At 48.9% G+C, this 141,566-nt stretch overlaps 4 protein-coding genes and 1 long non-coding RNA gene across 12 annotated transcripts in view; 1 reads left to right on the top strand and 4 right to left on the bottom strand.

The window, feature by feature from the left end:
- Positions 1-4,293, bottom strand: part of PNMA8A (PNMA family member 8A) — a 4,679-nt gene extending 386 nt beyond the window's left edge. The window contains exons 1-3 of the mRNA XM_016192174.2: positions 4,143-4,293; positions 2,683-3,993; positions 1-1,151 (exon numbers count right to left, since the gene is read on the bottom strand). The exon at positions 1-1,151 is cut by the window's left edge and continues 386 nt beyond it. Coding sequence (XP_016047660.2) covers positions 1,135-1,151; positions 2,683-3,925 — 1,260 coding nt within the window. The 5' untranslated portion in view covers positions 3,926-3,993; positions 4,143-4,293 and the 3' untranslated portion in view covers positions 1-1,134. The remainder of the gene's footprint in view (positions 1,152-2,682; positions 3,994-4,142) is intronic.
- A 16,657-nt stretch (positions 4,294-20,950) lies between these two features.
- PPP5C (protein phosphatase 5 catalytic subunit) lies at positions 20,951-41,399 on the bottom strand. Its single transcript, XM_007532176.3, has 13 exons — positions 41,212-41,399; positions 33,936-34,177; positions 28,799-28,946; positions 27,876-27,997; positions 24,828-24,893; positions 24,406-24,504; positions 23,643-23,748; positions 23,177-23,319; positions 23,012-23,099; positions 22,525-22,565; positions 22,270-22,448; positions 21,462-21,543; positions 20,951-21,340 (listed from the first exon to the last, which is right to left on the bottom strand). Exons 1-13 carry the CDS (start codon positions 41,330-41,332, stop codon positions 21,278-21,280), a joined length of 1,500 nt encoding a protein of 499 aa, XP_007532238.1. The 5' UTR covers positions 41,333-41,399; the 3' UTR covers positions 20,951-21,277.
- Positions 41,400-42,605: 1,206 nt separating this feature from the next.
- HIF3A (hypoxia inducible factor 3 subunit alpha) lies at positions 42,606-83,635 on the bottom strand. 7 transcript variants are annotated; one of them, XM_060186094.1, is made up of 16 exons: positions 83,505-83,571; positions 82,778-82,840; positions 74,311-74,501; positions 72,139-72,275; positions 69,835-69,919; positions 69,295-69,407; positions 68,606-68,814; positions 65,996-66,102; positions 64,957-65,104; positions 56,775-56,893; positions 55,441-55,631; positions 51,108-51,212; positions 48,644-48,915; positions 46,792-46,912; positions 45,811-45,876; positions 42,606-45,257 (listed from the first exon to the last, which is right to left on the bottom strand). In XM_060186094.1, exons 1-15 carry the CDS (start codon positions 83,528-83,530, stop codon positions 45,823-45,825), a joined length of 1,941 nt encoding a protein of 646 aa, XP_060042077.1. In that variant the 5' UTR covers positions 83,531-83,571; the 3' UTR covers positions 42,606-45,257; positions 45,811-45,822. The 7 variants fall into 7 exon arrangements, with proteins under 7 accessions (XP_060042077.1, XP_060042076.1, XP_007532274.1 ...); XM_060186093.1 differs by having other exon boundaries at positions 45,811-45,892; positions 83,505-83,569; XM_007532212.3 differs by lacking the exon at positions 82,778-82,840 and having other exon boundaries at positions 45,811-45,892; positions 83,505-83,635.
- A 24,308-nt stretch (positions 83,636-107,943) lies between these two features.
- Positions 107,944-138,767, top strand: LOC132533007 (uncharacterized). Its single transcript, XM_060172333.1, has 9 exons — positions 107,944-108,792; positions 130,769-130,927; positions 133,139-133,276; positions 133,851-133,892; positions 134,512-134,575; positions 136,233-136,275; positions 136,776-136,922; positions 138,331-138,652; positions 138,746-138,767. The coding sequence occupies exons 2-9, from the start codon at positions 130,815-130,817 to the stop codon at positions 138,765-138,767; spliced, it is 891 nt and encodes a 296-aa protein (XP_060028316.1). The 5' UTR covers positions 107,944-108,792; positions 130,769-130,814.
- On the bottom strand, positions 112,625-119,169 carry LOC132537051 (uncharacterized). Of its 2 annotated transcripts, none has more exons than XR_009548559.1 (3): positions 119,116-119,169; positions 115,540-115,731; positions 112,625-113,343 (listed from the first exon to the last, which is right to left on the bottom strand). It is a non-coding gene; the product is annotated as an uncharacterized LOC132537051 (long non-coding RNA). The 2 variants fall into 2 exon arrangements; XR_009548560.1 differs by having other exon boundaries at positions 115,560-115,731.
- Positions 138,768-141,566: the final 2,799 nt, after the last annotated feature.

Below are 141,566 nucleotides of genomic sequence, written 5' to 3'. Positions count from 1 at the left end.
GGATTAGTTGCTGCGCAGCACGTAAACACACTCACTTGCTGTCACATGACTCACCAGCTGGCACGACAAGAGCATGTGGGTTACAAAGGGTCTGGCATGCAAGGTACGGGGCATGCATCAGATAGGAGTCTCCCACTTTCTCATCAGTCCTGTTTCTAAGAAACTCAGCTATGAGCAAACAGATGGTCTAGACAACTCACTGGAGACCTGAACAGAAACAGATTAACTTATAAATATAAGCTAATATTTTTACCGCCTCCTTTGATGGGTTTGGTTGACATTTTCAAGTATTTTTAAAAAGTTTTTAGGTGTTTTTTTTGTTAAATACATGAAAAAATAAACTTGGATTACATCTTTGGTACTCCTTGGGCTCCTCACAACAAACAGGAAACCGTTCTGATTCACAAAGCAGGCAGAAATAAACAGGCAGTTTTTAAAGGACTGCTCCTCTCTCTCTAGTGGTCCTCGTTATCAAAGATGTTATCATAGAATGTGGGGCAAACAGATGGAGTCAAGAGGCAGGAAGTCAGGGATGCCTGGATACTTCCCTGCCAAGGCTTTATGCCCAAATGAGAACCCAAGCACCATTTTCAGTAATACAACCCAAAACTCCGATGCTTCAAGACTGAAGCAGATCATCTTTTCCTGTAAACTCACTCCTGGGGCCTCACCACCTTCTGGATAGAAAATTGGGGTGTGGAAGTTAAAGACTAGGGGGGAAGAGGAAAGCAGGCCTCTCTCTCTCCAGGCCCCACCATAGTTGGCTGAACATCAGGAGAAGCAGGGAAGCAGCGAGGGAAGGACACTGACATGGATGAACATTAACAGGAACCCTACTCACGAAGGAAGGTGAATATCTAGAATTTCCCCAGTCTGCTTAGTGACTCTCCACCTGTGAAGGCTGTCTCAAAGGGACAGAGCAGGGCTGGCAGAGAAGAAAAGCAGCTGATTTGCCTGCCTCCCCTAATTCCTCCCTCCTAAGACCTTACATGTCACTTGTCTCTGAGCCAGGTCTCAACAAACTGGGTCTCTAAAGGTCTGGTTCATGCAACAACAACAGAAAAACTTTGTTCCCAACGTGGAACTTCTTCCTTGGTCTTCTTTCTGATCCTCAGGAATGGACGGTCCCCCAAATCAACGCTTCTGGGGTGCTGTGGATAAATTAAAACAGTTCAGGTGCAGAAACAGAGAAGTGTCACCTGGAGTTTTTTTTAATATCCCCCAGTCCTTGTCATTATTATTATTCAGTGTGGTACTGGGAAATGAAATCAGGGCTCTGTGCATGTGTGTGTACACATACACACACCACCATCACCACTGAGCAGCCTCCCTGGCCCAATTATACATATATATATATATATATATATATATATATATATATACACACACACACACACATATATATATACATATACAGATATATATACACACACTTTTTTTTTTTTTTTTACCAGACCACTGCTCAATTCTGGCTAGTAGTAGTGTGGAGGATTGAACCTGGGGCTTTGATGCCTCAGACATGAGACTCTTTGCATAACTATTATGCTATCTGCACCCAGCCCCAACTATGTTTTTACTGTTATACTTAGGGTAAGGAGACATCAAAACACATTCCACCATCCATGGAGTTTCCCCTGGTGATCCCAACTGCTGCTAGGGCTCAAACCCAGGGCATCACAGATTAAGATGGGTGCTCTACTGGCTGGACTGTATCTCCTGGCTCTGAGTCCTTGTTCCTATCCTGATACCACCCTCCAACAAATCCCACCTTTAATACACCCTAGCAAGTATAACCCTAAATGATTTTTTCCCCCTTCCCATCTCTTCCCCCTCCCTTTTCTTTCTTTTCCCCACCAGAACACTGCTCAGCTCTGGCTTATGATGGTGCTGGGTGACTGAATCTAGGACCTTGTTGCCTCAGGCATCAAGGTCTTCCCCGTAAACCCCTGGCCCCAGGCTCAGTTCTTATGGAGTTGACTGGAGTGGCAGGATGGTTGAGAACTGCTTTGGGGGAGACCCAGTGGTGATGCCATTTGGTTGAGCACACATGTTATCGTGCAGAAAGGACCCAGGCTCATTTTAAAAATATTTACTTATTTCCCCTTTTGTTGCCCTATTTCTTATTGTTGTTGTAGTTATTATTATTGATGCCATCATTGTTAGGACAAAGAGAAATGGAGAGAGGAGGGGAAGACAGGCAGAGAGAAAGACAGACACCTGCAGACCTGCTTCATTCACCGCTTGTGAAGCGACTCCTCTGCAAGCAGGGAGACAGGGGCTCAAACCGGGATCCTTAGGCCGGTCCTTGCGCTTTGCACCACGGGCGCCTAACCTGCTGCGCTACCGCCAACTCCCAAGACCTAGGTTCAAATCCCAGGTCCCCATCTGCAGAGGGGAAGCCTCTCGGGTGGTGAAGCCGTGCTGCGGTGTCTCTCCCTCCTCCCCTTCTCAATCTCTCCCTCTCTCTTTTTTTAATCCAGAGTAAGGAAGTAAACAGAAAGGAGAGAATCGCGTTGGGTTTCCCATGTTGGCCTTTATACAGGCTCCTCGGAGGGTCAGGGTTCTTGACCTCGGAAACAACTGGTCCGTCACCCACCTCCTCACCCCCCATCCGGTCAGCCGTCCCCTGGGCTCCTCCCCGCTCCCCTTCCTGTTCGCCTCTCCGACTTCCCTTGCTCTCACCATTGGTGCCGGGAGGAGAGCCTTCTGGCTTGTCCTTGGGACCCTGCTCCACAGAGGCCGACGACTCCGGGGGCTGAGGGCTCGTCGGGGTCTTCTGAACGGCCGCGACCCTCCTGGAGCCCAGCCCTTTCTTTGGCATGGCCGGCTTCTGGGGGTCTTCTGGGCCCTGGAGGGTGTAGGAGACGGGGCCCAGGCTCATCTTCTTTTTCTTCTTTGAGGAGCCGGGGCTCTTGGTGGAGGCCCAGCCCATGGCCTTCTTCTTGGGGGGACCCTCGTGGCCGCCGTCCCGGTCTGGCTCAGAGGCCGCCCTGGGGCTCTCAGCTCTGGCCCCGGCGGCAGGTTTCTTGGCAGCGGCCGCTTCCGGCTTCACGTGCGGCTTCCGGTTGCTCTCCACAGATTCCGAGGGTTGCACGTTTTCAGCATCGTCGAGGGGGGCTGCTTCCTCCAGGGAGGCCGAGCCGCTGGGCTGGTCTCCGGTGGGCTTGTTCCAGGCCTCTGGCTCTCCCTTGGGCTGCTGCTTCTTCTTCGGCTTCTTTCTCCTGGAGCGGGACTTGGCGCCAGCTCGGCGAACCACAGGTCTGGGGAAGTCGGGCTCAGCCCCGCCATTCTCCTTCTTCACGGCGGCGGCGCCCCCCTCCGCGGCGGGCCTGGGCTCCTTCTTGATCTTCCTCTTGGTCGCCATGGCGGCCGCGGCCCGGGGCTGGGGCTGGGGCTGGGGCTGGGCGGCCTCGCGGGCCCGGGCCTCCTCGCGGACGCGGGCCTCCGAGTCCATGTAGAAGACGATCTGCACCACGGCTCCCAGCAGGCCCCCCAGAACTTCGGCCCAATTGCCGGGGGGCTGGTTCTGGAGGCGCGGCGGCTGGTTGAGCTGCAGCAGGTGGACCACGTCCTCCCAGGTGCGACCCTCGGCGTCGAGAAAATCGTTGAGGTTCTTCAGGAACTCCGCGTCCTGGCTGGGGTCGCGGACCGTCACCTTCCAGACACCGCCCCGGGCCGGGAACTCGCGGGGCACGGCCCTGAGGCTCACGCCCTCGCCCAGCTCCACCAGCGCCGCCTTGGCGTTGTCCTCCCTCAGGAAGATCTTGTTGAGCACGTGGTACGGCCCGAGCGGGAGCAGCACGGCGTCCAGCGTCTCCTCCAGCTCCGCCTGGCCGCAGTCCTCGGGGATGCCCGACACCAGCAGCGCCCGGTGGACATCCAGCTCCATCCCGCGGCACCAGTCCTCCAGCAGGTGTATCGCCATGGCGGCTGCGACGCCGCGGCTGCCGCGACCCGGGGCAGCGGGGTGACCGCGCTCCCTGACCGCGAACCCTGAAAAATGGAACGAGAAAGCTGGGGGTGGGGGGAGGGAGACTCAGATTCCCAGAAAAGCCGCCGCTGAACCCCGGTGCCCCTCCCCCCCCCCGCCCGGGCTGCTCGCTCACACGTGTGTGGGAACCGCCCGCCCGTCGTCCCCTCACCCTCTGCTCAAGAGGCCGCCTCCGAAATGCAGTCGCTCGCTGAGTCTCCCGCGCGCTGCTGCTGCTGCTGCTGCTGCGAGGGCCGCGGCTGTGGAGGAAGAGACAGCGGGGGCGGCGGCCGCCTCGATCTCGATTGTGGCGCGGAGTCGAGGCTGGCGTCGCAGCGTGCGCCTGCGCACTTGCGTCCCGCGCATTGCGCGCCCAGTGGTCGCCATGGCAACCGCGCGTGGCTCGCAGGCACGTGGGCTGCGGGGTGGGGCGGCGGGAGCGCTCCCGCTCGCGCGGGGGCTTCTGGGAGGGGGAAGGAGGGAAGCGGAGGGGAGGGGCGACGGCGATGGCGTCGCACATTTGGTCCCTCCATGCTCCTCTAGCCAGCGCGGCCCGGGGATGCTGGCCTTCATGGCTGCCACAGGTCGTCCACCTGTGGGCGCCAGAGATCAAAGGACGGGAAAGAGGAAGAGCGACTTTGACACCCCCCACCCCCATAAAAAATAAAAAATACCCCCACTCTTTTTAAATGTTTTTTATTTTATTTTATTATTAGTATTATTTTTTACCAGAGCACTGGTCAGTTCTGGCTTATGGTAGTGCTGCGGGGGATTGAACCTGGGACTTTGGAGCCTCAGGCACGAGAATCTGTTTGCATAACCATTATGTTATCTACCCCCCCTTCCCGAGCAAGCGGCCATTCTCTGGTTCCCTGAAATTTCCTGAAACTTCCAGCAGCTTCTGGCTCTTCCCGTAGGGCTAGTGGTGCACCCGGCAAAGTGCACACATTACCAAGCACAAGGACCGGGGTTCGAGCCCTGGATTCCCACCTGCAAGGGGGTGGGAGGAGGGAAGCTTTAGGAGCAGTGAAGCAGAACGGTGGATTCCTAGTGCTGGCAGCGAGTCCTGGTAATAACCCTGGTGGCAATATATATATAATTTAAAATTTTATTTGATAGGTAGCGCAGCGGATTAAGCATAGGTGGCGCAAAGCGCAAGGACCGGCTTAAGGATCCCGGTTCCAGCCCCCGGCTCCCCACCTGCAGGGGAGTCGCTTCACAGGCGGTGAAGCAGGTCTGCAGGCGTCTGTCTTTCTCTCCCCCTCTCTGTCATCCCCTCCTCTCTCCCTTTCTCTCTGTCCTAGCTAACAAGGACGACAACAATAACAAGGACAATAAAAATGGGGAAAATAGCCTCCAGGAGCAGTGGACTCATAATGCAGGCACCTAGTACCAGCGATAATCCTGGAGACAAAAAAAAAAAAAAAAGATAGGACAGATAGACATTGGAAGAGAGGAGAGACCGACCTGAAGCCCTTGTTGCAATACTAGTGAAGCTTGGTGGGGAGCAGGGGGATTTGACCCAGATCCTTGTGCATAATAACATGTGTGCTTAAATGGGTTTGTCACCACCCCTCAGGACAGGTGTTTATTTATTTATTTATGATTAGAGTTCTTGGGGGCTTTTTGTGTGTGCAAGAGAAATGGAGAGCGGAGAGATTAAGTCTGCTGCCCAAGACAGTCCTCCAGACTGCTTTTTCAACCTGCCCACAAAGTTTGACTTTGTAGAATTGTTTGAATGAAAGGGCTTTGGTTTGGGGGAGGCAGCATAATGGATATGCAAAATTATTTTCATGCCTGAGGCTCTGAAGTCCCAGGTTCAATCCCCAGCACCACCATAAGCCCGAGCTGAGCAGTGCTGTGGAAAGCACCACCATCACTGGCCAGATCTTTTAGCTCCTGAGCTTGAGAACTTTCAGTGTGGATGCAGGGTCTCGAGCAATACCACTGTCCCATGCCAACTTTCTCATTCTCTTGTTTTTCAGGAGGGAGGGGGAGAGAGAGCAGACAGATCTACCTGAGTTGTTACTTTTAGTGAGGAAGGAAAGCCGGACAGTTACAATGACGTAGCATGTCACTCTCAGCAGAATGGGTCAAAAATGCCACATTCTGGGACTGGGTTGGTGGCACACCCAGTTAAGCACCCATATCACCAATCGCAAGAAACCTGCTTTCAGCCACTGCTCCACACCTGCAGGGGGGACTATTCACAAGCAGTGAAGTGGGTCTGCAGGTGTGTGTCTCTGTGTCTTTCTCCCTTTCTATCTCCAATCCCTCTCAATTTCTCTGTCCTATCCAATAAAACAGACGGGAAAAAAAAGTGGGGGGAGTTGCCACCAGGAGCGGTGGATTTGTAGTGATTGAATTGAACCCCAGAAACAACCCTGGTGGTAGGAAAAAAAAAAAAAAGGACCCATTCTTTCCCCAATTGTTTCTTATTACACATGGGTTGGAAGCTTGCCAAAAGTACCAGCTGGTGGCTGACACTGCTATGAAAATATACTGACCTGTAAATGAAAAAATAAAATCTAAAAAAAAAAAATGCTAGAAAGATAATGGAAATGGCAGAGTGCGAAAGTCTCATGCCTGAGATCCCCAGTTCCAGCCCCAGCACTGTATCTGCCAGAGTGATACTCTAGTTTCTATCTCTCTCTGAAATGTTCTCTGTTTAATATGAAGTAAAGAAATATGATCTTTAAGAGTAAATAAATAGGGGGTCGGGCGGTAGCGCAGCAGGTTAAATGCAAAGTGCAAGGACCGGCGTAAGGATCCCGGTTTGAGGCCCTGGCTCCCCACCTGCAGGGGAGTCGTGGTGAAGCAGGTCTGTAGGTGTCTTTCTTTCTTTCTTTCTTTCTTTCTTTCTTTCTTTCTTTCTTTCTTTCTTTCTATTACTTATTTTTCCTTTTGTTGCCCTTGTTGTTTTATTGTTATAGTTATTCTTGTTGTTCTTGATGCCATCATTGTTGCATAGGACAGAGAGATAAGGAGAGAGGAGGGGAAGACAGAGAGGGGGGAGAGAAAGATAGACACCTACAGACCTGCTTCACCACCTGTGAAGTGACTCACCTGCATGTGGGGAGCCGGGGGTGGGTGGGTGGGGGGCTAGAACCAGGATCCTTCCGCCGGTCCCTGCGCTTTGTGCCACATGTGCTTAACCTGCTGCGCAGTAGCAGCCCAGTTCCTGGTCTCTCTCCTCTTTTTGTCTCCCTCCCTCTCTCTTTATCTGAAGTTAAAAGAATTGGGGGATCAGCCTGGGGAAAATGGAATTGCTCAGGTGAGGGCACTAGTGCCACAAAAGTGAACTAAACACATTAGTAAGATAAAATTGTCAGTGAGTGGAGAACTGGTTCAGCTGGTAGAGCTCTGGGCAAACATGGCTGAGGATCCCAGGCTGATGCTCAGCACTGCATGGACAGAGTGTCATATGACTTCTCTCTCTTCTCTCTGTCTCACATGAAACTCTCATTCCTATGTGATCTTTCTTGCTCATAAAAATAAATAAAATTTTCAAAATACTTAAGAAATAAGTTAACATTTTACCAAATTATTTATGGCATATATGGTAGAATGTTTCACATGAAGAGAGAGAGAGAAATAATCCAGAGCTTCCCTCCGGTATATGTGCTGGGGATCAAACCAGAAGCCTCAGGTCTACAAATCCAGTGCTCTACCAGATGAGTCATTTACCCAGCTGCTAAATAAAGTAAAACCATTGAAAGAAATCTATTCTGTTAGGTTGGGGGATACAGCACAGTGGTGTTGCAAAAGACTTTCATGCCTGAGTCTCTGAGATCCCAGGTTCAAGCCCAACCACCACCATATATCAGATCTGAGCAGTGTCCTGGTGTCTCTCTGTCTCTCATTAAAACAAAATCAATAAAAATATCAATATTTACAAAAATCAATTAAAAAATCTATAAACACTGATGAACAGTCATGTGTATGCATAAAGGCATATACATGTATGTGTGCGTGCATGCACTTTTTGTGTCTTGTGCTAAGTTGGGTCACTCGCCTGTCCCCTCTCACACCAGAGAGTCTCCCTGTTACCAGAGGACCTGAAAATAATTTTGACTGGAGTCATGCTGTGATTTCCATGGCAACGACTGGTGGGGGGGATACTGTAGTTTCCATGATGATGTGTGGGCACCAGTTACCATGGCAACACATCCCTTTAATCCAACCCTTCCAGCCATCTCTACACAGCCAGCCCCCTCCTCCCTGTGACACCCATGCAGTGCTCACTGCGGAGAGTGCTCTGTGCTGCAGGAGTTTAATGGATTCTGTCTTCCTGTCTGTCCCTGTCTGTCTTGACTGACGATCCTGGAGTTGGCATGGAACAAGTCATTTGGACACATGGCTATAACTCTAACTGAAGCCAGAATGGGAGGCAGTTTTGAAAAGGAAGTGAAGAGAAGCCAGGGAAATAGCTCATTTGGACAGTGTGCTGCTTTGCCATGTGTGCGACCTAGATTCTAGCCCAGCCCACTCTACATTGAAGAAAGCTTCGGTGCTGTGGTCTCTTTCACTTTCTTTACTTCTATCAAATAAATAAATAAATAATAAATGGAAACAAAGAGCCAAGCCGGGGAGACGGCATAGTGATTATGTAAAGACTCTCATGTCAGAGCAAAGCAGTGTGCTGGTATGAAATAAAACAGTAATTAAAAAACAAAGAACAAAGAAAAGGCCAGAAAGATAGTTCACAAGTCAAAGCTTCCGGCAGCATATGGGAGCTGCCATGGTGTCTTTCCTCTGTCTGTCTGTCTGTCTCTCTCTGTGTCTATCAGAATGGCGGAGCAGCCCAGAGCAGTGAAATTGTGTGCGTGCGAGGCATGGGGGAACAAACAGCAAGAAAAAAGGAGGAGAGAGAAGATTGCTTCTGGAGACAGCACTGGGAAGGAAGCCAGAACAAAGGTTCTTACTCATCACGTGCATGGCCAACAGTGACTAATGGTGAGCTCTAGAAGGAGACACAGAGAGAGAGAGAGAGATACGGACAGACAGACAGACACAGGGACACACATACACACAGGGACACATACACAGAGACAGGGACACACACACACACACACACACACACACACACATGGTGGTTGCTTCACGTGGCTGTGAAGCCTGTAGGTGGTCCTTTCAACGACCGTTCCCATCTGCACTGCCCCTGCCACCCCAGGCCTTAAGTGTCCTTGGCCCTTCACATTTCCCACTCCCAATCTCTTACACACACACCCATACACCTTTTTAAAAAAGAGGTTTTTTATTATTGAGAAAGAGGAAGGAGATGGAGATGGAGAAGGAAGAGGAGGAGGAACCAGAGCACCACTCTGACACATACGATGCCAGGAATCACACATAGAACCTCAAACATGAGTGTCCAACACCTTATCCACTGCGCTTTTTGTTCATTGCAGATGGCTTAGAGCAGCTAAGATGTGGAAGCAGCATGAATATCTACTCGTGGGTGAGTGGGTCAACAAGGGCATAAAGCCTCCTGGTCTCTCAAGCATGAGGTCCTGTGTTCCATCCCCGGCAGCACATGTACCACAGTGATGTCTGGTTCTTTCTCCTTCTCCTCCTATTTTTCTCATTAATAAATAAAATCTTTAAAGCAGGGATAGGTGGTGGCGCACCTGGTTGAGTGCACACATTACAGTGCACAGGGACCCAGGTTCAAGCCCCTGGTCCCCACCTGCAGGGGAAAAACTTCACAAGTGATGAAGCAGGGTAGCAGGTGTCACTCTCTCTCCCTCTCTACCTTCTCCTCCCCTCTCAGTTTCTGTCTCTATCCAATAATATATAAACAAAAATATAATTTAAAGATGAAATCTTAAAGAAACTGAGGAGAAAAGAGATAGAAAAAGAGACACCTAGGGGGTCGGGCTGTAGCGCAGCGGGTTAAGCACACCTGGCGTGAAACTCGAGGACCGGCATATGGATCCTGGTTCGAGCCCCCGGCTCCCCACCTGCAGGGGAGTCGCTTCACAGGCAGTGAAGCAGGTCTGCAGGTGTCTATCTTTCTCTCCTCCTCTTTGTCTTCCCCTACTTTCTCCATTTCTCTCTGTCCTAGCCAACAACAACATCAATAACAATAACCACAACAGTGATAAAAACAAGGGCAACAAAAAAGGAAAATATATAAATATAAATATATATATATATATATGTATATATATATGTATATATATATATATATATATATATAGAGAGAGAGAGAGAGAGAAAGAGAGAGGGAGAGAGAGACCTAGAGCACTACTTCACTGCTCTTGAAGCTTCCTCCTGGCAGGCGGGGACCAGGGGCTGGAACCTGGGTCCTTGCACATGATAACATGTGTGCTTAACTGGGTACATCCCTGGCTGTCGCCTAAATGATGATGCTGTTAAAGATGTGGTGTCCAGACTCAGGGAGATGTTGAGTGTTAGAACACAAGTTGCATTTCTGGTTCAAACAACCTCCTGTAGGAACTGAATGGTGCCTAGTGTCTATCTATCTGTAAAAGTAACTAAATTGGGTCAGGGAGCTAGTACAGTGGTGGCACATAGGGCTTGTAATATGAAGGAGTCCAAATTTGATCTCTAGCACCACCAGAGCTGAGTGAAAATAATGATAATTTATTAAATGGATACTTTTTTTTAACTCCCAGGGTTTTTGTGCCTGCATGATCCCAACCACCCTTGAAAGACCCTTTCTCTTTTTAGACAGAAGGTAGAAGGCAGAGAGAGAGAGAGACAGAGACAGATACCAAGAGACCACAGGGGCTGGGGAGATAACATAATGCTTAAGTAAAAGACTTTCATGCCTGAGGCTCATGTTGGTCCTAGGTTCAATCCCCAGAACCACCATAAGCCAGAGCAGAGCAGGGTTCTGGAAAAACAAAAACAAACAAACCCCATACTGCATTGCTCCACTGCTCATGAAACTTCCTCTTTGCATTGTTACCATGTGGGAACAGGGACGAGAACCTATGTCCTCTCGAGTGGGACAGTGTGTGTTCTATCAGGTGTGCTATCTCCCAACCCCAAAAGAAGCTTTTAAAAGAAAAAGAAGGGGGGTCGGGCGGTAGCGCAGCAGGTTAAGTGCACGTGGCGCAAAGCGCAAGGACCGGGTTTAAGGATCCTGGTTCAAGCCCCAGGCTGTCCACCTGCTGGGGAGTCGCTTCACAGGAAATGAAGCAGGTCTGCAGGTGTCTAACTTTCTCTCCCCCTCTTTGTCTTCCCCTCCTCTCTCCATTTCTCTCTGTCCTATTCAACAATGAGAGACAGCAACAATAACAATAATAATAACCACAACAAGGCTACAACAAGGGCAACAAAAGGGGGGAAAATGGCCTCCAGTAGCAGTGGATTCATGGTGCAGGCACTGATCCCCAGCAATAACCCTGGAGGAAAAAAAAAAAATCTGGTGCCTACTTTGTACATGTTCACTGCACACAACAGGAATGTGAAATCTAGCCTCAAGCTTCCGCGCCACAGGCCTGGCAACTGTATTTCCTCCATGGCTGCTCTGAACTTCTCTCCCTCCTCCCCTGGAAATAACTAACAAACCCCCAGGACTCTGGGGAAGAGGGGTGGTGCTCTCATTGCCGCACAGCTCAGATTACCCCACCAGCTGCCGCCAGCCCTGTGATTCCTCATGATGAGAAATCCAGCAGCTGCTAGTGTGCTTAGAGTGAGGGAGCAAGGAGGAGAAGTGGCCAGGAAACCCAGAGGCCCCTGTCGGGGACTCGCTCTCGCTCTCTTTTCTTTTAATTAATTATTTTTGCCTCCAGGGTTATTGCTGGGGCTCGGTGCCTGCACTACGAATCCACTGCTCCTGGACGCTATTTTTCCCATTTTGTTGCCCTTGTTGTAGTTATTATTGTTGTTATAGCTATTGTTGTTGTTGGATAGGACAGAGAAAAATGGAGAGAGGAGGGGAAGACAGAGAGGGGGAGGGAAAGATAAACACCTGCAGACCTGTTTCACCGCCTGTGAAGCGACTCCCCTGCAGGTGGGGAGCTGAGGGCTCTCTCTTTCTCTGTAAAATCATCCATTATGCTAAGATTGCATTAATACAAGTAAAAAAAAAAAGCCTAATTTACAATGTTGAAAGACACAGAGTTGGGCTGGGGAGACAGCATAATGGTTATGCAAAAGTCTTTCATGTTGAAGGCTCTGAGGTTTCAGGTTCAATCCCCAGTACCACCATAAACCAGAGCTGAGCAGTGCTCTGGTCTCTCTGTGTCTCTTGCTCTCATTAAAATAAAATAAATGAAACAAAATAAAAAAAAAAAAAAGAAAGACACAGAGTTTGGCTTTTGCACTGCAATAGAAAGGCAACAATCCAGGAAGATAGCACAGTGGTTAAGCAAAAGATGTTCATGCCTGAGGCTCAGAGATCCCAGGTTCGATCCCTGGGATCAATCAGAGGGAGAATCAGAGCATCACTCCTGCATATGGGGTGCTAGGGATTGAATTTGAGACCCCGTGCTTATTAGTCTGTTATGCAAGCTGCTACCTAACTCCCAGCCTGCTTGCTTATTTATTTATTCATTATTTATTGCCACCAGAATTTTTTTTGGGGGGTGGTGGTGGTGGTTAGGACAGAGAAATTCTCCTGATGAGGCACAGTGTACATGACCCAGTGGAAGAGAGAGAATTCCCACTGAGGTAAGGTCTGCCTGTGCAGAAAGAAGGTGGTTCTCTGGGGCCACCCACCAGGAAGGTTTCTGTCTGGAGGTGAACGTTTGAGGAGAGGAATCATTTGTATGGCGTGGGTTGTGGTACAGTGGGTAAGGCATTGGATCCACAAGCAGGAGGTCCCAGGTTCAGTCTCTGACACTGCATGAGCAAAGTGATGCTCTGGTTCTCTTTCCCTTTCTCATAAAGAAAGACTTTTTAAAATAGAGTTTTAAAAATATTTAAATTTTTTAATTTATTTAATTTGATGGGGCAGAGAGAAATTGAGAGGGGAGAGGGAGACAGAGAGGGAGAGACAGAAAGACACTTACAGCCCTGCGTCATCACCCAGGAAGCTTCCCCCCACCCCTGAAGGTGGGGACAGCGTATGGTAGGTAACAACTAGGTGCCTCACTGTTCAGCTCCTTAAATAGAGCTTTTTTATAAAAAAACAAACTTTTAAAAAATATTTATTTTCCCTTTTTTAATTGTTGTTGTAGTTACTGTTGTTATTGATGTTATCGTTGTTAGAGAGAAATGGAGAGAGGAGGGGAAGACAGAGGGGGAGAGAAAGACAGACACCTGCAGACCTGCTTCACCACCTGCAAGTGGGGAGCAGGTTCGAACCCGTCCTTGCACTTTGCGCCACGTGCGCTTAACCAGCTGCGTGCGCTACCGCCCGACTCCCTTTTTTACTTTTTTATTGGGGAATTAATGCTTTACATTGGACAGTAAATACAATAGTTTGTACGTGAATAAGGTTTCCTAGTTTTCCATACAATACAACCCCAAATAGAGCTTTCAATAAAGAAAAATATCGTGCCTTTTTCTTCCTGGCTAGAACCAGTGTTCCCATTCCAAGGCTGCCGGTCCCTCCCCGCCCACTAAATTCTCTCTGTTTTTTGCATCTTTTCTAGATTTTCTTCACCTGAGTGGGAAAGCCAGCGTGGCGGCGGCCGCACAGCCGCGGTCTTGGAGCGCTCTCTTGGTGGTCACTACGGGAACCGCAGTCGGTGTTTGCTTTATTTTTTTCAGTCTCTGTTGGAGAGGTCCAGATGGGGGGTCGGGGGAGGCTTGGTGAAGGGTGGGGGTAGACAGCACAGTGGTTATGCAAAGAGACTCTCATGTCTGAGGCTCCAAAGTCCCAGGTTTAATCCCGAAACAACATAAACTAGAGCTGATCAGGAGGCTGGGCTTCAGAACATTGTACCTCCTCCCACGCCCTATACCGGTTCTGCACCTGTGAGCGAGCTCTGGAGTACAGGCTTAATCCCAGCTCCCTGCCCCGCCTCTCTGAGTGTGTGTCATCACCCACACAATGTGGATGGTAAGTGACTACACCTGTGTTACATCCCTACATGTTTCACCACTTGTGATAAACGAAGCGTTAGAAAGTTGGGCTGGGGAAACAGCCTCATAGTTAGTTATGCAGAAGACTCATGCATGAGACTACAAGGTGCCAGGTTCAATCCCTGGCACCGTCATAAGGCAGAGCTGAGTAGTTATCCAGTAAGATAAAATGGAGAAGAAAAAAAAAAAGATGTGTGAGGACTTTAGTATCTTGCTTATTGCTGTCATTCATGTAGGGCCCCTACTCTCCACTTCAGAGCTCAGATTGTGTTGTTTGGCTCCATGCACATGGTTGAGGGGTGCAGATGGGAAGCTGGCCAGGTCCTGGGAGGGAGGGAGTGAAGCAAGGTGAGCCCTGGACTTGTCCCCTACTTTCAGATCCCACCTTCTACAAGGCCTGAGCCCCAACTCCCCTAATTTCTCCTCTCCCATCTGTTTGCCATCCCCTCCCCCCACCACACACAGTGTAAACACGAATCTGATCCTGCCTCTCTCCCTGCTCAGAACCTTCCATGGCCCCCTAGTGCCCCAGACAGAGGCCAGGTCCTCACCACCACCCAAGAGGTCCAGGAGGGACTGGACTGACCTCCTCTCCGTCTATTCCAGCCTCGTGGCTTGGATCCTGTCGCTGCTCTGGGCTGTCAACATCTGTCACCCACACTGAGCCCTAAGCCTCCTGGAGGGAGGGTTCAGAGCTGTCCCAGTCTCCCATGGGACTCCAGCATGGAGCTACAGGGAAGTTTGCTCAACTGAGGAATGAGTGTATGAATCGTTGATTTAAGCTTTACCCCTCTGCCCCCTTCATCTGTGATTGTGCACCAAGAAAAAAGGCAAAAAAAAAAAAAAAAAAAGGCAACACAGAATTCCTTTGGTGGTGGTAGGGGTGTCCTTATATTCTCAAACCGGGAAGCACAGACTCAGGTAGGGGTCCACACTGTCTCTTGCTGGAGCCTTCACGCTGGTGGGAGGTGTTTTAAAGAAAGACGAAGGGACAAGACTAAATATTGTGTTTACCAGAGCCTTGTTCAGCTCTGGCTCTTGATGGTTTTAGGGAATCAAACCTGAGACTTCTCCCATGCAAATCCCGGGTCCTACAACTGTGCTGTCTCCCCAACCCAGACTGCATTTTTCTTTTACCAGGTATTAGTATTTCCGTGGCAGAACCCAGTTTTTCCAGTGCACTTTTTTGGTCTATTTGGCAGCTAGAATGCAAGAGGGAAGAAAGTGAAAGAGAGCGATGGAGGGAGGGAGAAGTTTGTGCGGTTCACTAAGGCCGTGCTCAGCAGAGAACCACTTTCTTTCTGCCAGTCCGACAGCTGGTTTCCATCAGCTAAGGTTCAGTAAGATGGAGCCTGGGGTCCAAGATGGAGTCAGTTGAGCTGTCTGTCACTGACGGGCCTCTGCACGGCGTGTGTCCGCCAGAGGGCGCTCTCACCCAACAGTAAGTCGGCTCCACGGGAATGAGTGACAGCGCCTCGGCTAAGCCTCCGCCTCCCGGGTCTCTCCATCACCAGCCAGGGGAGACCAGCGTGAAGGGAGGCGCGGCTCGGCGAGGGCGCCCCCTCTGCCCGTGTCACACAGCACCGAAGCTGCGGCCCGTCAGGTTTCCAGCAGCCTCCGTGACTTCAGGACTTTTTGGGGTTGTCACAAGCCCCCCCCCCGCCCCCAAAGGGCCCCGGTGACCCTCAGCCTCCTCGATGGGGCCGTGCTCAGAGGCCTGCCTGCTGGGTGCAGCGCCATTCCCGCAGCGCTGGTGTCGCCCCCAACACCCACCCTCCTTGCCCTTCTGGGTTGACCTTCGCGTCCCCACCCGCCGGGGAATCAGCTTCCGGCAGCTGTGACGTCATAGGCGCCCGGCCGCCGCTACCTGAGCTGTAGTTCCCGCTGCCTCCGACAGATGCCGCTGCTCTCACAAGTCATCAACTAGTTTGGCAGTGCTCGTGCTTTGATTAATAAAAACTATGTAAGAGGACCCTGGTTCTGGCCAGGAGGGCTCATGAGAGCAGACGGTTCCCAAGAGGCTGAGCTAGTAGATGCAAAAAACAAACGCTCGGTGCCTGATTCACACTGCACACAAAGGGTGAGAATGCTTTGCCAAAAAATAATGAACGTCAGAAGATTAGGAGGGAACTAGCTTGCTGGGTTTGGCTAGAAGGAAAAAGCACATTTTAATTTTTTCCCCAAGAATTACTGAGAAGACACAGAGAGGTACGCTACAGCACTACTGTGGCACATGTAGTACCAGGATTCAACTCAGGATCAGGATTAAACTTGCAGGTGCGGGGGTGGGGGGGGAGGAGGAGATAAAGCCAGCTGGTGGCACACCTGATTGAGTGCATGTTACAATGCCCAAGGACCCCAGTTCAAGTCCCCAGTGCCCATCTTCAGGGGAAAGCTTCATGGGTTGTGAAGCAGTGCTGCTATTTCACCTCCCCTTTGTTTCTCTTTGTTCTGTCAAATTAAAAAGAAAAAAAAAGGAAAAAGGAAAAAAAAATGGCCTCCGGGAGCAATGCATTCATAGCACCAGCACCGAGCCACAGCAACAATCCTGGTGTCAATAATAATAATAATCAAATATACACAAGCTGTAAGGCAAAACCTGTGTGAAACTGATTATACTCAGTTTTTTTTAACAGTGCCAGAACCTAAGTCACAAGAGAACAGAGATGCTTCCAGATTCCAAAGTGTCAGGAATATGTGAGGAGACATGAACACAGTGTTCAGGCAAATCAAGGAGAAAAAGGAGACAAATACAACAAAAAACAAAGATCAGTAAAGGGGAGTCGGGCAGTAGCTCAGTAGGTTAAGCGCACATGGCGCAAAGCACAAGAACTGGCGTAAGGATCCTGGTTCAAGCCCCCGGCTCCCCACCTGCAGAGGAGTCACTTCACAGGCGGTGAAGCAGGTCTGCAGGTGTCTGTCTTTCTCTCTTCCTCTCTGTCTTCCCCTCCTCTCTCCATTTCTCTCTGTCCTATCCAACAGTGGCAGCAATAGCAACAACAAAAAACCAACAAGGGCAACAAAAGGGAAAATAAATAAATATTTAAAAAAAATAGACCAGTAAAAACCCCAACAATGTAGAAGGGGATTGCGGAAGGCTGAGCCTCACAGAAAGCTCAAATCTGCTAAGATGAGACATGCACATAGTGAAGTAACACTTCGTTGTATGATTTTGCGTAGGTGTCACTAGAGACAGGAGAAAACTAGATAAACTTATTTTGCAGATGAAAAAGTAGAGGCTTGGTGACTGGGAGGTGAAGACAGGTTCTCAGATCTCAAGCCCCAAATTCTTCTACCAACCAGTCAGTTATAGCTGGTACTACCAGCTGTCATGCATTCACAGCTTCCTTCACTCATCCTTCCATCAACCATCCACTACAGAAGGGCACAGCTGTCATCAAGATAAACCTTCTATTAGGGCTGGGGAGACAGCATAATGGTTCTGCAAAAGACTTTCATGCCTGAGATTCTGAGATGCCAGGTTCAATCCCCAGCACCAGGATAAGCCTGAGCTGAGCTGTGCTCTGGTTGGTTTCTCTCCCTCTGTATTTGTATCTTTCTATATCTTTCACTGAAAAATATTTTTAAAAAAAATATAAAAAGAGGGGGTCAGGCAGTAGTGCAGCGGCTTAAGCGCACGTGTCACCAAGCGCAAGGACTGGCACAAGGATCCCAGTTTGAGCCCCCAGCTCCCCACCTGCAGGGGAGTCGCTTCACAGGAGGTGAAGCAGGTCTGCAGGTGTCTCTCTCCCCCACTCTATCTTCCCCTCCTTTCTTCATTTCTCTCTGTCCTATAAAACAATGACATCAGTAACAACGACAATAACTACAACAACAATAAACACAAGGGCAACAAAAAGGAAATAAATAGTATATATATAAAGAGGGAGTTGGGCGGTAGTGCAGCGGGTTAAATGCAGGTGGCACTAAGCACAAGGCCCAGCGTAAGGATCCGGGTTCGAACCCCTAGTTCCCCACCTGCAGGGGAGTCGATTCACAAACGGTGAAGCAGGTCTGCAGGTGTCTCTTTCTCTCCCCCTCTCTTACCCTCCTCTCTCCATTTCTCTCTGTCCTATCCAACAACGACATCAATAACAACAATAATAATTACAACAATAAAACAAGGACAACAAAAGGGAATATTTTTAAAATATATAAAAAGAACAAGAGAATATTAAAAAGATAAACCTTAATCTAGCTGATCATGTTACTCAGTTGCTTGAGTAATGGAGAAAGAGGTGAGAGGGTGGGGATAGCTCAGCTGGCAGAGTGCAGGACTTGCATGCCTAAGGTTCCCAGTTCTAGCACATTGCATATATCAGAGTGGGGCTCTGGCTTCTCTTTCTCATGTGAAACTCATCTCTCTGATGATTAACAAAATAAAACCTGTTAGCACTCCAAGAAGTCTGACCAAGTCAGAGCAGATGGTTTGTCCCATGAATATCCAGACTTGGTTTTGAATTTTTACAGCTTTCCCCAATCTTTCAGATGGTATCTAGCTACATTATTTTGATTCATCCCTCTACCTAGCATGCACAATTGTTTTTTCTTTTTTTATTATCTTTATTTATTGGATAGAGACAGCCAGCAATCAAGTGATCAAGTGGGTGGTAAGAGAGGGAGAGAGACAGACAGACACCCGCAGCACTACTTCACCACTCGCAAAGCTTTCTTCCTGCAGGTAGGGACCGAGGGCTCGAACCTGGATCCTTGGGCATTGTAATACGTGCACTCAACCAGGTGTGCCACCACCTGGCCCCCACAATTGTTACTCAAAAGATCTATGAGCGCAAGAGTCAGAGCATCACTGGCACACTCAATGCCAGTGAATGACTGAATTTAGAACCTCATTTGCAAGTACAACACCTCACCCACTGCCCCACCTCCTGGGCTGTGATGCCCCCCCCCCCTTATACTTTTTCTTTGACCAGAGCACTAGTCAATACTGCTAACCTCAGTCAAAACCAAGGGTGTCCAGGATCCAGTGAATATCCCTATCAGGGGAGAAACAGGGCAAAAAGGCCATTTTGTTTTGGTTTTCAATGGTTTTCGCCATTTTGTTTTGGTTTTAAGAGAATGGAAGTTTTGAGGGAACACCAGGGAAGTAGTGGGAAGATTTTAAGAGTTCACCAGGAAGCACCATTCACTATGGGAGGGGCTGGGAATTATTCAAGCAGAACTTGGGAAGAGGCTGAAATTGAGTCTTGTACACAGGTTCTTCTGCACCTTAGAATCTGTTTCCATGTTACAATGCCCAAGGACCCAGGTTCAAGCCCCCGGTCCCCACCTGCAGGGGGAAAGCCTCACAGTGAAGCAGTGCTGTAGATCTCTCCCCCCCTTCTACCTCAGCTTGTTTCTACTCAAAATATAAAAACCCGTTATCTGCTTCACTTTTTTTTTTTTATCCGCTTCACTTCTTTGAGGTAGTTTGCACGTCTGATCCAGTCTTTCATGATTCTTTTTTTTTTAAATGATTTTTAAAAAATATTTATTCCCGGGACAGAGTGGTGGCACACCTGGTTGAGTGCACATGTTATAGCGCACAAGGACCCGGGTTGAAGCCCCTGGTCCCCACCTGCAGAAGGAAAGCTTTCCAAGTGGTGAAGCAGCTGCAGGTGTCTCTCTTTCTCTCTCCCAATCTATCTCCCCTACCCTCTCAATTTCTGATTGCCTCTATCCAATAAATAAAGATAATAATATATATATATATATATTTATTCTCAGGCAGGGGTAGACAGCGTAATGGTTATACAAACAGACTCCCATGCCTGAGGCTCCAAAGTCCCAGGTTCAATCCCCTGCACCACCATAAACCAGAGCTGAGCAGTGCTCTGGTAAAAAAATACACACACACACACACTCCCTTTTAATGCCCTTACTGTTTTACTGTTGTAGCTGTTATTGCTGTTGTTACTGATGTTGTTGTTGGATAGGACAGACAGAAATGGAGAGAGGAGGGGAAGACAGAGAGGGGGAGAGAAAGACAGACACCTGCAGACCTGCTTCACCATTTGTGAAGTGACTCCCCTGCAGGTGGGGAGCTGGGGGCTCGAACTGGGATCCTTAAACGGGCCCTTGTGCTTTGCACCATGTGTACTTAACCTGCTATGCTATCGGCCGACGCACTACCGCCCGACTCCCTCCCTTTCGTGATTCTTTCAAAACAGTATCTGTGGCTGAACCAATAATCCCTCAGAGGGACTGGCCCTTGGCCCCCCTCAGACCCAGGACCAGCCTTCCTGCTCCACCTGCACCCTCATCTCTCCTCCTCAGTGCTTCGTTCTCTCCCTCCCACCTCCTTTTTGGTCCCCACTGGGACTTGGTGGCTGCATGATGAACCCACCGCTCCTGGAGGCCATTTCTTCCTCCCACCTTCCTAAACTGACAGAACAGAGAAACTGAGAGGGGTGGGGAGCTAGAGAGGGAGTAACACACCTACAGCCCTGCTTCACTGCTCATGAAGCTTCTCCCCTGCAGGTGGGGAGTAGGGGCTTGAACCCAGGTCCCTCGGCACAGTAATGTGTGCACTCACCAAGATATGCCACCACCTGCCCCCTAGGTTGACTTCTTTCCAGAGAGAGGGAAAGAGAGAAAGCACAGCACCAGAGTTTCCTCTGGTGTGGTGGGGACAGGGCCTGAGCCTCGGTCACGCACGGACTAAGCAGCATACCATCAGGTGAGCCGTCGTGCCCTTCTTGTTTTTGACTCTTTGCCATAATATCTGCAACCGTGAGTAGTGACTTCCTTTGAGTTCTGCAAGTCCTTCCAGCTCTGGTGTCACTCCCCAGCACCTCCATAACGCATCCCCCTGGCTAGGCCTGAGGACACTTTCCTCTCTCATGCCCTGAAAAAGATCTGCTTGCTGGGCTGGCCAGCTCCAGGCTCCCCAAGAAACAGAGACAAGAGTGTGGACCCCCCCCCCCCTTTTCACCCCAACCCCCAGCAGCTCCAGAGGCTCCACCATCCAAGACAGGCTGACTTATAATAATGACTTTATTTTAACATATTTAATTATAGACATAAAATAGCTGGGGGAGAGGGTGAGCCCCACCCCGGGGCTGCCAGGAGGGGATGCAGGTGAGGCCTCCCTGATGACCCTCCATTTGGGGGGGGCCCTATTGCTTTAGCGGGGGAGGGGCCGTGCAGACGAGGGGAGAGGCCTGTGGGCCCCGCCCTGCCCGCCTGGCCTCCCTGCAGACCCTTCCGGCTGCCCCCAGCCCCTCTGCAAACCTAAAGGGGAATAAATACAAACTTTACAAAATAAAAAGGGAGGGGTCCAACGTGGGGTGCGGCCCTCAGGGCTCACATCATCCCCAGCTGCAGCAGCGTGGAGGCGTAGGCCATGGGCTTGACGTCGGGGTGAGGCTGTGGGGAAGGGAGCAGGAGCTGGCTTCAGGGGCCACCCAAGCTCTGGCCCAGAAAGCATCCACTGTTCTCCACCCCCAGCCTGAGCTGCCCCGGGCACCCCCTAGCCCCCGAGACTCACCACTGCTGTGAACTGGTGGAACTGGGGCCGTAGGTCAGAGCCCCGGAGGTGGATGTAGGAAGCTTTGTTCCCCATCTGGTCACTGTGGGAAAGGGGTGTGTGTGTGTGGTTAGTGGGGGGGCAAAGGGGAAGGCAAGGCCTAGCAAGGGGAAGGAGGCAGAGGTGGTGACAGTGGAAGCCCAGGACAGCGCAGGGGTGAGGGGAGAGGGAGGCAAAAGTGAAAGGCTGGGGAATTACAGTACCAGAGGGGAGGGGAGCCAGGCCCCAGAGGATAGAACCCGCCTGGCAGGCAAACAGGACAGGTGAGCCAGTGTCTTCACGGAGGGAAAGCAGGAGCTAAGCAGGCAGATGGGGCGCTCAGATGACACCGAGTGAAGGGGGGAGGAGGCTCTTCTTATGTCCCTGAGGGTGGGATAGTGGCACCCTGGCTCTGGAAATGTCACCCGGGCCTGGCTTTACCCACAGCCCATGAGGAGGTGGGTCTCGAGGACCCAGACAGGCCTGAGCTGGAACTCGAACCTGGGTGACGGGGAGCTGGGTGCCTCCTTGTGCTGCTTCATCTCCCCCTCTGTATCCTTGGTACTCGCTGCCAGGTGAGCAGGGGTCGGCTCAGTGGGCAGAGCCCAAGCCCCAGGCTCCCCATGACCCATACCAAGGCACCGGGGGTACGGGGGAGGCTCTGGTGCCGTGGAGTCTCCCTACTTGCTCTGAATGAAAAAGCTGGTGGGGAAGTTGCACAAGGGCAGGGCCCTGGCTCAGAAAACGACAGCAGTGGTGTGGGAAGGGGGCCCGGGTGGGAGGGACATACCAGTAGTTGGGGGCAGAGAAGACAGTGACGCAGCGGCCGTTGTGGGCTACCTCGTAGCCCTCGGCCTTGACCTCGTGACTGCGGATGATGTAGTCCAGGTGGTTCTCCTCCAGGAAGGCCTTGGTGACGTCAGGCCCGAACTGGCAGCTGACGCCCCGCTTGCTGACCGAGCGCCCATTCTGGGGAGACCGGGAGGAGCTCAGGGACTCCTGCACCCCACGTCCCACCCCCACTCCCCACAGCCCCTGCGCTCACCTGCGGCTGCGGGTCCGACCAAAGCAGGTCGCACATGGGACCTGGTAGGGGAGCACAGGGCACGTCGGGACGGCCACCTCCCAGGGTGCAGGGTGAGTGGGGGCACCCGGTGTGCTGGGTGGGGGAGGGGACACCCTGCCAGTGGCCTCCCTAACCCATCTCCTTCCCAGACCCCTCACAATCCATGATGGCTTCTACACTTCCTGTCCCCGCTGTCCCGAGAGCTAAGAGCCAGCTCCCCCCACCCAGCACTGGGCCCGTCTGCCTTCTGTCCGAGAGCAACTCATTTAAAAACACCTGCCCACCCACCCTCAGACCACTGGATTCCAGCCCGGGACACCCCTTGTGCTGGCCTAGGTCACCCTGTGCTGGAGTAACGCCCCAACCCGCACCCTGTCCCCGCCAGAGGCCCCAGACCCATTCACCACCACATCCACACCCTCCAGCTAGCCGGCCCTTGATGGGAGCACCGCCTGGGGATCCTCACCTGAATCTGGGGGCTGCCGATTCCGCTCAATCTTGCGGATGTCGTCCAGTGTGACACCGTCCTCACTGAACAAGCCCCCGTGCATGATCTGGGGTGGAGGCAGGGCAGCCGTGTGAGGGCAAGTGCCTGGTGTCCACCCCCAACTCCCCATGGAGGGCCCCTCACCAGCACTTTGCCGTTGATGCACTGGGCCAGCGGGAGCCACTCGAACACCTCGCTGAAGAGCTCGTACATCTGCGCCGTGTACTTGGCCTTCACCTCACCCTCGAAGCCATAGATCTGGTTCATGTTGTCCGTCTCATGGTTGCCTGTGGGAGACAGGCTTCAGCAACTCCCGCCCCTCAAGAGGGTGTAGACACTGCCCTTTGCCCATCTGCTGGAGGAGCATGGTCACCAGGTCCCCACGCTCATCACTGGGGCAAGTGTCTCAAGTCCGGGTGACCCTGGTCATGTCCCTGTGGGTGGGGGCTCCCTCTCAGAGGACCTCGGGGCTCCATGGATGAAAGAACAAGGGAGTTCACTGTGGGGATCCCTAGAGAACACCTGTCACCCCTCAGCATCCAGACAGCTGCCTCTCCAGGCCCAGGGCTGGGCTCCGAGAGGGGACAGTGAGTGCCTTGCCCCGGCTCACCTCGAAGCAGGTGAAAGTGATCTGGGTACAGGAGCTTAAAGCCGAAGAGGGTAAGGATGACTTCCACGGAGAAGGAACCTCGGTCCACGAAGTCGCCATTAAATATCTGCCTGGCTAAGGAAGACAAGGTGGGGGGGCTCTGCTTCCCGCTCCTCCACACCCCCCAGCTGGGAGCTGGGGTGCCGCAGGGCTCTGGAGGCTGGGCTCCTGCCCTTCTGTACTGTGTGGCTCAGGTTCAGCAGCTGGGCCTTTCTGGGCTCCGAGACACTGACAGAGGTGGGGGAATCACCACAGCGGAGGTACATGGGCCTTGGCCCACCTAGTGGCCCCTGCAGTGGCCGTCACCCAGCAGCTGCAGTAAGGCCAGAGAGCCTGGGCCTTTCCACACTGTGCCTAGGGCACTCGGAGCCGGCCCTGTCACTGTCTCCCTTGGGCAGGTGGGGAATTTGTTCCACTAAGAGTGATAGGGTCCCCTGTGCCGGCCACAAAGCAGGTAGGTAACAACGCCAAATTTATCCCAGAGCCAGAGCAGTGGCTGCTGTTCTGCTGTTCTCTGTACAGGACTGGGTGCAGCCCCAATTCAAGATGGAAAAGCCAGCAGGGCCCTGGTGCGTCTGACTGTGAGGCCAGGCCATCACCCAGCTGTCTCGTCTCCTTCACGCACCCACGTCTTCGCTCAGGCTGGGGTTCCCCTTCCTCCCACACCCCAAATCCAGGTGGAGGGGCAGGAGGGGCGTGCTGCATTGTCTCTGGGGAAGGATACATAGGGGTTGGTCTCGGAGGGTAAACCGTTGAGATCGAATATGTTGAGGAGGTCATAGAACTGGCCGTGCGTGTCCCCACAAACTGTAATCTTCTCTGTCTGGAAGAAAAGAGGCCGCCGGAGAGGGAGGGGCCCAGAGAGAGATGTGGGGAGGGGGCAGAGAGGAGGGACGACAGGTCACGGCAGACCGAGAAGAACCATGCGAAAAAGATGGGGGGTGGGGACACAGAAACGAAAAGGGGGGGAAGACCAAGAGGACAGGGACCGGGTAGAGGAGAGACACGGGGTGGGGAGAGAGGGGAAGCATCAGAGAGAGAAAGACGGGAGAGGCAGACCGAGCCAGGTGGGCCTGTGAGTTTCTGAGCTCCTGGGCCCCCCAGCCAAGGGAGCCCCCAACCCCACATGCTGGCCCCCGCTCGCACCTCTTTCAGCGTGGTCTCCACAAGTGTGCTCAGCTGCGACAGTACCTCTTTGACCTGCACCAGAATCTGTAAGGCAGGGCAGGCTGTGAGGGCTGGCGGGCCTGGGAGGGGGAGCAAGAGGGGCTGCCACCCAGCCCAAGCCCACATGACCCCAGGACACTGCCGGGCTAAGGGTGAGAGAGCAGTGGGGTGAGGAGAGCAGTGGGCAGGGGGCCTGGATAAGTGATTTTTCAAATGCTTCTGTAAGAAAATAAAGCAAAACGTGTGTGTGCTCAGACGCACGTATGTATACTGGTTTGTTGGGAAAGTCACGACACATTTTTGTGCAGAAAAAGATAGAAAAAATATCTCATGACTTACCCGACACCCCAACAGAAAGACAAGACTGAATCAATGTGCCAGGGAACAGGAGATAGTTCAACTGGTAGAGCACATGTCTTACCGTGTGTGAGACCTTGGGTTTGAGCCCCAGCACCACAAAGGAGTACCAAGGACAGCACTAAAGGAATTTCATGGATGGCAGGGCAGACATGTGATATCTCCTCTTTCTCCCAATCTTCCCACTGGGCCCCTCTCAAAATAAAGAATGAAAAGAAAAGCGCAGTGGAAGGCCAGTCAGCAGTACTCCATGTGTCAAGGGCCTGGGCACACCTTCCCTGGCCCATGTTAAAATAAAAGTAAAGGGGAAACTGGGTGGTGGTGCACTCTGTGGAGCACACACATTACCATGTGCAAGGACACAGGTTCAAGGCCCTGGTCCTCACCTGCAGGCGGGAAGCTTCATGAGTAGTGAAGCAGTACTGCAGGGTCTCTCTCCTTTCCTCTCAATTTCTCTCTGTCCTATTAAAATTTTACTCTTGTCCTAGCAAATTAACTAAATATCTTTTAAAAATAATTAAGAGAAATGGAACCAGGGAAAAGCATATGCCTGAGGCTCTGAGGGTCCCAAGCCCTCCAGAGGGTATTCCCAGAAGCCAGAGCTGAGCAATGCCCTGGTAAAAATTTATTTTAAAAGGGAGCCAGGTGGTGATGCACATTACAAAGTACAAGGACCCGAGTTCAAGCCCCTGGCCCCCACCTGTAGGGGGAAAGCTTCATGAGTGATGAAGTAGGGCTGCAACTGTCTTTTAATCTTTATTTTATTTATTATTGAATAAAGACAGAGAAATTGAGAGAGGAGGAGGAGGAGATAGGGAGATAAACCAAAGTGACACCTGCAGCCCTGCTTCACCACTAATGAAGCTTTGCCCCTGCAGGTGGGGACCAGGGGCTTGAACTCCAGTTCTCGTGCACTGTAATGTGTGCACTCAATCAGGTGCGCCACCATCTGGACCCACGCAGGTGTCTTTATATCTATTCTTCCCTTCTCAATTTGTCTCTTTCCAAAAATAAATACAATTTTTTAAATTAAGGGCCAGGCGGTGGCGCACCTGGTCGAGCGCACATGATACAATGTGCAAGGACCTGGGTTCCAGCCTCTGGTCCCCACCTGCAGGCGGGAAGCTTTGCAAATGGTGAAGTAGGGCTGCAGGTGTCTCTCTTTCTCTCTCCCTCTCTAGATCCACCTTCCTACTCAATCTGGCTGTCTCTATCCAATAAATACAGATAATTAAAACATTAAAAAATATTTTTTAATTAAAAAAAGAAAGAGGGGGCTGGGAGCTGGGTGGCGGTGCTCCTGGTTGAGCGTGCAGGTTACAATACAGGAGCTGAATTCAAGCCCCTGGTCCCCCGTGGGGGGAAGCTTCATGAGTGGTAAAGCAGGGCTGCAGGTGTCTGTCTTTCTCCCTCTGTGCCCTGTCCCCCTTGATTTCTGGCTGCCTCTACCCGATAAAGATGATAAAATTTAATAATTTTTAAAAAAAGTTTAAAAAAAAATAAAGAGAAACGAAGGTACCAAATGTTAGCAATTAGTGGACTGAGGTGGGAGGTATATAGTCAGTAACTGTCCTGTGTTGAGTTTTCTAGAGTTTTGCAATGTTCAAAATTAAACACTGGGAAAAGAAATCAAGTATTAAAAAAAATGCTGTCAGAAATGTTTGAATATAAAAGACTATTGTTGTCACCCTGACGTGAGGAAGACTCAAATAACCAAGAAAATCAGGTTCTAAAAAGAAATCATCTGGGAGCCAGGATGCAGATGACTCAACTGTGGACATAGACAGGCCCTTCCTGGGGAGAATGGGAAGGACACACAGGAGTGGCAGACCCACACATGTCCCTGATGGTGGCATCACCACAAACCTTCACATCAACAGACACATGGTCGGAAGATCCAGAGGAATTGACAGGCAACAGGCAGGTGGAACCAAGACAAAACTATACACAGGGGAAAACACATCTACTAGGAGTAAACAAGTACAACACTCCAAACAAAGAATGCATTTGCACGGGGTGGGGGGGGTGTTTGGTGGTGGTGGCAGTGCACTGGGTTAACAGCATATAGTACAAGCACAAGGACCCTCATAAGGATCCTGGGTTTGAGCTCCTGGCTCTCCACCTGCAGGGGGATCGCTTCATAAGTGATAAAGCAGGTCTGCAGGTGTCTGTCTTTTTGTTCTCCTTTCTATCTCCCTCTCCTCTCAATTTTTCTGTCCTATCCAATAAAAAAAATGGGGGGGAAAAGCCTCAGGAGCAGCGGATTCATAGTGCAGGCACCAAGCCGCAACAATAACCCTGGAGGCAAAAAAGAAAAAAAAGAATGCATTCACTGGGCTCAAAGGCAGTTTCAAGAGTGAGTGAGGGGCTGGGAGACAGTTCACCAGGCAGACACACATTTTAGTGTGCACAAAGACCTAGGTTTGAGCCCTGCCACCACATGGGTAACCTCTCACATAAATGCTTTACATTTATGGGGAGTTGGAAAATGAGCAGAGGCCTGGCTCAAAACCCTCGACCAACAGCTCTGCTGCTTCCTTACCTGACACGGGGCAAGCCCCCTCCACCCCCAAGCACTGCTGGCATGAGCTAAGACCAGCCGCCCTGGCCCACCATCTAAGCGGCACCTGCCCAGTGGTGTTCAGCCACCCGGGTCCTTGTGGCTGGTACCTGGTAGGCGCACTTCCGGTGCAGCTTCTTCTGGTCCTTGTACCACTGCATGAGTTCCTTCATGAAGGTGACTGTCACTCTGCCATCTTCCAGCTTGGGCCCGCTGTACTCATCCTCAATGGCTGGTGTGTGTGGGGAGAGTGAGACAGGGGCATGGTCATTGTGGGGTGGGCAGGGTCCCTGGTATGAGGCAGACAAGACTCTGGACACCCAAGTGGAAAGGGGGATGGTGGAGGTGAGACCTCACTCCCTGACCTGGTTCCCTCCGTCCTCAGGCCTCTCTCCCTGCCCTGCCCCTGTTCACTCTTAGGCTAACTAGTTCTTTTTCCAGCAGAGCTTCCACTCCTGAGAGCAGACAGACCTGCATGACCAGTACTTAGACAAGCACCTGGAGTAGGCAGATCACTGAGTGAGTGAATGAATGAATAAATGAGTAATGATTGACTGCAGCGCCCAGAGGTAGGTCAGGCACAAGAGGATCAAGAGGAGCTGGTGTGGGAGTAGGGCAGTAGCGAGGCGGGTTAAGTGCATGTGGCGCGAAGTGCAAGGACTGGTGGAAGGATCCTGATTCAAGCCCCCGGCTCCCCACCTGCAGGGGGGGGTCGCTTCAGGCAGTGAAGCAGGTCTGCAGGTGTCTTTCTCCCCCGCCTCTATCTGCCCCTCTCTCCATCTTTCTCTGTCCTACCCAACAACATCAATAACAACCACAGCAATAATAACAATAAAAAAACAAGAGGGAAAATAAATAAATATAAAAAAATAAAAATAAAACTATATGAAAAGGGGGGTGGTGGTGCTACTCAGCCACCCTGCCCCAACTGGGGAACCAGAGCACCAGGCATGCAGGCTGAGGAACACATGGCAGGCAGCCTGGGCCTGGGGTGAGCCCCCCACCCTGTGTGCTGGACCAGATGCAGGCTCACTCATGCTCTCGATGTCCAGTGAGTCCACCACGGAGCGTTTATGCTCGTCGCCCGCGATGGCCCGCTCGAAGGCCTTCTGCTTCACGATCTTGTTGCACTCCTGGTACTTCACTTTGGCGTCCTTGTCGTGGGGCTTCACCTTCACCACCTGGGTGGGCGGAAGGAAGGGCAGGAGTGGCTCTTGTCAATGCTCATGTTGCCGTGAGGACAGAGCCTCAAGGAGGAGGAGAGTCTGGGATGCCCGTCTGGGAGGCCCACTGCACCAGAGGAAACTTGGGCACTGTGATATCTGTCTCTGTCTCTCTATCCCTTTGTCTCTGTCTTTTTAGCTAGGAAAAAAAAAGTTGGCCTGGAGCGGTGAAGTCCTAGTGGCAACAAATAAGTAAACACAGATCGGAGGGCGGGCAAAGTGGCAGGGCCTGGCTGGCACTGCCAGCACTGAGCAGTGTCACGTGCCTGCACCCCCCTCACCCCGCCTTTCAGGAGACCCAGGACAAAGGAACTCCCTCAGGCTCCTCCTCTGTCGGCCACAGAATAAGGCTGCCTGGGTTCAAGTCCTAGCTCTGCCCATCAACATGAGAGTAGCTATGTGCAAGTGATTCAGTTTCCTCTGCAGCAGCCGCAGGCTGAGGGCTGAGCGGGCCTGGGATGGATGGGCAGCAACTCAGGGCCTGTCCCAGGCTGCCCTGCTGACAAAACACAACCATGCATCCAAGTGCCAGCACACGGCGTCGGGACAGTGAGGTCCCAGCCTCCTACCTCCTGCCTCACCTGCAGACTGACCCTCCAAGGTCAAAGGCAGATTCCCACCCCGGCTTTGCCTGGTATCTGCTGTGTGGCCCTGCTGGCCTTGGTGCCAGGCAGGAGGGGGAGAAGGGGGGATCAGGGCTGGCACGCCCAGGGCAGGAAGGCCTTTGATGGGAAGCCTGGCAGTGTGAAGGTGTCCACTACCGCTCGAGGGTCACCCATCCTGGGAACGAGCATGTGTGGGGGCTGGGCGTGGTAGCTGGAAGCTGGGTCGAGGAAAGTGATGGCTTCTTGCCTGTCAGGGCAGGCTGAGGCTGGTGCCCTGCCAGGAGGCCCCACCTGGGGTGTGGAGTGTGGCGCGAGGCTGGGCAGGGAGGCAGCCCCAGACATTCCCGACGGGGAGAGGTTATGAGTCTACAGCCTGGGACTCTGTCCAAACCACAACTGGCCAGGCCCACAAGGACCCGCCCCTCAGCAGGCTCTGTTCCTGAACTCACGGGCGCCCCAGGGCACCAGCTCCCTCACCTCCAGGCCCAGGAGTCTGCCCGGGGCTCACATGGTCTCCTTAGCCCCCAGAACACCCCCTTCTGCCCCAAGCCTGGATGGGGCATCCCTAGCCCTGAGCACAGCTGGGGTGGTCTGCCTTCTCTCTGGAAGGTTCTGGCAGGGCTCAGGCCAGATCCCAGTGGCAAGTGAACACCCTGGGGATAGCTGAACCTCCAAGACTTTCCTCAGAGCCAGCCACCCCCACGCCCCTTGACAGAGGAGCAGGAGTGGGAACAGCAGCGAGCAGGAGCTATAGCACTTCAATTGGCTTAATGTTTCGAGAAGCAACTACTCAGCTCGTATCCTCAGAGTTGCTCTAGGTGTTAGTCACACCCTTTTTTGACAGATGAGGAAACCGAGGCTAAGAGAGCTGGTGCCACCTGCTGAAGAAGCCAGGGTTCCCCTCTCTTTCTGCCTCACTGCCTCCAGAGAGGCAGCGCGGGGGCAGCTGGGACTCTGGGTACTGGCGCCTCACCTCTAGAATCTCCTTTAGCTTCTAGAAATGGAGGGTTGGCATGAGAACTTCTCTCTCCCAAGACCCCAGAAGGGCCTCAAACCACCTGATCTAGCTTCCAGGTCCAATACCGTTGACAGGCCAGGGCCTGGGCGGCAACCTCTCCGCTCCAGACCTCAAGCTCCTACTGTCTTTATGGGATGTGCCTGAGGGAGCCCACAGTCAGGGGCGGGGCTGAGCTGGGTTCTCCACTGCAGCTGCAGGCAGACCTCTGGCTCCTTCGTCCCACCAAGGTCAAGTTGTGGCCTCACCTCTGTGGATGCCAGGTCACAAGACAGCCCCTGGAGGGCCACCCCTCCGCCTGCACCCAAGGAGCCTGCTAAGTGTGTCAGAGTGGACAAGGGGGGCTGACCTGTACATGGGGGCTGGGGAGCTCAGGGGAGCAAGGGGACTCTAGGCTCAGGGGGAGGGGCCTCGGTTTCCCCAGGGAAAAGAGCTGTGCTCATGTTTTTTAAACAAAGATTCTTCTTTTTTAAAGATTCGTTTAGGGCCAGGCAGTGGCACACCCGGTTGAGTACAGTTACCATGTACAAAGACCTGGGTTCAAGCCAGGGGTGACGACAAATTTGCAGGTGTCTGTCTCTGTCTCTCTCCTCTCAATTTTTCTCTGTCCTTGTAAATAAAATAGAAGTGAAAGAAAAAAGGGACAAAATGGCCATCAGGAATGGTGGAGTTGTAGTGCTGGCACGAGCCCCAGCAACAACCATGGTGGCAACGAGTAAATACATATTCATTTATTAGGGAAGAAGAGAGAGGTCTAGAGCATCAGTCTGGCACTGTGATGTCCAACTTGGAACTTTGTGCTTGAGAGGCCACGTTTCAGCCATTGAGTTACCATCCAGACTGTTAACTTGTACTGATTATTTAAATAAATAAATACACCTTTTTTTTTCATGAGAGGGAGAGACTGTAAGGCCAGGTCTGGCATCTGATGGCACCAGGGACTGAAACTAGGCCCTGAGGCAAGTGACTCTGATGCACTACCACTCTGCTCTCTCCCAGGGCCTGGGCCATGACCATTTTATTAATTTTGTTTTCACCACGGAGGCTTCACCATTCCAGGCCAACTTTCCCAGATGGAAAGACAGAGACAGAGACAAAGCCAGAAAGACATTATAGCATTGGAGCTGCCTTCAGTGCAGTAGGGGTTGGGTGTTCACAGCCCTATGACAATTTCAGCCAATTTCAATGGCGGGTGTGCTCTGTATTAGGTCAGTCCTAAAAGGAAAGTCTCCGTGCCCCCAACCTCCATGGCAGTCAGAAGGCCCGGGAAGGGACCCACCCACAAGCTGGCTGGAGAGGCTAGCTGGGTCTCATGCAGTGTGTGGGGTCAGGCCTGGCCAGTCTGAGCTGTGAGCAGCCCAAGCTGGAGACCCCACTCCCAAGTTCTCAGCGCTCCTGTCTGCTGCACTGCGCCCTCATGTCCACTGGGGTGTGCAGGACAGCCTAGCTCCATCTGCCCTGCCTATCTGTCTGGGTTACTCACTGCTAAGCCCTCCAGCCCTCTCTACTCAAGCTGATTCAGAGCCTCACAGCCACCACCTCCCCATGACACACCAAGGGACACGAGGAGAGCTTCGGAGGGCAGGCGGGGTAGGGGGTGGTGGCATAGCTAGGGAGCCCAAGTTCACAGGGAGCCTGCTCTGCTGCTGCTCCCTCCTCCCGCCCCCACTAGTTCTCTACATTCTCCCTCCTGTGTGTGCCTCTGCCCCCAGCCTGACACAGGGGACCCAGGGCCTGGGCCTGGCCGGCAGTCAGCCTGAATCCTCTGACCATCCCAGGTCCTTAGTCAGCAGGACAAGCTGAGGCTGACCTGCTCCCCAAGTGACTGACAGGCCCCCAGCCCCTCCATGCACAGCTGCCAGAGTGAGTATGAAAGCAACTGCAGGCGCCTATGAGGGTGCAGGGGCTCTGCGGCAGAGCACAGGACCACCCCCACATCACCCCACCCCCCGGGCACAATATCACTCTGGTTCTAACAAAGAAAGTCTTCAAGGGCCGGGAAGACACATTCTGGTTATGCAAAGAGACTCTTATGCCTAAGGTCCCAATGTCCCAGGTTCAATTCCCCACACCACAAGCCAGAACTGAGCAGTGCTCCTCCAGTGTCTTTCAGCCTGTATCTCTTTCATAAAAAATTTAAAAAGGTGGGGGAGATATAATGGTTATGCAGGGACTCCCGTGCTTGAGGCTCCAAAGTCCCAGGTTCAATCCCTAGCACCACCACAAGCCAGAGGGAGCTCTGCAGCTCTGGTTACAAAAAGGAGGGGGCGGGGAGGAGGGGAGGAAGGAAGGAAGGAAGGAAGGAAGGCAGGAAGGAAGGAAGGAAGGGCTTTAAATATGAATTCACTCTACAGATCCCGGTTGAAGCCCAGCCAGGTCCACCTCAGGGTTGGGGATAAAGGCCTCAATTTCGGGGGCACTGTCCCCACAGCAGTGAGGACAGACAGGCTCAGTAAGGCCAGGCCTCCTGGGTTCACATCCCAGCTCAGTCATGTGGCTCTGCAGTCTCTCTAGAGCAGGGTGAATCTTCTGGTTCCTTCCCAGGACACACCCTCCTCTAAGGATTCTGCTTCCCAGCCAGTGCCAGCAGTTCTGTTCACTACCAGCCTGTCCCGACCTTGGCCACCATCTCCCAGCTCATCTCCACCCAAAGCCTGCCTGGCTCGAGGTGCCTAGAAAGCAGACACTTATTCTCCCCTCTCCTGAAGATCATTTTGCTTTTGTCGAGAAATCAAGAGGGAAGGTGGTGAAAGAGAGGGAGAGAGACAGGCACCTTAACACCACTTCATCACTCAAAAAGCTTTGTGAGGACTGGGGGCTTGAACCCAGGTCCTTGCGCATTATAACGTGTGCTCAACCAGGTGTACCACCACCCGGTCCCCAGTTTATTCTTTTTTTTGTTTGTTTTTTGTATTTATTTATTTATTTGCCCTTGTTTTGTTGTTGTAGTTATTATTGATGTCATTGTTGTTGGATAGGAAAGAGAGAAATGGAGAGAGGAGAGAAAGACAGACACCTGCAGACCTGCTTCACCACCTGTGAAGTGACTCCCCTGCAGGTGGAGAGCCGGGGGCTCGAACTGGGATCCTTCCGCTGGTCCTTGTGCTTAGCGCCACCTGCGCTTAACCCGCTGCGCTACCGCCCGACTCCCCCCAGCTTATTCTTATGAGCAGAGGAGTGAAGGAGCGAGGGAGAGCCTGCTCCCATCTCACAGATGTGATGGAGGAGGCACTCAGGGCCAGGGACCTTGTCACAGACAGCAGGCTAGTGGTGCCTGCTGGGTAACTGGCCCACACCCTCTCCACCTGCTCCCTCAGCCCCACTCACCGTCTCGTAGTCACGCAGGGCAGCCCGGAACTTGCCCAGTGCCATGTTGCTGGCCGCCCGGCGGTAGTAGCCCTTGATGTACTTCTTGTCGAGCTCGATGGCGCGAGTGGCGTCGGCCAGCGCGTAGCCATAGCACTCGGTGCGCAGGTAGGCCAGGCTGCGGTTGCCATAGTAGATGGCATTGCTGGGGTTCAACTCGATGGCCTGGCTGTAGAACTTGATGGCGTTCTCATAGTCCTTGGCTGCGGGGATGGAATAGGGGAGGTGAGGCAGGGCTGCTGCCCACCAGAGTGAGTGCCCTAGGAGTGTGCTGGCTCCAGCTCTCCATCTACAAATGCAGAAACTGAGGTCCATGCCTGAACACAGGAAGGTCCCCACCATCCCTCTCCAGCACAGGTCTTGTCCTCTCCCCAAGGTCCAAACTCCTGCACCCAAATCCTTTCCACGGCAGGGCGGGAGATAGCTCACAGGTAGCGCACACGAGCCTGGGTTCGAGCCCTATCATCACATGGGAGCCCCATGGACAGCATCAGTGGGGAGAGTTCCATGGCCAGTGGAGCAGCACTGTGGTGTCTCTCCCTACTGAGATAAATATGAAAAATAAAATGGGTCCAGTACATTTGGTACCATGTACATGCGAAGTTCTGGCACACTATGATGATTATGCAAAAGACTTTTATGCCTAAAGCTCTGAGGTCCCAGGTTCAATCCCTAGCACCACCACAAGCCAGAGCTGAGCAGTGCTCTGGCCTGTCCCCCTCCCACTCCTTTCCCCCTGTATCTTTCTGTATCTCTATTAGAATAAATAAAATCTTTTAATATTTATTTATTTATTTCTGTTACCCTTGTTGTTTTACTGTTGTAACTATTGTTGTTACTGATGTTGTCGTTGTTGGGTAAGACAGAAATAAATGGAGAGAAGAGAGGAAAACAGAGATGGGGAGAGAAAGACAGACACCTGCAGACCTGCTTCACTGCCTGTGAAGCGACTGCTCTGCAGGTGGGGAGCGGGGACTCGAACCAGGATCCTTATGCCGGTCCTTGCGCTTTGTGCCACATGCTCTTAACCCGTTGCGCTATTGCCCCGACTCCCACCTATAAAATCTTTTTTAAAATATATATGCACTTTAAGTCTGCAGTGTGGATAAAGGCATATACACACGCAAAAGTACATGTTTTCCTCCCTTGCACTCAACAGCCCCCAGGCCCCAAGCTGGCCCCTGTCCTTCCTAGGACTCAGATGTTTTAGACTGCCCTCCTCCCAGCAGCCTGGAGAGGACACTTCCTCTCATCTAGAGCTGAGATGGGAACCAGCAGATGTGCATCTGCCTTGTGTGGCTTGGTGTTCCAGTGTCCCCACCCCAACTGGAAAACAAGCCAAAGAGGGATGAGAGCAGAGGTGGGGGGAGGAGAAGGAAGCTCGTGAGGCCTAGGGCAGCAGAGACCCAGAGGAAAGGAGGTGACAAGCCACACTGGAAGGTGAGCAACCCCCAGAGAAGGCACAACAGACCCCAGGACCTTGAGAAAGGAGGGCTCGGGAGCCAGCAGAGGAGAGAGCCCCAGGACAAAGGCACAGCAGGCCTGCCCACTAATGTTCTGAGAGTGCTGCTAGCAGGGTGTGACATCTGACCAAGGGGAAAAGGTCACTGGGTTTGAGATGAGCCCCGGCTGGGCCTAGACTTTCCATCCTGACCAGGAATCCTCAGGGCTCCATCCCACTTTATGGGTCAGGCCTAGAGGCCATCTCCAGGCTCAGAGTCCGTTCTGCATAAGGCTCATTCTGGCAGGAGGGAAGCCCAGACTTGGGGCTTGGCCCCACATGACACCAGGGGCCTGAACCTTCAATAACCTTGAGGACAGCTGCATTCACCTTGCTTTTCCTGATGAGGGGGTTGAGGCTCAGAGAGGGACAGCCTGTGCCTGAGGCCACACAGCATATGACAGAGATTCTGTTTGGGGATTCTGGGCAAGGCCAATACCAGGCACTCCCACTCTCACCTGAGTGCCAAGTGGTCTCAGGCAGAACCATGGCACATGGGCACATGGGCAGGTGGCCTGGGCCCAGCCTTGTTCCCACCTTGAGCCACCTTTGGTTTTATTTATTTGTTTACACGAGAGCTCTGCTTGCCTCTGGCTTATAGGGATTCCAGGGAGTGAACCTGGGACCTCCAAAGCCTCAAGCCCCACAGATGGTGCCACCTCTCGACTCTTCAGGAATACACCCTGGGCTGGAGTCCCAGAGAGTTCTAACAGTGTCTCACTCACCAGACCAAACTCACCGCCCAAACTTCCACTTCTCTCTTCTCCAGAACACATGCTGATAAAACTCTGACTGACTTTGACTTGCTGCCTTCTAACCTGTCTCCCCAGTCTGACCCTGTGTCTTGTGAGGTCAGAGCTCCTGCCCTTTTTTGAGGACCCTGGAGCTTCCCCTGCTGCCTCCTGGGACTCACAGTCCAGGGTGTGTGTGCAGGTGGTGCGGGCCAGACCCACCCTCTGCCAAACACCCAGAGTGTTGAGGGATGGGGTGGCCCCTGAACAGATTTGGGAAGGGGGAGTGAGCCAGGCAAAGGACTATATGAAGGGATTACAGGATCTGTGAATAGATCTTAAAGGAAGGATGAAGGGAAAGAAGGAATGCAGACAGACAGACACATGCACCTCCTGACAGGTTCTGGGGAGGTGGCCAGAAACAATTTAACAATTCTTTTTAGGGGCTGGGTGGTGGTGCACTGGGTTGAGCGTTGATATTAGAGGGTTCAAGCCCTCAGTTCCCACTCATGAGGTGTGTGTGTGGGGGCTTCACAAGCCATGAAGCAGCATTGCAGCTGTTTTTGTTTGTTTATTTGTTGTTTTTTAAACAGAACTCTGGCTTATGGTGGTGCAGGCAGGGGGTTGAACCTGGGACTATGGAGCCTCAGACATGAGAGTCTCTTTACAGAACCATTATGCTGTCTATAACCCCTCCCACCTGAGTCCTCTCTCTCCCTCTCTATCTCCCTTTTCTATGTTGATTTCTGTCTTCAAACAATAAGTAAAATATAAAATAATAATAAACAAAGAAAAAGAAAACTATCTTTTCTACAGGTTAACACCTGGCAATCTCTCATGTGACTGGGCTATCACCCACCTCCTCCCCCTTAGCCTCCCAGATACTGACAACTTCCACAAGAATCAGGCAGCCCAAGTGGGACCGACCTTCCCTGGAATGCCAGCACCTCTGAGGCGGCCACTGGCCTCCTGGCTGTGTCCCAGAACTGCGCCTGGCCTGCCCCTTGACAGGTGAGATGTGAGTGTGACTGAGTGTCTGCCTGGCTGGGAGCCTGCCATCTAGTTCTGGGGAGTCTCTCAGTTTGCCCATCTGAAATGTGGGCATCACAAAAGGTCCTGCCTCACTGGTCTAAAGAATTCAAGTCTGAAATGTGATCCAGCAAAGAAAGTGTTCAGCAGGTACTTGTTGGAAAAGGAAAAAAGGGAGGGTGGGTAGAAAAGGGAGGGAGGGAGCTGGACAGTGGCATAACCAGTAGAGCGCATGTGGCCATGCACGAGGGCCTAGGTTCAAGCCCCTGGTCCCTACCTGCAGGGGGAAATCATTATGCTTGGTGAAGCAGAGCTGCAGATCTTTCTTTCTCTCCCTCTCTGCAAAAGTGAAGGCAACTAGAGAAATAGCTCACTGGACAGAGCATTGCATAGCTTGTCTATCCCTTTCTGTCTCTCTGAATGAGAAAAAGCAGAGACTGGAGGGGGACTGGTATCACACACATCTGTACCACATCCTGTCCCTACTGATATGGGCTTTATAGATAAGAGTGCACTCATTTACTTACATGTTTTAAAAACTATTTTACTTGTTTTTAACAGAGCACTGTTCAGCTCTAGCTTATGGTGGTGCTGGCAATTGAATTTGGGACCTTTGGTGCCTCAGGCAGGAAAAGACTTTTTTTTGCACAACCATTTTGCTGTCTCCCCAGTCCTTATTTATGCATTTACTGGACAGAGGCAGAGAAGAGGAAAGAGAGAGAGAGAGAGATAAAGACACCCGCAACACTGCTCCACCACTGGTGAAGAAGCTTTCCCCCTTTCAGGTGTGGGGGGGGCAGTGGCTAGAACCCAGATCCCTGTACATGATAACATGCGTGTTCTAGCAGGTGCACCACTGCCTGGCCCCTAATGAGCAAATTTAATCCTGGCCTATTTGAGCCTTGGAGGGGGCACACAGCAGCAAAAAGGGAGAAACATGTGAAGCCAGGCAGCCTGAGCCATTGGCCATGCCTACAACCTCCCAAACCGGGAGGCTTACTGGGGGATAACTATAATACCCCCATTTCATAGGAGGTGGTGGTGCAGAGAGAGGGCAGGAGAGATGACCAGCACTGGGGACCAGACTCTGTCTCCAGGACCTCTGGAGTGGGGCTGAGCTCAGAGGAGAGGGAGCCATGCCAGGGGCGTGACAGACCTGGGTCCCCAGCAGGCAGCACTGGGTTGAGCCCGGAAGGGGGATATCCTGCTCCCTCACTCTCTCACGTTGGGCAAGCGGTTTCACTTCAAAGCCTCAGCTTCCTCTAGAAAAGACACAGGGCCCTCCCTACCTGTAGGCCTCCCACCTCCTGGAGTCCTGGGGAGGTGACAAAGTGGTGTACCTGGCCACCGCAGGGGCTCAATCAAGGCGAGCTGGAATTAACCCTTTTTTATTGTCATTCCCAGGGCCCTGGAGGCTGGGGCCCTGAGCCCGACCTCCCACCAGCTAGTGGCCAGGCCCTCCCCTCCACACAAGGTTCACTATTTCCCAGAACTGTCACCTGAGCATCAGCCCCAAGCGTGCATGTTCCTCCCAGCGGCACTTGCAGGGCCCGCCTTCCCCACGCCCGCAGCTGGAGATGGCCTGAGCACTGGCCGATGGCTAACCTCCAAGAGCCCGGCAGTCATGGGTTGGGTTCAAGCTGGTCTCCAATCTATTCATTTCATTTCCACTCCAGCAGCCCTGCCCTGCCTTGGCCTGACCTTCCTCTCCCATCCAGGGTCCTGCCCCCAGCTTCATCCAACCTCCTGCCCTCTGGTCCTACTCCTCCAGAGGTCTTTCTCCAGCAGGACCCATACTCAGATCTCTCCCTGCTCAGAACCAGCTATGGGCCTCTCCAGATACTCCAGGTACCCCCTGCATATTACTTCTCTGGGCCTTTGCCTCCTCTTCATTCTGTTCATCCTCCCACTCTCCAGGTGGTGCTCCCATGTCCTCTCAGACACATTTATTTCTCCAGTCACTTTCCCTGGATGCAGTCTGGTCCCAGGACCACTCCCCTCACCTGTCCCACTCTTGTCTCCATTTAGGCCTCCAGTCCCATCTCTGCAAACCAGTTGGCGGGTGGCGGTGGGAGGGTCTTCTGCAAACACTGGTCAGACTATGTGCTGTTCTTAAACCTTCCCTGGCTACGTCCAGGCCCTGGAGGCCCGACCTCCAGCTCATCTCTGGGCAGCTCTGCCTGTCTGCTCTGACCTAACCCAACTCCCTCTTTTGTGCTCCCCAAGAAGTTGACCACCCACCACCACTCCCTCATCTTCTCCAGGGATTTGCTGCTGAGTCTCCCGACTCCCGCAAAACTGATTAGTTCTCTCTATTGGACTATACTTTGCTCATTTCTTTTTTTAAATAACTTTTAATTTATTTATTATTGGATAGAGACAGAGAGAAGTTGAGAAGGGAGGGGAAGACAGAAGGAAAGAGACAGAGAGGGAAAGAGACAGAAAGACCACTTGTGAAGCTTTCCGGCTGCACATGGGAACGGGGGCTTGAATGTGGGTCCATGCACACTATACTAAGTGTACTTAACCAGGTGCACCACCACTTGGCCCCTATGTTCTTTTCCATGTAAACACACACACACACACACACACACACATAAAATCCCCTTGCCCATTTCTCTACTTCCCTTCAAACCAAAGGTTTCTCAGTGTTGGCAGCCTTCGTGTCCTCACTCCCCATTCAGTCTCCACTGCCGTCCTCCCTGTTCTTCAAAGGGAGAGAGCACCAACACTCAAGGAGCCAAACCCACTGGCCAGTGCTCAATGCTTGCCTTGGCAGCACCTTGTACAGGGCACAGACCCCTTCCCTTCTAGGTGCCCCCTCTTCTGTCATGGTCCCCGTTTTCCCTTCCACTCCACTGAATGCTGTTCTTCGACCTCCCCCTGTTCTAAACAGAGAACTCCGCAAGGTTCCACCTAGGTTCCTTCTCCTCAGTGTGGGTGATTTCACCCATGGGGGAGGGGGGCTATTGCATCCCCAAGCTGATAAGGCCCAAATTTTCCTCCACACACCCTCAGACCCCGACCAGTCACTGCAATGACATGTGTACGATTTAGCCTGGACACAGCGCTGAACTCTGCCTTGAGGAGCTGGTCTCCCCCTCTCGCTCCTCCATGAACTTCCAGCACCCCAGGGCCTTTGCACACGTGGCCCGCACTTGGAGGACTCTCCTCAGAGCTCCTCGGCTTCAATGCCCGCCCCCAGCTACCTCACCTCCAGCCGGGGCCACCCCAGGGTCCCCCTCCAGCACACCCAGTGGGGCGTCTTCCTCCAGGGAGCTCAGTGTGCCCGGGAAGAGCCTGATCCTTCCTTTTGTGTGGATTCACTCTGGGTCTGAGTGTCCTGGCAAGAGACAAGGCCGCCCGGCCCCAAGCACACGCCAGGCGCCCACTAGGCGCCTTGGGCGAATGAATGAACAGGGTGCCTCCAGGAAGATCCCAAGTCATCCTGCTCTTGGGGCTCCCCACCTCCTCCAAATCGACTCCCCGCACCCCCCCTTCCTTGCTTCCCCGTCTGATCACGATCTGTTCCCCATGCCCACCACCCCTTGCTCCGTCGGGGCAGCACCCACCCCACCCCAGTGCCCTCCAACCCCATGGGGTGCAGCACCCTTACTCCCTGTCTTCTCGTGTCACTAGGTCAGGTCCTACCCCTCGTGCCCCTCCCCCCCCAAAAGCCCCATCTTGGGGGGTGTCACCTCTGGCTGGGGGAGCCGGGGTCCCCCTTAAGGCCTCAGGCTCGGGAGCGCCTCCTCACGCTGCCCCCCAACTTGGCAGCACCTGCGAGGGCGCCCCTTGTAGATCCCGCAGCCCCCCATAAGCCCCCCCGCGGCCCCCCAGAGCCCCCCTGGGGCCCCCCCGCGGCCTCCTCGCGCCTGGGTCCTGGGGAGGCCGCCCCGCGCCCCGGCCGCCGCTCCGCGTTGCCATGGATCCCGCGGACCCCCGCGCCCCCTCAGCCCCGCCAGGGCAGGCGCACCTTTGAAGTAATCGTTGGCCTGCGTCTTGAGCTCCTCCGCCCGCTTCAGAGAGCCCTCAGCCGGGGGCTCGTCCCGAGGGGGCTCCGCACACTCAGTCCGCTCACCCTCCGCCATCGCCATGCCGCAAAGCGCCCCCCACCCTAGCAACGGCCTCCAGCGGCACCCGGCCGGAGCGTCGCGAAGGAGTGCCGAGTGGCAGGGGCCGCTGCTGCACAAGTGTCGTAAAGCGCGGGCCCCGAAGGCGTCCTCGGTGCGCCTGCGCAGGACCTTTCCGCCAGCGAGCGCGGCGCGGGAGGGCAAGGTGACCAGAGGGATTCCTCTGCGCGCGGCGCCTTTCGTATAAAGAGCCAATGGGAAAGGCGGAAAGGGGCGCGCGGAGAATAAAGCCCCGGCGGGGCCCGGGTTGCCAGAGCCACCGCGTTCCGGGTGTCCCCCTACCCCGCTCCAGGGTCAGACAGTGCGATTTCCGCGCCGGCTGCTGGGGTTGGTGGGTGTGCTTCTAGCTCGCTCGGTGGGTGTGGCCGCTCTGCACCGTTGCACCACGCCGGCCGCGGAGCCCAAATTGGGAGTCCAGCTACCTGTGACCGTGAACTCAACTTGCCTTACCCTCCAGAAAAAAAAAAAAAGGTGGTTTCTCCAACTAATACAAGAAACTCCCAACTTGGAGGGTCAATGTTTCTAAGTTACTAGCTGACAGCGCCCTCGACCTCAAAGAACAGAGCAAGGCTCAGAGTTGTTTTGTCTGTTTTGCTTTTGGTTTTTGGTTTGTTTTGCATCATCTCTTTTCTCCTTTCTCATTTCTGCTGCCTGCTTTTCATGACTCCCCATTGCCTATAGGAGGGGAAAAAAGAAGAAAAAACTTTCTGGAGACCCAGAATAGCTCAACTTTCAGGCTGTATCTTCAGATACCACCTGGGAAATAGAGCAGTGAATAAAGTGTTGGACCTTCAGTCCTGAGCTCTAGAGTTCAGTTCCCAGAAACTCATATGCCAGAGTGATGGCTTGGTTCTCTCTGACTCCTCTTTTTTTTTTCTTATACATAATTAAATAAACAAACAAACGTTCCAGGCTAGGAAAATACCTCATGTGGATTGTGCACCTACTGTGCCTTGCACATGACCCCACCTGCAGGGGGAAAGCTTTGCAAGTGGTGAAGCAGGGCTGTAGGTGTCTTCGTATGTCTGTCTGTCTGTCTCTCTCTGTATTTCTCCTACCCCTCCCAATTTCTGTCCCTTTCTAATAAATAAAGATAATAAAAAAAAAGTCACCAGGCACACATTACAAACATCCACTGAGTCACACACAGAAAGAACCACTAGGTATCATGGATACACAGTCATCCCGTGCACCCACACCCCCTGAAGCAACCCCACAGATGAGTCAACACACAGAGTTCTGGTGCCTAGCAAGGCAAGGTTTTTATGGTGGCACAGAGATTCATGAGTTTCAGGGCCAGTCCCTTTCCCTCCTCCAACCAGCTTGCTTTCCTCCACTGAGATCACCCCTTGAAGGAGAGAGGGGTCAGACCCTTCTCACCCCTATAGCACCAATCTGGGCAGGCTACCCTCTGGCAAAACGGAGAGAGAAATGCCTTCCAAAGGGGGTGAGTCTGGCTGATAAAGAGAGGCCTCTTCCTGTGGGAAGTCAAGAATAGCACCATTATGGAAAGGGGGTGCTGGAGGTTGAAGGTGACACAGAGGTGGTGGTGGAGAACTGAGGCTTCCTGGCCTCTCTCCCCCACCCTGAGATATGCAGAAAGGTGTGTGCGTGTGCCTGAGCGGCTGGGGAAGTCTTCTGGATTGTGAGGGGGCCCCAGATCCCCCCTCCAGATACCTGAAGTAAAGAAAGTGTTCATCTGGAAGACGGAGATGGGGACTGGAAAGGGTTCTAGTGATGGAGGGCTTTCAGGGATGTGACATTGCTAACGAGGAAGCTTGGGGATAAATTCCATAAACAGAAAACTCTTAAGAGAGGATCCTGGAATGGGGAGACTTAAGACAAAGCAGGAAATGGTGTAGGGAGAGTTAAGCAGGTGGGGTCTGGATGAGGAAGTCAGATGTGGTAAGATTCAGAACCAGAGGAATCTACAGGGTGAGGTCCAGATTCTAGAATTAGAAGCATTCGAGGCTACATTTGGGAGTTTGATGAACTTGGCTCTGAAACCAGAGGGAGTTGGAAGCTGTGAGACCTACAGCCAGAGGAATTTATAGAGCAAGGACTAGAATTAGAAGAAGCCTGGAGATCATGTTCTAGAACCAAAAGGATCTGGGTAGAATGAGAGGTAGGGTCAGGAATTGGGAGCTGTAAGATCTAGAAACAAGGAAACTTATAAAACAAGGTCTAGAACCAGATGTTTTGAAGGCTGAGTTCTGGGCCCAAGATGACTTGGAGTTATAAGATCTGGAATGGGACTCAATTGTAAATTTTGAGGTTTAGAATTTTGGGCATATACAGGATGAGATTTGGAGTCAGAAGACACTGGGGGCCAAGTTTTCACCAGAGAAAAAAGGGAGATATCAGATAAAGAATTAGAGAATTCTGGAAATTTCCCACTTCTATAGGTTATATACTCTAGAGCCAGCAAAGGTCATGAAGTCTAGAGTGAAGACAACTGGAACATGGTGTTTGGTTCTGGAATGGCCACTTATCAGATTAAGACATAAAATTCATCTTACTCCTTTTTGATGGGCACAGACAGTCTTGAGTGTAGAGAATGAAAATAAATTGAGTTCAGCATCATAAGATTTTGAACTAAAATGATTCCAAACCAGAACTTGAAACCACACATTACCAATGGAGAAGACTAGAAGCCATAGGAAGCATGAGATTGTGACATCTAGCATCAATGTAAATCGTCATCAGTCATAAGGCCTGGAGTCAGCAGGGATAGGAGCATGTTACATCTAAGCCAGGGGGATTATGGGGAGGCATCTAGAAGCAGAGGGTGTTGGAAAGTGAGTTCTAAGAAGAATCAGAGAATTCTGGTGGTTATAGGCTCCAAAGTCAGGGACAGTTAGAAGTTGTGAAGTCTAGAACCAGGCTGAAAACAGAGCTGGAGGTAGTTAGGTCCAGAACAAGGAAGAGCTAAAGACTGCGGGGTCTGGAACTCTCTGGAGGACTCCAGGCCCAAACCACCACATAGGAGGTTGTGCAGCCTCCAGCCCAGAGAGTGTTGGAGGCTGTGTGGTGTGGACTTGCAAAAGGTAAGGGAAGTTTCTCAGTCTAGAACCAGAGGAAGTCAAGGGTTGTGTGGTCTGGAAGCAGAGGGGAAGTGGAAGCTACACCGGACTGTTGATAGGAAGCCCACAAATCAAGTCAGTGTCCAGATGAGGCTGAGGGCAGTGGGAGGCCAGGGAAGAATAAGGAGGGAGAGTTGGGAGACTGAGAGCTCCATTAGAAGTTTCTGGGAGGGTGAGGTCTGGCCCAGAGGACCCCCTCCCCATTGACACCTGAGGGGCAGGGGTGAGATCAGAATCCCACATTCTTAGTAACCTGGGTCAATTAATAGTCATGAGCGGGGATCTTTCTTGATGAAAGGAAGACAAGGAAAGAAATGTGACTGTGATGATCAACCCTCCGCCAGAGCTCCAAGAAACACAGATCTGAACCCCAACCTCCCCCACCCCTCGTTACTCAAAATAAAGTCCAGGGAGCTCAGGAAAGAGAGGAGTGAACCAGTACTGAGAGCCCTAAAGAAATCCTGAGAAGAGGAGGAAAAGGGGGTCATGGACCCCCCTCCCCGAGGTCACTGAGCTGAGATCACCCCAAAGAGCCCCCAGATGGGGACAGCCAGAGGGGTAGGGGCTGAGGTAGGCCCAAGGTGGGCAGGGGGGCACTGAGAGGAGAGAGGGAGTCTTCTCCCAGAACCCCCATCCTGTGCATTGGCTGCTGGGTTGGAGTGTGGTTGAGGGCTTTCTTGGGGGGAGAAAGGAGATGGGAAGTGGGGGGCTGGCTCAGTTGGCCAAGCCTGCTGATGGCTGGAAGTGGCTTCGGGGGTGGGTGGTGTCCTCATCTGGGTAGAGAGAGAGCAACGAGGGGCCCAGACCTGTGGAGGAAGATGGAAGGTAAGTCGGGGGAGAGAAATGATCACTTGAAGAAGCCTTTCTTTGCTGAAAGCTAAGAGCAGAGCTTCTGAGATAGTCTGGTCTGGTTCCAAACAGCAGAGCCCCTCGAGCCATTTCTGTGTTGAGAATCTCAGGTGCCCAGGTTGGTGAAGGTAGTAATCGAGAGGCCTGGAGCCAGGCCAGAGAGGCAATGCAGCAGCAGAGGGTAGAATTGGAAGTGTGAGGGCCCAAGTTCCAGCCAGGGGTGGGGGGAGAGAGAAATTAGTTCCAAAGAAATACAGCTAGCAGTAGTAAAAGGTAAATCTGTTCAAATTCAGCGAGACCATGTGATGCTGCGCAGGCTTCCACTCCAAGAGGAAGCTTTGGCAAGTCCCTGTCTCCTCTGGAGCCTCTCACTCCCCCCCCCACCCCCCCGAGAAAGGAGGAGCTTCCCATTTCCACAAAGGTCTCTCAACTAGCAGGAGCACCTCGAGGGAGGTAGGGGAAGGTGGGGGTCCCCACCCAGGGTCTCTGGATTCCCTTATTGCTACTCACCCAAGGGTTCATTCATTTCCAGGAGAGGGGTGCTGGGGTTCTGCTGGTATCCTGGGGCCCTTCCACCTGTTAGGAGGAAACTCTGCCAGGGAGAGACAAACCCATCATCATCGATAGCAAAGAGGCAGGGTGCTGCAACAGTGCAGACCACAGTGGAGTTCAGAGGTTGACTAATAGCTGTGTGACCATGTCTTTTTAAAATATATATACACAGGGAGTCGGGCGATAGCTCAGCGAGTTAAGAGCACATAGTGCTAAGCGCAAAGACCCACGTAATGATCCCGGTTCGAGCCCCCGGCTCTCCACCTGTAGGGGAGTTGCTTCACAAATCGTGAAGCAGGTCTGTAGGTGTCTATCTTTCTCTTCCCCTCCTCTCTCCATTTCTCTCTGTCCTATCCAACAATGACGACATCAATAACAACAGCAATAATAACCAACAATAAAAAAACAAGGGCAACAAAAGGGAAATATATATCTACAGCACAGGTTTAAGCCCCCTCTCCCCACCTGCAGCAGTGGGGGGACTTCATGAGTGGTGGAGCAGTGCTGCAGACGTCTTTCCTTCTCTGTCTCTCTCTTCCTCTCTCTCTCTCTCTCTGCTTCTCACCCACTAACAAAAGTTAAAAGAAAAAAGGCTGCCAGGAATGGTAGAGTCATCATATAAGCAAGCACCAAGCCCCAGCAGAAACTCTGATGGAAATAAATAAATACATAAATAAATAAAGTGTTTTCATTGTGAAACAGGGAGACAGAAAGATCAACGCACTGCTCAGCTCTGACCTATGGTGGTGCCCGGGATTGAACCTGGGACCTCAGGTAGACGAGTTGGCACTCTACTACTCTGAGCTAGATCACAGACCTAGTTTCAAATGGACCACTGAAATTCCACTTGACCTTCAGCCAACCCCTGCCTCTCTCTGGCTTTCCCATATATAAAACAGAAGGTTGGAATCCACTAGGTGCCCAGGGTCTGACACATACCAGACTGAGAGGAGGCAGCAGGAAGTGCTCGGGTTCTGAGCTGGGGGCACGTTTGGGAGGCCTCACTCCCAGCAGCTCCGCCCCCTCAGCCTCGTCGTCTTCGGAGCTCTGGGCCAGGGATCTGCAGGACAGTAGGCACAGATGTTGGAGCACGGCCAACCCGGGCAGGTGTAGGCGCCAGTGTGAGCAGGAGCTGAGCGTTCACCTACAGTCCCTGAGCACACGGTGGCTCCTTCACTCGCACCCACCAAGCCATCCATCATCCACCATCCCACCTTCCCATTCATCTGTCTGCTGATCACATCCATACAAACGCCACTCACCCACACTTCCTGTCATCCACCAGTATGTCCATGCACCTGCTCACCATCCTTCCATTCAATTTATCCATCCATCCATCCAATCCATTCACCCATTCAATTCACCTATCCAATCCATCCAATCCTATCTATTCATCCATCCATCCAATCCACCCATCCACCTGTTCTTTCCCAAGAACATAATACATATGTGCACCTACCCGCCCATCCATCCACCCACCAACACCTATCCATCTACCAACCTACTCATCCACCCACCCATGCAATCCATTCATCCATCCTTACATACATATAAAGGTATAAATATACTTTCATCCATCCAACCACCCATTGACCACCCATCCACCTATTATATTCACTAATTTCCTCCCGCATTTAGTAAGATAGGCATCCCCTATACATAGCCAGCACCAAGCTGAGGGCCTTAGGACATGGGTTGTGTCTATAAAAGACATCAAGGTGGTCGGGTGGTAGCGCAGTGGATTAAGTGCACATGGCATGAAGTGCAAGGACTGGTGTAAGGATCGTGGTTCAAGCCCCAGCTCCCCACCTGCAGGGGTGGGGTGGGGTGGAGGGAGTGGAGGGAGTCGCTTCACAAGCAGTAAAGAGTGTCTGCAGGTGTCCTTCTCTCCCCCGCTCTGTCTCCCCACCTCTCTTGATTTCTCTCTGTCCTACCCAACAGCAGCAACAATGGCAACAATAACAAGGGCAACAACAAAGGCCACAAAAATGGGAAAAATGACCACCAGGAGCAGTGGAGTCATAGTGCAGGCACTGAGCCCCAGCAATAACATTGGAGGCAAAAAAAAAAAAAGACATTGAAAGGGGGCCAGGTGGTGGTGCACCTGGTTGAGCACACATGTTATAATGTGCAAGGACCTGGGTTCAAGCCCCCGTCCCCATCTGCAGGGCGAAAGCTTCAAGAGGGGTGAAGCAGTGCTGCAGGTGTCTCTGTCTCTCTTTCTTTCTTTCTATCTCCCCCTTTCCCTCTCAATATCTGGCTATCTCTATCAAATAAATAAAGATAATTTAAAATTTAAAAATAAATAACACAGAAAGAGAGTAAAGAGAATGTTCTGGAGGCTAAATATGCAGCTAAGGGAGCAAAAGCCTGCATATGCATGACTTAACCTCTTCGAAAGAGGAAAATGGACCCCCTGAAATCATACACAAAAGTGTCTCTCTACTTGTGTGTAAATGTGTGTGTGCTGTGGTGTGCAGTTCATACTTTCAGAAAACTCTCAAAGATGCCAGGACACAGAGTTCTAGATTTCTCCAACACTGTGGCAAAGGGGCATCTTAACAGGGACACAAACTGTTACTCAGCCAGATATAAATCTGACACAACGGAGAGGACCCTGGGTAAGCAGTAGGATTTAGCTACATCATGGGGACAACGGATAAAGACCCAGGTCAGTTTGGGTCAAGGACAGAGCCGTCGGAACAAATGTAGCACATGCTGGGGACAGTGGCTGTGGGCCAGGGACAGTCTCTGAACGTCCTTTACCCCCTGTCCCTTCCCTGTGGCTCACCTTTTCCGAGCCCCAGTCGTGGGGGAGGACGCCGAGGGGTCCGCTCTGGATGGACTGGAGCAGTTCAGCCGGGGGTCACTCCCCCATCGGGGCAGCAAGGAGGGCTCAGGGGTTGGGGGTGACAGGCCGTGGAAGCTTCGAGCTCGGGGCCGAGGAACGGTTCCTGGAGGCCTGCGATAGGCCCGGGGCAGCTGCTCGCTGGAGCTGAGCTGGAAGTCGTCATCCATGGAAATGTAGGGGGCCAGCATCTCCAAGTCTAAGGCATCAACGTCCTGCAGGGGGTAATGGGAGGTGACCAGCACAAGCCTTGGCATTGGGTGGGCCTGAACCAGAGCCTGGCTCCATTGCCTCTGAGTTTTGTGCCTGAGGTCAAGAGTTTGGGCCTCATAACTGGTAGGATGCCTGCCTGGCCATGTGCTTGGCCCAGGTTCATGCCCTGGCACCACATGGGAGGTGCTACGACACCAGGAGAAGCTCTCTTTCTCTTTCTCTCTCTGAATAAGACCAAGGTCTAGAGGTAAAATCACATCTGCATGAGGCCCTGGTTCTGAGCCAGAAGAGACTGAGCTTAGCTTCCTTGTCTGTAAAACGGGCATAAGAAAGGCCCCAAGGGGTTGAGCAGTAGCGGAGTGGGTTAAGCACACATGGCATCAAGCGCAAGAACCAGCATAAAGATCCTGGTTCGAGCCCCCAGCTCCCCATCTGCAGGGGGGTTGCTTCACAAGCAGGTCTACAGTTTCTTTCTCTTCATCTCTCTGTCTTCTCCTCTCTTGATTTCTCTCTGTCCTGTCCAACAATAATGACAACAATGACATCAATGACAACAACAACAATAACAAGGGCAAAAAAAAAAAAGCCTCCAGGAGCAGTGTATTGGCAGTGTAGCCCCAGCAATAACCCTGGAGGCAAAAAAAAAAAAAAAATTCTCAGATTTCTGTATAACACTCTACCTCCCCGCCCAGTGCCTACGTCTTCCTCCATTATCATATTCCAGGACCTGAACTCTCCCCCCAAAAGTTTTCCTTTCTTTTCTGTTTCTTTTTCTTTCTTTCTTTTTTTCTTTCTTTCTTTCTTTTTTTCTTGCTATAAGTCAGAGTTGATTAGTGCTTTGGCAATAATAATAATAATAATATAAATAAAAAAACATTTCCCTCTTTAAATGTTATTTATTTATTTATTTATTTATTTATTTATTTATTTTACCAGAGCACTGCTCAGCACTAGCTAATGGTGGTGCAGGAGATTGAACCTGGGACTTTGGAGCCTCAGGCACGAGAGTCTCTCTGCATAACCATTATGCTATCTACCCACTCCCTCCCAAAGTTTTTCTGAAGATTTAATTTCTTAGAGAGAAAGAGAGAGACAGAGAGAGACAGAGAGACAGAGAAACACCAGAGCACCAGTCTGCTGTACACGTCAGGGATGTGCTCCACTGCTGAGCTACAGCCCTGGTCCACAAAAAATCTACTGAACTTTATCATTTATTTTATTTTATTTTTGGTGGGGTCTTGTGCATGTCCAAATTCACTGCTATGGGACAACTTTCTCAGAGAGAGAGAGAACAGTGGCAGAACTTCCTTCCACGCCATAACACCTCCCATTGGTACTAGGATATGAGCCACAGGGAAGGCACACGCCCTGCCCACTGAGCTATCTCTCTGGCCCACAATGCTCTGTTTAAAGAAAATTATGTAGAGGCTGAGCAGTGGTGCACCTAGTAGAGCACGCATGTTACTCATCCAACTCCTCACCTGCAAGCTGGAAGTCTCAAAGTGGTAAGGCTTTAGGTATCTCTCCTTTTTTTATTTTTTTTTTGGTCTCTCACACTTCTATTAAAAAAAATTTTTTTTTTCTTATTGCCACCAGGGTAATTGCTGGAGCTCAGTGCCACCGCTCTGGGTGGCCATTTTTCTTTTTCTTTCTTTTTTTTTTTCCTTTCTTTTTTTAAATTTGATGGGACAGAATTTGAGAACGGAGGTGAAGATAGAGAGGGAGAGTGAAAGACATCTGTAAACCTGTTTCAGAGGTCATGAAACATCCCCTCTGCAAGTGGGGAGTGGGACCTCAAACCAGGGTCCTTGTGCATTGTAGCATGTGTGCTTGGAATAGGTGTGCCACAACCTGGCCCCTCAAAAAAAAAAAATAATAATAATAGCCAGTGAGATCATGAGTCACTGTGTAAGTACTGAGCTCCAGCAATAATTGTCATACTAAAAACAAACCAAAAAATTATCCACTACTTTTATATTTGTTTTACCAGAGCACTGCTCAGTTCTGGCTTATGGTGGTGCTGGGTTTGAACCTGAGACTTCTGAGCCTCTGGAATGAGAGTCTATTTGCATAACCATCATGCTATCTATCTGTCTGCCCCACCCCATCCCTACTCTATCCTTCTCTAAAGTGTAGGTATGTCAACTCAGGAGCACAGAGGTGAAGATCATCATCCCTTGTAGGTCGGCCTTACCCGAGTGATATCCAGATCTGTCTCCACCGCCTCCAGGTCTTTCCTGGAAGCCAAGAGTCTGTGTGCTGGCTCCATGCTCATGAGCAGGTCATCCGGGAGGTCTGCCTGTGGGAGGCGAGGCGGAGAATCAAGGAAAGCCCAGGAGATGTCACGAGGAAGGCAGTTTGCACGTTGGAGCTCAGGAGTGGAATAAGTGAGGGCCAAATGCCAGACAGCTGAACAGCTAAGGGATGAGTAGCAACTGCGAGTGACTTCTGAAGCCTGGGGACAGAGCCTCAGGACAATCATAGGATGTTCCAGAAGTCAGAGCCTGAGTCCAGAACTTTCAAGCCCTATATCAGTGAAAGGTGTTGGGGATCTGGCTTCTGAAAGAAGACAATAGAGCATCTAGCTGCCCCAGGGGTCAAGGGTGAGTGAGGTCAAAGGTCAGAGTCTATTTGTCAAGTGGAGACAGGGTATGGGGGGTGGCAGAGAAGGGGAGTAAGAAAGGTCAGCAGCAGACAATCTGGACCCGTGTGTCAAGGTCAGATTATCTGGACTCTGGGGGATAAACAACCACGGCTGGGGTCCACGGGGCTTCTACTGGGTGCTACTATCTTTTATTATTATTATTGTATTTATTGTATTTATTTTTATCAGAGCACTGCTCAGCTCTGGCTTATGGTGGTGCTGGAGATTGAACCAGGGACCTTGGGAGCCTCAGGCATGAAAGTGTTTTTGCCCCCACCTGCAGGGGAGTCACTTCACAGGCGGTGAAGCAGGTCTTCAGGTGTCTATCTTTCTCTCCCCCTCTCTGTCTTCCCCTACTCTCTCCATTTCTTTCTGTCCTATCCAACAATGACAACATCAATAACAACTACAACAATAAACAGCAAGGGCAACAAAAGGGAATAAATTTAAAAAAATTTATTTTTTAAAAAGTGTTTCTGCACAACCATTATGCTATGTCCCCAGCCCCACTGTCTTATTATTATTACTACTACTACTGTTACTGAAATTGACTTTTTTATGAGTGAGAGACAAAGAGAGAACTAGAATATCACTCTAGTCTATGCAAGGCTGGAGATAAACTCACAACTCTTCTCCAAAACAGAAGATTCTGGGTGCATCTGGGTGACAAGTCTAGCAGATGGAGACTTGTCTCAAGTGGCCTCCCCCAGGGCTCTGTTCTGGCTCCTATGCTATTTAATATTTACATCAATGACCTCCCAGAAACTTCTTCAAGGAAGTTCATCTATGCCGATGACATCTGCTGTGAAACTCAGGCATCCAAGTTTGACATCCTCGAGGAAACACTCACGAAAGACATGTCTCTGATATCTGATTACTGTAAAAAATGGCGACTAATCCCTAGCACTGCAAAAACGGTATCATCTGTTTTCCATCTACACCATGCCTCGGCCTCGCGTGAGCTTAATGTGCAGCTTGGCGATATGAGAATCCGGCATGAAGCCCAGCCAGTCTATCTTGGCGTTACTCTCGATCGCACTCTGTCATTTCACGAACATCTCATAAAAACTGCAGCAAAGGTGGGCGCGAGGAATCACATCATTGCAAGACTGGCCAGCTCCTCATGGGGCGCGAGCGCTTCCATACTACGATCATCATCTCTGGCATTATGCTATTCCACTGCAGAATACTGTGCCCCAGTATGGTTCCGTAGCCCCCATGTCCACTTGGTCGATTCCAAATTATATTCCTCCATGAGGCTCATTTCTGGAACCATCCGTTCCACCCCGGTTCCATGGCTGCCAGTTCTTAGCAACATCGCCCCGCCAGATATTCGTCGGGATGCGGCATCATCTAAGTTCATTTCCCACGTCTACGCTCGACCGGACCTGCCAATATACGCGGATATCTTCGCCCACCCTGTCCAACGCTTGAACCCTATGCCTACACTGAACTTCTCTGTTCCAGTCTCTTGGAAACAGAGTTGGCAGTCAGCTGAGGTAAAGAACAAACACCTCATCACAGACCCCTGCAAGCGTCAACCTGGCTTTGACCTAGTACGTTATGATTGGGCCCTCCTCAATCGCTATCGAACAGGCCATGGCCGGTGCACTGCTATGTTCCATCACTGGGGAGCCAGAGACGACCCGAACTGCCCCTGTGGCTCCAGACAGACTATGACCCACATAGTCAACGACTGCCACCTCTCCAGATTCAGAGGAGGTCTCGAAACTTTACATCAGGCTCAACCTGAAGCTGTTGACTGGCTACGGAAGAAGGGCAAACGCTAGAAGAAGAAGAACTCACAACCTCATGCCTGAGAGCCCAGTGCTCTACCAATTGCACCATCTCCAGGGCCACATCAAGCTCCTACGTCCTTCCTCCGGATTCCGGTTCCAGCCCCCGGCTCCCCACCTGTAGGGGAGTCGCTTCACAAACAGTGAAGCAGGTCTGCAGGTGTCTATCTTTCTCTCCTCCTCTCTGTCTTCCCCTCCTCTCTCCATTTCTCTCTGTCCTATCCAACAATGACGACATCAATGACAGCGATAATAATAACTACAACAACGATAAAACAACCAGGGCAACGAAAGGGAAAAAATGGCCTCCAGGAGCAGTGGATTCGTGGTGCAGGCACCGAGCCCCAGCAATAACCCCGGAGGCAAAAAAAAAAAGATTTATTTATTTACTTACATCCCTCCTCCTTTCTTAAAAGACTTATTTATTTACTTACTTAATTTTTAAATATTTTATTTAATTAAAAAATATTTATTTATTCCCTTTTGTTGCCCATGCTGTTTTATTGTTGTAGTTATTATTGTTGTTGTTGGATAGGACAGAGAGAAATAGAGAGAGGAGGGGAAGACAGAGAGGGGGAGAGAAAGATAGACACCTGCAGACCTGCTTCACTGCTTGTGAAATGACTCCCCTGCAGGTGGGGGGCCGGGGGCTCGAACCGGGGCCTCGAACCAGGATCCTTATGCTGGTCCTTGCACTTCGCGCCAAGTGCACATAACCCGCTGCAGTACTGCCCGACTCCCTATTTATTTAATTTTAATGAGTGAAAGATAGAGAGTGAGAAAGAGATATCAGAGCCCTTCTCAGCTCTGGCTTGAGGTGGTGTTGGGGATTGAATGTGGGACTCTGGAGCCTCAGGCATCAAAGCCTGTTGCATAAACCATTGTGCAATCTCCCCAGCCCAAGATGCTAGGTCCTAATGGAGAGAACTCACACGATAGAGAACCTTAGCAAGGTTGATGCCCTGAGGCACTATGGGGAAACCTGTCTGCCAGCCTTTCTTTCTTTCTCTTGAAAACAGAGTGCAAAAAAAATGGCAGGCAGTCGGGCAGTAGCGCAGCAGGTTAAGTGCAGGTGACGCAAAGCACAAGGACCCGCGTAAGGATCCCAGTTCAAGCCCCCGGCTCCCCACCTGCAGGGGAGTCGCTTCACCAGCGATGACACAGATCTGCAGGTGTCTATCTTTCTCTTCCCCTCTCTGTCTTCCCCTCCTCTCTCCATTTCTCTCTGTCCTATCCAACAACAATGACAGCAATAATAACTACAACAATGAAACAAGGGCAACAAAAGGGAATAAATAAATATATTTTTTAAAAGGCTTTGGGTGGCTGCTCAGCAGTGGGACTGCACATTCCCACAAACAAAGATTTTTAAAGGAGCCCACCTCATAGTGTGGAGGGTAGATAACATAAGGGTTATGCAAACAGACTCTCATGCCTGAGGCTCCAAAGTCCCAGGTTCAATCCTCTGCACCACCATAAGCCAGAGCTGAGCAGTGCTCTGGTTAAAAAAAAAAAGGAACCCACCTGAGAGTATGGGGATACAGACTTTACTTGTGGGTGTACTATGGAATTATACACTGTAATCTTCCAATCTTGTAACCTACTATTAATTTTTTTTAAATGTTTTTTTTTATTATCTTTATTTATTTATTGGATAGACAGCCAGAAATCGAAAGGGAGGATATGATAGAGAGGGAGACAGACAGAGAGACACCTGCAGCACTGCTTCACCACTCGTAAAGCTTTCCCCCTGCAGGTGGGGACCTGGGGCTCAAACCCTGGTTCTTGAGCGTTGTAACATGTGCGCTCAACCAAGTGCGCCCCCACCCGGCCCCACCTACTATTAATTTTTTTAAAAAAGGAACCCACCCGCAATGCTATCTCATTCCCACCTTGCCAGGCCCTCTCTCCTGACTTCCCTCTTTGTTTCTGGCTCATCATCTCAGTCTCCTTGGGGTGCTGTGGACGGCACTCAGGGCCCCCATACGTGCAAAGCACTGTGTCCTGTGTCCTACACATGGCAGGATGCGTGAGAATGGACGGAGAAACAGAGGCCCAAGCCCACGGCAGGAGGGGGAACCATTTACCGGAAGAGGACTTCGGGGGGGACGCCGGGCTGGGGGTGCGCTGAGGGCGGTGGCTGCGGGACCCCCGTCCAGAATGGGCGCCAGAAGGCGGCGGAGGTCTGGGCTGCAGTAACGGCGGGGGTCAGCGGCCAGGGCAGCCTCGCTCAGGGCAGGGGGGTGCAGGAAGGCCAGGATCCGGGGTCTGGAGGTGTCTGTTGGATACACGGGGGTGGGGTGGGGTTGGGATGGGGATACAACACAAGATACAGGCGGGGTGCACAACCCTCCCCTCCAACCACAGGGAAAAGAGCAGGCATCAGCATAGGACTAGGTGCAGGGGCCTGGGGAACCCCCATGCTGGGCCCAGAATTAGCCTACTTAGGGCTAGATTGTGGGGAGACTCCCGAAGGGGGAAGCTTAGTGAGCGCGGGGGGGGGGGGGGGGGAAGGGGGGGAGAGGCACAGTAACACTGACCACTAGGTGGGGAGGTGTTTTCACATTTGCAATGGACGCAGCTGGCCCAATTGGCAGGTAACTGGCCCAATTGGCCAGCAGGGCACAACCACATGTGGCCACTGGGCTTTGAGGCTTTTTTTTTTTTTGGGGGGGTGGCTGGTGTGACTCAAGGTCCTCAAGGAAGTTCTAAGGTCCCCAAAGGTGGAGATGTGGCTTCAAGCCCATCCTGAACTAGATGGATTGATTTGATGGTTTTGGGTTTTGTTCTGTGTCCCTGTGTTTTTGGGAGGGGGGTGGGATGCTGCAGTTCAAACCCAGGACCTCAGACATGCAAAGCATGTGCCCTACCATTAAGCCACCAATCACTCAGAGCTAGACAAGCAAGGACTAGATTGCCAGCGGAGAAAAAAAAAATGAGGCCTGAAGGACACAAGGTGGAGGGCTGGATCAGGATTGGAGGGGACGGGGGAGGAGAAGGAAGACTAGGGAGAATCAAGGCTGCTGGGAGCCTAAGGGCAGTGGAGGAAGGAGTGAGGAATAAACTGAGGGTAGAGGGCACTGGGGAGCTATGGTAGAATTCAAAGCAGAAATGTATGGAGATAGAACTTGACACCCTGGGTTCCATCCTCAGTATGCAAGAAACAAACAAAGCAGAGAGCAACAAGACTGAGCAAACATCCCAGGATCACAGGACAAAAGGGAGATCAGAAGAAGAGAACAACATTCTGGGCAGAGCAAATTGCATGTGCAAAGGCCCTGGGGCAGGAAAGGGTCTGGCGTGCCCTGGTAAAGCAAAGGAAGTGGCTCACGGAGTAGCTGGTGATGGGTGAGTTCTTTGGATTTTTTCCCCAAGCTTCTTAGGGATGAAACCCCACCCGACCCCCAGCCAGGCCCCATACCAAGGCTTTCCCCAGGATTAGGGGTGTCCTTCTGAGAGGGGGTGCCCCTCTGAATGGGTCTGCGAGAATGTCGCTCCGTTTGTTCCAGGGACAGCACCACTCCGGTCTCTTCCACACGGCTGGGGTACAGGGCAGAAAGGGGAGTGGGAATCAGGGAGGGCACTTGGCCCCAGCCCCTCAGACGACATCGGAGCCCCCTCAGTCTTGTCCAGGGGCTGGAGGGCATCGCGGCGGAGAGAACAATTGGCCACATTTACTTGTTTCTTTTTTTAAGGGCTTAAGTTTTGTGCTGAATGCTTTGTATTAAAATAGCACTTAAAAGAAAGTTTTAGTTTGTCTTCCAAGCTCCCTCTGAAAGACAGAAAAAAGAATCGGCATTTAGCAGAGCCTGGGTAGAAAAAGATTGAGGGGCTGGGGGAAAGGGGGTAGGGAGGGGGGCAAGGGGCAGAGGGGCAGAGGGAGGGGAGGTGGAGGGGAACGGAGAAGGGCGGAGGGAAAAGCTCAAGAACGAAAGATTTTCTTTGCAGCGATTCACTTAAAATCGCCTTCTTATACCTCCAGGGATGACACATGTCTACTTTGCATCTCCTTCTGCTACCAAATATGAAGACTTCATGGGGGTATATTTTTACAGAGATTTTATTTATGAAGCATCTATTCATAGATACTTTTCATATTCAAGGGAACAGACTTATAAATACAGTCTTATGTCCCACCCTCCACCACCACCTCCCTCCCTCCAGTCTCTAGCCCAAATGTTCCCTTCCCAAATGGCTTCTGGGAGAACTGGTGTGGGGTAGGGGGAGGGGAATGCCCTATTTGCACCATTTGCATAACACTAGCCTGGACTGAAAGGGGGTGGTCTTTTCACCAACTCCTAGAGAAGGTACAACCCTTGTCTACCCTTGCCCAAACACTTTCTGGGTTGGAACCACCCCAATTTTGACTTGGACCTCAACCACCTCATCTGTTTTGGAAAAAAAAACAATCAATCACACACATACTAGACAACTTGGACCCTGGTAAAATTGTGCAGAGCGCTGGGGAGAAAGCAAAAAAGACTTTCCTCAATGGGTGGGGGTAAATAGCATAATGGTTATGCTGATGTCCCAGGTGTAAGCCTTACTGCACCACCATAAACCAGAGCTGATCAGTGCTCTAGTTAAAAGTAAATAAATAAATGAAATAATTTAAAAAATAATTAAGAAAAAGACTTTCCTCAATAAAATGCCATTTTGTTGTTTTTTGTTTTGTTTGTTGTTTTTTAGGGTTATCACTGGGGCTGGGTGCCAGCATTACTACAGCATTCCCAGTGACCACTTTCTTAACAGAAAGTGAGAGGCAGAGAGAGAGGGAGAGACAGAGAGAAGAAGAGACATCTGAAGCACTGCTTTACCACCTGTGAAGCTTCCCTTCCTTGCCGCTGGGAACTGGAGGGCTTGGACCTAGATTCTCCTGCATGGTAACACATGCCATTTACAGGGTGAGACACCACCTGGACCTGGTTTCCATTTTGAAACAGAGCAATTAAGGAAGGTTGAACATATAAATAATTAGTTACAAACAGTCTTAAGAGTTCTGGGTTAAAAATACAATATATCGGTAGTCGGGCAGTAGTGCAGCGGGTTAAGCGCATGTGGCACAAAGTGCAAAGACTGGCATAAGGATCCCGGTTTAAGCCCCCGGCTCCCCACCTGCAGGGGAGTCACTTCACAAACAGTGAAGCAGGTCTGCAGGTGTCTTTCTCTTCTCCCTCTCTGTCTTCCCCTCATCTCTCCATATCTCTGTCCTATCTAACAACGAAGACATCAATAACAATAATAACTACAACAATAAAAAAATACAATATATCAGGGGAGGAAATGGGGAGACTTGATTTTTTTAATAAGGGCTTAGGAAAAGGGACCCTTCAGGAAGTGACATCTAGACTAAGACCCAGCCTGATTCTGGAGAAAGGGGAGGAGGAAAAGGAAGAGAGCATCCTGAGGAAGAAAGAGGAGTATGTGCAAAGGCCCTGATATTTGGAGTGAGAAGGGGAGGGAGGCAGGAGGTAGGTCACACAGGGCTTGGGGAGCCATGCTAAGGTCTTTGGCTAAATGATAGTGACAGGAACAAGAGCTCAACTGGTAGATGACCTTGCCAACATGTCCTGGAACCTCACCTCCCCAAAGCCCTACCCCACTAGGGAAGATAGAGACAGACTGGGGGTATGGATCCACCTGCCAACACCCATGTCCAGCGGAGAAGCAACTACAGAAGACAGACCTCCTTCTGCACCCCAAAAAGACTTCTGTTCCATACTCCCAGAGGGGGGGAAAGATAGGGGAAACTGGGATGGGGGTAGATAGCATAATGGTTATGCAAAGAGACTCTTAGGTCTGAGGTTCCAAAGTCTCAGGTTCAATTTCCCACACCATGATAAACCAGAGCTGAGCAGCGCTATGGTAAAAAAAAAAAAAAAAGAAGAAGGAAAAAAAAGGGAGTTGGGTGATAGCACAGCGGGTTAAGCGCACATGGCTCGAAGCACAAGGACTGGTGTAAGGATCCCAGTTCAAGCCCCCGGCTCCCCACTTGCAGGGGAGTCACTTCACAGGTCTGCAGGTGTCTATGTTTCTCTCTCCCTCTCTGTCTTCTCCTCCTCTCTCCATTTCTCTCTGTCCTATCTAATAACTACAACAATAATAAAAACAACAAGGGCAACAAAAGGGAAAATAAATAAATTTTAAAAATTAAAAAAAAAGGGGTGGGTGGGTAAGATAACCAGAGGGTCTGACCCCAGCTCTACTCGGCCCTGGAATATTTGTCACCAGGAATCTTTTTTTTTTTTTTAATTTATTTATTGGATAGTGACAGAGAGAAATTGAGAGGGGAGGGGGAGATAGAGAGGGAGAGACAGAGAGGCACTTGCAGTCCTGCTTCACCACTCATGAAGCTTTCCCCTGCAGGTAGGGACCAGGGGCTTGAACCTAGGTCCTTGTGCATTGTAATGTGTGTGCTCAGTCAGGTGCACCACCACCTGGCTCCGGAGTCTTTGTTTTTTATATCACTGAAAGGGAAGGAAATGTGGAAATCACCAGGGGAAGCCAGGCACTGTTTCACTAATCTGAGAAAGAAGAGGGAAAAGGAAGTATATATACTCAGGAGTAGTAATAGGTATAGGTGTGACTTAGAAGTGAAGTCAGGACCATAGACATAGACATAGAGAATTAATGCATATCTTTTTTATTCTTATTTTTGCCTCCAGGGTTATTGCTGAGGTTCGGTGTCTGCACCACAAATCCACTGCTCCTGGAGGCGATTTTTTTTTTCCTTTTTGTGGCCCTTGTTGTTTTTTATCGTTGCTGTGGTTATTATTATTGTTATTAATATCGTTATTGTTGGATAGTACAGAGAGAAATCAAGAGAAGAGGGGAGGACAGAGAGAGGGAGAGAAAGATAAGATACCTGCAGACCTGTTTCACCACCTGTGAAGTGACTTCCCTGCAGGTGGGGAGCCAGGGCTCGATCCCAGATCCTTACTCCAGTTCTTGCGCTTTGTACCATGTGCGCTTAACCTGCTGTGCTACTGACCAACCCCCGAATTAACCCATATCTGTGACCTTTAGAGAATTGCTACAGTTTCCAATGGAGGAGATGGGGACACAGAACTCTAGTGGTGGGAATGGTGTGGAATTATAGCCCCATTATCTTATAATCTTAAAAATCAATATTAAATCACTAAACAAAAAAACAAACAAAATAAACCACTCAATTGGCAGAGCACATCCATTAGAAGATACAGTGAGGCCAGATGGTGGTGTGTCCAGTTGAGCACATGTGTTACAATGCACAAGGACCTGGGTTCAAGCTCCCAGTCTGCACTTGCAGGGGTGAAGTTTCATGAGTGGTGAAGCTGTACTATAGGGGTATCTATCTATCTATCTATCTATTCCTCCCTGTTAGATTTCTGTTTGTCTCTATCTTATGAACTAATAAAGTAAAATATTAAAAATGAAAAAAAGATGTGACAAGACAAAAACAGACCATACAAAGTGCTAGCGAGGACAGGCGGCCCCTGGCCTCTATGTCCATGGCTTATGGGAACACAAAGCAGTCCAGCCACTTGGGTAAACAGTTTGGTGGTGGTTTCCTATGCAGTTAAATATACACTGACCACATGACCCAGCCCTTCCACTCCTAGGTGTTTACCCAAAATGAATGAAAACATAAGATCTTACAAAATCCTGTGTGAGAATGTTTACAGTAGCTTCTTTTTTTGGTTGTTGCCCAAAATAGCAAATAGCTTTAATACCCTCTCACTGGTTAAACTGGATCAGCAGTGTGGGTTCCATTCAGATTCAGAGCATTGGGTACCATTGAACATTAACAGCTGACACACAGCAAGACAGAGATACATCAGAATTATGCAGGTCAAAGAAATCTGACCAGAAATAGCACAGCTGGTAGACAGCACTGAGCCTGCAAACCTGAGGGTCCAGGTTTGATCTCTGGCACTGCATATACCAGAGTGGTGCTCTGGCTTCTCTCTTTCCTTCCCTCTGTCTCATGTGAAACTCTCATATGGAATAAAATAAATCAATAATTTTTTTTGTAAAAATAAAATATATCTGTGGTGCTGGAGGTGGCGCAGTGGATAAAGCATTGAACTGTCAAGCATGAGGTCCTCAGTTCAGTCCCTGGCAACATACATACCAGAGTAATATCTGGTTCTTTCTCTCTCTCCTCTCATCATTCTTCATGAATAAATAAATAAAATCTTTTTAAAAAGCAAGAAAGAAGAGAAAAGAAAAGGAAAAGAAGGGGGCAGGCTGTAGCGCACCAGGTTATGCACACATAGTGCAAAGCACAAGGACTGGCGCAAGGATTCTGGTTCAAGCCCCCTGCTCCCCACCTGCAAGGGGGTTTCTTCGAAAGCTGAGAAGGTCTTCAGGTATATATTTTTCTCTCCCCTTCTCTTTCTTCTCCTCCTCTCTCAATTTCTCTCTGTCCTATCCAACAACAACAATAACAACAACAATGGGGGAAAAAAAGGCCCCCAGGAGCAGTGGACTCGCAGTGCAGGGTCCAAGCACAAGATAACCATGGAAGCAAATAAATAAATGAATAAATAAAATAATAAAAAGAAAGAAAATAAATCTTAAAAAAAGTCAGGGGTGGGGGTAGATAGAAGAATGGTTATGCAAAGAGACCCTCACACCTCAGGCTCCAAATCCAGTCCATTCCCCTGTACCCCCATACACTAGAACTGAGCAGTGCTCTGGGGGAAAAAAAATCAGACCCATATTTGTGGGAGTCGCAGTGGGTAAAGCACAAGTGGCGCAAAGTTCAAAGACCGGCGTAAGGATCCTGGTGCAAGACCCCGGCTCCCCATATGCAGGGTCGCTTCACAAGCGGTGAAGCAGGTCTGCAGGTGTCTGTCTTTCTCTCCCCTTCTCTGTCTTCCCCTCCTTTTTCCAATTTTCTCTGTCCTATCCAACAATAACGACATCAATAATAACTACAGCAATAAAAAACAAGGTCAACAAAAGGGAATAAATAAATGATTTTTTTTTTTAAAAAAAGAATATATACTTGTAGGATCTTAAGACCTTCTTGAAGAAGAAGCACTAGAGTCAAGAGAACAGGCTGGTGATTTCCAGGGATTGGTGATGAGGTGGGCTACACTATGAAAAAATTGGGGAGGGGAGATTAATGGTTTACAGTAAATACAGTTGTTGATACAATAAACTTTTTTTTTCCAAATTTTATTTTCCATTTTGTTGCCCTTCTTGTTTTTGATTGTTGTTGTAGTTATCATTGTTGCCATCACTGATGTCACTGTAGGGCAGAGAGAAATGTAGAGAGGAGGGGAAGACAGAGAGGGGCAGAGAAAGATAAGACACCTGCAGACCTGCTTCGCCACCTGTGAAGCGACTCCCCTGCAGGTGGGGAGCTGGGGGCTTGAACCAGGATCCTTACGTGGGTCTCTGCGCTTTGCGCCACGTGCGCTTAACCCGCTGCGCTACCACTCAACTTCCAAACTTTTTTTTTAATTACTCACAATTTCTTTTTAATATATATATTTATTTATTTTCCCTTTTGTTGCCCTTGTTGTTTTATTGTTGTAGTTCTTGATGTCGTTGTTGGATAGGACAGAGAGAAATGGAGAGAGGAGGGGAAGACACAGAGGGGGAGAGAAAGATAGACACTTGCAGATCTGCTTCACCGCCTGTGAAGCAACGCCCCTGCAGGTGGGGAGCCGGGGACTTGAACCGAGATCCTTCCGCAGGTCCTTGCACTTTGCGCCATGTGCGCTTAACCTTCTGAGCTACCGCCGGACTCCCTTTTTTTTTAAATGCTACTAGGATTATTGCTGGAACTCAGTGAGAGACAGAGACAGAAGAGACACAGACAGTTGCACCACTGTTCCACCACTTATGAAGCTTCTCCCCTGCAGGTGGGGATTGGGGGCTTAAATGGGTCCTTGCCCATGACAACACTGGGTGTGCCTCCACTTGGCTCCAAAACTATTCTTCAGCATAACTGTGGCTGTGGTCACACAATTCTATTATTCTGTGTTAAAACTCACAGAACTTTACACCAAAAAGGGGTGGCATTTCTATATGGAAATGATACCTCTGTTTATAAAAAGGCACAAAAATTTCCAAAATTCTGCTGCAGCTTTTATTTTAATTTGCATGTGAAACTCATTTTATTTAAATGATTAATACACATGCATATTCCTGCATGTGTGTGCACACAGACATGTGCTTTTTATTTATTAGATTTATTTATTTTAATATTTACTTATTTATTCCCTTTTGTTGCCCTTGTTGTTTTATTGTTGTTATTGATTTCGTCGTTGTTGCATAGGACATGGAGAGAGGAGGGGAAGAGAAAGAGAGGACACCTGCAGACCTGCTGAAGTCAGCACTTGTGAAGCAATTCCCTTGCAGGTGGGGAGCCCAGGGCTGGAATCCGGATCCTTGCGCTTTGCACCACTGCACTTAACCCGCTGCGCTTTCCCCCAACCTCTCTTAGATTTATTTTTATTTTATTTTAAATATTTGTTTATTTTCCCTTTTGTTGCCCTTGTTGTTTTTTATTGTTGTTGTTATTGATGTCATCATTGTTGGATAGGACAGAGAGAAATGGAGAGAGGAGGGGAAGACAGAGAGGGGGAGAGAAAGATAGACACTTGCAGATCTGCTTCACCGATTGTGAAGCGACTCCCCTGCAAGTGGGGAGCCGTGGGCTCGAACCGGGATCTTTACGCCAGACCTTGCACTTCGTGCCACATGCACTTAACCCACTGCACTACCACTATACTCCCTTAGATTTATTTATTTATTTTTATATTTTATTTATTCCCTTTTGTTGACCTTGTTTTATTGTTGTAGTTGTTATTGATGTCATCATTGTTCGATAGGACAGAGAGAAATGAAGAGAGAAGGGGAGAGAGACAGGGAGAGAAAGACATAGATTTATTTTTAACCAGAGCACTTCTCAGCTGTAGTTTCTGTTGGTGCTGCGGCTTGAACCTGGGACCTCAATGCCTCAGACATGAAAATCTTTTTGCAGAACTAATATGCTATTTTTTGGCTCCATTTTTTTTTCCTTTTCATTGCAGGTGCTTCACTCCAGACCAACATTTTCAGATACTCACACACACACACACACACACACAGATACACACACAGATACACACACACAGATACACACACACACACAGACACACACACACACACACACATAGACACACTACAGTACCAAAGTTTCCCCCAGTGCAGTGAAAACTGGACTCCAGACATGGCAGACCAGGTATCTTCCCTGGCTCAAGTCTATTTCTAACAAAATAAATAAAATTAATTTTTAAAATTACATATATATATATATATATATATATATAGAGAGAGAGAGAGAGAGAGAGAGAGAGAGTGATAAAAGAGGGTAAGAGACCAGAACACTGCTCTCCTCTGATATGGTGGTGTTGGGTATTGAACCTATGACGTTTAGAGCCTCAAGCAGAATATTTCTGTGCTCTGACAGGTTGAGCCAGCTCCTCCACTGATGGGCACGCATTTGCACGTGTTCAAGTTCAAGTACACACACCTGTGCGCGCTCCTCTCACTCTAGTACACACACACACAGGCAGGCTGGATGCGAGTAGGCAAACACAGCCGCCCCAACCCCTCTCGCTGACCTGATCAGGAAGTGGACGCAGACGATGCTCTCAGACTGGGGGCCTCGACCCCCCGACACCACGGTGGCCTGGGTCTGGGTCCACAGGTAGCCGCCGCTGCGGGCCAGGAAGCGGTACTGCCCGGTGACTGCCTGACCTTTGCTCAACACTGGGGGGGGGTGCAGGGGAATGGGGGGGTGGGGAGCGTCAGGCCACAGAAGAGGCCATGGGGGACAGAAGATTCAGGCACAGGGGTTGGGTAAGAGGGGTCAGGGAAGAAGAGTTCCTTGGGGCTTGGGAAGCAGGAAAAATGTTGAGGGTTGGGTGGAAGAAGGCTCCCTAGGGTATAGGGAGCTGGGGAGGCTCGTTTTGGGGATGGGGAAGGCCCTTCAGGATGCAGGAAGTTGGGGGGTCTGATGTCAGGAAAGGGAAAGGCTATTTGGAGTCTTGGGAGATAGGTGGATGGCTTTGGGGTCCAGGGAAAGTTCTCTGGCATGGGGTGGGGGAGATTCCTCAGGGTGTGGGGAGTTGAGAGACTAGACTGGTTTCAGGGTAGGGGAAATCTCTGGGGCTGGGGCAAGGATCCTTGGAGGCTGAGGGTGGATGGAGTGGAGTTGGTGAGGTTGGTTTTAGGATGGAGTGAAGCCTCCCTGGGTTATGGGGAGCTGGGAACACTGGTTTTGGGGTGAGGGAATTTCCTTGAGGTGTGGGGAGCTGGGGGCTAGTTTTGGGAGTGAAAAGAAGGCTCTCTGAGGTTTGCAGAGCTGGCAGGCTGGTTTAGAGGGGGAAGGCTTTCTGGACTGTGGGGAGCTGGGGAAACTGGTTTTGGGGTGGGGAAAATCTCTTTGGGGTATGGAGTTCTGGGAGCTAGTTTTAGTGTGGGGAAAGGCCCCCTGGGGCCTGAGGGAGTTGAAAGGCTGGTTTTAGGGTGGAGTCATTTCTTGGGGTATGGGGAAACTGGTGAGGGGCTGGGGGTGACTCCCTCGGGAGCATGTCTTCTCTGTTAGATAGGGCTCTGAAGGGCCAGCTAAGGGACTGTGGAAATGGGAGGGACACTTACAGGTGTGGATGCTCTGGGCCACTGCATCTGAGTCCAGTGCATGGATGTACTCGTAGGCCGAACAGCCAATCAGGTCATCGGGCCTGTAGCCGGCGACCTCCACGATCCTGGAGCAGGTGCAGGGAGGTTGGGTCAGTTCAACTCATTGAGGCTGAGAGTGGGAGGGCAGGGCAGGGGGACACAGGCACAAAGACAGACCTGAGACTGTCACTGAGAGAAAGGCGGCAAGTACGAAAAAAGTATAGAGGAAATAGACAGACAGGAGCGCAGGCTCAATAACAAGGTCTCTCCAGCCCAAGACATCTGTGTCCTCTTTCTTGGACTCCATGAATATGTTACCTTGCACAGCTGTGATTAAATCATGACTCTTGGGATGGGGAGATGGCCCTGGATTAACTGGTGAACCCCACATCATCAATGGGATACTTCTGAGAGGCAGCAGAAGGGGAGATGTGATAAGAGGTGGAGGCTGGAGGCTGAAGCAAGTTTGTTGATGAGCAAGTTTGTTGATGTGTGTGTGTGTGTGTGTGTGTGTGTGTTTTCTCCAGAGCCCTGCTCAGCTCTGGTTGGTGGTGCTGGGGATTAAACCTGGGGCCTCAGAGCCTCGGGCATGAAAGCCATAACCCCAACGCTATCTCTTCAGCCCACAAGGGGCTTTGATGATAGAGAGAGGCCATCAAGGGATGCAGGCCTCCAAAGGCTTTCAAGCAAGGACACTGGTTCTTTCAGAAGGAACAAGGTCCTTGATTTTTAGTCCCTCATGCCTCATTTCAGACATCTGACCTCCAGAATGCCTGTTGTTTTGAGCTACTGTGTCTGTGACAACAGCAACAACAGGAAGCCACAATCACATGCTGGGATAAGCACAGGCTTCATACATGATGGTGCTTCTCAAATTCCTGCTGCCCAGTGACGCCATGACATCACATTTACACTGGTGACGACCTTATGCACTGTGTATTTACTGAGTCTCCTGAGACAGGAGTTTCCCTTAAATCCAATTTAGGGAGTTGAGCAGTAGGACAGCGGGTTAAGCACATGTGGCGCAAAGCGCAAGGACCAGTGTAAAGATACCAGTTCAAACCCCCGGCTCCCCACCTGCAGGGGAGTCGCTTCACAGGCGGTGAAACAGGTCTGCAGGTGTCTATCTTTCTCTCCCCCTCTGTGTCTTCCCCTCCTCTCTCCATTTCTGTCCTATCCAACAACGACAACAATAACTATAACAACAATAACAAAACAACAAGGGCAACAAAAGGGAATAAATAAATAAATAAATAAATAAATATTTTTTAAAAATTCCATTTAAACCCATATGGTAGGGCTGGATGGTGCCGCACCTGGTTGAGTACAGGTTACAATGTGCAAGGACCCGGGTTCAAGCCTCCAGTCCCTACCTGCAGGGGGAAAGCTTTGAGAGTGGTAAAGTAAGTCTGCAGGTGTCTCTCTCCCTCTCTGTCTCCTCCTTTCCTCTAGATTTCTAGCTATCTCTAGCCAATAAATAAAGATAATTTTTAAAAATTAAGAAAAAAAAAGCCCATGTGGTTTGGTTCATCATGGCCCCTATGAGTACAAAATCTGGGGCAGGGACATAGCTAGCTCAGCATGTTAGAGTCTCATGCCTGAGGACCCTGGTTCAATCCCAGGCACTGTTACATGTTAGAGCAAACTGGTGCTCTGATCTATCAAAATAAATATGTAAGTCTGTCTTTAAGAAAGAGTTCAGGGGGAGTCTGGCAGTAGGGCAGTGGGTTAAGCACACATGTCACGAAGCACAGGGACCAGCATAATGATCCCAGTTCGAGCCCCTGGCTCCCCACCTGCAGGGGAGTCACTTCACAGGCGGTGAAGCAGGTCTGCAGGTATCTCTCTTTCTCTCCCCCCTGTCTTCCCCTCCTTTCTCCATTTCTCTCTGTCCTATCTAACAACGACGACATCAATAACAACAATAATAGCTACAACAGTAAAACAACAAGGGCAACAAAAGGGAATAAATAAATAAATGAATGGTTTTTTAAAAAAACCAAAAACATGGGACCTCAGAGTCTCATAAAAAAAAAAAAAAAAAGAGTTCAGAATTCACTGCTAATGCTGCAGTCACACACCGGGATAGCTTAACAACACATTTCTCAGGATGTCCTCCCATCATTGACATAGAACGGAGATTACAAGGGGAGAGGAGCAGCTGGGGAAATATTGGGCCATCAGAAAGTCATGATGTATCTTTCTTTCATTCTTCTTTATTTAATAGAACAGAGAGAAATTGAGAGGGAGAAGGGGGGGAAGACAGAGAGATACTGGCAGCTCTGATTCACCATTTGTGAAACTTCCCCCTTGTAGGTAGGGGTAGGGACTTGAACCTGGGTCATTGTGCATGGTAAGATGTACTTAACCAGGCAGGCCACCACCTGGCCCCATGAAACAGAGGGGGGGGGAGAGAGAGAGAGAGAGAGAGAAGGGGGGAGTGGGCGGGAGAAGGAGGGAGGGAGAGACAGACAAACAGAACACGGAGGGTAGAAGAGAGAAAACTTCCCATGAGGCACAGGGTGGAGTTAGTGGCGCCCCGCCCACCTCTCAGATGAGCCCCGCCCACCTGTCGCGAGCCCCGCCCACCTCTCATCGCAGTAGGTGAACTTCATGTCCAGGCTGTGACGGCTGAGGAAGGCCCCCCGGCCCAGCGGGGGCTCCAGGCTGCCAGGGTGGGGGATGTCTTCACAGATGAGCACCAGGCATTGCAGAGGGGGCTCCATGCTGGGGCTCCCGGATGGGGATGTCCGTGGGGGGGGCTTATAGGCTCTCATGTGTCCAGAGCAGTGCAGCACCTGAGGGGGAGTAAGGGTGGAGGCTGCAGGTGGCTACGCACGGGGCTGAGAGCTTTGTGCCCCTCCATCTTACTCCCAGACTTAACTTCCGAGGGTTCTGAAGACCCTCAGTCTAACCCCATAGTGAGGTAACCTAAGAAGGGTTTGTTCCAACACCTCAGGGGTATAAGGTCAGGGAGCTGGGAGGACCCCCGATTCCAGCTTCACGAAGGCTCCTATGTCCAGAGACAGAACTCCTAGACTTACCGAGATGCAATCTAAGGAAGATTCAGGGACAACCCCCCCCCCCACACACACACACTCCACACACACACCACACCCCCACTCCAATCTACAGATACCTAACAGCCTCGATATACAAGAATTCGCTTTACCCAGCATGGAATCCCAGCCCTGGGGAGAATCTGTCTCTCTTTTTAAATTTATTTTCCCTTTTGTTGCCCTCCAGAGGAGAATCTTAGGGCTCAGGCCCTTGCCCACCTTCCAGGTGGCTGCCTTGAGGTTGAGGGTGCGCCCCCTGCTGGTGAGAGTGCTCTTCATTCGCAAGGAGAAGCACCGCTCTGTGGGGGCCTCTACCTTCTTCCTGGACAGGCCTGAGGAGGTGGGGAGGAGGAAGCAGGTCACTCACTTAGCAGTTTCAGATAAGATTCTGTTTCTGCTAACACCCCAGCCTCAACCCCCAAATAGAGACCTGGAATCAGAGGGGGGCCCCCAGGGGGAGGCCTGCTCCTTCTGGTCTCCCAGGGCAGCACCTCATACTACTGCAATCCCCAAAGTAGGGTCATTTCCCCACCCCCAGATTCCCAACCTAGGGTCATGTCTCCCCAAATCCCCAGGGTAGGGTAGTGTCCCCCCAGACCCCCAGAACTGGTCAGCTCCCCTAATCCTCAAGGCAGGCTCATATCTCCCCAAACCCCAATGCAGAGTTGTGCCTCTCCCCACCCCCAGGGCACCCTCTGCCCCTCCTCAAAGAAGACTCAGTTTCTGTCATCTTGGGGCAGAGGTCTCCAGGGCACTCACTTGGCCGGGGTGTCAGGGCATCCTGGAGCTCCTCTTGGTCACAGGGGTGGATGAAGTCAAAGATGCTATGCCCAATGAGCTCCAGCTTTAGAGAGGGGGTGGAAGGAACAGGGGGGTCCTGGAGGGAAATCTCTCTTAACAGGAGCCTCTAGCTCCTGAGTGAATTCACAAGCCTGGATTATTTCACCAGTCTCAGTCTGGAGGTTCTTCAGAACACTAGGGATGTATCTATCCTATGCTCTAGCAGTTCCTCTCCTAGGGATCTATGCCACGAACACCCAACACCTATCCAAGGAGATCCCTGTCCACCTATGTTCACAGCAGCACACTTTGTAATAGCCCAAACCTGGAAGCACCCAGATACCCAACAACAGATGAGTGGCTAAGAAAGCTGGGTATATAAACACAAAGGAATACTACTCAGCTGGGAGAAATGATGAAACATTCTCCTTTTCCATATCTTCGGTGCAACTTGAAGGAATCATGTTAGTTGAGATAAGCCAAAGGAGCAGGACAGAGACAGGACGATCTTACTTATAGGTGGCACTTAAGAAGCTAGGCAAGAAAAGGGAAACAGGGTGAAGTTTGGACTGGGTGGGGTGGATTGCAGGAAAAGACTCTGGACTAGGGGGAGATGGGAGGGCACGGGTAGGTGGGGCCAGTGTTTTGCAGGCATCTATCACAGGGAGATGGGAAACTGCACTTTATTTTATTTTATTTAGTCTCCAGGGTTATTGCTGGGGATCGGTACCTACACTATGAATCCACAGTGCCTGGTGGCCAATTTTTCCATTTTATTGGATAGGACAGAGAGAAATTGAGAGGGGATAGGAGGGTTGAGAGGGGGAGAGAAAGGCAGACACCTCTAGGCCTGCTTTACTGCTTGTGAAGCAACCACCCCTGCAGTTGGGGAGCCGGGGGCTCGAATCAGGGGGCTCGAACCAGGATCCTTGTGCAGGCCCTTGCACTTTGTACTATGTGCACTTAACCCAGTATGCCATCGCCCAACCTCTGGGAGATGAGAAACTGTACCCATGTGTCAATAACTGTTCTATAAGCCATTATTTCCCCCAATAATGACTAAAATTTTTTTTCCATGGCTTGCCAGTGCATGTATTTTTTGCTACCACCTGAGTTATCAGTGGGACTCAGTACCTGCACATATCCACTATCCCCAGTGGCTCCATCCTTTCTTCTTTCCTTTTTTAAATTTTTTATTTGATAGGACAGAGAGAAATTGAGGGGTGAGAGGGAGACAGAGATGCATGCAGGGGGCTGGGTGGTATCACACCCAGCTGAAAACACCTGTTACAATGCATAAGGACACAGGTTCAAGCCCCCAGTCCCCACCTGCATGAGGAAAGCTTTGCAAGTGGTGAAGCAGTGCTGCAGTGTCTTTCTTTCTCTCTGCATCCTTATCTCCCCCACCCTCTTGAATTCTGATGGTCTCTATCCAGTAAATAAAATTTTTTTAAAAAAGAGATGCTTGGGAATCAGGCACTAGTGCAGCAGGTTAAGTGCACGTGGCATGAAGTGCAAGGACCAGAATGAGGATCCTGGTTCGATCCCCTGGCTCCCCACCTGCAGGGGAGTCACTTCACAGGTGGTGAAGCAGGTCTGCAGGTGTCTATCTTTCTCTCCCCTTCTCTGTCTTCTGCTCCTCTCTCATTTCTCTCTGTCCTATCCAACAACGATGATAACAACAACAACAATAACCACAACAACAATAAAAAAAAAAAGGGGAACAAAAGGGAAAAAAAAAAAAGATGCCTGCAGAACTACTTCACCACTTGTGAAGCTTCCCCACTGTAGTTGGGGATTGGGGCTTGAACCTTGGTCCTTGTGCCTGGTAATGTGTGTGCTCAACTGGGTGTGTCACTACCCGATCAATAAATCTAATTTCACCCTAGTTATCTAACCCCTGCTGACTTCAATAGCCTTCCCCACATCCTACCTGCTCCTATTGTACTTCGCACTTTGCCAGGATAAATATATTTATCCACATCTCTCCCTCCCCCAAAGTCAGTTTTATTCTAACTTTGGGTTTCTATGTATTGTTGTCTCAGTCACGTCCCTCAGTCTTGCTGGTCTTCACTGACTCCACCTCTTTCCCATTTCCTCTGCCTACTCAAGTCCATTGAAGGTTTCGACTCAGAGGCCTTCTCCTCTGGGAAGCCCTCGAGGCCCTCCCCATCAGGCTGAGTGAGGCAGCCCCTCTCCCTGGGCACCTCAGCCCCATCCAAGCCCTAATCATTCTGAGTCTTCCTGTGGGATGTCACATATGAGACAAGCAGCCCCTCTCACCTGACTGAGGCCCAGGTGTTTGCTGACATTCTCCGACAGGTAAGCCATGTCTCCCTCGGCGGTGAGCACCATGACAAAGCCCTCCAGGGCCTTCAGGTAGCAGGCATCCAGCGGCTCGCCCACCTGGCTCCACTCCCCTGGGGGCCGGGCCAGGGAAAAAGGGAGTATCTCTAGTCAACCAAGGGCCCATCTGTCTCACCTCCCTCAGCATTTCTTCATTCAGAGGATATGGGGTCCCCCCAGGTGGCTGGGGTTGGGGGGAGAAGGCAAAATTCCCTCATGAAGGAATTCTGAGGGGACAGAATCTTCCAGGAGGACAGAATTCTATTTATTTATTTATTTATTTATTTATTTATTTAACCAGAGCACTGCTCAGCTCTGGCTTATGGTGGTGCCGGGGATTGAACCTGGTACTTTGGAGCCTCAGGCATGAGAGTGTGTTTGCATAACCATTATGCTATCTACCCCCACTGGGAGGACAGAATTCTAAGGAAGTAAGGTGGTCCTGGGGAGTGGAATCCTGAGGGTGTGAATCACTCAGGAGAACAAATTTTTTAAATTATTTTTTTGATAGAGATAGAGAAGTTGAGAGGGGAAGGGGGGATAAAGAAGGAGAGAGACACTTGAAGCACTTCTTTACTGCTCCTGATACACCCTCCCAATATGTCCCCCCATGAAACTTTCCCCCTACAGGTGAGGATAAGGGCTTTAACCAAGGTCCTTGAGCACTATAATGTGTGGATTCAACCATGCGCACCACCTCCTGGCCTTTGAAAACAGAATTCTAAAGGAGGCTGTAACCTCCTGTGGTCAAACCTCTAAGGAACCAGAGCCTAGAAGAGTCAGAACAAACACCTCATCACAGACCCCTGTAAGCGTCAACCCGGCTTTGACCTAGCACGTTATGATTGGGCCCTTCTCAATCGCTATGGAACAGGCCATGGCCGGTGCGTCGCTGGGGAGCCAGAGACGACCCGAACTGCCCCTGTGGCTACAGACAGACTATGACCCACATAGTCAACGACTGCCACCTCTCCAGATTCAAAGGAGGTCTCGAAACTTTACATCAGGCTCAACCTGACGCTGTTGACTGGCTACGGAAGAAGGGCAAACGCTAGAAGAAGAAGAAGTAGTTCAGAATTCTTGGAGCTGGACTTTGCAGATGGGCAGAATTTTATTTTATTTATTTATTTATTTTTATAGGACAGAGAGAAATGGAGGGGGGAGAAGATAGAGAGGGGAAGAGAAAGATAGACACCTGCAGACCTGCTTCACCGCTTGTGAGGCGACCCCCACCCTGCAGGTAGGGAGCTGGGGACTCGAACCAGGATCCTTGTGCGGGTCCTGCGCTTCGTACTATGAGCGCTTAACCCAGTGTGCCACTGCCCAGCGCCCAGATGAGCAGAATTTTAAAGTAGCAGCGAATCCTTAGAGGATAAATCTCCATCCCCCCACCCCAGAGAAGTTAATTTCTCAAGGGCAGAGAAATCTAATCAAGCCTGCTGGATGGAACATGATTCCACTGTCTTCATAATTTTTTCAGAGTTCTGGGGTCCCAAAACATATCTGCATGTTGGCGAAACATCTTGCAACCGGGGATTCTAACTGCATAGGAATTCAGAAAAGTGACTAAGGGCATAAGTGAAAGAATTGGGGGGGGGCAGGCAGAGGGATGGGTGAAGAAAAGGGACTCAAGTAATTTAAAACTGCAGCAGCGGACTGGGAGCTGGTGCAGAGAGTAGAGCGCAAGACTTGTAAGCATGAGCTCCTGAGGTTTTCTTTCCATCACCAGCACCAAATATGCCAGAGCCATGTTCTGGTTCTTTAATTTTTTTTCATAAATAGATAAATATTTTTAAATAGGCAGCAAAACCTCTTGGAGGTATCTATGTTAAAGGGGTGAAGTGTGGACAAGAGAGTCTCTCAGGGACAAATCCTAGGGACTGAGATGTCACAAGAAGCCAGTCTTGAGTCCCACATTCCCAGAGGCGGAGCTTCCCGAGGGCGCATTGCAGTGGGCGTGGCCTCACAATAGAGACTTCGGAGTGGGCGTTGCTTCCTAAAGAACTGGGCTCCGACTGGCTCAGAACCCGGAGGGGCGGGGCTTCGTGGGGATCCTGCTTCCCAGGGGCGGGACCTGGGCAAGGTGGGCGTTCGCGGGGCGGGGCTCACCTGCAGCACAGAGGCGGTGCATCCGCAGGTAGCTGATGGTGAGGCGCATGATGGAAGCCTTGTCCAGGTGGGCGCTGACCCCGCGCGCGAAGGGCAGCGTGTGCGCCAGCTGGTACAGCACCTCGGTCTCCTGGCTGCGCCGGCTGCGGGCCGCATCCCGGGACTTCTCCTTGCGTAGCTCTGTGCTCGACCTGCGGGCAGGGGCAGCTTTTACTGGCGGCGTCCCTGGAAGGGAAACCAGTGGCTCGGACCAGCAGGTGGTACGCTGCCACATGGAGCTCGGGCTCACAGAGGGCAAGGTCACGACTGTGCAGGCCTCGCTGTGTGATCCGGGCTAGTTCCTGGAGCTCTCCGGACCTAGAAAGTTTTTACGCTGGAGTGGCTTCTGTTTTTTTTTTTTTTTTTATCTGTCTCTGCAAGAGTACATGCCTAGGTGCCTAGCTCCACACCGAGGCGCGCCCACGCTCGCTCTGTCCCCTCCCTGGGTTATCTACAGTTTATTCCCTGGCCTTGGGGCGTTAGGGGGACCAGGAGGCCTCCTGCTGGGAGGGGGCTGGCCGAGCTGGCTGGGTGCCAGGGAAGGGAAGGAGCATGAAGCCAGGGGGCCCCCGGTCTACTGCAATTTCTCAGAACCCCTTCTCCTGCCCTTTCCCCTCCTCAGCTGAGCTGAGTCTTCAGAATCTTGGATCACAGATCTCAAAGTCCAAAAGACCCGCCACCAGGGGCCCTGGCAGGGTGACATACAGGAGCCTGAGTTTCCAGGTTCGATCCTCGGCTTTGCATGTGCCAAAATGGTATTCTGGCTTATCTTTCTCCCTCTCTCTGTCTCATGCAAAACTCTCACATGTAATTTATAAAATACGTATTTTTAAAGAAAGATCTGACAATTAGCCAGCTTTTTCCCCCCTTTAGGTTAACTTCAAAGATATTTTTATGAGGGAGGTAGCGCAGCGGGTTAAGTGCACGTGGCGCAAAGCAAAAGGTCCAGCGTAAGGATCCAGTTCTAGCGCCCGGCTCCCCACCTGCAGGGGAGTCGCTTCACAGGTGGTGAAGCAGTTCTGCAGGTGTCTCTCTTTCTCTCCCCCTCTCTGTCTTCCCCTCCTCTCTCCATTTTTCTCTGTCCTATCCAACAACAATGACACCAATAACCACAACAATAAAACAAGGGCAACAAAAGGAAATATATATATATATATATATATATATATATATATATATATGGATCGGCAGTAGCTCAGTAGGTTAAACGCAGGTGGCACAAAGCGCAAGGACCAGCGTTAAGGATCCCGTTTTGAATCCCTGGCTCCCCACCTGCAGGGGACTCACTTCACAAGTGGTGAAGCATGTCTGCAAGTGTCTTTTTTTTAAAAAAATATTTATTTTATTTATTTATTCCCTTTTGTTACCCTTATTGTTTTATTGTTGTAATTATTGTTGTTGTTGGGTAGGACAGAGAGAAATGGAGAGAGGGAAAATGGAGAGAGGAGGGGGAGAGAGAAACAGAAGGAAGACAGAAAGAAGGAAAGATAGGCACCTGCAGACCTGCTTCACTGCCTGTGAAGCGACTCCCCTGCAGGTGGGGAGCCAGGGCTTGAACTGGGATTCTTACGCCAGTTCTTATGCTTTGAGCCATCTGCGCTCAACCTGCTGCGCCACAGCCTGACTCCCAAGTGTCTAACTTTCTCTCCCCCTTTCTGTCTTCCCTTCCTCTCTCCATTTCTCTCTGTCCTATCCAACAATGACATCAATAACAACAACAATAGTAACTACAATAAAAAGGGCAACAAAAGGGAATAAATATTAAAATATATATATTTATGTATTTTGGTTAGAGAAAGAAACTGAGGGAAATAGAGGAGAGAGAGAGACACACACACACACACACACACATACACCTGTGGCACTGTTTCACTGCTCTTGAAGCATCCACCCCCTGCAAGTGAGAACTAGGGGCTTGAATCCAGGTCCTTGTGCACTAATGTTTGTTCTCAACCAGATGCGCCACCACCCGGCCCTTTATTCAACTTTTATGACTATATCAACCCCTGTGGCAACCAAACTTACATGAATCCATTTAACACTCAGACAAACCTAGAAGATCCCCATTGAATGGCTGAGGAAACTAAGGCAGAGGGTTGCAGTGCTAGGCGGCGAGTACTGAAGCCTAAACTCCTCAGTTTTGTGTCTGTGGTTCTGGGTCTCTCTTCAAGTTTATTTCCCTGTGTTTGCCAAAACTGTCTTAAATGCCAAACTCCGGGGCTGGGCAGTAGCGCACAGAGTTAAGCGCACATGGCATGAGGCACAAGGACCGGAGCAAGGATTCAGGCTTGAGCCCCTGGCACCCCACTTGGAGTGGGGGAGTGTCACTTCACAAGTGGTGAAGCAGGTCTGCAGGTATCTATCTTGCTCTCCCCTCTCTGTCTTCCCTTTCTCTCTCAATTTCTCTCTGCCCTATCCATCAACAACAAAAGTAGCAACAACAATAACAGCACCAACAACACAAAGGAAAAATCCACTGTCAGGAGCAGTGGATTTGTGGTGCTGACACTGAACCCCAGCGATAATCCTGGAGGAAAAAAAAATTGCCAAACTCCAGGTCTGTCTGAGTCCAAGCTCTACATTTTGTGAAGAAATGTTCTCGGGTATAATTACATACAGTATGGCATTTATAGTCTAATTTATATTTATGATGTTGAGAAAACCATTCCTAATGAGCTGTAATTTGCCATGCGTTTATGTGGCTGGCATGGCGCTAAGATTGAATGAGTGTTCACATTCAGTCCTAGGAGAACCACGAAGCAGAGGCTAATAAGCTTCCATTCCACAAGGGGGAAACTGAGGCTCTATAGGTAGAGTCCTTTGCCCAAGTCACAAAGCCAGTAATGGACAGGGCTGGGATTTGAACTCAGTAAGATTCCAGAGCTTCCGTTGTTCTTTTTTTTTTTTTTTTAATTTTTTATTTATAAAAAGGAAACACTGACTAACCCATAGGATAAGAGGGGTACAACTTCACACAATTTCCACCCGTTGTTCTGTAATCCTTTCTGTGTGACTCATCAAAAGCTACTTGAGGGGAGGGGGGGGGTCAACTCTGCCTCCAGGCAAGGGAACCTGCAGCCCTAACCACACGCTAGATGAAGAGAGAAGAGGAAGGGTAATGCCCAGTCTGGCTGCAGAAGGAAAAAACTTCTCACTCCAACAGGGTGGGAGGCACAGAAGGGCCCCTTGGGGTGGACGGGTGGAGGCAGCCCGCAGTCACCCCCATCCCCTCCCTCGCGGCTGGGGGGGGGGTAGGGGTGGGGGTGGGCAGGGGCCTCCAGTCCCCTCTGCCCGAAAGGACATTCCGTCCTGTTCTGTTCTAACCCTGTTTGTCTTCCTGCCCAGAGGGTGGGGGTGGGCGGGCCTTGCGGAGCTAGGGGCCCCCACCAAGGGAACAGGGACAGGGGCGGGGCATCCCCGGGCAGCTGGGCTCAGTCCCCGGGCAGCTGGGCTCAGTAACCCTCCCGGCTGCAGGCCGACTTTCTCTCCTCTGCAAAAGAGGAGCCAGCTAGTGACGAGGAGGGGGACCCTTCTTCCAGTTCCCAGCCAGTTTTTCGGATATTCTTTGACTGAAAAAGTGGGCCCCTCACTGGCTCCATGGAAGCCAGGATCTCAGGGCCAAGCCTGGCTGGTTGGCCCACCCAGTTGAGAGCACAAGTTACTATGAGCAAGGACCCAGGTTCAAGCCCCGGGTTTCCACCTGCAGAGGGGAAGCTTCCAAGAGGCGAAGGAATGCTTCAGATGTCTCTCTTCCTATCTTCCCATCCCCATTTGATTTTTGTCTCCAATAAAAAGTAAATATCGAAGGAGAACCTTCACCATCATCATCCAGGGTCTCTGGCCATTCTCTTTAAACAGAGCATGGTGGCTCTGGCTCTGGGTTCCAATCCCAACTCCACTACTTCTTAGCTATGTCTTCAGACAAGTTGCATAGGCTCTCTGGACTTAACAATAGCACAAACACATAGTACTGTTTTGAAGGTCTAATGAGTTAAGGGGTTGAGTAGTGGCACATTTGGTTGAGCGCACATGTTACAGAGCTTAAGGATCCAGGTTCAAACCCCTGGTCACCACCTGCAAAGACGAAGCTTCACAAGCAGTGAAGCAGTGCTGCAAGTGTCTCTCCCTTTTCCATCTCACGTTTGTTTCTGTCTCCAATAAATAAGTAAAATTACAAAACAATCTTAAAAAAAATCAAGTGAGTTAATATATGTCAGGGTTTCAGCACAGGACTTCACAACTGGTTAGCAAATAGGAAAGTTAGGCTTGGGGCTGAGTGGTGGCCAACCTGGTTGAGTGTACAGTTACAGTGATGTTACAGTGCTCAAGAACCTGGGTTCAAGCCCCCCGCCCCCACCTGCAAGGGGAAAGCTTTGTGAGTGGTGAAGCAGGGCTGCAGGTATCTCTCTCTGTCTCTCTACTTTCCTATCACCCCCTTCCCTCTCAATTTCTGGCTGTCTCTAGCCAATAAATAAATAAAGATTAAAAAATAAACTTTTAAAAAGAAAGAAAAGTTAGGCTTTTATTCTTTTCCCTTTGTCCATATCAGGAAGAGGAAATTGTATTATTATTATCTTTTGTGCATATGTTATTTCACCTCTCTGGGACAGATACACACACACAGTGGGACACTGAGCTTCTTTCATTGGTGCTTGGGTTTGAACCTAGGCCACACACATGGAAAGACGTGTTCTATCCAGTGAGCTGTCTCTCCAGCAGGGATGGCAAGTATAGAAGCCATCTGTCTTGGGAGACACCTCAAGAAGTGGTATGTTCATGCAATTCCAAGCATGGCTTCTATGCAAGCACTTAAGTAATGGTGAGCGCTGTGGTGTCCTGAATGCTCATGCTGCTAGAGACACGATTAAATCCTTTCAACAGAACTATAATACAAGAAGAGATGTCCCGGATCAGGTGGTGGCACATCCATTTAAGTGCACGCAACCATGTGAAAGGCCTCAGGCTCGAGGCCCCACTCCCCACCCACAGAGCAGACACTTCACACGCATGAAACAGGTCTGAAGGTCTCTCTCCCTTTCTCCCATTCTATTTCCTTCCCCTCTTCAATTTCTCTCCTTTAAATAAAATAGAAGATGAAAACACACACACACAGAAAAGGGTAAAAATGGCCTCCGGGAATGGTGGCTTTGTAATGCTGGCATTGAGCCACAGTGATGATTCTGGTGGCAATAAAAAATAAATAAAAAGTGATCTCCCTTTCAGAGGGCGAAACTGAGGCTCTGACCAACAGTGCCCACCTGCCCTAGAAGCTAGCTGGTGACCCCCACCAATGTTCAATTGGTCTAAATGAACTAGACCTCATCTCTACTACTCCGACGATGATGACAATGATGATGATTTTGTCATTTCAAGGCGTCACCACTCTGGGCTGACTTTTCTCAGATAGTGAAAGAGACATTGACACAGAGAGGGAGAGACACCACAGCACCAAAGCTTCCTTCAGTGCAGTGGGGGCTGGGCTACAACCATGATAACTGTCCCAGATTTTGCTGCTCAGGGGGAGGCTACAGTATCAGTTGAGGCTGCACAGCTTCTGGGAGCAGAGCCAGGATTCAAGCCTGGTCCATCTGTTCCATAGATGTGTTCTGACTTCTGAGGGTGATGCTTCTTCCCCCCTCACCTCCTTCTCTTGCCTTGGTGCAGGCAGCAGAGGTAAGATCCTCCCTTTCCAGGATAAGAAACCAACACTCAGGACTTGCAAACACTCAGGACTGAGTTCAATCCCCGGCATTAGTTTCAGTATCATTACTCTGTCACCAGGGTTATCTGTGAGGCTTGACTTCTGCTTGGCTCCAACATTCCTGGTGGCCATTTTTTCCCTTTTTCTTTCTGATAGAGGATGAGAGACAGGAAAAGGGGAGAGGGAGGGAGAGAGAGAGAGAAGTAGAGAAGGGCAGAGGAGGTAGCATAATGGTTATACAAAGGGACTCTCATGCTTGAGGCTCCAAAGTCCCAGATTAAGCAATTACAGAAGCCAGACCTTCCATTTTCTGTACCCCATAACGATCCTGGGTCCATACTCCCAGAGGAATAAAGAGTAGGAAATCTGTCAAGGGAGGGGATGGGATACAGAGTTCTGGTGGTGGAAATTGTGGAATTGTACCCCTCTTATCCTATAGTCTTGTTTCCATTTTATAAATAAAAATATTATATATATACATATATATGTGTGTGTGTGTGTTTGTGTGTGTGTATCCAAAGTCCCAGATTTCAGTCTCCAGCACCACCATAAGCCACAGCTGAGAAGTACATATATATATATATATATATATTTTTTTTTTTTTTTTTTTTTAAAGGAGCTGGGTGGTGGCAAACCTGAGCACATATATTACAATGCACAAGGACCTGGGTTTTAGCCCCCAATCTCCACCTGCAGAGGGAGCTTTGCAAGTGGTGAAGCACTGCCGCAGGTGTCTCTCCCTCTCCAACTCCCCCTACCCTCTCAATTTCTGGCTGTCTCTACCTAATAAATAAAGATGATAATTTTTTTTTAAGTTTTTCAAAAAAAGAGAGAAGTAGACACACCTACAGCACTGCTCCACCACTCATGAAGCTTCCTGTCTGTAGGTGGGAACTGAGGGGTTTGAACTCAGGTCTTACTGTACATGGTAATGTGTGAACTCTACTGGGTGCACCAGAAAATATATAAATCTTTAAAGAGGAGAAAAAGAAGCAGCCTGAGAGATAGCACAGTGGATAAAGCACTGAATTCTCAAGCATGAGGTCCTGAGTTCAAACCTTGGCATTGCAGGTGCCAAAGTGAGGCTCTGACACCTCCCCTCTCGTTCTCTCTCACAAAGGAATATTTTTTTAAAGTAATAGAAAAAGAAACAGAGACATAGAAGCAGTTATGGGCAAAAGTCTATATAATCAAGAAGTGTGTGAGCTTAGACTCGAACCCTGACTCTGGAACCAATGCTCTCACATGCTGTGCTTTGATGGGGAGGGCTTTAAGGGGGTGCTCACTCAAGGCTTTGGCCCCTCTTTGCTCAGCCCCTTCCCCTTGTCCCACTGCTGCCTCCGGATTTCCCCAGCTGGCCAGTCTCCCTGGCTGGCCCCATGCCCAGCTCTGCTCCAGCCCCCTGGCACTCGGCCCAGCCCGGGACGTGCAGCTGGAGCCCTGCCACCCTTCCTCTATGTTCCAGCAGAGAACAGGGGGCGGGACCAAGTCCTGGAGGCTCTAGGGTGAGGCCTGGGAATGGGGGCTGGGGTTGGGTGTGCCCCCAACCAGAAGAAGGAGAAGCCCCCTCTTTCCTGTCCTGAAGAACTGACCACCCACAAGCAAAGGCATGGAGCAAGTGGGCAATCTGGCCTCACCTTTAGGGCTCTCTCCTAACATTAAGCTGCTTATTGAGGGGGGGTGTCTTGTAAGAAATGTTGAGGACTTGGGGGGCATCTGGGAGCTTGGGAAAGGACCCCTCCTGGTACTGCCTGGAGGTGGCCTGAGAGGCCAGAAGCAGGGTTTGGGTTTGAGAAGGGACTTGGGACAGGTTTGGGTTGGGGGTGGGGCCTTCCTACCCTGACTTCGTTTATTTCCAAAGACATGGCTATCCAGTGCAAGGGGGTGCAGGGGGGGATGATGCCTATACCTGAAGTTCTGTCTTCTCTGGGGACCTTCTAATTGGGGGTGGGGGGGGCTCACCAAGATCTCTGTGCCCATCAGGGATTTCCAAGAACACCTCTGCCAGGAGAGGAATGGCGGTTAAGTTCAAGGTGGAAGAAGGAAAGGGGTGAGGGTATGTGGGGGTCTATGTGGGTGGGGGCCCCCACTCACCATCGCCCAGGCCCCCTTCAGCCCAAATGCCATCCTAGGGGTTCAGGAGGGGATGGAGCCTGACGGGGATCTGGATTCGAGTTATGAGTGGGTGGTGGCACAGCACCAGGATGACACTACAGGAAAGGGATTGTCCTGGGTGTTGGGGGGAGCCCCCGTTCAGCCAAGAGGGGTCCCCACCCAGCCAGGAGAAGGCGCTGGGAGGGGCTGGGTCAGGCTGGGATGGGGTTGGTCCAGAAGGGGTGGGATGGAGTTCCCTATCGGGCCCAGAGCCAGGGATTGAAATAGAATGGGGGGGGATATCTTGGGTGTGTGTGGGGGGTGCAGGAGGGTGTGGAGGATCCAATCAGACCTGTGAAATCGGGGAGGAGGGAAGGGGGTGAGGCTTCCTGGACGCCTCAGATTGGACAGAGGGAACCAAGGACCTGTATTATTTTCCGGGGTCCCATGAAAGCATGGAACCTCTGACAGCGGACCGGACTGAAATCACAGGTTCCCCCCCCCCCACTGCTTCAGGTGAGCTGCACCTGCTGGAAGGTGAACAGACAGACACCTGTCCTCTGGTCCGCATGGAAACTGGGGCAGGGGGTTCCCCCCTCCTCCTCCCCGCAGCTCGCACTGACCCTGGCACACCTTCCTCCAGGGGGTTCTTCCCCAGATGCTCCTTGGCCAGGTCCCCCTTCCTTCCTGTCCCACCTGAGTGAAATAAGAGCCGGACTTTAGGAGCTGGATCTGGTCTGTTTCCTTGTTATTAAAGAACTTGACTCCATCCTTTCACAAGGATACAACAAAGTCCCAGGGCGGAGTGGCAGGTAGCTTCTGAAAGCAGACCCCTCTCTCAACTGCACCTTCTCCTAGAGACCCGAAAGGTTTGGGAGAATTGTGGGGGGTGGGGTTGTCCAGTGAGTGACAGGACTGCTTGAGGGAAGGCTCATATTCCCCAAGGGTCCCCAGGGTCTGGTGGCAAAGGTCATTCTCAATTCTGGGGGCTCATAGACCAAATGTGCGGAGAGAGGAGGAGGCCCACCCAAGAAGACCGGGAAATGCTCAAATGGCAAACAGCCCTCAATTCTGAGGGAGACCCCGTGTTTCTCTCCCCAACTAGGAGAGGAAGCCAAGTCGAGCTGCAGGAAGTGGGGGATCAGGACCCCGAGGTCGCTCCTGACTAGAAGGGTTGGGCAGCCAGGGCCCTGGGTCACCCCCCCACCCATGGGACTCCCCCAGGGCGGCGGGTGCGGCCGGGAGGTGCCTCCAACCGCGCGTCCCTGGGCGTCCTTGGCTTGCACGCGCGCATCCCCCACCCGGCTCGGGGGTCCCTGAAATGAGAGTCCCATCATTCCCTAAGCCCGAACCCCAATACCTCACGCGCTGCAGCCCCAGCGCCATGGCTCGCCGGTCGCCGCTCCGGAGACCTTCGAGGGCCGGAGCCCCCTCCCCTGGCCCAGCGAGCCCCCTCCCCAGCCCCGCCCCCGAAGTGTGATTGGCTGCGCCGCTCCCGGCCCGCGACTCTAATTGGTCTTATAGCCTGTCACTCTGGAGGAAGGGGCGGGATCAGAAGGCAGACCTGCACCGCCCGGAGGAGGGGGAATTGGGTGCAAAAGGCACACACCCCCAGCCACACCCCTCGCCACCGACTCCCTCCCCGTGGCAGACCAGCCATCACCCGGTCTTCCCAGAGGAGTGCAGAAGTTCCAACACGAATGCTCTTTTTTTTTTTTTTAAACCCCCTTCCTCCTTAAGGGTTGACTTACGAAGAGGCAGAGAGACCAGAACACCCCTCCGTCATTTGCAGGGGATGGAACCTGAGACCCTGTGCTGGCACAGCACGTGCACTGCTTACTGAGCAGCCGTCCCAAATGCCCGCCACCCCCTGGAGGCGCTCAGATTAGTCTGTTCCTTCCAACCCCGGCCTCACCCTCCTTGTTTCACCCACCAGCTCCCTGTCCCCAGTCAGGGCCCCCTGCTGGACCTCCAGCCCCGCCCCTCCCATTCCCCAGCAGCACCCCAGTCAGCCACCCGGCTCTGCTGCCTCCCACCCCTTCTTCTTTATCTAGGACTCCTAACTTCTCTCCACTCCCAAACCCCAACCGCACTTCATATTGCAATCCCTCCCCTCAGTATCCCACCACACCCTCTCTTATCCCCAACCCTCTTACGACTCCATCTTGAAACCCCCAATCTTTGCCCCCACTCCTCCATTCAGGATCTTTTAGCCTCTCCCCGCCAACCTCACCTCTTCCAGGCCTTTCCCAGCTCCGCCCTGACGCCCTGTCCTCTGTAAACCCCTTTTCAGGTTTCCACTGTTGACTTACTATTAAATCTATGTCAAGTAAATATGGGAGGCTCAATCACACCCACTGTTTTCAAAAAGAGCAGAGAAGCAGAATCTTTCTACCTATGAAGTAGAAAGACAGAGAAAGAGAAGTACAAGGTCCCCCAGGGAGTGGCATAAGCCTTACAATTGGCTAAGTGGGTAAAGAACAGGGTGTGTGTGTGTGTGTGTGTGTGTGTGTGTGTGTGTGTGTGTGTGTGTTTGCCCACCCCAGTTTCCTAGTCAGATTTCTTTTGGGAAACCATTTCTCTTTCCTCTTAGTCTATTGAATTTTAAAAAATCATTTATTTATTGGGTAGAGACAGCCAGAAATCAAGAAGGAAGGGGCTGACAGTGAAGGGATAGAAACAGAGAGACACCTCAAGCACTACCACTCACAGAACTTTCCCTCTGCAGGTGGGGACCATGGGCTCAAATCTTTGTCCCTGCACACTGTAACATGTGTGCTCAACCAGGTGCACCACCACCCAGCCCCTCCATCTATTTAATTTCATCAGGATTAGACACACACACACACACACACACACACACACACACACACACACACCCCTCCCCTCCAGCTCAGGACCTGGCACACACACACACACACACACACACACACACACACACACCCCTCCCCTCCAGCTCAGGACCTGGCAGTCAAACCTACCCAGTTCATTGTTCCCCTGGGCATATGATTAGTTATGAGAAGATGCATAACCCAATCTAGCTGATGAGAACCAACCTGGACACAAACAAGAGTTTTCTCTTAGGGAGGAAGATAGCACAGTGATTATCAAAAAGACTTTCATGCCATGCTCCCAGGTTTAACCCCCAGCACAACCATAATAGCTGAGCCACAATGCTCTGTGAGACACACACACACACCCATACACACACACACACCCATACACACACACACATGCATACACACAAACACACATACATACACACACACACATACATATACATACACATACACCCATACATACACACACCCATACACACAAACACACATACATACACACACACCCATACACACACATACACCCATACACACACACCCATACACACACACATATACACACACATACATACACACACACAGCCACCCATACACACACACCCATACATACACATACACCCATACACACACACCCATACACACACACACACCCATACACACACATAGACACACGCACACACACACCCATAGACACGCACACACACACCCATAGACACACACACACACACACACACCCATAGACACACACACACACACACACACCCATAGACACACACACACACACACACACACACACACACACACACACCAGTTCTGGAGAGTGATCTAGACTGTAGCAATAAAGAAAAAAAATTCTCTTGGTCAGGGAGATTCAACCTGCATGCCTGAGATTCCCAGTTTGATCCCCTGTGTACCAGGTTAGTCCTCTGGTTTGTAGATCTTTTTCTCTCTCAAAACTCTCTCTCATATGTATTCAATAAAATACTTTTTTCCCCTTTTTGTTAGAGAAAGAGATAGATTCTGTGTTTCTGTTGGAGTTACAAAGCTGGTGAGATCCTATAAGCCCCAGGTTTTTGGGTTTCTCCTGGCACCATGAGAGGTTTTTTAAGATGTTGGGTAACACAGAAGGGAGAAGAAATGAAAATCTTGTTATGGTCACTAGCACTTGGGTACCTAGGTCCAGCCATGCCTGAACTCCATTTTGGTAATGGGCACTATCATCCTTATTATTTGGTTGTTGTTTTGGTTATTACTACTGTCATAGTCAGTGCCTTACCACTCAGGGCTGATGTTTTCAGACGTATACAGAAACAGAGGCAGAGAGGGAGAAACGCCACAGCACTGATGATTCACCTCAATGCTGCAGAACTCGTATGGGGTGCACTGGGGGCTGATGGAAGTGTGACATTTGTGACCCTCCATTGATCATACCTGGGGGCACTTAAAATTACTTATTTATTCCATAAGACAGAGAGAGACTGAGGGGAGATGGGGATCAAGGAGAGAGACAGACACCTGCAACACTGCTTCACTGTTCATGAAGCCTCTCTCCTGTAGGTGGGGACTAGGGGCTTGAACTCAGGTTCTTGTGCATGGTGATGTGCACTTCACCAAGTGTACCACCACTGGGTCCTATCTGGGGGCAGTTTTTCTTTCTTTTTAAATTTTTTAAATTATCTTTATTTATTTATTAGACAGAGACAGAAATAGAGAAGGGGGAGATAGAGAGGGGGAGAGACAGAGAGACATCTGCAGCCCTGCTTCACCACTTGCAAAGCTTTCCCCTTCCAGGTGGAGACCGGGGACTCGAACCTAGATCTCTGGGGGCAGTTTTTCCAAACCTCATCACAACTACCTCCAGAGATACTCCGGAGATACTCTAGAGATCTCTTCCCCACCCCACCCACCCTACAGTCCTCTAATAATATGGATTTACAAAGGGCACTTGGCATCTTGGAGCCCTGCCAGTGACAGAAAATCTCTCCATACTCAAGCCCTGGCTGACCTGGAATCTGGTGGAAATGAAAATGCATTCTGAGCATTCTTCCAGGGGCCTGTGCCAGGCACAGCACTAAACCCTCTGCATTCCTCCCCATCTTGGAACCTCCTGACCGCTCCACTGAGTGGTGCCATCGTTCTGTGGCTGTGTGGCTCTCCTCCCAGCTTTGGTGTCAGTCTGCTGGGGCTCAAATCTTAGCTCTGTCAGTGGGCAGGCTGTAAGACCTTGAGCAAGTGCCTTCACTTCTCGGTGACTCAGTCATTTCTGAAAAAAAAAAGAAAGGAGGGAAGGAAGGGAGGAAGGGAGGGAGGGAGGGAGGGAGGAAAGGAGGAAGGGAGGGTAGGAGAGGGAGAGAGAAAGAAATGAAAAAAGGATTTTTTTATTTCCTTATTAGGGGATTAATGACTTACAGTCAACAGTAAAATACACAGTTTGTATGTGCATGACGTTTCTCAGTTTTCCACATAACAATACAACCCACTAGGTCTTCCTCTGCCATCCTGTTGTAGGACCTGAACCCTCCTCCTCCCCACCCTCAGTCTTTTACTTTGGTGCAATACACCAAAGGAAAGTATTTTTGAAAGATTTTCTTCATTACATTTTAGAGAAAGTTTCACATGAAACACACAGAGAGAAAGAAATCAGAGTCCCATTCTGGTACACACAGCACCAGGATTCGAACTAGGAACCTCAGGCCTGCAAGTCCCATACTCTCCCATTGCCCTGGCTACTGGAAAAATACCTTTGCTACAAAACTATTTTCCCCTTAGCAGATTGGGTTGTTTTCAAATGTCCATTCCCTACTGCTTATAGCATCCTACCTCCACAGCTTTGCCACAGGAACTCCTTGGACAGGCCCTGGCCCACAGGTATTGGGCTTGATCACTTGACTCCAACGGCCAATGTGACAGGCTGTGGTACTGTTGTCATTAGAAACAGGAATGTACCCCCTAGGGAAAGAGAGAGGCAGACTGGGAGTATGGATCGAGCTGTCAACGCCCATGTTCAGCAGGGAAGCAATTACAGAAGCCAGACCTTCCACCTTCTGCATCCCACAATGACCCTGGGTCCATCCTCCCAGAGGGTTAAAGAACAGGAAAGCTATCAGTGGAGGGGATGGGATATGGAGTTCTGGTGGAGGAACTGTGTGAAGCTGTACCCCTCTTATCCTATGGTTTTGTCAATGTTTCCTTTTTTATAAATAAAAAATTAAAAAAAAACAGGAATGTAGAACTCAGAATGCCTCCTGGTAGCATGACACAACACTTGATGAAGTCTTTTCACCAAAACATACTTAAACCTGCATCCACTTCCCCTTCCAGATGTGAACCTCACTTTACAGTAAAGGCACCTGACAAGGAACACATTAAATAACAAAGGAGGGGGGAGTTAGGAGATAGCTCACCCAGTAGAGTGTGTGCATTGCCATGTGCAAGGCCCCAGGTTCGAGTCCCGACACCACATGGGAGCACCCTGGATGGCACCATGGAAGCTCCACAGATTATGGAGTGGTGCCATGGTGTCTCTCTTCTCTTTCTGTTTCTTCCTTTCTCCTCTTTCTGTCCCCCCCCCAAAGAAAACCAAACAAAACAAATAGCCCAGGGGACTGCACAGCAGTGGCACTGTTTATATATGAGATCCTCAATTCATTCCCAGGCTCTGCAAAATGAAATGTTGGTTTCAAACAGTCAAATATAGACTCTAACTTTTAGACCAAAGTTGGCCAACAGAACTTTCTAGAGGGTCCGGATGTCCATTTCTGTATGTTCAGCATGGTTTACCAGAGACTGGCCACAGGTGGCTGTGGTACACCTGAGGCAACTGTGCCTGGTTGTAGAAATGAACATTTTTCTGTTTTGAGAGCACTGCTCCACTCAGCTGTGGCTTATATGGTAGTGTTTAGGGCTGAACCTGGGACTTCAGAGCTTCAGGCATGAGTTTTCTTTTCTTTTCTTTTCTTCTTTCTTTCATTCTTTTTTTTCCCTCCAGGGTTATCACTGGGGCTGGGTGCCTGCACTATGAGTCCACTGCTCCTTGAAGGCCTTCTTTTCCCTTTTGTTGCCCTTATTGTTTATCATTATTGTTGTTATTATTGTTGGATAGGACAGAGAGAAATGGAGAGAGGAGGAGAATACAGAGAGGGGGAGAGAAAGCTAGACACCTGCAGACTTGCTTCACAGCTTGTGAAGAGACCCCTCTCTGCAGCTGGGGGCTCGAACTGGGATCCTAACTCCAGTCCTTGTACTTTGCGCCATGTGTGCTTAACCCACTGTGCTACTGCCCACCCCCCTTTTTTTTTTTTTACCAGAGCACTGCTCAGCTATGGTTTATGGTGGTACGGGGGATTGAACCTGGGACGTTGGAGCCTCAGGCACAAGAATTTCTTTGCATAATCATTATGCTATCTACCCCACCATATAAGTCATTTACATAACCATTATGTTATTTTTCCCATCCTGGAAATGAAACTTTTGTCTCTCTTTCTCTCTCTGAGCACTGATCAGCTCTGGCTTATGGTGGTGTTGGAGATGGAATCTGGGACCTTGAAGCTTCAGGCATGTGAATCTTTTGATGTGTCACTATACTATCTCCCTGGTTCATGAAGTGATATATATATATATATATATATATATATAGCCACTAGGGTTATTACTGGTCCTCACTACCAGCACCATGAATCCACAACTGCCAGGGGTCATTTTTTCCTTTTATAATTAAATTTTTTTTACTAGACAAGACAGAAAGAAATTGTGAGAGGATGGGGAGATAGAGAGGGAGAGAAAGACAGACATCTGCAGGCCTGTTTCACTGCTCATGAATTGGACGTCCTGCAGGTGGGGAACAGGGGCTCAAACCCAGGTCCTTACACTTGATAATATGTGCACTTCACTAGGTATGCCACCGCTTGGTCCCTCAAAGTGAAATTTTATACTTCTTTTCTGGAAATAGCTTCCCCCTCTATCTTGCTTGAGGTGAAATTCACACAACACAAAACCTGCCATTTTAAAGTGTGTGACCCAGTGAGGCTGTGTTGTAGGAACCCCACCTAAATCCTGGAGTCCTTGCTTTGCTTGACTACATGAGGCTGTGAAGGCGAAACACAGCCCTCAGAACCTGGTGAGTTCCATGCTCATTCATTCAGCCCAGCTGCCACCCCTAGGGCCTTGAATATGTGTGATCCTACCATTCCTGGGCCAGTATTTTATTTATTTTTACTTATTTTTGGATAGAGACAGAGAAATTGAGAGAAGGGGGAGATAGAGAGGGAGAGAGAAAGAGAGACACCTACAGCCCTGCTCTACTGCTTGTGAAGTTCCCCCCACCCCCCAGGTGGGGACCAGGGGAAACCCAGGACTTTACTCTTGGCAAGGTCTGTGCCCTCCCGGATGAGCTAAGTCCCAGGTTACTACAGTATTACTACTTCTTTTCTCCTTCTTCTTCTTCTTCTTCTTCTTCTTCTTCTTCTTCTTCTTCTTCTTCTTCTTCTCCTTCTCCTTCTTCTCCTCCTCCTCCTTCTCCTTCTTTTTAATATTTATTTATTTATTCTCTTTTGTTGCCCTTGTTTTTTATTGTTGTAGTTATTATTGTTGTCGTCATTATTGGATAGGATAGACAGAAATGGAGGGAGGAGAGGAAGACAGAGAGGAAGAGAGAAGATACCTGCAGACCTGCTTCACGGCCTGTGAAGCAACTCCCCTGCAGGTGGGGAGCCGGAGGCTTGAACCAGGATCCTTACACCGGTCCTTGTGCTTTGTGCCATTTGCACTTAACCTGCTGCGCTACCGCCCAGCTCCCTACTACAGCACTTCTGAGGCAACTCTGCTCTGCCCACCACTGGTTATACAGAACTGACTAAGGAACTGGAGAGTGGACAGAAAGGAATGTTTCACTCCGTACAAGTTCACGTGTCTGTGTGCTTGTCACCGTCACACATGATGTCACATAACAGACTCCACAAAACAATGACAGCCCACGTGGAGTCTGACAGGTCGATGGGTGGATGCACACATTACCCAGCGGTCTGTCTTCAGCCCGTGCGCGCCCCCTGCTGGCCGATCTCTCAGTGTTTCTGGGGTGCCAGGGAGGGTTCTGCCCAGTGGTCTGAACTGTGCTGCCTGGGACTAAAAAAAAAAAAAGAGTAATATAGTAAAAAAAACAAAAGTAGTCATCTAACGATTGTCTCCGTCTTCTTCATCTCAAGTTCCCACTTAACTTCTGAGGGGACACAACTGCTCTGTCCTATCTCTGAGCGCACGCCTCTTTTATGCTTATTTTTTAAAGGTCCATTTAAATTTTTGTTTATTTGGTTGTCATTGGGGCTTCACTGCTCCAGGCTGCTCTTTCTCAGATACAGACAGACAGAAAGACACTACAACCCTGAAGCTTCCCTCTGAGGACTGACCAGGGTCGGCCTGTGACAAAGTGAGCGCACAATCCAGGTGACCTGAGAGTTGTGTTATTTATTACAGCTGAGGAAAAGTTTCATATGGCACAGAGGGAAGGACACACACACACCCAGAGCATCACTCCAGTACATGCATTACTGGGGACTTAACCAGAAACTTCAGTCACACAGGCTCAGTGCTCTACTGAGTTACTTCCCCCTGGCTGATACCTCTTTTTATTTTATTATTTTATTTTTAAAAATATTTTAAAATTATCTTTATTTTTATTTATTTACTGTAAAGAGACAGCCAGAAATCAAGAGGGAAGAGGGAGATAGAGAGAGAGACAGAGAGACACCTGCAGCTCTGCTTTACCACGTTTGAAGCTTTCCACCTGCAGGTGGGGACCAGGGGCTTGAACCTGGGATCTCACACATTGTGACGTGTATTCAACCAGGTGCTCCACCATCTGGCCCCCTGTATTTTATTTTTAAAGATTTACTTATTAATTGTAGGGGGGAGAGAGAGAGAGAGAGAGGACACTACAGCATCAGTCTGGCAAATGCTCTGCCAGGGATTGAAATCATGACCTCATGTTTTTAAATCCAGTGCTCTAGTTGCCCTCAGGGCACCCCCAGGCCTGCAACACCACTTATGTTCGTATATTCTGGGCTTGCAATCACCTTTCATGACTGCAAGACCCAAATCTCTCTGAAGGGGAAAGACTGACCTAACCCCCACTGGCAAAGGCGGTGTCTGTTCTGTTCTGCTCTGGGGAACGGCCCTCGTCCTAGTTCCTCAGCAGAAATGCTGCTGGGCTTGAGTCCAGGAGTCACCCTGGACCTGGCTGCCCACCCCCCATAGCGGATTTATTACTGCTTTAAAAAAATATTTTAGAAATTGAGAGGGAGGGGGGAAGATAGAGAGAAAGAGAGACAGAGAGGGAAATCTGCTTCACTGTTTGCAAAGCTTTTTTCTTGCAGGTGGGGGGCGAGGGCTCAAACCCAGGTCCTGTACCATGTGTGCTGCTACATGTACGCTCAGCCTGGGGCACCACCGCCTGCCCTATTATTATTGTTATTTTTAAACGAATAAATAGATGATGTGGGGACCTGAGAGCTTTCTCAGCCCACAGAGCACAGGACTTGCATACAGTTGGTCCCAAGTTTGATCCCTAGCACTGCTCACACTAGAGTTGAGAGGTGCTGTGCTCTTTCTTTCTCACACATATAAAAATGAAGGAACCTTTTTTACAAAAAGACTTGGGGGTCAGACAGTAGCGGCAGTGGAGTTAAGCACATGTGGGGCAAAGCGCAAGGACTGGAGTAAGGATCCTGGTTCGAGCCCCGGGCTCCCCACCTGCAGGGGAGTTGCTTCACAGGCTGTGAAGCAGGTCTGCAGGTGTCTATCTTTCTCTCCCCCTCTCTGTCTTCCCCTCCTCTCTCCATTTCTCTCTGGCCTATCCAACAACGATGACATCAATAACAACAATAATAACTACAACAATAAAACAACAAGGGCAACAAAAATGGAATAAATAAATAAATAAAATAAAATCTAAAAAAAAAAAAGACCAAAACACGTGAACGTTATAATTATAAAGCAGGCAAGCTCTAACCTAAGTCTGGCTCGCCCTCTGGTGGTAGAACTAGGGAACTGGATAAAGGTGCTGATACAAGAGGGATGGGAGGGGGGAGGGGAAAGAGCGAGGAAGAGGTCCCACGCTCAATCCACACGACCACCATAAATCAGAGCTGAGCACTTTTTCTCCTTCTCCTTATTCTTTTGGCACCAGCATTATTGCTAGTGCTTAATATCTGCACTGCTCCTGGTAGCCATATTATATATATATTTACCAGAGCACTGTTCAGCTCGGGCTTATGTTGGTGTTGAGGATTGAACTTGGGACTTTGGTGCCTCAGGAATGAGAGTCGTTTTGCATAACTATGAAGCTAACCCCCTATACCCTATTTTATTTTTTTGATGGAGGGTTTGAGACAGAAAGGGTGGGAGGGTGAGAGAGAATGAGAGAGAGGGAGAGAGAGTGGGCAGGAGAGACCCCTGTAGCACTGCTTCACCACTTAAGAATCTTCCTCCTTGCAGGTGGGGACCAGAGGGCTTGAATGTGGGCCCTTACACTTGGTAACATGTTAGCTCAACCGAGTGCACTATCACCTGGTCCCTGACAGCAATCTTTATTTAAAGAAGAAAAGGTAGGGATTCAGGCGGTAGTGCAGCCGGTTAAGCGCAGGTGGCGCAAAGCACAAGTCCGGTGTAAGGATCCCGGTTTGAGCCCCCAGCTCCCCACCTGCAGGGGAGTCACTTCACAGGCGGTGAAGCAGGTCTGCAGGTGTCTATCTTTCTCTCCCCCTCTCTGTCTTCCCCTCCTCTCTCCATTTCTCTCTGTCCTATCCATCAATAACAACAACGATAAAAACAACAACAATAAAACAAGGGCAACAAAAGGGAATAAATAAAATTAAAAAGAAAGAAAAAGAAAGATACTTAGAGAGAGATAGAGAGAGAGAGAGAGAGACCGACCTGCAGCCATGCTTCATCACACATGAAGCTTTCTTTCCCCTGCAGGTGGGACCAGGGGCTTGAACCTTGTGCACTGTAATGTGTGTGCTTAACCGGGTGTGCTACCACCTGGCCCTGACCCCTGCCCTTTCCAAGGGGAGTTGAGTCTAGAATGGATCGGGCTGCCCAGCTTGGGGTACCTGTGGGATGCTTTGTGCCAGGGTCTTCCTACATCTGAGAATTGGAAAGGGTTGTTGAGAACACAATAACCTTGAACACGCTGTGCACCGAGGATCCCTGGTGACATGGTGGGGACAGAGGCAGTGCTGTTCCCCTTTCTCAGGGAGTTCTAGGTAAACAGAGACACCACCAGGCTCACCCCCCAGACAGAGACACCCCAGATGGGAAAGTTCAGGAAAAAGAGACTGATCATCCTTCTGGTCTGGGATGTTTTTCTTTTCTTTTCTTTTGTTTATTTATGAAACATTTTAATCATTATTATAAATATTTATTTATTCTAGTGAGGGGGGGACCAGCGCTATGCTCAGCTCTGGCTTATTTATCGTGGTGCTGGGGCTTGAACATGGGACCTCAGAGCCTCAGGCACAAGAGTCTTTTGTTTAATCATTGTGCTGCTTCCCCAACCCACTGTATTCATTTTATTAATTTGCTGCCAGGCTTATTGCTGTGCCTGTACTATCCCACCACTCCCGGTGAGCTCTTCTAGAAAGAGGTAGAAACAGAAAGGGAGTAGAGATGGGCGTGTGTGTGTGTGTGTGTGTGTGAAGAGACACCACTCCACCACTCACAAACTTTCCCCTGTGCAGGTGCTCCCAAGTGGTGGTCAGGGGCTCGAACCTGGGTCCTCAGACTTTCACATGAGATACAGACAGATCGATGGACAGATAAAGAGAGAGGCCAAAACACCCCTCCAGATATGTGGCGGCCACGATGGAGCTGGAGACCTCATGCATGCAAGTCCTGTGCTCAGCTGAGAGTTTTCCTGTGCTTTCCTGCAGATGGGGACCAGGGGCTTGGAACCTGTGTCCTTGTGCACTATAAAGTGTGCACCACCACCCAGCTGCACAAAGATAAGATTCCTAACCCAGTGCTTCCTAGGGAAGCTTCAAGTAGGCAAGGCACCAGAATAGCCCTTCTCTTCCAAGGCTCCCAGGAGGTCCCTGCCAGTTCCCTGATGAAAGCAAGACAGCCAGTAGGGGAGGGGCCTTGGGCCCAGCTTGGGGGAACCCCCTCCCTGCCTTCTGCTTAGCTGCATAGCCCACATTCCTCTGCTATTCTTTATGAATGAAACTCCACTGCATTCCTGTCCTTCCCATCTGCTGAGTCAGATGGAAATTACAGCCCAGTGTTTCCAGATGGGAGATTCACCTGAGGTGAAAGGGAAGGGGGGGGGCTTAGAGAGCATGAGATGCCTGTACACCCAGCTCTGCCAACTCAGCCCTGAGCAGTGGGGACTTGAGACCTCTGCCTCCACCAGGGTCGCAAAAGTGAGGGTCCCCCCATTTTCTCTAAAAGGGCTGCACCAAGAGGGTTGGAAGCTCCTGTTCTGAGCCAGTAATGGGGGGGGAGGGGCTCTGTCCTCCCCAACTCCCGCCCACCCCAGATCTTCATGCCTGTAGACTCCACTGCTCCCTGTGCAGTCTGTTTTTTTCTCTTCAATTTCAGTTGGTAAGAGACAGAGAAGGAGAGGGAGGGACACCACATCACCGCTCCACCATTCATGGGGGCGTCACTTGGTGGCCTGAGTAGTGCTTCCATGTGGTTCCAGGAGCTCAGACCTGGGTCCTCAGGTCTAGCAGAGAGCATCCTCTACCAAATGAGCTACCCCTTGGACTCTGGGAGTCCTGGGCTTTTCAGTTCCAGCTGGGTCATTGAGCAGCAAGATGTGCTGGGCTCCAGGGATCAGAGTTCAGGGTGGGGAGGTTGCTCATCCCGTTGGATGTGGTCCTTGCCATGCACAAACCCTGGCTCCACATGGCAGAACCACAGTACTGGGAGAAGCTCTGGTACTATGGTTTCTCTCCCGCCCGCCCCCAACACTCCTTTCTTTCTGAAATAAAAAGAATGAAAATGTCTGTCTGGGAGCTATTGAATTGTGCAGGTACGAAATTCTAGTTCCACAAAAATAAAATAAAATATAAAAACAGAACATAATAAAGGAGCAGAGTGAAAGAAGAAAGCGAATGCCCCACTGAGGGAAGAGATTACCGTGTCACTCTGGTACAGGCAGGATCGGGAATCAAACTCATGCTTCCAAATCCCAGGCTCTAGCTACTGTGCCACCTCCCAGGTCTTGTGATGGGTTTGTTTGTTTGCTTTTGTTCTGTTCCTATTTTTGTTTTCCTTTTCACTTAGAGACAGCCTGTCAGAATCCTCAGAGTGGCGCACAACGAATGGCTAAAAACCAAAACAAAACTCCGCAGATGAGTCTGACATGTCTCTCAAAGCAGCCTTTCTGGCAGCTAGCTGCATGCAGGTGAGGGTAGCGTTTCTTTCTTCCGTCAGATGCTCTCACTGCACCAAACTCTGCACAGCCCTTGGTTTCTAGAATCCCAGCCCTCCTGGCTGGAGTCATTTTTCTCCTTGGTTGAATACCTTCTTGTTGATAGACTTCCCTTTGCTTCTGTCTCACAAGTGAATTTTGGCATCCCTGGGTTTTTCAGGACGTCATTCCAAACTTGTGTTTCTTTCATCATGTTGCAGCCCACCTGCATAGCAAGATAATTCTTTTTTAAAAAAATATTTATTTATTTATTTATTCCCTTTTGTTGCCCTTGTTGATTCTTTTTATTGTTGTAGTTACTATTATTGTCGTCGTTGTTGGGTAGGACAGAGAGAAATGGGGAGAGGAGGGGAAGATAGAGAGAGGGGAGAGAAAGATAGACACCTGCAGACCTGCTTCCCCATCTGTGAAGGCTCTGCAAGTGGGGAGCTGGGGGCTCGAACCGGGATCCATACTCCCGGTCCATGCTCCCAGAGGGATAGAGAATGGAAAAGCTATCAGAGGAGGGGGTGGGTTATGGAGATTGGGTGGTGGGAATTGTGTGGAGTTGTACCCCTCCTACCTTATGGTTTTGTTAATTAATCCTTTCTTAAAAAAAAAGAAAATTTAAACTTTCCTCAAAGAATAATAAACGTAAGAAAAGCACACGTCATAATGATTTCCAGGAAATTGCATGCAGTAACCTGACCTCCACACCCAGCATCACCTCAGACACCTCCATAGCAGCACTCAGGGTTCCTCCTGTCTCCTTCAGGTCCCTGCTCATAGTTCAGATGCTTTTAGCCTATTTTGTACTTTGTGCAAATAGAAATGTTTGATGGGATCCTCATTCTCTTAAAAGATGTTGTGACATTCATCTAAGGTTTGCCATGCACATGTACATTTGTCTTTCCATCACTGTAGATTATTCCACTGTGGAATTATCCCATCATCCACAATGATCCGGATGAGAGGTAGAGCTGACACAGTTCCTAGTTCTGGCTGTTTTGCAAGGATGCCACTAAATCGATGTCTGGGGATGGGGTGTGAGGGCGGGGGAGGAAGCCTGTCCGCCTACCTGTCTGCAGCCTCTTCTCTGGGTTTGCGTCTCCCAGCGCTGCGCCGGCCTGGCTGCGGCCTGTGGACGGAGGGAAAGGTTGTCAGCGGGTGAGGATGAGCAAGAGCCGCGTGTGTGACCACACGAAGGGCAGCGGCGACTCTGCTCCCGGCCGAAGGGGCAGGTCAGGGGCGGGGGCTGCAGCTCTCCATCACCCCCACAGGGAGAAGGGCCCACCCAGCTCCACCCAGCGCCCTGCAGTATCACAAAAAAATTATTGGGTGCCGGACGGTAGCACAGCGGGTGAAGCGCAAGTGCAGCAAAGCGCAAGGACTGACATAAGGACCCTGGTTCGAGACACCGGCTCCCTACCAGCCAGGTGGGTCGCTTCACAGGCGGTGGAGCAGGTCTGCAGGGGTCTTTTTCTTTTTAATTATCTTTATTGAATAGAGACAGTCAGAAATCCTGCAGCACTGCTTCACCACTTGTGAAGCTTTTCCCCTGCAGGTGGGGACTGGGGGCTTGAACCCAGGACCTTGTGGATTGTGACATGTGCGCTCAACCAGGTGCGCCACCACCCGGCCCCGGTCTGCAGGAATCTCTCTCTCTCTCTCTCTCTCTCCCCCTCTCTGTCTTTCCCTCCTCTCTCCATTTCTCTCTGTCCTATCCAACAATGATGACATCAATAACAACAATAATAACTATCACAATAAAAAACAAGGGTAACAAAAGGGGAAAATAAATCAATATTTAAAAAAAGAGGAAGAGAGAGACACCTGCCACATTGCTTCATCACTTGCAAATCTTTCTCCCTGCAGGTGGGGGGCAGGGGCTCGAACCCGGGTCCTGCGCACTGTAACACGTGCCTCAGCGTCCTGATTTTATTAAGCGAGTCCCCCCCCCCTCCGCACAGTAGAAACAGTGACATTTTAGTTCAGAGTCTCCAGGGTGTTCTCTGAAGGCACGTGACTATTTATGTAGTTACTGAAGCTGAGCCCCCCCCCTCCCCGCAGAGGGGCCGGGGCTTGAACCTGGGTCCTTGTACATAGTTCCACATGCGCTCAGCCAGGTGCTGCAGCGCGCTGCCGTCCCGCGGCATTTCCTGAAGGTCACAGGCAGCAAGGCCGCGCAGGCGCCTCGAACCTGCCGGAAGCCACGAGGCAAGTTGTGACGTCATAGGCGCGACTACGTGCTGACGTCACAGAACCCACTTGAGCGCCCACCGCCTCGTCTTCTAGCGGGAAAGGGGCCTCCCCGAGCCTGCCGCCTTCTGGTGGACTCGGGCTGCGGGTCCTCGCGCCTGTTGTCAGAGCGGAAGTGCAGGCCCGCGGGGTCGCGGGGCATCTCGCGAGAGCTGCAGGCAAAGGCGCATGCTGTGCCGTGAGGGCGGGGGCAGAGTCCTCCGGGAAGGGGCCGGAGCGGGAGCCGCGGGCCGGGCTTGTGCGAAAGCCGCGGGTCTGTCCTCAGCTGGACGCATGTGTCCAGCACCTGCTGGGAGCCATCTGGGGCTTGGATGTTGGCGACAGGGGCTGAGGTCGGACTCAAACTCACCGATGGGGAATGCCCAGATTTTGCCCCTGGGCTGCTTGTAGTTTGTGTTCATAATCTGCCTGTGATGCATTTGTAAGTGGGCCGCAATACAGGACAGAAAGACTGAAAAGACAGGGGGCCGGGCAGTGGTGCAGCGGGATGAGCCCACTTGGCACCAAGAGCAAAGATCCTGCTTCCAGGCCCCCCTCCCCACCCGCAGGCGTCACAGGCGGTGAAGCAGGTCTGCAGGTGTCTGTCTTTCTCTCCCCTCTCTGTCTTCCCCTCCTCTCTCCATTTCTCTCTGTCCTATCCGACGACAGCAATAACAACAACAACCATGGATTGGAGCCCCAGTGATAACCCTGAAGGCAAAACAGCAACAACAGCAAGAAACCTGAGACTGTAGTAAAGGGTCAGGAAGTGCAGAAGGTCTGAGGCAGTGCAGGTGTGTAGTGCAGGCTGGCCTTCACCGGGTGAGCAAGGGACGACAGGTGGAGGTGGTGAAGGCCGGGCTGAACCTTTACTGAGATGGCGCTTCTGTAGCCCCACTAGCTCCTGCCTCCTGCCTCCTAGAGGACCCCCACCCCCCCAGTGGGGTCTCTTATGTGGAGGCTCAACTTTCCCAGGCACTGCTCTGCAGGAAAGATAACAGTAACTAAGGCAAACAGACCCTGAGCATGGGGTCCAAGTCCCACCCCTTAACCTGCAGCCTCTGCTTCTGGGATGACGCTTTTTGCTCTGCATCCTGCGCCCCATATAATCCTGTGCTGCCCCTCCGTCCTGTGCTGGATTTATCAGAAAGATCTGAGCCCCTGGCCCAAGCAGGAATAAAAGGCTCCTTTCCTCCTCCACCCACCTGGGCTTCAGTCGTCTTGATTATTAACAGAGTTCTTGAGCATCCTCTCCCTTGTTCAGTCCACAGACCTGCAGTGCAGCCCTGCTGTCATGGGGCACATGGCCCAGGGAGGGGCTGGGCTCCAGGCTGGGTGGCTGTGATGGCTCTGATGGAGCAGGGTTCAAGCCTCCGTTACTCACCTGCAGGAGGAAAGTTTTGCAAGTGGTGAAGCAGGGCTGCAGGTGGCTCTCTGTCTCTCTCCCTCTCTCTCTCCTCCTCTTCTCTCATTTTCTCTCTGTCTCTATCCAATAACAAATCAATAGAATTAAAAATTGCTGAATGCCTCTAGCTGAGTGGTAATATCAATCTACATGTACTTTCAATCTCTGATTCTTATTTAACATTATGCACTGTCATAAGTTGATCATTCACAATTAAAATATGTGAATGGACCTATTCTAAGAATCCGGTTTCTAAGTACTGAAGACTACTGAGTGATTTTTGTTCATTTTGCTGCCATGTGTAGGGGATGAGTGCCCTCAGGTGGCTGAATCCCAAAACTGCAGCTAAAGCAAATCTGCCTGAACCTTTTGAAGGTGAAGTTCCAGAGTTCAATCCTGGTAGGCCCTGTGATGACCTGTTGTTTCTCTGTCTCCTCCTATCTTTCTCATGAATAAAAAATTCTTAAAAAAAACAAAACTGGGAGTCGGGCGGTAGTGCAGCAGGTTAAGCGCAGTTGTTGTGAGGCGTAAAGACCCGGACTCGAGCCTCTGGCTCCCCACCTGCAGGGGGGTCGCTTCACAGGCCAGGCGGTGAAGCAGTTCTGCAGGTGTCTATCTTTCTCTCCCCTTCTCTGGCTTCTCCTCCTCTCCGTTTCTCTCTGTCCTATCTAAGAACAACAACATCAATAACAACAACAAGGGCAACAAAAGGGAAAATAAATAAATATAGAAAATTAAAAAACAAAACAAAATGAAGGGATCTATTCTAGGCTACATCAAGTCCTCTAATGGTTACTTGAATGTACACTTTTTTTTTCTTTTTTTAAAATAAAATACTTTTCTGGATTAAAAAAAAAAATTTTTATATTTATTTTATTTATTCCCTTTTGTTGCCCTTGTTGTTTTATTATTGTAGTTATTATTGTTGTTGTCGTTGTTGGATAGGACAGAGAGAAATGTAGAGAGGGAGGGAAAGACAGAGAGGAGGAGAGAAAGATAGACACCTGCAGACCTGCTTCACCGCCTGTGAAGCGACTCCCCTGCAGGTGGGGAGCCGGGGTTCGAACCGGGATCCTTATGCCGGTCCTTGTGCTTTGCGCCACCTGCGCTTAGCCCGCTGCACTACAGCCCGACTCCCTTGAATGTACACTTTTTACACTACAGTTGAAGGTCATCAAAGAATGTCCATAACTCTTTTGCCATTCCATTTGCCAAGTGACATTCCCTTTGTACACACACACACACACACACACACACACACACACACACTTATGCTCCTGGAAATAGTGTGTCTCTGACAGTATCCATGTGAATATCCTACTGTGATACTTACTCTTTAGGGTTATATGACCACTGCTTGAAATGGGGGAAAGGCTTGTGGCATCTCTTATTATTTCTAATAAATGCATGGGAATTGGGTGGAGGGTAGATAGCACAATGTTTATGCAAACAGACTCTTGTGCCTGAGCCTCTAAAGTCCCAGGTTCAATTCCCCACACCACCGTAAGCCAGAGCTGAACACTGTACTGGTTTAAAAAAGAAATGCATGGGAGTCTTTAGTTATAAGAACAAAATTTCAAAGGACTAATTAAAAAACTCAAAGTTGAAAATGCAAATTGCTTCAGGGAATCATTCTGTCAGCTAGTCAGTTATGACACTGACCTTTGACCTCTGACATCACAGCCCAGTGGCCTTGGCTACAGTGGAATCTTCAGTCTTAGAGACTGAGTTGACAGTGCGCACAGAGATATGTCCAGTGGCTCTCTCTTTAGCGTCAAGGAGTGAAGAATAGAGGATGTTTGCGTCTACCAGAAAGTCTTCGCGGCTTTCAGAGTGTCTGGGCTGTCTGTCCTGCTTCAGGTAGAGTCTGTTCACATGCCCTGTGTGACCGGCAGAGCAGGAGGAGGGCAGTCCCAGGACGTGCTCTGTGTGATGCCCACTGACAGAGTCCTCAGCTTCAGCCCTGGTCTCAGGAACGGTTACCTGTGCTCATGAGATTCCCTCCTGCTGATGCCAGAGAGCAGACTTGACCTGCTAGGATCAGAGTCCTGTGGGCTTACTCGGGGCACAGTCATGAATAGCTTAGTACTTCCTTGAGTTGAGAAACATTTGGATGTTTGATTTATTATCTGCTGATCTTGGGATTCCTGCCCCCCTCAGCCCCAAAGTGATGACTGAGTTAAGATTAGAGTCAGTTTTCCAGAATCCTGTTATCTAAGGGTGTATGTTAACCTGAGACCACAGTGGAATGACCTCTTCACTCTCTTGGATGTCTTGTAATCTGCAATTTGACTCTATAAGGTCATATATCTGTTTACGTTATTTTTTTTATTATTGCGAGAGAGTGAGAGACAGAAGCAGAAGAAAGAGAAAGTGAAGGGGTGAAGGAGATGGGGAAAGGAAAAGGAAGAGGAAGGAGGAGAGGGAGGGGGAGGAGACAGCCAGAGAGTCACTGGCATATACAAAACTGGGGGTGACACTTGGGGCTACATGATTTTCAGTTCATCTAGACACTGTGCTGTGGACCTGAGTTGCTTGTTTGAAACATTTGTCATCTCTTCTTTGTCCTCTAACTGTTCCCTCACCCCTTTTTATCATTTAGTGGAGGGGCTAATTCACTACAGTGCAGTTTGTTGACACGGGGTAAGATTTCTCATCTCCCTGTGAGAGGTGTCTGCAGAACACTCTCACCCACTCAGCTCCTCTCCCAGCACCAAGCACCAGGACTCCAATACCCTCGCTCCCCCTCACTCCCTCTTAGTGGCTCCTTTCTACCAGGTCCTGCTGAGACTCTGCTGCTTCCTTGTCCCCTGACAGTAGAGTGACAGCCCCTGTGCCCTGTCCTTCAAGCTGCCCTCCATCTCCACTGGCCCTGAGCGACCTCAACTCTCACAGGAGCTCTGTGTAGCTCAGGACTCCTGAATCTGGGTGCTGAATCCTTCTGGGGGACTGAGACGCCTCTGTAATGCTTGTGAGTGTTGACATCAGCACGAGTCCCTGTGTCCCACCTGCCCATTGACAAGCTGCCCTGGGGGTCTGCTGTGTTGCAGTTCTTCTGTGGAGGAGAGTGGCCCAAAAGAGAGGAACATCCCAGTGATGCCTCATGGCCGCATCCTGCTCTATGGCCCTGGCAAATTCCAGAAGAGGCGGAGATGGCAGAAAAGGGAACTGATCTTATATTCCAACGTGCTGCTCATCTCCAACACAAAGTACGTACCTGCTCCCCCTGCTCCTGACCCCACAGTTGCCTCTTCTCTGCTGCCCTGAGGACAGAAGAGGTGGCTTTTCTGCAAGGTTTCTGTCCAGCACTGGGTGGGTGGCTGAGGGGAAGCAGGGAGACTGGGCAGGGCCAGAGTCCTGGGGAAGGGCAGCCAGGGTGGAGAGGCTGAAGGAGAGATGCAGAGACAGAGCCCGGGGGGGCCCAGCCTGGCGGACCCTCACACAGCCTGCTCTTCCTTCACGTGCCTGCCCTTCCAGCTCTGCCCGAGGGAGGCAAGACAAGCCACAGCCTGCTTCCCAGGACTCACAGACACTCACACTAAATTTCTGCAAGTGTTTGCATTCATAGCCTGCACATGGAGACAGGGACCTGGGACTGAGGGAATGAATGATTCATTCACTAACTGAATTTATTCTCTTGTGATAAGAGGCAGTGAATTCAGTGAGTGGAAAACACTGTTGAGCTAAGTCCTCCTCATTTTTTTTTTTTTTTTACCAGAGCACTTCTGAACTCTGGCTGATGGGATGTGGGGGTGAACCTGGCACTTTGGAGCCTCAGGCATGAGAGTATCTTTGCATAACCACTATAGTATCTTCCCACCACCCTCAAATTTCTTTTTAAGTACCTGAGAGACAGAGAAGGAGATGGGGAAGGGAACAGAGAGGAGAGACACCCAGTGACTGCTCCCACCGTGCAGTTCCCTTTGCTTGTGTCCATGGTCCTTCTCATGGTACATGAGCCTCTGCCTGGTTTTAGGTGGACACAGTACTTAAGCAGCTTTTCATGTTTTGCCAGACTCTAAGTGAGATAATTATGAATACAAATTTATGAAAGCAAATTTTCAATAACTTAAGCTTTAAAGGCATGAAAAACTCTGAGAAACTGAGACTGGGTGGCTGGTGGTGGTGGCTCACCTGGTTGGGCATCCATGGCCTAAGACCCAGGTTCAATCCCCACTCCCCATCTGCAGAGGGAAAGAGTCATGAGCAGTTAGCAAGGCTGGAGGTTTCATTCCTGCCTTCCACTCAGTCATCTTACCATCTTAATTCTCTCAGTCGTTTAAAAAAAAAAAACAAACAGGGAGTCGGGCGGTAGCACAGTGGGTTAAGCACAGGTGGCAAAAAGTGCAAGGACCAGCATTAGGATCCTGGTTCGAGCCACTGGCTCCCCACCTGCAGGGGAGTCGCTTTTCTTCTTTCCTTCCTTCCCTTCCTTCCTTCTTTCCTTCCTTTCTTTTTTATAATTTTTATTAGGTAGGCTAGAGAGGAAAAGACAAAGAGAGACTCCTTGGGAGTCGGGCAGTAGTGCAGCAGGCTAAGCGCAGGTGGCGCAAAGCACAAAGACCGGCATAAGGATCCCGGTTCGAACCCCCCGGCTCCCCACCTGCAGGGAAGTCGCTTCACAGGCGGTGAAGCTGGTCTGCAGGTATCTATCTTTCTCTTCCCTCTATCTTCCCCTCCTCTCTCCATTTCTCTCTGTCCTGTCCAACAACAACATCATCATCATCAACAACAATAATAACCACAACAATAAAAAAACAAGGACAAGAAAAGAGAATAAATACATAAATAAGTACATATTAAAACAAACAAACTAAAACCAGGAAAATGACCCACAAAAACAGTGGATTCATCATGTAGCCACCAAGCCCCAGTGATAACCTCAGTGGCAATTAAAAATAATAGATATGGAAAATTCAACTTAATTGTTTGGGAATCATAGAAAATATTCTTTTTTCAAACTTTAAAAAAATTATCTTTATTTACTTATTGGATAGAGACAGCCAGAAATCAAGAAGGAAGAGGGTGATAGGGAGAAGGAGAAAAACAGAGAGACACCTGCAGCCCTGCTTCACTACTCGCGAAGCTTTCCTTCTGCAGGTGGGGACGGGGCTCGAACTCGGGTCATTGCTCACTACCGCCCGGCCCAGAAAATATTCTTAACTAACATTGTAATGCATGATTTATTTCATTAGTATCCTCAAGCACTTTCAGGATGACAATAATGAACTAATATATTGATTGCAATTTCCATACAATTAATAAGGGAAATACGATCATGGATCACTATGGCTAACAAGTAAGCAACAGGAAAGATGCTAAATGAGTGAAAGGTTCTCTTTCACTCATTTAGAGCTCATAAATATAGGGGGGTATCTAATTGTTCTGCAATGTTCAGGAAAATGGCTGCTTTCCTCCCACTGGTAAGGAGTGTTCAGGGACATCCTGGGCCGGGCTCAAGTCAGCACACAGCACTCAGGCCCCAGCCCTCCCTCTGCTGTGCTCTCAAGGCTCAGCTCAGAGGGGAAGGAGCCACAGAAACACACCCACCATCTCCCCAGGAGAAACCCAGCTGCTCCCAGAATGCTGCAGATGCCAGCTGACTGCTCTGTGCTCTGTTCCCTCTCCAGGTTCAAGAGTGACTTCAGAGTCAAGTACTGGGTGCCCCTGCTGGACATGTGGGTGGCTCACAACTCGAGGAATGGCGCGAGAGCCCGCACATCGCTGGTCTTGGGCTGGGATGACCGCAGCTTCGTGGTCTCTTTTCAGTAAGACTGCAGCCTGGCCCTGTCTCCATATGACTCACCTGGGCGGGGGGCACAGCTCCATCTGGGGGTCTATTAGCCACACGTGCTCTGACCCCCACAAGGACAGCTGTGTGCTCTCGACTGTCCCCCAATGGCTGTGATTCAAGCAAACACATGCAGCTTCTAAGCCCTCTGCAGGTGGGGACCAGGAGCTTGAACCTGGGTCCTTGTGCATGGTAACATGTGCAGTTCACCACTGGCACCACCACCTGAGCCCCAACCCAATTTCTCCTCCAGCTAGAAGATTTCCTTGCCAACACGCAGCAAACTGTCAGAGAGCTGGGCCTCTCACCACCCAGTGAGCAGGACAGGCCTCCTGACTCACACAGTCCCACCAATAACAACCTGATGTTGATGTTTACATGTTGATTTTGTTGTTGTTGTTGTTTCCTGTAGATAATTTCCCCCTGGAAGGGATGACTTTATTTAATTTATTTTTATTATTTTTTTACTTTTTATTGGTGGGGTAAATACAATATGTTTGTGTGAATTTTGTGCATTTTAACTTCTTTTCTGCCCTTCTCTTGGATTTCAGTTCAGTCGACAAAATGGAGCAATGGTACAGTGAGCTTCATAGGTAGGTCCTTAGGTCAGGTCTTTCAAATCTTTTTTATAAGACATTATTTTATTAATGAGAAAGACAGGAGGAGACAGAGTAAGAACCAGACATCACTCTGGGACATGTGCTTCCAGGAATTGAACTAGGATCTCATGCTTGAGACCTTTTTCCTTTGTGACACCTCCCAGGCCACAGTATTTCAAATCTTTAAGTTCTCAGAATGCAGAGTCCTAGCAGTCAATGCCTCTCCCTCTTGTCCCCCTTCTCTCTGTGATGGGAGCTAACATCACCGTGGAACATGCCCTGACTTAAGGGCAGGTTTCTCTGCGGGGTGGGTCTCAAAGCAAATGCACCTGCTAGTCCTACAGCCCAGGGAGGTTCTGGCCTGGACTCCAGGCAGGAAAGCTGTGAAGACAGGATCTGCAGCCTTGCTCTCAGACACCTGACAATATATGTTTCCTAGGATTGGCCTCATTTTCCAGAAATACATTTTTACATCTCTTCATTAGATCTTGCTGAGTATGTTGATATCTTGAAAAAGCGTGCAAAATACTGAAGTGACTAGTCAAAACGTAAGATGACTTGAGAATAATCTAACAGATATTCTTCTGTTTTGGGTCACTGTGGACTTGATTAGGAACATTCAGAAGGAGATTTTGGATGTCCAGAACACCCTCCGAAAGCACGTGGAAGACATCATTGTAAGTGTTTCTAAGACTAGACTAGAACTTACACTCCAGGCTTCTGCCTTGGACAGAAAGAGGTCTAGAGATGAGGGAAGAATCCAGAATGTACCAGACAGAAAAGTGTGTTTTTCTACAGACACACAGGACTGTGTATACACAGAAAAGGAAGCTGGGACTATATGCAACAGTCCTTAGTGGTCACATGACTTAAACTTAGAAAGAACACTGCATCTGAAAGTTACCGTTTTTTTTCAGATTTCCCATAATATCAATCCTTGATGTCTCTTGCATCAAATAATTTTCACGAGACAGCTTTCTATTAGCTTGGATTGTTTTCCCAATTGATTCTTGCATGTACAACGTGGTTTGCATTGTTTCCTGTAGATAATTTATCCCTGGCCAGGATTTTTTTTTCTTTTTATTCATGGGGAGATTAACGGTTTACAGTAAACAGTAAACAGTTGTTGGCACATATGTATATTTTCTCAGTTTTCTGCAAAACACTCTCACCCCCAGCCCAGCTCCTCCTCCCCCATCATGCACCAGGACTGGAACAACCATTCACCCCAGTCCTTTACTTTGGTGCAGTACACCAAACCCAATTCAGGGATGGCCCTTCAAGTGAAGAGAAAATACTGACCTCAGTTTTCTTTCCCTTTCTATTCCTTTCCTTTCCTTTCCTTTCCTTTCCTTTCCTTTCCTTTCCTTTCCTTTCCTTTTGTTTCCTCCATCTCTCTCTCTTTCTCTCTCTCTCCCTCCCTCCAGGGTTATTGTTGTGGCTCATTGCTGCACTACACATCTACTGCTTTCATGGATATTTTTTGATTTTTCCTTCTTTTTTTTTTGATAGGACAGAGAAATTGAGAGAGGAGGGGAAGATAGAGGAGAGAGAAAGAGACACTGCAGACCTGCTTCACCACTTGTGAAGTGACCCCCATGCAGATGAGGAGCAGGGGCTCGAACCAGGATCCCTATGTAGGTCCTGGCTCTTTGTACTATGTACGCTTAACCTGGTGCACCATAACCCACCTCTCCCCCCTCAAGAGAGATAGACACCTGCAGACCTGCTTCACCTCTCAGGAAGCCTCCCCACTACAGGCAGGGAGTGAGGGTTCAGCCCTGGGTTCTTGACTTGGTAAGGTGTGTGCCTAACCAGCTGCACCACCTCCTAGCCTGCTTTCTTTTTATTATTATTATTATTTTTGCATAATTTGAACAACTGCATCATGTCAGCGTTGGCCTTCACTGCAGCATTGATGACATTTTCCTGCTTCTTCATACACCAGGCAATACTTCTCCTCGGGGGGGTGGGAGGAGGAACTGTCTTTTTTTTTTTTTTTTTCAAAGCATTGAGTTGATATATTTGACATTTTAAATTATGAAATACTCATTCAACTGGAAGTTACCTGTGTGTATATCCTGAGACTAGAGAGCAAGCAGGAAGAAATCCACATATCCTTGTCAACACACTTCTGAACATGCACTGAAAACCCAAGGATTCACTCAAATCTACAGTGTCGACTCAACCACAGTCACCCCCAGGGGTGAAGTAGCTTTGATCCTGGACACAGGGCTCTCTCTCTGGGGAAACAGAGCTGCTGGGCAATGTGTTCTACCACTGCTCACTCCAAAGGCTTGTTGTGACCCTTCCATCCTTCTCTTCCAGGATGCGAATTCCAGGCTGGAAGAAACCACAGAGCCCCCTGCAGGTGAGTATCAGGGCAATCTGAGAAGAGGCTGACTGGAGTGAGACATTAACTGCAAAGACTCAGAGTAAATGGTTTCCAGCTTCGCTTCAATACCTTCTGACAGGGAAAAGCGCAGGCAGCAGGCCTCCGTGCATTCAGTAGACAGTGACCAGCTCACTGCTCTGTAACAGGCTCTAGGGACAGTCCTTGCTTCTCTACTTCTTTCTCTGTGGCAGATTGGGCTGCTCTGTAGAGGTCTTCCTCATGAGGATTCATGGCATTCCAGGCACAGGAATGAATAAGAGCATCTTCCTCTTTATTTTGTCAACTCTTTTCTTGGGCACATGCGAGGGCAGGGTCTCCTGTCAGATTCAGGGGCACAGAGACACAGAGACACAGACACACAGAGTCACCTCCTTCTTTGCACAGAAGTTCCAGGAGAAGGCCTGTGTGCCATCCTTACAGTGAGGTGAGTCTTTCATGGTCAGCCTGGACCTAGACTGAGGTGTCTCTCCATCTAGGTTGCAAACATCTGCAGGAGCATGAAGTGGGCCAAATGCCGGCCACTGAGGAGCTTCCACAGGAAGCACAGGAGTCCCCCAGCCTGGCGTGTGAAGACCAGCAGGGGAGAGGGGACCCCCTGGGTGCCTGTGTATCCCTTGAGCCAGGTCAGATCTTCCTTCCTGAAACAAGCTCATGACACTGAAAACCAATCCCATGGGAGGGAGGGCAGGATTTGCAGGGACCTAGAAGCCCCCAGAAACCATGCACGTGTCCACTGACTCTGGTAGAGGTGGAGCAGCACTGCAGCTCAGAGTTGCAGGGATGGACTGGACTCTATTCTGAGCTTGAATTGGAGAAGCCTTGGGCTCCTTTTACAGTGAAACTCTCAATTCCAGCCCCAGATCAGTCGCATTTCCCAAGACGTCTTCAGACCCAGGCCAGCATGAAACTAGACTGAAAGTCTATGTGTTATCAGGTGTCTTTAAAATGGTCCTTGTAGCCAGTCCCTCCCCCTTCCCCAATATAATGCTAAAACTCTACCACCAATCATTGTGCCTTAAAGAAAAGTGCTAGTTGGTATTTCTTTGGATCAGAATAGAATGGGTTAAGATATTTTTATTATGATAATTCTAACCCAGAAGTACTGACTTACATTTTCAAGGTTGTATTCATACCCCATCAACCCTGAGGTATTCATAAAACAAATCTTGCCTACACATTGAAGACAGAACATTTAAAAATTTTTAATATTTAAATATTCAAATATTTCCTTTTGTTGTCCTTGTTTTATTGTTGTAGTTATTATTGGTGTTGTTGTTGGATAATACGGAGAGAAATGGAAGGAGGACAGGAAGATAGAGGGGGAGAGAAAGATAGACACCTGGTGACCTGCTTCACCAACTGTGAAGTGACCCCCCTGCAGGTTGGGAGATGGGGCCTCAAGCTGAGATCCTTAATCTGGTTCTTGTGCTTTGCACCATGTGTGTTTAACCCACTGTGCTACCACCAAACTCCTGAAGACACATCTATTTAATAAGCTAACCTGTTTATTCATCCCACTCAGCCCCCATGGACAGAGCATCTCTCTTGTTTGGTCTCTGAGGGATCATGAACTCTTCCTCCAAATAATGTCCAGCACAGAAGGACCAAGCCTCACAGGGTGACACAGGACCCTGTTTCTCTGCTGCTGCCTGTGCTCAGCCTCAGAGGACTCTCTGGGTGTAGAGTGAGTGTAAGGAGATGTGGCATTCTTCCTCAAGGCGTTCTCTCTTCTGAGACTCCATATTGAATTTATCTGGATTCCAGTTACAAATCTTACATGCAGTAGAACACAAGGTCACATACCTCAACTCCTCATTGAACATTTTCCTGCTGATATGCAGGGATCGTGTCTCCTAGACTTAAGACTGGGTTTGCTCTCCCATCTCTCCCTCTACAATGGTTTCAGTGAGGAAGTGGACCCTCGGCCCCTTGGTTCTCCAAGCCCTTCATCCTCTCACTGCCTCTGCTCTGCTCCCTGGGGCTCCTCCTCTGTCCATTGCTAAACCCACTGCTATGTCCACAGGTCTCTGCGCTGGGGGTGACTCTACCCGGTCCCTGGACAGCTCTGTTGACAGAGACAAGAACAAGAGTCTGTCGGTGGCTGTGGAGCAGAGGAGTGAGGACAGCACTGCCTTCCGTCACATGGAAAGCACCAGGCAGTGCTCCATGTCCATTCATCGGCACAGGGCTCCGGCACGGCCACCTGTACTGACCCAGACTGCCCCGGAGCCTGACACTGAGTTTCTGATAGGCTGTGGGGACAGGGCCACCTACAAGGTGCCAGTCACCAACACTGCTCTGGCCCTTTCCAGGCCTCATTATCCCATTAATAGTGTCATATATTGGTATGTAGTCTTTGGTTGCATTTTGCTTTTTATTGCTCTAATAAAATTTATTCTATAATTCTGTACTTATGTGACCCCTACTTTGTGTTCAAGGCTCACATTAGCACCTCGCTGAGGCCTCACCTGGGCAGTTCTGGAATCAGCCGAGGTCATGTGTGTCTCTGCTGAAATTTCATGAGCTTCAGGGTAAATTTGGTTTCGTTCTCAGTCTTTCTTGCACATGGGTGCTAGCAAATGTCTCTTTCCTTGTGATATCAGAGTTTTGGGAAGCCTGTTCCATACATATCAGATATCACATTTCTGAATGATAGGCTCATATCTTTTAGAGCTTACTAATGCCTGGGATTATTCTTATTTTTTAAATTAAAAAAATTTTAAAAGATTTTATTTATTTATTCATGAAGATAGAAGGGGAGAGAAAGAACCAGACATCACTTTGGTAAATGTGCTGCCAGAGATTGAACTCTGGACCTCATGCTTGAGAATTCAATGCTGTATTTACTGCACTACCTCCCGGGCGACTTGTATTATATTTATTGTTATTGTAGTTATTGTTGTTGTTGATGTCACTGTTGTTGGATAGGACAGAGAGAAATGGAAAGAAGCTGCAGGGGTTCGGTTCACAGGTGGTGAAGCAGGTCTGCAGGTGCCTATCTTTCTCTCCCCGTGTCTATCTCTCCCCCTGTGTCTTCCCCTCCTCTCTGTCCTAACAACAATAACGTCAGTAACAACAACAATAATAACGACAACAACACTTAGTAGAGATATAGATCATTGATTTGCCCTGGATTTCTTCAACATTAAACTGAACCCAGTGCACAGATCAAGGGCAGCTAAAGGAAAGGAGCCCTATTTGAATATATGGTGTAAGAATCACCATTTACCTCTGATAACAGATAATTAAAGACAATTCATATGAGAACCCTAGGGAACACCTAAGCAAATTCGGGTATAAGCCGATAATGAACCACGTACCACAATTAAAGACAAGATTTCTAATTGCATGAATGATATTTAGGACACAACTTTATATGAGAAAAATATAAATGCTATGTAAAGTTGAGAGATAGTACAGTTTGGCTTGGGGAGATAGCATAGTGATTATGCAAATAAACTTTCATGCCTGAGGTTGCAAAGTCCTAGGTTCAATCCCCAGCATTACCATAAGCCAGAGAAGAGTGGTACTCAGATAAAATAATAATTATAATAGTGAAATAGCATATCCAGGATAGAAAGAAAAGATTCAAGAAGTGTACTGGCTATACCCCATGTGATTACATAGAGCTCAATGGGTAGATTAAATAAACATTATACACAGACATTTTAGACACTAATGAAAGTAAATGAATACTGGTTACCTAGAATTCACCTTGCCTCTAAGCTGTTGAAAGAATCAAGAGATACAATACATAGATTATGATTTAATTTATTAAAAATAAATTCAAAAACCAGACAAGAATCAATTATCTAGGAATACATACTTATGCATACTTGGGTGAGAAAATTATAAGGTAAAGCAATAAAAATAAGTATCCAAAAAGCCAAGTTGATGTGACTTATGTGGTGACTGGGAAAACACATATAGGCACCTCTGAGTTTACCATGGTTTCTATTATGATCTGAATGACAGACAGATTTTAACTATAAATCTGTCTTTACATCTATACTATGTACATAGTTGTTATACAATTAAAAACATGGGGAATATATGAAATAATCTAACTCTTAATAGTGAGTATATCTTGATGGTAAAATTTGAGCTAATTTTTTTGTTTTTATCACTAGCACAGATGACTCTCTATAAAAGAACTTATACGAGTCAAGAGCAAATAAAATTGTTGAATAAAGCATAAAATGCACAGGCAACATTTATTGCAAAAATAAACCACTGTAAGAAAATAATATATATAATAACAAGAAAGATAGAACTGTAGTAGACAAACACCCTCTAATAAGCAGATAAGAGACTAAGGAACATAAAACTCAATAAAACCACAGGGGCAGCAAAAGGGAATAAAGAAATGAAAAGAAAAGAAAAGAGAACTCCGAGGAGCTGAGGTGAGATCCCAGAAGAAGCTTGTTTCCATGTTCGAACCAGAGACAAAGGATCTAAAGTGCCTTGGCTGAAGATGTCTGAAATTCAATCTTCTTCCAAAGAAATTCACACATCTCCTGATAGGACCTGTGGATTAAATGAAATTCAAATTTAATAAAATCCTGCAAAACAATTTAGAATAATAACTATTAATGGGATGTTACAGAAAATAACAAAAAAGAAAAAAAATCTCAGCTATAGAGTAGCATAGGGTGGGGAACGGTGACTGTGAACATTCTGATCTTCAGCAGCTGAGAAAACTATGGCCAGTTAGCTCTATGGACTCAAGTCAGAGAATTCTTGGCATTACCCCACAGTGGTGCGTTTTTGTTGCTGTTACTCTCACTTGGACTCCAGAGGTTGATTTTCTTTCTTCTTCTTTTCTTTTTGACTTTTATTGTTTTAGTTATTGTTGTCGTCGTTGTTGGCTTGGACAGAGAGAAATGGAGAGAGGAGGGGAAGACAGGGAGGGGGAGAGAAAGATAAACACCTGCAGACCTGCTTCACCACTTGTGAAGTGACCTCTCTGCAGGTGGGGAGCCAGGGGATCCTTACACCAGTCCGTGGGCTTTGCGCCACCTGCAAATAACCCACTGTGCTACTGTCAGGCTCCCCTATTAGAGCTATATATAAAAAAAGAAAGAACAAAAACACAGACAGGTGTCTTAGTTTAAAAATATTCTTACATACTAGATTTATTTCAATTTCCAGTGAGGATTATCTTTTCTCAAAGCAATGAGATAAGTGTGTTTAAAAAATATTTATTATTGGATAGAGAGCAATTGTGAGGGGAGGGAGAAGGAGAGAGATAGAGAGGCACCTATAGTTCTGCTTCACCACTTGCAAAGCTTTCCTCCTGCAGGTGGGGCTGGGGGCTTGAATCTGGGTGCTGTGCACTGTAGTGGGAGCACTTAACCAGGTGTGCCGGCGCCTGACCCCCCACACCCCACCCAGAGATAAATGTACTGAAGGCCTAAAATGTACAAATATGAAGGAACTCGTGCTGTGTGCTTTCAGTTCTGAATATATACTCTACCTTTCAAGATGGTCTCCTGCTGTTAACTGTGACTAGCTAGGTTAAATAAAAAAATACAAGTCTCGGGGGTCGGGCGGTGGCGCAGTGGGTTAAGCGCATGTGGCGCAAAGCGCAGGGACCGGCGTAAGGATCCCGGTTCGAGCCCCCGGATCCCCACCTGCAGGGGAGTCGCTTCACAGGCGGTGAAGCAGGTCTGCAGGTGTCTATCTTTCTCTCCCCTTCTCTGTCTTCCCCTCCTCTCTCCATTTCTCTCTGTCCTATCCAACAACGAATTGCGTCAACAAGGGCAATAATAATAACCACAACGAAGCTACAACAAGGGCAACAAAAGGGGGAAAAAAAAAGAAAATGGCCTCCAGGAGCAGTGGATTCATGGTGCAGGCACCGAGCCCAGCAATAACCTTGGAAGAGGAAAAAAAAAAAAAAGAAAAAAAAAATACAAGTCTCAGGGGGTCGGGTGGTGGCGCACCGGGTTAAGTGCACATAGTACGAAGTGCGAGGACCTGTGCCAGCCCAGTTGGAGCTCCTGTCTCCCCATCTACAGGGGATTGCTTCACAAGTGGTGAAGCAGGTCTGCAGGTGTCTATCTTTCTCTTCCCTTCTCTCTCTCCCTCCTCTCAGTTTCTCTCTTTCCTATTCAACAGCAGCAGCAGAAGCAGCAACAACAATGGAAAAAATGGCCACCAGAAGCAGTGAATTCACAGTGCAGGCCCCAGCGATAACCATGGAGGCTAATTAAAAAAAAAAAAAATACAAGTCTCAAAGAAATTTCATCTAAACCTATGAGTTGTCTTTCTTCAAACTGGTTTTTACATTTACTGTCCTATTTATTCTTTTACCAATCCTAAAATATCGACAGTATGTTAGCTCATATTTTAGAGATGAAGCAAATATCTGAGCGACAATCATTAGGCATCAAACCTGTTTTTCTCCCTCTTGCTGGTTCTTTCAGAGCAAACTTGGGGGGAAGAACTATGACTTTATTAGACAAGTTGTATATTCATTAGGTTTTTCTGCATTCTTACTATATTTCTCACCCTGTAGCAGGGGTCAGATAGTAAGCAAACACTTCTCCTCTGGTAGGCCACACAGGCAGAGAGGAAGGGCAATGTATCGGAAGCCATGGATGCTCCTTCCTCTGGTCCAGGTCACCTAGTGCTCAGCAGAGGAAGTGGGGATGGGATATCTCAAGATTCAATTCTGAAAATCTTGAAAGTGGGATAAGAATCAGGAAGCCAGGAGGTCACCTGTGTCAACACGTCCTTACACTTCCTTCCTTTTGCTAATGAAGGTGAGCTGAACTGGGTGTCCTCCAACTTCAGCTCCAGACTGATGGACTCTTTTGAGTGTGGCAAGAGAGGTGGAATCCTTTTGATGCCGAAACCCCAGCCTAGTGGTTGGCAGACATTCTCTTTCATTTTCATGGGGATGCTCATGCCCTATGTAGAAAAAATATATAAATATATCACTGTAGATTCAGGTTTTTGTAATGATCATGATCAGACCAACTCTACAGTGAGCCTGTGTCCATACTGGTGGATAATGGCCCTTCTAATGGGGCTTCTGGAGAAAGAAAAGTGTGCCTTTGGATGATTACCCCTGCATTCTGATGGGCAGGCTGCCCCAAGCAGGTGTCAAAGCAAAATAAAGTCATAGGAGGTCAGGCATTTCATGTATTCGTTTTGCTTGGAATGCAGAAATCTGCGAGGTTTCTGTCTGAGAAAACGTAAGATTTGTGAGTTCTGCCTTGATACCAACTGGATCTGTATACTTTTTAGTGAAATTTTTTAAAATATTGATTTATTTATTCCATTTTGTTGTCCTTGTAGTTTTATGTTGTAGTTATTATTGATGTCATTGTTGGATAGGACAGAGAGAAATGGAGAGAGGAGGGGAAGACAGAGAGGGGGAGAGAAAGATTGTCACCTGTAGACCTGCTTCACCAATTGTGAAGCGACTCCCCTGCAGGTGGGGAGCCGGGGGCTCGAACTGGGATCCTTACTCTGGTCCTTGCACTTTGTGCCACCTGCGCTTAACCTGGTGCACTAGCCCAACTCCCTAGATCTGTATACTTTAAGTGAATTGTTTGACACATCTGAGCCGGATATTGCCTTCCTAAGCTACACTCTGTCACACATATATGTTAAGGATTCAAGTAATTGAGCTCAGAAACACCAACAATTACTAGTTCTTAAAGAGTCGGACTAGACATCTGAAGTTATGATGATTATTTTCACAGATGATGCCAGTTTAATGAATAAGATTTCCACTTCCTTCTGCTGATTATTTTTTAAATATATTTATTTATTCATTTTTTTTGTTGTCCTTGTTTTATTGTTGTAGATATTACTGATGTCATCATTGTTGGCTAGGACAGAGAGAAATGGAGAGAGGAGGGGAAGACAGAGAAGGGGAGAGAAAGACAGACACCTGCAGACCTGCTTCACCGTCTGTGAAGCGACACCCCTGCAGTTGGGGAGCTGGGGGCTTGAACCTGGATCCTTGCACTTAGCACCAAGTGGGCTTAACACGCTGTGCTACCGACCGACTCCCGCCATAGGTTTGATTTTATAAGGATATCAATAAAGTACTCTTGCCTCTGTTTCTGGTTCGTGTCCGGATATAAGTTGGTGAGATCTTGTATGCCCTTCTCATACTGCATCTACACATGACTATGTTCCCTTCACACCCAGAACCACAGCAACTTCTAGCTTTTAAGGCAAAAGTGTCTTCTGTGAAAGCAATAAGATCAAAAACACATCACCAGGATAGCCTGAGATTAAGTCACAACTGAGTCTGGAAGACAGGTTAAAACAGGCATTCAAAATGGCTGCTAAGAGCCCATCCTGAATGACAGATTCTTTAGAGTCAGTGAGGGGTGTGAAGTTGTCCTAAGCCTTAAAGTCTACAGGCTGACATCAAAATGAATGCACTTCCCTAAATAAATACACATAAGCTTTGATTGATTGATTGATTGATTGATTTTCACTTTATTGCTGCCTGGGTTTTATAAAGACATGTAGTGGATAAAAATAACACGAAATGGGCAGGAGAGTTTTATCATCAGTTCTGTTTTTGGTGATTCCATCTTTTCTAAGACTGGAAACACATTCACAGAAAAAGACTGAATTATCCAGATCACTAGAAAACACTTTAGGGCATTTAAGACAAGAGTAATAGCCTCCAAATACTGTTGAACACGTGAACAACAAAACAAGCAAACAACAAATTAACCCTAGCAGGTGAAAGAGGAAATGTTCTAAGATGACCCAAGTATTACTTTTCACTTTATTTTATTTTACTCCACTTTGGCCTCCAGGGTTATAGCTTGGGCTCGGTGCCTGCACTACAAATCCACTGTTCCTGAAAGCTATTATTTCCCCTTTTGTTACCCTTGTTGTTTTTGTTGTTATTATTGTTGCTGTTATTGATGTCATTGTTGTTGGATAGGACAGAGAGAAATTGGGAGAGGAGGGGAAGACAGAGAGAGGGGAGAGAAGGATAGACACCTGCAGACCTGCTTCACCTCCTGTGAAGTGGGATCCAGGGGCTCGAACTGGGATCCTTACTGCTAATTTGTGCTTGGCACCATGTGTGCTTAACCCACTGTGCTACCACCACCCAGCCCCCGATAACTTTATTTTTTCATTTGACTAAATTAATTTATGTTTTGCCATCAGGGCTTCATGCTCGCACCACTCCTCTACTCCAAGCAGACAGACCTGTTTCCCCCTCGCCCCGCTTTAACTGTATATAGAGAAAGACAGTGAAAAAGAGAAATATAGAAAAGAGCTATACCACAGCACCACTCCCACAGTGCATGAAGCTTCCCCTTGGTGCTGTGCATGGTGCTCTCACGTGATGGTGAGGACTCAAAGCAGAGTCCTTGAACATGACAAAGGGTGCACACTACCTAGTGACATCATTGAATAGGAGTGGCGTAGTCTGTCTGTAACAGCAATGCTGGGGAATTTCTTGAGAGAAGCAAAGTGCCGTTGTTTAGTCAGTGAAGACTTGAATCTCAACATGATGACCTCATTTTCTTTTCTGGTGTTGAGGAAAGTTCTTTCTCATAGAGCGGGCTTTAGGGAAATGTTTGTATGTGGATTTGGAAGAGGCAATGGCAAGATTTGAGAAGGTTTACAAAGGTAGTAGTTATTATGAAAATCAGCAAGAAAATTCAAGACTGTGAGAATGTGTGAGAAGAAAAATTCCCACCCATACTGCTTTAAGACACAAATAACAAAATAAATCAAGAACTAAACAAATGACAAATGAATAACAAAGTTCTATGGGAATTCTTTGTTAAGAAAAAGAAAGTTAAATAGAAAAGTTAAACTTAAAAAAAAAAGGCAAAGAAGAAAAATTCACATTTTTTTTTTCACATTTCTAACTCCAGTGAAATAAGCTTGTGAGTGAAGAGTTGTTATTTGAACTTGTGCTAGAGAAATAAATTGGTATTTATTAAATGTAAGGGCTAGTGCATGAGATTTTTCTGTAAGAGATTTAAAAAATTTTTTTAAAAATTATATTTATTTATTGGATAGAGACAGCCAGAAATCAAAAGGGAAGGGGGTGATAGAGAGGGAGAGAGACAGAGGTACATGTGCAGCCCTGCTTCACCACTCATAAAGCTTTCCTTCTGCAGGTGGGGACCGGGGGCTTGAACTCGGGTCCCTGCGCATTGTAATACACGCGTATAACCAGGTACGCCACCACCCGACCCCAGAAAATATTTAAGCTGGAGCTGAACAATCATCACTTTGAGACGTATGGTATAATTTTGAGTTAACAACTTCTTCTTAGATTGGCCTGACACTCACCTTTAGGTGGCTCTGTGGTTTCTTCTTTTCTGGGACTCACAGACACCAGGTCTGGTTTCTCATTGTCCTTGAAGAGAAAAACAAATCAAGGTCACTAAAATTCACAGTGCACGTTAAAGGCACATATTTCCTTAGCATCTCTGTGTTTTTAAAAAGAGAATTATGGTCATTATAAAGAAAATACTATTTTGCCCATGGGGGAGACTACAGTTTTAAGTTGACATTACTTATTTTTGTCTACTCTTTGTACTATATTTGCTTTTGCAACTTTCTTTTGGTAGGTTTACACTTATTTCAAAAGGTAAATGAAGTATGGAGATAACCCAAACCAGTCTGTACCTAAGTGCAACAATAAATTCTTTTATTATTATTATTTCTTTTCTCTTTTTTCTGTTGCTGTTGTTTTATTATTGTTTTAGTTATTGTTGTTGTTCATGTCATCATTGTTGGACAGGACAGAGAGAAATGGAGAGAGGAGGGGAAGACAGAGGTGAAGAGAGAGAGAGAGACACCAGCAGACCTGCTTCACCCTTTGTAAGTCATTATGATCTGTATACACAAATATAGAATTTATTAACTCTATGGCAACTCTAGTTAACTTATTGCTTCATTCATGACTTCCTCCTGGACTTGTTGAGAGACTTAATGACAAAGATGATACATGACTGTCTATACTATTCAAATACATTTTCTTTAGACGCTAAAATTAATCTTGAATTAGAGGGGTTGAAATTACATTTTCACCCTCATTATTATTATTATTTTGCCTGTGGGAATCAGTGTCTACATGACTTCATCAGTACTAATGACCTTTTTTTTTTTCTTTCCGTTTTTTTTTTCCCTTTCCTTTCCTTTCCTGAGTGGATAAGAAACAGAGATAGAAGTCACTCAATTCATGCCATTTTATTAGCTCAGACTTATACAATAGTCTCTTCAAGAATCTATGTTCTTTCTATACCAAAGACATTGTTTTAGACACCAAATTCAAATGCCTAAGAACAGTTACACTTTAATAATCCCAATGCACGTAGAAAATTATATAAAATTTAGTATTTTAGGAACAGAGCCCCTTAAACAGGAACATTATACAATTAAACAATATAGTGGACATAAAGAGTTATCCTCAAAGCTATGTGTGAAAAAATAAAAAATGGCTCATGTCTTTTGAGGTTAATAGATTAGTGAAGATAAAAATGCAGCTCTGAAATGGATTTTTGTCTAGCAAGAAAATTAGCAGAAGGCTGTAGTTACTAAAGAACCCACAGTAGCAGTCACCGGGGCAATGAGTGACTTCTGATTAAAAACCAGAGAACTGGGGCTGGGTGGTGGCACACCTAGTTGAGGGCACATGTTACAATGTGCAAGGACCTGGGTTCAAACCCTGGTTCGACCTGCAGGGGGAAAGCTTCACAAGTGGTGAAGCAGGGCTGCAGGTGTCTCTCTGTCTTTCTCCCTATCACTCCCTTCTTCTCGATTTCTAGCTGTTTTTATCCAATAAATAAATAAAGATAATTTAAAATAAAATTTAAAAAAAGCCCAGAGAACTTCTGCTCTTCCGAAAACTCCTACAGTGACAAAAATGGAAAACTGTGGAGTAGACCTGTTGCCTTAAATCACTTGTGAAGTGACCCCCATGCAGATCATGAGCAGGGGCTCGAACCAGGATCCCTATGTAGGTCCTTGCACTTTGTACTATGTACGCTTAACCTGGTGCACCATAACCCACCTCTTCCCCCCTCAAGAGAGATAGACACCTGCAGACCTGCAGACCTGCTTCACTTCTCAGGAAGCCTCCCCACTACACGCAGGGAGTGAGGGTTCAGCCCTGGGTTCTTGACTTGGTAAGGTGTGTGCCCAACCAGCTGCACCACCTCCTAGCCTGCTTTCTTTTTATTATTTCTTTTTTTTGCATAATTTGAACAGCTGCATCATGTCAGGGTTGGCCTTCACTCTGCAGCATTGATGACATTTTCCTGCTTCTTCATACACCAGGCAATGCTTCTCCTCAAGGGGGGGAGGATGCTGTTTTTGTTTTTTCAAAGCATTTGAGTAGTTGATATAGTTGACATTTTAAATTACGAATTACTCAACTAGGAGTTACCTGTGTGTATATCCTGAGACTAGAGAGCAAGCAGGAAGAAATCCACATATCCTTGTCAACACACTTCTGAACATGCACTGAAAACCCAAGGATTCACTCAAATCTACAGTGTTGACTCAACCACAGTCACCTCCAAGGGTCAAGTAGCTTTGATCCTGGACACAGGGCTCTCTCTCTGGGGAAACAGAGCTGCTGGGCAATGTGTTCTACCACTGCTCACTCCAAAGGCTTGTTGTGACCCTTCCATCCTTCTCGTCCAGGATGCAAATTCCAGGCTGGAAGAAACCACAGAGCCCCCTGCAGGTGAGTGTCAGGGCAATCTGAGAAGAGGCTGACTGGAGGGAGACATTAACTGCAAAGACTCAGAGTAAATGGTTTCCAGCTTCGCTTCAATACCTTCTGACAGGGAAAAGCGCAGGCAACAGGCCTCTGTGCATTCAGTAGACAGTGACCAGCTCACTGCTCTGTAACAGGCTCTAGGGACAGTCCTTGCTTCTCTGCTTCTTTCTCTGTGGCAGATTGGGCTGCTCCGTAGAACTCTTCCTCATGAGGAATTCATTCCTGTGCATTCCAGGCACAGGGATGAATAAGAGCATCTTCCTGTTTATTTAGTCAACTCTCTTCTTGGGCACATGGAGGGCAGGGTCTCCTGTCAGATTCAGGGGCACTGAGACACAGAGACACAGAGACACATCCTTCTTTGCACAGAAGGTCCAGGAGAAGGCCCGTGTGCCATCCTTACAGTGAGGTGAGTCTCTTCATGGTCAGCCTGGACCTAGACTGAGGTGTCTCTCCATTAGGTGGCAAACATCTGCAGGAGCATGAAGTGGGCCAGATGCCGGCCACTGAGGAGCTTCCACAGGAAGCACAGGAGTCCCCCAGGCTCGCGTGTGAAGACCAGCAGGGGAGAGGGGACCCCCTGGGTGCCTGTGTATGCCTTGAGCCAGGTCAGATCTTCCTTCCTGAAACAAGCTCATGACACTGAAAACCAATCCCATGGGAGGGAGGGCAGGATTGGCAGGGACCTAGAAGCCCCCAGAAACCATGCGCGTTTCCACTGACTCTGGTAGAGGTGGAGCAGCAGTGCAGCTCAGAGTTGCAGGGATGGACTGGACTCTATTCTGAGCTTGTATTGGAGAAGACTTGGGCTTTCTGTTACAGTGAAACTCTCAATTCCACCCCCAGAGCAGTCTCATTTCCCAAGTCGTCTTCAGGCCCAGATCAGCATGAAACTAGACTGAAAGTCTATGTGTTATCAGGTGTCTTTAAAATGGTCCTTGTAGCCAGTCCCTCCCCCGTCCCCAATATAATGCTAAAACTCTCCCACCAATCATTGTGCCTTAAGGAAAAGTGCTAGTTGGCATTTATTTGGATCAGAATAGAATGGGTTAAGATATTTTTATTATTATAATTCTAACCCAGAAGTACTGACTTACATTTTCAAGGTTGTATTCATACCCCATCAACCCTGAGGTATTCATAAAACAAATCTTGCCTAAACATTACAGACAGAACAATTAAATTTTTAAAATATTTATTCATTTCCTTTGTTGTCCTTGTTGTTTTATTGTTGTAGTTATTATTGATGTCATTGTTGTTTGATAGTACAGAGAGAAATGGAAGGAGGACAGGAAGACAGAGAGGGGGAGAGAAAGATAGACACCTGCAGACCTGCTTCACCGCCTGTGAAGCGACTCCCCTGCAGGTGGGGAGCCGGTGTTCGAACCGGGATCCAAATGCCGGTCCTTGTGCTTTGCGCCACCTGCGCTTAACCCGCTGCTCTACAGCCCAACTCCCAACTCCTATTTTTTGTTCAAGGCTCACATTAGTACCTTGCTGAGGCCTCACCTGGGCAGTTGTGGAATCAACCGAGGTCATGTGTGTCTCTGCTGAAATTTCATGAACTTCTGGGTAAAATTGGGTTGCGTTCAAAGTCTTTTTTGCACATGGGTGTTAGCAAGTGTCTCTTTCCTTGTGATATCAGAGTTTTGGGAAGCCTCTCCCTCTGTCTTCCCCTCCCCTCTCCTTTTCCCTCTGTCCTAACAACAATGACATCAATAACAATAACAATAATAACTACAACAATAACAAGGACAAAAAAGGGAAAATTAATAAATAAAACAACAAAAAAAAGAAAAAGTAAAGAAATGGAGAGAGGAGGGGAATACAGAGAGGGGTTGAGAAAGAGAGACACCTACAGACCTGCTTCACTGCTTGTAAAGCGTCTTCCCTGCAGGGAGGAACTGGAGGCTCATTCCTGTGTCCCTGAGCACTGTCATGTGTGCACTCAACCAGCTATGCCGCCACTCAGTTTGAATGTGTGTGTGTAAAGCATTTCTCCACAGATGTTAAGAGTGACTTTGCTAGTAGGGCATGTGACTTAGCAAGTATGAGGCCCAGGGCTCCAGCCCTAGCACCACCTGGGAGCATCATGCTACTGGGGGAAGCTTCATGGATGGTGGAGTGTTGCCGTGGTGTCTGCTCCCTCATTTTCCTTGTCTCTCCCTCTTTTCTCTTTTAAAAATAGGAGAATAATAAAGCTTGACTAGAGAATACTTTTAACATGTAATATCATACATAAGTAAGACCCCTGAAACACATAAAAAAAAAAACACAACAACAACAACAACCCGGCAGTTGGGTGGTAGTGCAGCAGGTTAAGTGCACGTAGTGCAAAGCCCAAGGACTGGCGTAAGGATGCCAGTTCGAAACCCTGGCTCCTCACCTGCAGGGGAGTTGCCTCACAGGTGGTGAAGCACGTCTGCAGGTGTCTGTCTTTCCTCCTCTCTGTCTTCCCTCCTCTCTCCATTTCTCTCTGTCCTATCGAGCAACAACAACATCAATAACAACAACAATGATAACTACAACAATAAAACAAGGGCAACAAAAGGGAATAAATAAATAAATATTAAAAAAAATACCACCACAAATGTTACACAAGAAAAGTTGTCACGACAGTATTATTTTCATGAAATGTCCCATCGCTCCTTGAGAAAATCCTGATTCACTGGTCACTGGAACTAGTTGTTTCCCCAGGATCCACGTTGTGCGAGTGCATGTGCATGTGTGTGTGTGTGTGTGTGTGTGTGTGAGTGTGTGTGTGAGAGAAAGATCTTAAGAGCCCAGCAGCAATCTTCTGGCACTTCCACTTCCCAACACTCATCTCAGGATTCTTTCCTTAACCATCCACATTCCTGGCCTCTATTTCCCATGGAGAAAGCCAAGATGCTTCCCAAAAATGTCTGAGACAGACCAAAGCTTACCAGACTGCTGGTCTCTCAACTGAAGCAACACTGAAAACCATTGAAAAAAGGGGGTTGGTGGGCAGTGGCGCAATCAGACCTGGTCCAAGCCTCCACTCTCCACCTGCAGGGGGTGAGGCACTTTAAGAATGGAGAAGCAGGTCTGCAGGTAGACTCTCTCTTTCTCTTTCCCTATCTCCCCCTCTCTTACTTTCTCAATGTCCTAGCAAATCAAATGGAAAAAACAAACAAACAAAAAACCCCCAAACCAAACAAACAAAGAATCTCAAACAACTTTAAAGGTTGCTATTCCCTATTTATCCACATGAAGGACCCAGAATACAATCAATGATTCTGGAGCCTGGTCTCAGCATCATTGGTCAAGACATGCCAACAATCTGAGCCCCATCAACCCCTATCCCCCAAGAGATGAACTCATTTGCTTTTCCAAAGAATCAGTTCCCTCATCTAATAATGTTGGCACAACCACCACTATTCCAGCATCCACATGAAGTGAATTCCTACACACTACACACAGATATAGTAAAGGATGTCTCCCCAGATCATCCAGATCAAATGTTAATTAACTTCTTTCACAGATATTTAACTTTCCTTCCCCCTGGCTTTTTTTTTCTTCTTCTTCCATATCCTTGCTCAGTCTGGCTTATGGTGATGCAGGGAATTGAACCTGGGGCCTTGCTAGTCTCAGGAATGAGAGTCTGTTTGCATAGCCATTACCCTATCTTATCCCCACACACTCTTTTCCATTCTTTCTCTCCCTTCCCACACCCCCACCCCACCCCCCATTACCAGTGGTGTATTGGATTAAACCTGGGACTTTGGAGTCTCAGGCATGAGGGTCTCTTTGCTAAACCATTATGCTGTCTTATGTGCTCTCCCCCTTTTCTTTAAAGGAGATTAAAAATCTATTTATTTTACCAGAGCACTCCTCAGCTTATGGTGATGAGGGGAATTGAACCTGGGACCTTGGACTTCAGGCATAACAGTTGTTTGCATAACCATTTGCTATCTCCCCAGCTCCATGGGTATTTATTATCATTATTATTTTATAATTATTATTTTAACTTTATTTTTATCCGATAGAACAGAGTGAAATTGAGAGGGAACAGGAGACAGAAATGGAAAGAGACAGAGAGACACCTCCAGCTCTGCTTCACCACCTGTGAAGCTTTTCCCCTGCAGGGGGGGACTGGGGGCTTGAACCCTGGACCTTGTGGATTGTGACATGTGCGCTCAACCAGGTGCGCCACCACCCGGCCCCGGTCTGCAGGAATCTCTCTCTCTCTCTCTCTCTCTCCCCCTCTCTGTCTTTCCCTCCTCTCTCCATTTCTCTCTGTCCTATCCAACAATGATGACATCAATAACAACAATAATAACTATCACAATAAAAAACAAGGGTAACAAAAGGGGAAAATAAATCAATATTTAAAAAAAGAGGAAGAGAGAGACACCTGCCACATTGCTTCATCACTTGCAAATCTTTCTCCCTGCAGGTGGGGGGCAGGGGCTCGAACCCGGGTCCTGCGCACTGTAACATGTGCCTCAGCGTCCTGATTTTATTAAGCGAGTCCCCCCCACCCGCCGCACAGTAGAAACAGTGACATTTTAGTTCAGTCTCCAGGGTGTTCTCTGAAGGCACGTGACTATTTATGTAGTTACTGAAGCTGAGCCCCCCCCCTCCCCGCAGAGGGGCCGGGGCTTGAACCTGGGTCCTTGTACGTAGTTCCACATGCGCTCAGCCAGGCGCGGCAGCGCGCGGCCGTCCCGCGGCATTTCCTGAAGGTCACAGGCAGCAAGGCCGCGCAGGCGCCTCGAACCTGCCGGAAGCCACGAGGCAAGTTGTGACGTCATAGGCGCGACTACGTGCTGACGTCACAGAACCCACTTGAGCGCCCACCGCCTCGTCTTCTAGCGGGAAAGGGGCCTCCCCGAGCCTGCCGCCTTCTGGTGGACTCGGGCTGCGGGTCCTCGCGCCTGTTGTCAGAGCGGAAGTGCAGGCCCGCGGGGTCGCGGGGCATCTCGCGAGAGCTGCAGGCAAAGGCGCATGCTGTGCCGTGAGGGCGGGGGCAGAGTCCTCCGGGAAGGGGCCTGAGCGGGAGCCGCGGGCCGGGCTTGTGCGAAAGCCGCGGGTCTGTCCTCAGCTGGACGCATGTGTCCAGCACCTGCTGGGAGCCATCTGGGGCTTGGACGTTGGCGACAGGGGCTGAGGTCGGACTCACACTCACCGATGGGGAATGCCCAGATTTTGCCCCTGGCCTGCTTGTAGTTTGTGTTCATAATCTGCCTGTGATGCATTTGTAAGTGGGCCGCAATACAGGACAGAAAGACTGAAAAGACAGGCGGTGGTGCAGCGGGATGAGCCCACTTGGCACCAAGAGCAAAGATCCTGCTTCCAGCCCCAGGCTCCCCACCTGCAGGGGAGTCGCGTCACAGGCAGTGAAGCAGGTCTGCAGGTGTCTGTCTTTCTCTCCCCTCTCTGTCTTCCCCTCCTCTCTCCATTTCTCTCTGTCCTATCCGACTACAGCAATAACAACAACAACCATGGATTGGAGCCCCAGTGATAACCCTGAAGGCAAAACAGCAACAACAGCAAGAAACCTGAGACTGTAGTAAAGGGTCAGGAAGTGCAGAAGGTCTGAGGCAGTGCAGGTGTGTAGTGCAGGCTGGCCTTCACCGGGTGAGCAAGGGACGACAGGTGGAGGCGGTGAAGGCCGGGCTGAGTCTTTACTGAGATGGCGCTTCTGTAACCCCACTAGCTCCTGCTTCCTAGAGGACCCCCTCCCCCCCCAGTGGGGTCTCTTATGTGGAGGCTCAACTTTCCCAGGCACTGCTCTGCAGGAAAGATAACAGTAACTAAGGCAAACAGACCCTGAGCATGGGGTCCAAGTCCCACCCTTAACCTGCAGCCTCTGCTTCTGGGATGACGCTTTTTGCTCTCCATCCTGCGCCCCATATAAGCCTGTGCTGCCCCTCCGTCCTGTGCCAGACTTATCAGAAAGATCTGAGCCCCTGGCCCAAGCAGGAATAAAAGGCTCCTTTCCTCCTCCACCCACCTGGGCTTCAGTCGTCTTGATTATTAACAGAGTTCCTCAGCATCCTCTCCCTTGTTCAGTCCACAGACCTGCAGTGCAGCCCTGCTGTCATGGGGCACATGGCCCAGGGAGGGGCTGGGCTCCAGGCTGGGTGGCTGTGATGGCTCTGATGGAGCAGGGTTCAAGCCTCCGTTACTCACCTGCAGGAGGAAAGTTTTGCAAGTGGTGAAGCAGGGCTGCAGGTGGCTCTCTGTCTCTCTCCCTCTCTCTCTCTCCTCTCAATTTCTCTCTGTCTCTATCCAATAACAAATCAATAGAATTAAAATTTGCTGAATGCCTCTAGCTGAGCGGTAATATCAATCTACATGTACTTTCAATCTCTGATTCTTATTTAACATTATGCACTGTCATAAGTTGATCATTTACAATTAAAATATGTGAATGGACCTATTCTAAGAATCCGGTTTCTAAGTACTGAAGAATACTGAGTGATTTTTGTTCATTTTGCTGCCATGTGTAGGGGATGAGTGCCCTCAGGTGGCTGAATCCCAAAACTGCAGCTAAAGCAAATCTGCCTGAACCTTTTGGAGGTGAAGTTCCAGAGTTCAATCCTGGTAGCCCCTGTGATGACCTGTTGTTTCTCTGTCTCCTATCTTTCTCATGAATAAAAAATTCTTAAAAAAACAAAACTGGGAGTCGGGCGGTAGTGCAGCAGGTTAAGCGCAGTTGTTGTGAGGCGTAAAGACCCGGACTCGAGCCTCTGGCTCCCCACCTGCAGGGGGGTCGCTTTACAGGCCAGGCGGTGAAGCAGTTCTGCAGGTGTCTATCTTTCTCTCCCCTTCTCTGGCTTCTCCTCCTCTCCATTTCTCTCTGTCCTATCTAAGAACAACAACATCAATAACAACAAGGGCAACAAAAGGGAAAATAAATAAATATAGAAAATTAAAAAACAAAACAAAATGAAGGGATCTGTTCTAGGCTACATCAAGTCCTCTAATGGTTACTTGAATGTACACTTTTTTTTTTCTTTTTTTAAAATAAAATACTTTTCTGGATTTTTTAAAAAAAATTTTTATATTTATTTTATTTATTCCCTTTTGTTGCCCTTGTTGTTTTATTATTGTAGTTATTATTGTTGTTGTCGTTGTTGGATAGGACAGAGAGAAATGGAGAGAGGGAGGGGAAGACAGAGAGGAGGAGAGAAAGACACCTGCAGACCTGCTTCACCGCCTGTGAAGCGACTCCCCTGCAGGTGGGGAGCCGGGGTTCGAACCGGGATCCTTATGCTGGTCCTTGTGCTTTGCGCCACCTGCGCTTAGCCCGCTGCACTACAGTCCGACTCCCTTGAATGTACACTTTTTACACTACAGTTGAAGGTCATCAAAGAATGTCCATAACTCTTTTGCCATTCCATTTGCCAAGTGACATTCCCTTTGTACACACACACACACACACACACACACACACACACACACACACTTATGCTCCTGGAAATAGTGTGTCTCTGACAGCATCCATGTGAATATCCTACTGTGATACTTACTCTTTAGGATTATATGACCACTGCTTGAAATGGGGGAAAGGCTTGTGGCATCTCTATTATTTCTAATAAATGCATGGGAATTGGGTGGAGGGTAGATAGCACAATGTTTATGCAAACAGACTCTTGTGCCTGAGCCTCTAAAGTCCCAGGTTCAATTCCCCACACCACCATAAGCCAGAGCTGAACACTGTACTGGTTTAAAAAAAAAATGCATGGGAGTCTATAGTTATCAGAACAAAATTTCAAAGGACTAATTAAAAAACTCAAAGTTGAAAATGCAAATTGCTTCAGGGAATCATTTTGTCAGCTGGTCAGTTATGACACTGACCTCTGACCTCTGACATCACAGCCCAGTGGCCTTGGCTACAGTGGAATCTTCAGTCTTAGAGACTGAGTTGACAGTGCGCACAGAGCTATGTCCAGTGGCTCTCTCTTTAGCGTCAAGGAGTGAAGAATAGAGGATGTTTGCGTCTACCAGAAAGTCTTCGCGGCTTTCAGAGTGTCTGGGCTGTCTGTCCTGCTTCAGGTAGAGTCTGTTCACATGCCCTGTGTGACCGGCAGAGCAGGAGGAGGGCAGTCCCAGGACGTGCTCTGTGTGATGCCCACTGACAGAATCCTCAGCTTCAGCCCTGGTCATGAACGGTTACTTGTGCTCATGAGATTCCCTCCTGCTGATGCCAGAGAGCAGGCTTGACCTGCTAGGATCAGAGTCCTGTGGGCTTACTCAGGGAACAGCCATGGAATTGCTTAGTACTTCCTTGAGCTGAGAAACATTTAGATGTTTGATTTACTATCTATTGATCTTGGGATTCCTGCCCCCTCAAGCCCAAAGTGATGACTGAGTTAAGAATAGAGTCAGTTTTCCAGAATCCTGTTATCTAAGGGTGTATGTTAACCTGAGACCACAGTGGAATGACCTCTTCACACTCTTGGATGTCTTGTAATCTGCAATTTGACCTCTATAAGGTCATATATCTGTTTACGTTATTTTTTTTATTATTGCGAGAGAGTGAGAGACAGAAGCAGAAGAAAGAGAAAGTGAAGGGGTGAAGGAGATGGGGAAAGTAAAGGAAGAGGAAGGAGGAGAGGGAGGGGGAGGAGACAGCCAGAGAGTCACTGGCATATGCAAAACTGGGGGTGACACTTGGGGCTACATGATTTTCAGTTCATCTAGACACTGTGCTGTGGACCTGAGTTGCTTGTTTGAAACATTTGTCATCTCTTCTTTGTCCTCTAACTGTTCCCTCACCCCTTTTTATCATTTAGTGGAGGGACTAATTCACTACAGTGCAGTTTGTTGACACGGGGTAAGATTTCTCATCTCCCTGTGAGAGGTGTCTGCAGAACACTCTCACCCACTCGGCTCCTCTCCCAGCACCAAGCACCAGGACTCCAATACCCTCGCTCCCCCTCACTCCCTCTTAGTGGCTCCTTTCTACCAGGTCCTGCTGAGACTCTGCTGCTTCCTTGTCCCCTGACAGTAAAGTGACAGCCCCTGTGCCCTGTCCTTCAAGCTGCCCTCCATCTCCACTGGCCCTGAGCGACCTCAACTCTCACAGGAGCTCTGTGTAGCTCAGGATTCCTGAATCTGGGTGCTGAATCCTTCTGGGGGACTGAGACGCCTCTGTAATGCTTGTGAGTGTTGACATCAGCACGAGTCCCTGTGTCCCACCTGCCCATTGACAAGCTGCCCTGGGGGTCTGCTGTGTTGCAGCTCTTCTGTGGAGGAGAGTGGCCCAAAAGACAGGAACATCCCAGTGATGCCTCATGGCCGCATCCTGCTCTATGGCCCTGGCAAATTCCAGAAGAGGCGGAGATGGCAGAAAAGGGAACTGATCTTATATTCCAACGTGCTGCTCATCTCCAACACAAAGTACGTACCTGCTCCCCCTGCTCCTGACCCCACAGTTGCCTCTTCTCTGCTGCCCTGAGGACAGAAGAGGTGGCTTTTCTGCAAGGTTTCTGTCCAGCACTGGGTGGGTGGCTGAGGGGAAGCAGGGAGACTGGGCAGGGCCAGAGTCCTGGGGAAGGGCAGCCAGGGTGGAGAGGCTGAAGGAGAGATGCAGAGACAGAGCCCGGGGGGGCCCAGCCTGGCGGACCCTCACACAGCCTGCTCTTCCTTCACGTGCCTGCCCTTCCAGCTCTGCCCGAGGGAGGCAAGACAAGCCACAGCCTGCTTCCCAGGACTCACAGACACTCACACTAAATTTCTGCAAGTGTTTGCATTCATAGCCTGCACATGGAGACAGGGACCTGGGACTGAGGGAATGAATGATTCATTCACTAACTGAATTTATTCTCTTGTGATAAGAGGCAGTGAATTCAGTGAGTGGAAAACACTGTTGAGCTAAGTCCTCCTCATTTTTTTTTTTTTTTACCAGAGCACTTCTGAACACTGGCTGATGGGATGTGGGGGTGAACCTGGCACTTTGGAGCCTCAGGCATGAGAGTATCTTTGCATAACCACTATAGTATCTTCCCACCACCCTCAAATTTCTTTTTAAGTACCTGAGAGACAGAGAAGGAGATGGGGAAGGGAACAGAGAGGAGAGACACCCAGTGACTGCTCCCACCGTGCAGTTCCCTTTGCTCGTGTCCATGGTCCTTCTCATGGTACATGAGCCTCTGCCTGGTTTTAGGTGGACACAGTACTTAAGCAGCTGTTCATGTTTTGCCAGACTCTAAGTGAGATAATTATGAATACAAATTTATGAAAGCAAATTTTCAATAACTTAAGCTTTAAAGGCATGAAAAACTCTTAGAAACTGAGACTGGGTGGCTGCGTGGTGGTGGCTCACCTGGTTGAGCATCCATGGCCTAAGACCCAGGTTCAATCCCCACTCCCCATCTGCAGAGGGAAACATTCATGAGCAGTTAGCAAGGCTGGAGGTTTCATTCCTGCCTTCCACTCAGTCATCTTACCATCTTAATTCTCTCAGTCGTTTAAAAAAAAAAAAACAAACAGGGAGTCGGGCGGTAGCACAGTGGGTTAAGCACAGGTGGCAAAAAGTGCAAGGACCAGCATTAGGATCCTGGTTCGAGCCACTGGCTCCCCACCTGCAGGGGAGTCGCTTCACAGGCGGTGAAGCGGGTCTGCAGGTATCTATCTTTCTCTTCCCTCTATCTTCCCCTCCTCTCTCCATTTCTCTCTGTCCTGTCCAACAACAACATCATCATCATCAGCAACAATAATAACCACAACAATAAAAAAACAAGGACAAGAAAAGAGAATAAATACATAAATAAGTACATATTAAAACAAACAAACTAAAACCAGGAAAATGACCCACAAAAACAGTGGATTCATCATGTAGCCACCAAGCCCCAGTGATAACCTCAGTGGCAATTAAAAATAATAGATATGGAAAATTCAACTTAATTGTTTGGGAATCATAGAAAATATTCTTTTTTTAAACTTTAAAAAAATTATCTTTATTTACTTATTGGATAGAGACAGCCAGAAATCAAGAAGGAAGAGGGTGATAGGGAGAAGGAGAAAAACAGAGAGACACCTGCAGCCCTGCTTCACTACTCGCGAAGCTTTCCTTCTGCAGGTGGGGACGGGGCTCGAACTCGGGTCATTGCTCACTACCGCCCGGCCCAGAAAATATTCTTAACTAACATTGTAATGCATGATTTATTTCATTAGTATCCTCAAGCACTTTCAGGATGACAATAATGAACTAATATATTGATTGCAATTTCCATACAATTAATAAGGGAAATACGATCATGGATCACTATGGCTAACAAGTAAGCAACAGGAAAGATGCTAAATGAGTGAAAGGTTCTCTTTCACTCATTTAGAGCTCATAAATATAGGGGGGTATCTAATTGTTCTGCAATGTTCAGGAAAATGGCTGCTTTCCTCCCACTGGTAAGGAGTGTTCAGGGACATCCTGGGCCGGGCTCAAGTCAGCACACAGCACTCAGGCCCCAGCCCTCCCTCTGCTGTGCTCTCAAGGCTCAGCTCAGAGGGGAAGGAGCCACAGAAACACACCCACCATCTCCCCAGGAGAAACCCAGCTGCTCCCAGAATGCTGCAGATGCCAGCTGACTGCTCTGTGCTCTGTTCCCTCTCCAGGTTCAAGAGTGACTTCAGAGTCAAGTACTGGGTGCCCCTGCTGGACATGTGGGTGGCTCACAACTCGAGGAATGGCGCGAGAGCCCGCACATCGCTGGTCTTGGGCTGGGATGACCGCAGCTTCGTGGTCTCTTTTCAGTAAGACTGCAGCCTGGCCCTGTCTCCATATGACTCACCTGGGCGGGGGGCACAGCTCCATCTGGGGGTCTATTAGCCACACGTGCTCTGACCCCCACAAGGACAGCTGTGTGCTCTCGACTGTCCCCCAATGGCTGTGATTCAAGCAAACACATGCAGCTTCTAAGCCCTCTGCAGGTGGGGACCAGGAGCTTGAACCTGGGTCCTTGTGCATGGTAACATGTGCAGTTCACCACTGGCACCACCACCTGAGCCCCAACCCAATTTCTCCTCCAGCTAGAAGATTTCCTTGCCAACACGCAGCAAACTGTCAGAGAGCTGGGCCTCTCACCACCCAGTGAGCAGGACAGGCCTCCTGACTCACACAGTCCCACCAATAACAACCTGATGTTGATGTTTACATGTTGATTTTGTTGTTGTTGTTGTTTCCTGTAGATAATTTCCCCCTGGAAGGGATGACTTTATTTAATTTATTTTTATTATTTTTTTACTTTTTATTGGTGGGGTAAATACAATATGTTTGTGTGAATTTTGTGCATTTTAACTTCTTTTCTGCCCTTCTCTTGGATTTCAGTTCAGTCGACAAAATGGAGCAATGGTACAGTGAGCTTCATAGGTAGGTCTTTAGGTCAGGTCTTTCAAATCTTTTTTATAAGACATTATTTTATTAATGAGAAAGATAGGAGGAGACAGAGTAAGAACCAGACATCACTCTGGGACATGTGCTTCCAGGAATTGAACTAGGATCTCATGCTTGAGACCTTTTTCCTTTGTGACACCTCCCAGGCCACAGTATTTCAAATCTTTAAGTTCTCAGAATGCAGAGTCCTAGCAGTCAATGCCTCTCCCTCTTGTCCCCCTTCTCTCTGTGATGGGAGCTAACATCACCGTGGAACATGCCCTGACTTAAGGGCAGGTTTCTCTGCGGGGTGGGTCTCAAAGCAAATGCACCTGCTAGTCCTACAGCCCAGGGAGGTTCTGGCCTGGACTCCAGGCAGGAAAGCTGTGAAGACAGGATCTGCAGCCTTGCTCTCAGACACCTGACAATATATGTTTCCTAGGATTGGTCTCATTTTCCAGAAATACATTTTTACATCTCTTCATTAGATCTTGCTGAGTATGTTGATATCTTGAAAAAGCGTGCAAAATACTGAAGTGACTAGTCAAAACGTAAGATGACTAGAAAATAATCTAACAGATATTCTTCTGTTTTGGGTCACTGTGGACTTGATTAGGAACATTCAGAAGGAGATTTTGGATGTCCAGAACACCCTCCGAAAGCACGTGGAAGACATCATTGTAAGTGTTTCTAAGACTAGACTAGAACTTACACTCCAGGCTTCTGCCTTGGACAGAAAGAGGTCTAGAGATGAGGGAAGAATCCAGAATGTACCAGACAGAAAAGTGTGTTTTTCTACAGACACACAGGACTGTGTATACACAGAAAAGGAAGCTGGGACTATATGCAACAGTCCTTAGTGGTCACATGACTTAAACTTAGAAAGAACACTGCATCTGAAAGTTACCGTTTTTTTTTTCAGATTTCCCCTAATATCAATCCTTGATGTCTCTTGCATCAAATAATTTTCACGAGACAGCTTTCTATTAGCTTGGATTGTTTTCCCAATTGATTCTTGCATGTACAACGTGGTTTGCATTGTTTCCTGTAGATAATTTATCCCTGGCCAGGATTTTTTTTTCTTTTTATTCATGGGGAGATTAACGGTTTACAGTAAACAGTAAACAGTTGTTGGCACATATGTATATTTTCTCAGTTTTCTGCAAAACACTCTCACCCCCAGCCCAGCTCCTCCTCCCCCATCATGCACCAGGACTGGAACAACCATTCACCCCAGTCCTTTACTTTGGTGCAGTACACCAAACCCAATTCAGGGATGGCCCTTCAAGTGAAGAGAAAATACTGACCTCAGTTTTCTTTCCCTTTCTATTCCTTTCCTTTCCTTTCCTTTCCTTTCCTTTCCTTTCCTTTCCTTTCCTTTTGTTTCCTCCATCTCTCTCTCTTTCTCTCTCTCTCTCTCTCTCTCCCTCCCTCCAGGGTTATTGTTGTGGCTCATTGCTGCACTACACATCTACTGCTTTCATGGATATTTTTTGATTTTTCCTTCTTTTTTTTTGATAGGACAGAGAAATTGAGAGAGGAGGGGAAGATAGAGGAGAGAGAAAGAGACACTGCAGACCTGCTTCACCACTTGTGAAGTGACCCCCATGCAGATGAGGAGCAGGGGCTCGAACCAGGATCCCTATGTAGGTCCTGGCTCTTTGTACTATGTACGCTTAACCTGGTGCACCATAACCCACCTCTCCCCCCTCAAGAGAGATAGACACCTGCAGACCTGCTTCACCTCTCAGGAAGCCTCCCCACTACAGGCAGGGAGTGAGGGTTCAGCCCTGGGTTCTTGACTTGGTAAGGTGTGTGCCTAACCAGCTGCACCACCTCCTAGCCTGCTTTCTTTTTATTATTATTATTATTTTTGCATAATTTGAACAACTGCATCATGTCAGCGTTGGCCTTCACTGCAGCATTGATGACATTTTCCTGCTTCTTCATACACCAGGCAATACTTCTCCTCGGGGGGGTGGGAGGAGGAACTGTCTTTTTTTTTTTTTTTTTCAAAGCATTGAGTTGATATATTTGACATTTTAAATTATGAAATACTCATTCAACTGGAAGTTACCTGTGTGTATATCCTGAGACTAGAGAGCAAGCAGGAAGAAATCCACATATCCTTGTCAACACACTTCTGAACATGCACTGAAAACCCAAGGATTCACTCAAATCTACAGTGTCGACTCAACCACAGTCACCCCCAGGGGTGAAGTAGCTTTGATCCTGGACACAGGGCTCTCTCTCTGGGGAAACAGAGCTGCTGGGCAATGTGTTCTACCACTGCTCACTCCAAAGGCTTGTTGTGACCCTTCCATCCTTCTCTTCCAGGATGCGAATTCCAGGCTGGAAGAAACCACAGAGCCCCCTGCAGGTGAGTATCAGGGCAATCTGAGAAGAGGCTGACTGGAGTGAGACATTAACTGCAAAGACTCAGAGTAAATGGTTTCCAGCTTCGCTTCAATACCTTCTGACAGGGAAAAGCGCAGGCAGCAGGCCTCCGTGCATTCAGTAGACAGTGACCAGCTCACTGCTCTGTAACAGGCTCTAGGGACAGTCCTTGCTTCTCTACTTCTTTCTCTGTGGCAGATTGGGCTGCTCTGTAGAGCTCTTCCTCATGAGGATTCATGGCATTCCAGGCACAGGAATGAATAAGAGCATCTTCCTCTTTATTTTGTCAACTCTTTTCTTGGGCACATGCGAGGGCAGGGTCTCCTGTCAGATTCAGGGGCACAGAGACACAGAGACACAGACACACAGAGTCACCTCCTTCTTTGCACAGAAGTTCCAGGAGAAGGCCTGTGTGCCATCCTTACAGTGAGGTGAGTCTTTCATGGTCAGCCTGGACCTAGACTGAGGTGTCTCTCCATCTAGGTTGCAAACATCTGCAGGAGCATGAAGTGGGCCAAATGCCGGCCACTGAGGAGCTTCCACAGGAAGCACAGGAGTCCCCCAGCCTGGCGTGTGAAGACCAGCAGGGGAGAGGGGACCCCCTGGGTGCCTGTGTATCCCTTGAGCCAGGTCAGATCTTCCTTCCTGAAACAAGCTCATGACACTGAAAACCAATCCCATGGGAGGGAGGGCAGGATTTGCAGGGACCTAGAAGCCCCCAGAAACCATGCACGTGTCCACTGACTCTGGTAGAGGTGGAGCAGCACTGCAGCTCAGAGTTGCAGGGATGGACTGGACTCTATTCTGAGCTTGAATTGGAGAAGCCTTGGGCTCCTTTTACAGTGAAACTCTCAATTCCAGCCCCAGATCAGTCGCATTTCCCAAGACGTCTTCAGACCCAGGCCAGCATGAAACTAGACTGAAAGTCTATGTGTTATCAGGTGTCTTTAAAATGGTCCTTGTAGCCAGTCCCTCCCCCTTCCCCAATATAATGCTAAAACTCTACCACCAATCATTGTGCCTTAAAGAAAAGTGCTAGTTGGTATTTCTTTGGATCAGAATAGAATGGGTTAAGATATTTTTATTATGATAATTCTAACCCAGAAGTACTGACTTACATTTTCAAGGTTGTATTCATACCCCATCAACCCTGAGGTATTCATAAAACAAATATTGCCTACACATTGAAGACAGAACATTTAAAAATTTTAAATATTTAAATATTTAAATATTCAAATATTTCCTTTTGTTGTCCTTGTTTTATTGTTGTAGTTATTATTGGTGTTGTTGTTGGATAATACGGAGAGAAATGGAAGGAGGACAGGAAGATAGAGGGGGAGAGAAAGATAGACACCTGGTGACCTGCTTCACCAACTGTGAAGTGACCCCCCTGCAGGTTGGGAGATGGGGCCTCAAGCTGAGATCCTTAATCTGGTTCTTGTGCTTTGCACCATGTGTGTTTAACCCACTGTGCTACCACCAAACTCCTGAAGACACATCTATTTAATAAGCTAACCTGTTTATTCATCCCACTCAGCCCCCATGGACAGAGCATCTCTCTTGTTTGGTCTCTGAGGGATCATGAACTCTTCCTCCAAATAATGTCCAGCACAGAAGGACCAAGCCTCACAGGGTGACACAGGACCCTGTTTCTCTGCTGCTGCCTGTGCTCAGCCTCAGAGGACTCTCTGGGTGTAGAGTGAGTGTAAGGAGATGTGGCATTCTTCCTCAAGGCGTTCTCTCTTCTGAGACTCCATATTGAATTTATCTGGATTCCAGTTACAAATCTTACATGCAGTAGAACACAAGGTCACATACCTCAACTCCTCATTGAACATTTTCCTGCTGATATGCAGGGATCGTGTCTCCTAGACTTAAGACTGGGTTTGCTCTCCCATCTCTCCCTCTACAATGGTTTCAGTGAGGAAGTGGACCCTCGGCCCCTTGGTTCTCCAAGCCCTTCATCCTCTCACTGCCTCTGCTCTGCTCCCTGGGGCTCCTCCTCTGTCCATTGCTAAACCCACTGCTATGTCCACAGGTCTCTGCGCTGGGGGTGACTCTACCCGGTCCCTGGACAGCTCTGTTGACAGAGACAAGAACAAGAGTCTGTCGGTGGCTGTGGAGCAGAGGAGTGAGGACAGCACTGCCTTCCGTCACATGGAAAGCACCAGGCAGTGCTCCATGTCCATTCATCGGCACAGGGCTCCGGCACGGCCACCTGTACTGACCCAGACTGCCCCGGAGCCTGACACTGAGTTTCTGATAGGCTGTGGGGACAGGGCCACCTACAAGGTGCCAGTCACCAACACTGCTCTGGCCCTTTCCAGGCCTCATTATCCCATTAATAGTGTCATATATTGGTATGTAGTCTTTGGTTGCATTTTGCTTTTTATTGCTCTAATAAAATTTATTCTATAATTCTGTACTTATGTGACCCCTACTTTGTGTTCAAGGCTCACATTAGCACCTCGCTGAGGCCTCACCTGGGCAGTTCTGGAATCAGCCGAGGTCATGTGTGTCTCTGCTGAAATTTCATGAGCTTCAGGGTAAATTTGGTTTCGTTCTCAGTCTTTCTTGCACATGGGTGCTAGCAAATGTCTCTTTCCTTGTGATATCAGAGTTTTGGGAAGCCTGTTCCATACATATCAGATATCACATTTCTGAATGATAGGCTCATATCTTTTAGAGCTTACTAATGCCTGGGATTATTCTTATTTTTTAAATTAAAAAAATTTTAAAAGATTTTATTTATTTATTCATGAAGATAGAAGGGGAGAGAAAGAACCAGACATCACTTTGGTAAATGTGCTGCCAGAGATTGAACTCTGGACCTCATGCTTGAGAATTCAATGCTGTATTTACTGCACTACCTCCCGGGCGACTTGTATTATATTTATTGTTATTGTAGTTATTGTTGTTGTTGATGTCACTGTTGTTGGATAGGACAGAGAGAAATGGAAAGAAGCTGCAGGGGTTCGGTTCACAGGTGGTGAAGCCGGTCTGCAGGTGCCTATCTTTCTCTCCCCCGTGTCTATCTCTCCCCCTGTGTCTTCCCCTCCTCTCTGTCCTAACAATAACGTCAGTAACAACAACAATAATAACGACAACAACACTTAGTAGAGATATAGATCATTGATTTGCCCTGGATTTCTTCAACATTAAACTGAACCCAGTGCACAGATCAAGGGCAGCTAAAGGAAAGGAGCCCTATTTGAATATATGGTGTAAGAATCACCATTTACCTCTGATAACAGATAATTAAAGGCAATTCAAATGAGAACCCTAGGGAACACCTAAGCAAATTCGGGTATAAGCCGATAATGAACCACGTACCACAATTAAAGACAAGATTTCTAATTGCATGAATGATATTTAGGACGCAACTTTATATGAGAAAAATATAAATGCTATGTAAAGTTGAGAGATAGTACAGTTTGGCTTGGGGAGATAGCATAGTGATTATGCAAATAAACTTTCATGCCTGAGGTTGCAAAGTCCTAGGTTCAATCCCCAGCATTACCGCAAGCCAGAGAAGAGTGGTACTCAGATAAAATAATAATTATAATAGTGAAATAGCATATCCAGGATAGAAAGAAAAGATTCAAGAAGTGTACTGGCTATACCCCATGTGATTACATAGAGCTCAATGGGTAGATTAAATAAACATTATACACAGACATTTTAGACACTAATGAAAGTAAATGAATACTGGTTACCTAGAATTCACCTTGCCTCTAAGCTGTTGAAAGAATCAAGAGATACAATACATAGATTATGATTTAATTTATTAAAAATAAATTCAAAAACCAGACAAGAATCAATTATCTAGGAATACATACTTATGCATACTTGGGTGAGAAAATTATAAGGTAAAGCAATAAAAATAAGTATCCAAAAAGCCAAGTTGATGTGACTTATGTGGTGACTGGGAAAACACATATAGGCACCTCTGAGTTTACCATGGTTTCTATTATGATCTGAATGACAGACAGATTTTAACTATAAATCTGTCTTTACATCTATACTATGTACATAGTTGTTATACAATTAAAAACATGGGGAATATATGAAATAATCTAACTCTTAATAGTGAGTATATCTTGATGGTAAAATTTGAGCTAATTTTTTTGTTTTTATCACTAGCACAGATGACTCTCTATAAAAGAACTTATACGAGTCAAGAGCAAATAAAATTGTTGAATAAAGCATAAAATGCACAGGCAACATTTATTGCAAAAATAAACCACTGTAAGAAAATAATATATATAATAACAAGAAAGATAGAACTGTAGTAGACAAACACCCTCTAATAAGCAGATAAGAGACTAAGGAACATAAAACTCAATAAAACCACAGGGGCAGCAAAAGGGAATAAAGAAATGAAAAGAAAAGAAAAGAGAACTCCGAGGAGCTGAGGTGAGATCCCAGAAGAAGCTTGTTTCCATGTTCGAACCAGAGACAAAGGATCTAAAGTGCCTTGGCTGAAGATGTCTGAAATTCAATCTTCTTCCAAAGAAATTCACACATCTCCTGATAGGACCTGTGGATTAAATGAAATTCAAATTTAATAAAATCCTGCAAAACAATTTAGAATAATAACTATTAATGGGATGTTACAGAAAATAACAAAAAAGAAAAAAAATCTCAGCTATAGAGTAGCATAGGGTGGGGAACGGTGACTGTGAACATTCTGATCTTCAGCAGCTGAGAAAACTATGGCCAGTTAGCTCTATGGACTCAAGTCAGAGAATTCTTGGCATTACCCCACAGTGGGGCGTTTTTGTTGCTGTTACTCTCACTTGGACTCCAGAGGTTGATTTTCTTTCTTCTTCTTTTCTTTTTGACTTTTATTGTTTTAGTTATTGTTGTCGTCGTTGTTGGCTTGGACAGAGAGAAATGGAGAGAGGAGGGGAAGACAGGGAGGGGGAGAGAAAGATAAACACCTGCAGACCTGCTTCACCACTTGTGAAGTGACCTCTCTGCAGGTGGGGAGCCAGGGGATCCTTACACCAGTCCGTGGGCTTTGCGCCACCTGCAAATAACCCACTGTGCTACTGTCAGGCTCCCCTATTAGAGCTATATATAAAAAAAGAAAGAACAAAAACACAGACAGGTGTCTTAGTTTAAAAATATTCTTACATACTAGATTTATTTCAATTTCCAGTGAGGATTATCTTTTCTCAAAGCAATGAGATAAGTGTGTTTAAAAAAATATTTATTATTGGATAGAGAGAAATTGAGAGGGGAGGGAGAAGGAGAGAGATAGAGAGGCAC

Source organism: Erinaceus europaeus, chromosome 2 (assembly GCF_950295315.1).
Source record: "Erinaceus europaeus chromosome 2, mEriEur2.1, whole genome shotgun sequence".
Classification (NCBI taxonomy): domain Eukaryota; kingdom Metazoa; phylum Chordata; class Mammalia; order Eulipotyphla; family Erinaceidae; genus Erinaceus; species Erinaceus europaeus.
Note: the sequence above shows the minus strand (reverse complement) of the source record. Positions and strands in the feature narration are given on the sequence as shown.

Bases quoted from the DNA above. Each gene is read 5' to 3' on its own strand.
- LOC132533007 (XM_060172333.1), top strand. From the start codon at position 130,815: ATGCCTCATGGCCGCATCCTGCTCTATGGCCCTGGCAAATTCCAGAAG. The intron at 133,277-133,850 runs GTAAGACTGCAG...CTTGGATTTCAG, and splicing joins AGCTTCGTGGTCTCTTTTCA to TTCAGTCGACAAAATGGAGC. The intron at 138,653-138,745 runs GTATGTAGTCTT...TTTGTGTTCAAG, and splicing joins ATTAATAGTGTCATATATTG to GCTCACATTAGCACCTCGCT.
- PPP5C (XM_007532176.3), bottom strand. From the start codon at position 41,332: ATGGCGATGGCGGAGGGTGAGCGGACTGAGTGTGCGGAGCCCCCTCGG. The intron at 23,749-24,405 runs GTATCCTTCCCC...TTAGCCAGGCAG, and splicing joins CCTCCGAGACCAACCCCTAT to ATATTTAATGGCGACTTCGT. The intron at 22,449-22,524 runs GTGAGCGCAGGG...CGGTCTCCCCAG, and splicing joins GGTCGGACCCGCAGCCGCAG to AATGGGCGCTCGGTCAGCAA.
- HIF3A (XM_060186093.1), bottom strand. From the start codon at position 83,530: ATGGCGCTGGGGCTGCAGCGCGTGAG. The intron at 69,408-69,834 runs GTGAGTGCCCTG...CCACCTCCTCAG, and splicing joins TGCCCTGACACCCCGGCCAA to GCCTGTCCAGGAAGAAGGTA. The intron at 45,893-46,791 runs GTATGTGTCAGA...TCTCCCTGGCAG, and splicing joins TGCTGCCTCCTCTCAGTCTG to AGTTTCCTCCTAACAGGTGG.